We start from the raw sequence: 121896 nt of genomic DNA on the forward strand, positions 1-121896 counted from the left end.
GTGTTGACATCCTGGTTGGGGTGGGACGGGGAGGAGAATGTACTGTGCTTCCTCTTTGACTTAGTCTAGAGACTACCATCTGCAACTTTGGCTCCTTGCAGTCTTGTGTCATTGTACATACCAGAGAGGGTTGAGAGAAGGCACCACTGGAAAATAGAAAGGAGTTGGGGTAACATTCCAAGAGAACAAGGAGAGGGAAGAGGCTGCCCTTCTCCCTTAATAATTGCACTGATGTGGCTCTCTTTAATTTATTCACCTCTCCAACTTTAGCTCCTGAATGGGGGCTGCTTTGTGCCAGGGCCAATCTCCTCGCCCCTCCTGAGTTTTTTCTGGGTGGAGCAGTTGCCTCTGCTTGGTCCCAACCTGAGTCCCCTGGGTTCTAGCATTGACCTCCACCTCCCAGGCATAAGTCTCACCAGATTTTTGAAGTTGAAAGAGTTAGATCTTCAAGGCCCTCTCTGGTATGTCAGAACAGAGTATTGAGATCAGGGCCCTTTGAGCTGAGGTTAACCCAGTCTTAGTACTATGGCAAGCACTTTGATATTTTTTGGTCCTTGACCACTCCTGCTCCCCTGGAACTTTCTAACCATCTAGGGGCTTTCTCAGGGGAGCCTTCCGCTCTCACTTCTTCTGGACATAGAGCTTGGTAGGCTACATATATGCCCAGTCATTTCTGGTCCCGGTAGGAGGCTAACTCCACAATGCTTACAGACTCCCCTACTGTCCTTGAGCTCCTTATGAGAGTCTAAAGTTGAAGAAGGACATCCAGGTGGCACAGGAGATAGAGTCAGGAAGACTCATCTTCTGAGTTCAAATCCAGCCTCAGACACTTACTAGCTTTGTGACTCTAGGCAAGTCACTTAAGCCCACTTGCCTCAGTTTCCTCATCTATAAAATGAGGTAGAGAAGGAAATGGCAAACTATTCCAGTATCTTTGCCAAGAGGGTCATGATAAGTCAGATATGGATAAAAAATGACTGACAAAAGGGTCAAGGAGGTGACTTACTGTAGGATCTCACTCAATTTCATGATCATTAATTGGTCTGGTGTGAACTTCAGGGTTTTGCTAGAGTAGGTAGGAGGGAGCTGGGCAGTTGTTCGGACAGTCAATATGAGAAACAATGGAACAGGTATATTTTGATAAATAATTTTTTAATAGACTGCCATATCCTCAGTCTCACAATGTATTGAAAGATAAAGAAAATTCAAGATCCTACCTTTTTATTGCTTCTTGATTGCAATTTGATTTAGTTTTTCAGAAATACCTTAAACAAGGCTTTCCTCCAATAAAGTATCTCCTATGCTTATATCATGGGTGTCACCAATAGCTTTGCCCCATTACACATGTATTAAGATCTTGTAAGGTTCCTTCACAGAAACAACCATAGAGATAACTCCGCTCTACAATACTCTAATTATGAATATCAGCTGAGGCATAAAACCAGGGAGATATATTCTCACCCACGGTGTTTGACACTGCCAAGAAGGATATCCTGAATATAGTCTAAATAGAAAAAGGATTCCCTATAAAGTGTGTCATCATCCAGTTTGTGGATGATTTTGTGTTGATTGAATCAAGTCCCAGAATAATACAGGCATTCATCAATGACATCTATGACCATTCAGAACACATCAGTATAAAAATCCATATGGTAAAAGCCAAATTAATAAAGACTGGCTATTGTCCTGATGATGGCACACAAGCCAATGAGTTAGTACATCAATTCTACATGGCGAGCTCACTGAGTTGGTACTATGGGTATTTATCTTGGATAGTTATTTTAGATGGGATGATGACTTGGGATCAGAATTGTACAAAAGGAATGGAACAGACTGGATTACATGTGAAAAACTGCACAGAACTATCAAAAGTCCCACACTGCTCTCTGAAACAAAAGCCCTCGCTTCACCAGCATTCTTCCAGTGATGATGGTCTGTGGATGTGAACGATGACACACCATAATCACAGTTACGCTGGGAGGACATAGACAAGGAATACTCAAGCTGCAAAAGAATGGAAGAGATGCAATTTGCTGTTAGAGGGCCTACCTATATTAATGAGATCGTGAATCCACTGAGATACTAAAGTATTGAAGGACAGGCAAAAAATGCAAGTCTACATAAAGCTAAAAAAAAACCCAATGTAATTAAAGAACACCTAGTTGAATAATAAAACTGTAAACACAATAACTGAAGACCTTATCAATATTTACAATATCAATACTATCAATCGGATCTATGAGATGCAACCAGAGCAATGCTCAGTGGCAAATTTATACTTCTTAGTGTCAATATTAAAAAGACATAAAAAGGGAAACTCAATGAGTCAGGTGGCATTTAATGAAATCAGAATAAGAAGAAAATAATAAAAAGAAGAGCTTTTCTTTTTTCTACATGAGAGTGAAAAGAGCCCTGGCTCTAGAGTTAGAGAATCTTGGTTCAAAGCTCACTGATGCTTACTACCTATGTGTGACCTTGGGCAAGTTCCTTAAAAACAATAACTAGAATTCATGTAACACTTTGAGGTTTGCAAAGTGCTATGCGTATGTTATTTCACTTGATCCCTACACAACCCAGTGCCATTATGATCTCCATTTTACAGATATAGTAACTCAGGTTGAGAGAGGGTGACGTACCTAAGATCACTTACCTAGTACATGTCTGAGGCAGTACTTGAAGACAGCTATTCCTTACTCCAAGGAACTCTAAGTTCAGTGTTTTCACCTACTTTGTCACCTAATTGCCTCAGTAACATCCCTCTGCCTTGGTTTCCTCATCTGTAAAACGAAGGGGTTGAAGTAGATTGCCTCTAAGATCCTTTCTAACTCTAGATCTATAATGCCAAATATAATCAAATTCATTTTTTTAAAAAAAAAAGCTGTTTTTTAAAGCCCACTAAAACTGAAAAAAAAACAGCAAAATTAATTTTAAAGAGAGGTAGAAGAAAACTCAAAAGATCAAAATTAGAAATGAGAAAGGGGTAAACAAATAAAAAATTTAAAAAGGCTTCCAGAGATTAATTCATGGCTTTAAGCTAAAAATATTGGAGAATTTAGAAACCTTGGATAAAAAACTACAAAAATGTAAAACGCTCAAACAGAAGCTAGATAACCCAAAGAGACTAGTCTCAGTAAAATCAGACAAGTGTTAGTTAATCAGTTACCACATAAAAACGCAATGGTACCAGTTGGATTCACAATGACCCCTTCCAAACCTTCAAAGCCTAAGTAATTCTGTTATTTCTAAATATAGAGAAATGTCCTATTATGTACAGTTTTTTCTATGAAGCAAATATGATTTTGATTTCCAAGCCTGACAAAAACAAGAAAAAGAAAATGATGGAACAATATTAATGAGTGATTATGCAAAAATATTCAATAAAAATTTGGCAAGCCCAATACAGCAATAGATCAAAATTTTTACTATCAAATATGATTTACATCAAGAATGCAATAATGGTTCAATATGAAGGAAATAATCATTGTAATAAATTATATCAACAAAAAAACATTGTTATAGCAATATAAAAAAATCATTGAGTAAAACAGAGCATATTAAAACCAAACACTAAATAACATCAGAGGATTTACCCTTAATATAAAAAAGAAGGGTCAGTATGAAATTGAGTTAGCGCTACATGCAATGATTAATTGTTAGAGGCATTCCCACTAAGATAGGTATAAAACATGACTGTTAACTATTATTTGACACAGATTTAGAAATGTTAACTAAAACAAAAAGGTGAAAAAGAAATTAAGGGAATAAACATTGGTTATGAAGAGCTTAAAATATTTCAAATCATAAATGACAATAGCAGGGCTTAAGATAAACCCACAATAATCACTTGTATTTTTATCCAGTTTTCACTAATAAAAACCAGCAGAAACTATTTACAATAATGACAAAATACACCAAATGTTTGGGCAACAACCTACTAAGACACATGAGACTCTTAAAAAGACAGCTACAAAATCACTTTAATGGGATTAAATGAAAATCTAAATAACTAAAAGATGTACCATTCATTTGTTTAGACCCAGTTAACAATAAAAATATCAAAGCTTCTCAAATTAATTTATAGGTTTAATGCAGTGCCATCAAAATACCAACAGGCTACTTTATGGAATTAGATATTGTATGAATAAACTTTATTTGGAAAACAGAATGGCAGGAATATCAAGGGGAACTTTAGGAAATCTCAAAATATACTATGAAATAGTAATTATCAAAACTCTCTGGTAATAGACAAAAAGAGAAAAATAGGTCAATGTAAGTGAATAGAGAATACAGCTTTAGAACCCAAAGTACACAACAAGATAATCAGAACATAAATAATAAAATCACAGGCTTAAATCTAGAAGGAACAATAGATTGATATTCAAGAAACTCAAGGTTACAAAACATATTATTCTATAAAGACTGTTACAAGATGAGTTGTCATTTTGCAACAGCAGAGTTCCCAGACCAGGAAATCCCTAACAGTTCAGAACCCTTTCCCCCACCAAAAAAAATTAAGAAAACTAGATAACAATATGACCCCACCTCCAAAATTAGACATTCCACAAACTCCACTTGGATCAATTATTAATATACAAATTATTTTTAAAAATTACTATTAGAAGAAAATTAATGTTCCAGATCAATTGAGAAGAGAAAAATTTTAACTATAGAATTGAAGCAGCAAGCCATTAGAGACAAAATAGATGGATTTTATTATATAATAACAAAGGTAATTGGGATCTTCCCACAACAAAAAACAAGGTATGCCACCCAAAAAAATCTTTAAAGAAATAGACTGGGGGAAATTCTTTTCAATAAATATTTCAGATAAAACTATGATATGCAGAATTTTTAGGAACCGATACAAATTTATAATTGTAATGCCCATTTCCCAGTGACTAAATGGTCAGAGGTTAAGAACAGACAACTCTTGAAGGAGGAAACAGACAAATGTTAATAGCTGCTTGAAAAACTATATGAGCCATACAAATTACACCAACTGTGAAGCACCACTTGGTGTCCATCAAATTCAACTCAACAGCTCCACATCAAGAGCATACTGTGTACAGTACAAGACACTTATCTGGGCACTGGTAATACAAAGACAAAAACAAAAGTCTTTTCCCCTCAAGGGTGTTTCAAAAATTTTTTTTTGAAATGCAACCTGGCAAAGTACAATGTGTTACAAAACAATTGTTAATCTTGTAAACTGATTCCACCATTGGGACTAGATCCTAAGAAGAAACATTGTTAAAAAGAGGGTGTGGGGAGACCCGTCTGTGCAAAAAGGAAAAATGTATTCTTAGATAAATCTGTAATATAACTAAGCACCGTACCATTCTGTATAATTTTCATAGAAGTCTTTCTGAAAAAAATCTACATAAAGGACCTACCCAAAGTAATAGAAGTAGTTCTCTAGTATTTTTAACATCTTAGCAATAACAATAGAGCAATCAGGCTGAACGAATGAACCAACAATTGAATGAAGGAATGAATGCAAGAAAAATCATTTAGTACACACTATGCGCCAAACACTGCACTGATTTCTGGAGACACAGATACAAAAGTGAAGATATTCCCTGCCTTCAAAGAAGCAGTATTAGTAAGAATGAAAAGCCAGGAACAATCTATGCACATCCCACAAACAGGGCAGTGCTTAATGGACAATCTGGTTCAACCCCCTCATTTCACAGTTGAGGAAACTGAGACCCAGAAAAATTAAATAACTTTGGATTTGAACCTAGCTCTGCTGATTCCAGAGTTCTTATCACCACACCATACTGTCTTCTATGAGGTTTATCAATGTGATCGAATTTTATTGTGCCATAAAAATGATGGGTATGAAGAAATACAGAAAACTGTAAAAGAACTGGTGCTGAGCACAGGAGGCAGGATCAGAGCATATACGCTGCACTTCAGTGAACAACACATATATTATTACATTATTTCTATGTGAGAAAGTGATAATGATAAGAAAGAATAGGAGATCTAGAAGACCATCCAAGAGATTCTTGCTGTAAGAAACAGTTTTTAAAATTTAATTTTATTAACAAGCACTTTGTTTTTCTCCTTCCCATCTCCATCCTCCCACACTGAGCCAAAGAAAGAAAGAAAGGAAGGAAGGAAAGAAGGGAGGAAGGAAGGAAGGAAGGAAGGAAGGAAGGAAGGAAGGAAGGAAGGAAGGAAGGAAGGAAGGAAGGAAGGAAGGAAGGAAGAAGAAAGAAGGCAGGAAGGAAGGAAGGAAAGAAAGAAAGAAAGGGAGGGAGGGAGGAAGGGAGGAAAAAAAGAAAGGAAGACAGTCTTTATAACAAATATGTATAGTCAAGCAAAGCAAATTTCCACATCGGCCATGTCCAAAGATATATAAGACATAATTTTAAAGGCCCTGGTGGAGTGGTCAATTTTATATTTACATTTATATATACACACATAAATACATATATATAAATTTTACTATATATTTACATATGTACAGACATACCATATGTGCATGCATACACATATGCACACATACACATACGCACTTACATATGGTATGTCTGTCTATATGTAAATATATAGTAAAATTTATATGTGTGTGTGTATGTAACTTGGCTCACATCTATTAGGTAGATTTATAAAATATGGCCTACATTCATAGTAATTCTGCACTTAGAAGGAGAGTTATAAAAATAGCTTGTACTTATGTCCCAAGTTAGAGATCACAACATGATCCAGGGGTTGAGCTCCCAGTGTGATCTTGTAAAAATCCCTCTCTCCTTTGTGGGCTCCCATTACACCTTCAAGCCACAAATAAAGAGATAATCATCGACACTGGGACACACATTATTTTGTGTATATACAGTTGTATATCAACCACAGGTATATATGAGAAATAATATTAAGTCTGGCAAATATATTTTTAACAGAATAAACTAGAGAAAAATATGAACAGAAATAAGGCTGGGGCAGGGAAGGGCCCCTCTCTTCATACCTCTCTCATCTGGCTTCTTTCCACACCCCTGCTACTGAGGTAAGCACCTGCACAAAACAGAGTTACACACATACCTATCCATTCAGACAGACGTCATCTCATAGTATTAAAGAAGGGCAGATGTGGCAGACACCATTTGCTGCCTAGGTTTCATTGACAATCACCACCTCTCTCATCTTCTCTCCTAGAAAGGTTTCAAAACTCCCAGCTGCTCCATGTGAAGGGGGAAAAAAGTTAACCTCTGGCTCCTCTCTCCAAGAGCCAATCTTGGGTAATTTTTCTCTTTCTCCAAAATGGAAAGAACTACAAATCCCAGATGTGGCCAAAAGCGTTGTTACACAAACTTATACACACAGGAACACATATGTGCAGCAGATATAACTATATATGTTACATATGATTTTATATATGTTTCATATATTATATTAAATACAATATACATCAAGGAATGATTCCTCAGATATGGAAAAGATCACAAAGTGATTGTACCATCACCAAAACTCCCCCCCTGCCCAAAGTGATCAGGAAGACACAAAGACATCAGCAACATATGCTTTCTCTCTTATCTCTAAAATCTTGACAAGAATTAAAAGTACATTTATGCATTGGGGTTAGCCTCAATGAAAACAAGAGGATGGAAGAGGAAGAATTTTACCAATGATTTTCTATAAATGATCACATCTTCACAGTCTCATGTGTGACTGAGCGGTATAGTGAATATAAGATCCTGTCTTATTTATTTTTGTTGATTTTTTTTTTTACAAAAGCATTTGACTCAATGAAAAAATACACTTTCAAAATTTCGTTTCGAAGTGTCTCCCATAAATATGTCAAAATATTGTTAGACTCTATGACAGGTGTGACTATGGAAATAGTTTTGTTCAATTACCTAGTAAGTTGCAATATCAAGTAAGGTATAAAACAGAGAGACATATGCTCACCCAAGGTGTTCATCACTATCATAAAGGATATTCTATGAAGAGCCCAAACAGAAGGGCTCCCTGTTGATTCTCCAAATGTTCCTTTTAATAGCTGATGCTGTGTCAATTGCATCGTCTCAGAATATTATTATGCTACTTCACTGAAACCCACAATTTTTCCAAAGAGACCAGCTTAACTATACACATTGGAAAAACATGGTGGGTGAATAATATCTATGGTCCAGATTATGAAACGTAACTGGACAGGCAGATGATTAAATCAATACAATCGGCATAATAATGAATCCCCAGAAGTGATCACATTATTCGAATTCTCAACTGTATTTTTCTATTGGGCTAGAACCTATTACCATATTCTATATAGTTATAACTTTGAATACTACAAACTGAATACATGTGACCACTTCAAGGGATTCATTATTCATACTAATTGGAACCTCAACAATTTTCTTCCTAATCATTTGGCAAGAAGTCAGCACTGAAGACTGAGACAGAAGTGTTCTGAGGTCAGGCTACCCAGCTATTCAGATATATGAGAGAGATTATAACTTTGAGGAAAAAATCTATCTTCTTTCCACCAGAAGAGTTGAAGTTGATTCACCAACTTCATTCACATTGGTACTCTCAGAAGGTGGAACCTTTTAAGAATATTTAACTTAATAAGATTCTTTGAAACTGTCTTCAACAGTTAATACTTTGGAACCATTATTTTGCTCATATTGAACAGCTTAAAGGAAGAGAATCAAAATCACTCACAAAATATATTTCCCTGCAGGCCAGAGTACTAGACTGAAAGGGTACCTAAAGAGATACTACACCTAGATACTGATCACACAGGTCATGTCTGGCAGAGCAGGGATTCAAACCCTTCCTCCAAGTTCACTGTACTTTTATTCTTATTTTATTATTTAATGTTGACTCCCATCCACATCTTCTAACAGATAACTGAATGGTGCTTGTAGTTCTGTGATGGAGAACTCACAATTCTAGAACGGAACTGCCAAACCAGGCATTTCCTCCCCCTGTAGCCCAACCTTTTTGTTGCCAATTCACTGGACTCTGCAAAGCAGAGGTAAAGCAGAGACCAAGATGGGGATCCGTTAGGAACAAGCCTTCTGTGCCACCTTGACAGAGAATTACAACCTCTCGCTATCAGGATTCTTTTTAAAAGCCTTTTCCACTGTCAGGATTGCTTCTGTCTTGCTACTGACTCTTGGGTAGCTGGAGAGTCACGGACTCTGACTTTATACTCTGGATGACTTATGCCTCAACCTGGTCTGGTTGTGACCTTAGAAAAATCATTTCTTTGGACCTCGGTTCCCTGATAAATAAACTGAAGGGGTTGGACTAGGTAATCTCTCAGGTTCCCTTCAAGGTCTAAAACTACACTCCTATGACCAAAGAAACCATAATGGCAGATTTCATAAGCCATAGCCAAATTCTCATGAAGATCTCCCTTTTTTTAACTTCATAAATACAAGTTTACTTTTTATTGAACTATAGGATTCCATACGAATGTCCTCAACCCTATCAATTAAGATTTATGAATGTGTGTGCATGGTGCTGCACTAAGCAAACCCTGTAAGATATATGGAGTGAATTTATTGTTTCTGTCTTCAAAAACCGTTAACTTTCTCAATCTCTCCTAATTCTAGTGTCTCCATTCTATTGATTATTTCCTATTCGTCATGTCGATCTAGTGTACTGGCACATTTCTGTCTATATATTGTCACCCCCACTAGATTGTGAGTTCTTTGAGGGCATGGATTGTCTTTTGCCATTTTTTGTATCCCCAGCATTTAGTATAGTGCCTGGCATGTAGTAGGCACTTAATAAATGTTTACCAATCAACTGAATGACTTAATACTGAATTGCACAGTTACTAGCAACACAGTCACTCTGTTAGCACAGTATGTAATTGAATACAATGGTACTCAAGGAGAGGTTTTGCTTAACTCTGGAATATTATCATGCAAATCTGAATGACATTGATTTCCATAGCCCCAAATAAATGCTGCCAACACATCAACTGCTTTTCCTTTGGGAAGGCACCTTTTATTGCAACATAACATCATCAATCCCCTAGACATACCAAAGGTGCGTTTTTTTATAAATACAAAACACTACACATTAGTTTTTCAAGTAATACAGAACATACAATAAACAATTTTCCTTTCACATTAGAATCCATGTCTTAAATGACATTCACAGGACATCTACACCCACAAATTTAAGTGCACTTAATAGCTTACAATTTCCTTTGAAGGACTCTAAGATGCATTCTTCCTGGATTCTATAATATTATTATTCAAATGAATTCTTCCTTCCATTCAAGAGAGAACACAGGTGAAAGAATATAAATAATATTTGTCTACAGGTTCCACCAGAATGTTCTCTTGGTATATTGATCCCCTGATCATTGAGAGTTCTAGAGATGGCAAGTGCCAAGCCCAGGTAGCGTCAATCCTAGCAATCTAGCAGTGCTGGTAGCACAATACGGGTCGAGAGAGCAATTGATTTGGAGTCAGGTGAGATTTAGGTGCCAATCCCATTTCTGTCTGGCGCTCCCTCTGTGAGTTTGGGAAAGTCAGTAAATCTGAGCTTCAGTTTCCTCACCTGCAAAACAATAACATGTCTTTCTGGCCTCACAGGATTATTGTGAGGTTCAAACAAAACTATCTATATAAAGGAGAAAATTAAGTCCTAGAGAGTTGTGAAGAGTTGCCTGGCATTATAAAGGGCCAGGATCTGAATTCATGTTTTCTGATTCCAAATTTACCGGTTTTTCCACAGCACCATAATGGAAAACTCAAAGACCACCTACTTTTAGCATCTCCCCCAAAACTATGTTCCATGGAACTCTAGTTCTACACAGTCTTCATAAGGGTTCTGGTCACTGATCATGGTATTCTCCCTCTAAAATATTACATATTAAATCATATGTCAAAAATAAGTATTCACATGTGGCATTTTTGGAGGAAAGGAACATAAGTTTAATTTTACTCCAGAATTCCCATGACCTTAGAGCTCTGAAGACAAACATTTGCAGGTTTATCACTATATTTCAATCCCCAAAACCTTTTTAGGGGCAGATAAATTTGGGTGACAATGATCTAGGCAAAGTCCTTCATTCTACAAATGAGTAAACTGACATTCAGCGATGTGCAGCTTTTAGTGGTGAATTTGGTATGTGGGGGGACACCAAGTATCTCCAGTCCACCATCTGGGAGATTGGGAAGAGCTTTTTAATTTTCAAAAAGTAATCAACACAACCTTGGCTCTCAGGAAGAACCCCAGTCCCCTTAAGGTCTGACTAATTTTCTAACATTTATTATAAATACCACCAGCATAAAAAAAAAATTCTTTAATGCCAGCAATATACAAAAAGGCACCAAGAGCACAGAACTCTGTTCTATCTACAAGCTACAGTAGAAAGAAGGATAAAACTTAAATCTAGGCTGCAGAAGGTAGATCTTTTGCTTGTTTTTTTTTTCCTTTCTACAAAGGCCAGATGTAGAAAAACTTAAATCAATTATCCACCTTGCAAAAGAGGTTACAATGTCATTTGATCCTGACTCTATATTGTAGCATGTTGTTCTACAGGATAAGAAATGTTGTTTCCACAGAAATATCTTAGAACAGCATCTACAAACCCCCAATTACTTCTTTCTAGACATCCTATGCAATTCTTCAAACTAGTTCTGCAGCAGTGGAGAAAAGAGGGCTCTATTCTTTTCTCTATCTTCCTCCATGAGAAAAAGTAAAAACAAAGTTCATTTTCAACAGTGGAGATATTCAGAATGCTCTCTCACCACAAACATCTTAAGATGAAGAAACCTAAAAGTCTGAAGAAAATTGTAACAGCACCTTGATACATGAAACAATAACTTTTCTGTATTATTCCTTGCATTGGTACAACTGCTTTATTATTTTTAAAGGACTTTCACATTTTTATTCATTGATCCTCATAACAGTTCTGTGAGGTAGGTAGGGAAGATTTTATAAATAATAAAACAAAGACAGAAAAATTAAGCGACTCGTTTTATGGGTCACATTGTTACCTAGTGACAATACCAGGACTGGAACCCAAGTCTCCAACTTCCAGTCCAGGGTTCTTTCCATCAACAATAAGGAAGTCAGAAACTGGGCCTGACTTGTTTAGTGGGCTTATTTTCAATTATATCTGCTTTGTCCAATCTCCTCTTGGCATTCCACTGAACATCATGGGTCTTTTGATTCAAGTTTTCTTTACCAGGAGGCTGTGGAGTGAATTCATCTTCTATCATTATGTAATCTTTACTCTCCTTTATTTTTTCAGATGCTTCTCTACTATGACTATCCTGAAGCCAGAAAGGAGACAACAAAGAATTCTAATTAATTAATGCAATGTAGCTCTACCAGAAACCAGCACAGAATTCTGTACTGCTTAAGTACCTGAAGCCATCCCCTTCTTGGGTAAAGTACTTAGAAAAGTCAAAAGAAATCATAGTCTCTGACTCAAAAAAATTGCAAGATCAAGGGGCAACTAGGAGTAAAAATACTGGCAGTCCTCCCTATGACCTATATCTGATAGCTGTTTTTAAGAATTTCAAGTGTGATCATGCAGAAGAAGGTTTAGAGGATGGGGGCGGGGGGGGGGGTTGTTTCTGGTTTGGTCTCAGATGGTGAACATAGAACCAATGAGTAAAATTGCAGTGAGTTCAGAATGAGGAAGAAACTGCTAAAAATTAAAACTGTCCTAAAAGAGAAAGTCCTATCTGAGGAGATAGGCAAATTTCTTCTCTCTGGAAGTATTCAAAAGCTTGGTAACTTAACTATTTGGCAGGAATTTTGTCATAGTAGAGCAGTTTCATGTTTTTTTCATGTTTCAGGTAGGGACTGGACTAGATGGTTCCTTACCACTCAAGGAGTCTATGATCTTACTACAATGTTGAGCCCAAAATCTTGAGGACCAGTTTTCCTGGATACTATGTACCATCACCCTGGAAATACCCAATTCCTTTTAACGGCAGGCTATAGGAAACTACTGAAGGTAATGGTAAAAGCTTTATCATTACCCAAAGGAATTAAACTACAATAATCTTGTCCAATGTAGTTTTAAATGGGACTTTATTTTAACTGGAAATAAAAGAAAATGGAAGTTCTCATTTTAGCAGACTACTTGAGTTAATGTCAAACACTTTGCAACTTTATTCTAAAATAATCCAGATCTGTACTGGTTCACATGATGTGCCTTCCATGTTGGGTCTTCTGGTCCAAAAAAAAAAAGTTACTTTTGGAAAGTGGGCAAAATGTTCCCCACATATGTACAATTTCAAATTTGTAAATAATCTGGGGGTGACTAAAAACAACAATAATTTTAAAAGTGTGATGCCATGCCAAGTATCTGATTTCATCATGATCATCATTCATGGGCAAGTAATTAACTTTGCTGTCAGAACACACATGGAAATGTGCTATTGGAAAACAAAGATTCTGAAGAGTAACAAATAGCTTAGAGACTTCCAGTAACATAGCCAGGAGAAGGGGAAAAAGGGATAAACCCTTAATTTTCAACCAATGTGCTACTCAAAGGGAGGGAAAAAGGATAAGAGAAAGCCAATTTTGTCTTACTTTTGTTCTATTTAAAAGACTTGTTTCGCTGTAGAATTTTTAATTCATATTTTCAATATTTTCTTTATAATGTAAGGCTTGGGCATTCCATGTGGGCTTTGTTTTGTTTCAGCTTAGTTATAGCTTGTCTAGCTTAGAAAAGATTATCATGAGAAGCCTAATTGTAATGGTCTTCTTCACACTGCCTCCCAATGCAACAGAGATTAGGGGTCTAACGCAATGGCCTGCTGCTATGGTAAAGCCCACAGTTGTTTTATGAATCAGCCTTTCAGAATTTGGCTATTGCTTTGCTAAGCAAGGACAAGATAATTAATCCCTCCCCACCCCCTCCATACTCCTTCATGGGAGCCCACAAAATGAAAAATTAAACGGGATACCTTGTTCATTTCTCCATTATCTGATGGTCTGGGTTCATCCTCTTGGACATCCCCTCTGTGGAAGCTCTCTGCCTTCTCTGAAGTTGCCCGACGAGTCACTTTCCCTGAAGGAAAGAACATAATGAAAACATGTAGGTAGCTCTCTGTAGGCAGGAGCCTACAAAAGAGCCAAGACCACACTGGTGTCCTTGCTGGAAGTCTTTAGCCCCACAACACAATTCCAACCGCTTTTTCTTAATTTGGGCAGTTATAGAAATGCATCCCAAGGTGAGGAGGGGAAAAAAAAGCTAAAGAGTAGAAATAGAGGAAGCAAAGATCTGCCTGATCTTCACTCCACTCAAATCCTATCTTCCAGTCCTCCTCCTCTGCCACTGCCTTCCTTCTGTGGTTACTTCCAATGGTCCTGATTTGTGCCTGGCACACAGTAGGTGCTTAATAAATGCCTGTTGATAAGATTAAATTGTTGATAAACATTAAAAGAGGATTCTTGTTACTTTCTGTGTTCAATCATTGTGCTTGATGGTGCTGCCTTGAAAATAAGAGAGACCACCAATTTTTGTGTTGTTATTCCCAAATTTAAGTGACTCATTTAGAAAGGAGTTTACGGATCTGTTTTTGTTTTTTTCTGTATTTTTTTTTTGGTGGCTCAATTCAAATGCCACCTCCTGTGAATTTTTAAAGGAGCATGTTTGTACCGTTGTTATACACTTACACATTTGGCTTTGTATATTTATTTGTGCACATGCAATCTCCATTTTTTGATTTTAAGATCTTGGCCGGGGGGGGGGGGGGGGGGGGGAGAGTGATGAACTGAATCTTATGTTCCTTTTCACACCAAATATTACAGGCACTCAGAAATGATGGTCAAATTAATAAATTAATGAATGAGACAAATTATCAATCTAAACAAAACATGTGGGGTTTTCCATTTTACCTGAAAAAAAATTTTAGGTACAGTGAACTCATTCTTTAGCTGTTGTTGCTTAAATGTGTATCTTTCACTATAAAAACTGTTAAAGTAAGTAATCTGGTTTGGTAAAATTTAATCATAGCATTCAGAAATAACAATATAACTTTGATCTTTCAGAAGACAAACTTTGAAATAATTCAAATTTATTTGATGATACATTTTCTTCACTTGTACTTAAACCAGTCTGTATTTTTTCCATCTTCCTACCCTCATTTTTATGAGCTATGAGATTGTTTATTTTCATATATCATGCTGTATAAAATATAAAATATTTGCCTTAATTTTATTTATAAATTGATAAAGATTCAATAATCTGTTGGAAAAATTCACAAAATGTATGAATATCTCGGACCAACTTAAATGTGAATTAAATAGACATCATCTATGATATAATATATGGCACTGCAGTTTACCTCAGTTACCACTAGATGCAGCCATACAACCTTTCAAAATACTGCATTACCGAAAATCTCTGCAAAGGGAATAGTTCAGCTTGTGAGAATTTTCTAGTATTTTCTAACAGACTGTTACAGCAGTCTTTAAGTTACAATAAACAGACTTTAAGTTACAATAAATCACATTCATTTGGGGAGGGGGTGGAATGCACACCTCTTTAACAGAAATTATTTGCACATGAGATGATAGCTAAATCTACTCAATACTAATATAATTTTTTCTTTTGGGGAGGGTGCTTATGTGATATGACTAACAAACTGAAAGCATCATTTAAAAGCTGATTTTTTTTTTTACATATTTACTTCAACAACATGATTTTACCACATTTTATTTTTGGCATATTGTGTTTCACCCCTTCTAGATGATGGTTTTTTACATCACTGAAAAATATCTGCAAGCTTATTGGGAAGTTGCCAGAGAAAGGATTTTAACATCTCATCCTATTTGCTTTGCTCCATAATCTCTACACAACTGCGTACGAGTCTAAACAGAAAGTTCCCATAGGCCATCTCAATGAAGCAGTTTCAATAACCCTCTAATGCTGTTAGTAAGATTTTCAGCTACATGTTATCAATGATCACAAGCAGGTTAATTCGTTTAAAATCTAATCCTTAAACAAAGCTGCTAAGAGATCTATAAAATATATATTTAAAACATTTGAAAGCATAGGAAGGATTTTTCCCTATTAGAAAAGCCATAAAATGTCTATGACATATTAGCATGTGCACTCAGTATCTAAGAAAATGCTCTGTTTCACTGGAAGTCTTATACACAATTTTATTTTTACAACACTTAAGTGTGCAGAAAACTTCCAGAAATAACAGCCTGGAATGAAGGGATAGCCGTATGGCTTGTAAAATCTAAAACAATCCAAGAAAGCAACTCTAAGAATAGCTAGCTAATTAAAAGCTAAACTAAACAAATGTGCCTATGGGATTTACTATTTACAAGGAGGAAAAAGTTCCAGGAACTGAGTATCATTCAGTGAACTATAAGAACCACTAAGAGACCAAAATTTCTGAGGAGGAGAAGCAGATTTAGGATTGAGTAACTTAGTGGAGCTAATGTGTGACTGCCCTGACAGCCCACACATCACCAACTTGGAAAACAACCTGAAATTTCAGCACTAACTAACCAGCATAATAACTACAAGATGGAGAGGGTGGGTTGAGTGGATTTAAAATTCTTGCTGCTATTCTTTGGGATAAACAGAAGGTATCAGTCAAGGTGGGAACAGTGCCATAATTTACAAAGTTAGTGAAAAGACAGGAATCTAAATTTCAAGCTTGGAATACAAGACAGCTCAGGAGCTTGATTGATCATAATTAATTTATCCTTTCCCAGCCCCAATGCTCCAAAGATCCCTCTTCTTCCTCGAAAGGCTTCAAACTGCTCTTTACCAATATTCTCTCTAATATTCTTATTGAGACTCACAGATGAGAGATGAGGACTCTCACCAAAAGTCAAAGCATCAGATCTGGCATCTAATTTCCAGTTTATCTTCCTCCTACTGGTCCACACAGCCTCCCACTGAGGCGGCAGCCCTTGAAATGACACCAAGTAGAATTATTAGAATTGACAACCATCTTCCTAATTATGCAAAAATTTCTTCCTCCCCACATCCTATTAAATTTCCAAAACCTGCTTCCCAATCCTTTCCCCTCCTTCCAAATCTATCCTTGGAAAGGAGTAAGAACCGTTAATGTAGCTGTAGGGGCTGAAGGTTCATTTCTGAACTTCATCAATTTCTCTGTGGTGGTCATGGCAGCTTGGGCTGCCCTTGGAAAGGGGTTCCAAGCTCTCTCTTCTCTCTCTTTCTGTCTCTGTTTTTGTCTCCCTGTGTTTCTGTCTTTCTCTCTGTCTCTATTTCTCACTTCTCCCTCCCTCCCCCTTCCTTTCTTTCCCTGTTCCTCTCCCCCCTTCCCTCCCCCTTTCTTTCTTTTTCTCATTCCCACTTCTTCTAGACAAGACACTTAACTGCCGCATTACTATCACAGTCACGGCAATGCCACTAACTACCACACCAGGTGCTAGGATGCCCCATTAATGTTCGTAAAGACACACAAAAGCCTCCTGAATAAGAGGTGCTATAAAGCACAAGATCTTTCCATTTTTCTCAATAAACTGAAATGTGCCTACCATCACTGTCATTTCTCTAGAGGCCAAACAATTTATACACGTGGAATGGAAACCAACATCTCTGTTTGCTTACCAAGAAGCATAATCATCTCTCCACTAACGCCAAAATGTCATACAAGGGTAATAGCATCTTAGTGAAGAGAAAGTGAAGGAAAATACTAAAGCTTTAATGTTGTACCTCTCAAAATGAAAAAACAAACCGAAAAAAATCCAGTAAAACTGATTCTCTACAATTGCCATTTAGAATCTATTATCTAATAGCACCTAAATTTATATCTGTCCCAGCTCCCTAGATGTTGGGATAGCAACCAATAACACACTGGGATTAAGCCAGGTAATGCATAAGATATAAAGCAGTAAAATACATGTTTTTTGAAAGGAAAATTTAACTCTGCCCAAGCAAGCAAGCAAGTTTGAGTCCTGCAATAATTAAGTCATAGGTGCTGAACAAAGTTTCTACCTCAACTGTCAGAAAGTTCTACCTTGTTTTATTAAAAATAAAACAGCCCCTTTAGACTTGAATTTCTGTCTAAATACCTTCACCGTCGCTGCTAAGGGTCAGTAATCTAGATTACCAAAGACAAAACAGAGAATCTTGGAATTTTCGAGCTGGAAGGGACCTTAGAGAGTCATCTCATCTAGATACTCGCCCACGTCACCAGTGAGGAAATTGTGGCTCAGGCAAAAAACACTTTAGACAAAATTTCAAGGTAGGTGATACTTGTGTGTGGTACCATTTCTGTGCCACTCTCCTGTGCCCACTGATTTTACTTACTCTACAACACTGTAATTTAGCTTGCTATGAAGAAAGCTGCACACATTTATTAAGCTCCTACTCTGTGGAAATCATCTACGGATAAGGATGGGGTCTGGAACTATGACTTCACTGCTACAGGGAGAAAGTTCCCTGGATAAAGAAACTCCTTTTATCAACAGAAGTATACATCCTCTTTCTAACCCACAATCTTAGAGAGTTACCTAGGGCACTCAAAGGTTAAGTGACTTACCTAGGGTTGTACGGCCAAATACATATCCAAGATGGGACCTGAACCCTGGTCTTCCTGGTTTGGGGTCTAGCCACAACTAGTGAAACAGTCCCTACCTGTTCTGGGGGATCCAAGCACTGGGTCAAAAAAAAAATCTTCCTTTTATCTCTAAATTCCCGTTCTTGATTCCCTTAATGAGTATAAAAGAAATCTCATTAAAATGTAAGGATGGGGTCCAAACCACTTCACCACATTTTAACCAGATACCTAAACTCATCTCACTCAAAAACCCTTGGACTAAATGTGAAGAAAAGTCTTTGAAAACTTTTTGTAGAAGAGAAACAAAAGCAGACATGAGGTCCTTCTTGCACAGAAAGCCTAGTCCTCCCAGAGATTAGAGGCCTTGGGTTGATCTGAATTCAGTCCCCTACTTTTCGGGTAGGAGTGTGCAACCTAACAGCCCTCCACTGAATCCAGGGAGCTAGAATCCTCACCCACTCCCTCTCCAGTAAGGGGCCCCTCAACTCTGAGCTCTGTCTGGTACCACATGCTACAACCAACAGGACCTGGGTGCAGGGGAGACTGGGGTACTTTGCCTTTTACCACTAATGGGGCCCCTCTACTATGGACCCTACCACCACTTGTACACATAGGTTCAATTATCAACTAATTTCATGAAGGAAAGTATATCACACTTCCTATCTCAGAAGGAAAACTTAATTCTCTCTCCACCAACAGAGCTTTCCAAATAAGGTGAAGCTATCCTTGAAAAGATTTAGGACCAGGGGGTCACCCGGAAGTCACTTTCTCCCCCAACTCTATGGTGAGAAAACAAACTGTCCTAAGTGAAAAACTGTATGATTCCCTCAGTGCATAAGGCCATCCAACTGGGCTCTGGACAAAATCATCTAGGTGTTCCTTGCCACAAATGCCACAGTAACATTTTTCTGAAGCAGCTAGGCAGAGTAATGGAGGAAGCACTGGGCCTGGCAGCAGGAAAATTTGAGTTCAAATCTAGTATCAGATGCTTGGTAGCTATGTGACCCAGGGCAAGCCACTGCCTCGGTATCCTCAACTGTAAACTGAGGATAATGATAGCACCTACCTCCCAAAGTTGTTGTGAGGATCATGAGATGGTATTTGTAAAACAGCACAGTGCCTGACACACAGAAGGCCCTTAATAAATGCTCATTTCCTTCCTTTTTTCTTTTTCTTTCTTCCTTTTAGGGGTCCCTGTACTACATCTTCTTTGAAGTATAAGAAAATTTTATCCAAAATTTTCTGCTACATGTCCTTACTACTTCAGAAACTATTCCTACTGGAATTCCAAACTTACACAGTAACAGGACAAGTATACTTAATTGACACAATAGAAAACAAGTTCAAATAAGCTCTAAACAAGGATGAGAGAGAGAAAAAGGGATTAATCACTTAGGGGTGATGAGTCTGAAGTTTCTAGGCCAGCAAAGACCTCACACAAATTGGCTGGACTAATTTCACAAGAAGGCAAGCATTCTAAATTTCCTTAAAAGCAAAAATGAAAAAGAAAGAAAAGATATGAACATTTTATATCTCATCATAGTATGCTCCAGGTACTAGGTACCAATATTTTTAAGGGATGCAAACCCCATACTTTTCACATTAGCCTCAATATCAATATTTATGCCAGACTTAGTAACCACACAAGTTGGTCCTTAAATTTCAATGAATCAACAAATGCACTGTCTGCACAAATCATTAAAAAAAAATTTAGTCTGGGGCAGCTATGTGGCACAGTGAGTAGAACACCGGCCCTGGAGTCAGGAAGACCTGAGTTCTAATCCGGCCTCAGACACTTGACACTTACTAGCTGTGTGACCATGGGCAAGTCACTTAACCCCAACTGCCTCAAAAGAATAAAAAAACAATTTGATCAACCAGTCTGAAGCAGTTTTTAGAAAGGGGTATTACAAAGGCAGCACAATGAGAACATACGGCACAAAACAGGGGTAACACACTCTCCCACACATAAGCCTACTGGGAAAGTGGGCTTGGGCAGAGCACATGTTGTAAAGGGGAACTCACAGCTACCAGTCGCTGTGAGGGCTTTTTTCCCCTCATTCATAGCGTGATCCTCTTAAGCATGGTAAATCTGTGTCCATCTTTGTCCTTGGATCCTAATGAAGACATTGCTACAAACTGATCTGAGGACACCATTTAGGGCATCAGTGGAAAAACGGCAAGACGAGGCTCCCCTGGTCCCTTTGATGCTGTAAGGTCCTCCTCCAATCAAAGGAAGTTCAAGGATAAAGGTTAGGAAACTGGCCAAAGCTAAGGCCTCTCCTTCCCCTCTGGGCAATTAGATCCCGCCCTAATAAAAGAAATTTAAAATAAAGTGTAGGTTTAACACTTCAAAGGAGTATTTGTATTTTAAAAGAAGAGCTAGTTGATTCAAATGAATTTGGAAGGGAAGGGGGAAGAATGTTTTTTTAAACAGGAGGGACTTCCTAATGTTGTCAGCCTACTCCAAATTTATTCCCTTTCTCAGTTTGGCAGGATGGAAGAAAAGAGGTCCACAAAGTCGCTACACCCCATCTCAAGAGCTGCTTATCCTAGGCAAGCGATCCACACACTTTATTTTCTTATGCACTGAACATAATAAGAGGTGGCATGTGGATGTCAGAAGCTGGAACAGACCTCAGAGGTCATCTAGTAGAAGCCCTCATTTTACATATGACTAAACTGAGACCCAGAAAGGTTTGGTGACTTGCCCATGGTCACACAGATAGTAAATGCCAAAGGTAGGACTCAATTAAATTTTTGTCTTCACTTTCATAACTATAAAAACTACAAAACCAAAATGTATACATCTCATCTCTACTTACTATAGGAAAGGCTTGGTTCAAGTTGAATCTTTAGCCAAATGTTCACCCTCTGGCACCAGTCTCCCGGAGCTTCTACCTCCCACAGTCGATCCTGCTCCTCAGGATAGGCCAGTAAGAACTTTCGACAAACTGACAAGAAAATACAAAAGGGAAAAAAATCAGTGAATTAAGTATAAACTAGGAGCACCACAATTCAACAAAACTGGGTTATTTTCATTCCAACAGTATTGCCACAGGTTACCTTATTCCACAGATTACCTTAGTTTTAGGTGCATACCAGTAAGAGTTAGTTAAGCCTTTGACACATATTGGTTGTGTGGCCTGGGAAAAGTTACTAGGACCAACCCTTAAACCCAATTCACTCTGGATCTCATGGATTTTACATCAGTAGGTGCCCAAGCACCACTTAATGGCTATTTTGGGGCCCTCTTGGCTCACAGTGAATGTAAATAGTAACTGTTTTACTTTTGGCCAGCAACCCTGAGGGTCTTCCCCTCCATTTGATTTTTTTTTTTAGTTAAAGGGGCTATCCCTTGACTCGCTTCTTAAAGAGGCCTATTCACTGAATGGGCATCGCCTCACTCAAAGCGAGAACCTGAAAAGACCTTAGCTTAAAGGGACCCAGGTCTCCCACTGCATCCTGGGCCATGTCCAGTTGTTCTCATCCATATCTAGCCACTGGACCCAGATGGCTCTGGAGTAGGAAGTGAGGCTGGTGACTTTGCACAGCCCTCCCTCACTCAAACCAAGCTCAACTGCAAGTCACGTCATCATCTCCCTGATGTCACAGTCCTCTTTGAGAACAAGGGACAAACCACACAACCACGACCACGCAACTTAACCTTCTCGTGCTCTATTCTAGGCAACTTGCAGAGAAGGTGATGCCTACCTGTATTGGCAGAGAAGGTTTCCTCACCTGCGAGTTCCCTCTATCGATGAGGTCATAGGCCCAATCCCTAACCCTACCATCCTAATTTAGGTCCATGGACTACACGGCAGCAGCCTTCTAGCTGACCACCAGCCGGGAGTCTCTTTTCTGCTCCAAACCATACTACATTCATCTGCCACAATAATCTCCATCAAATCCCATCTGCATCATGTTGTTCCCTTGCCCAAAAGCCCACACTGGCTCACTCATCTGCTTTCTAACTTTTTCTAGAGTTCTCCACTGAACAGTCCTAACATTTGCATGTTGCCTGATGTACACTCAAGTCTCTTTTGCGCGAGTCCGTTACAAACCTCTAACTAGACTGTAGGTTTCTTTGGAAAAGAGAAGGCTGTGCCATCTGGTTAAACGATATTCTCTTGAAGGTCCCAGGTCAGTGCTAAAGATGAAGCTGGTGCTCAAACTGCACTGACTGGTAGAATGATTAAACTACTACATTGTGACTTCTCGCAGTCCTCCTACAGGGTAGTCTATTCTTCCATACTCTTCCAGTTCACCACACACCAGAATACTAAATGCTTGAGAAATACATTTCAAGTCCCCTGAGACATTCCTCAGAATGGCTACAACAAGCCAAGTCCCCAATCGGGAAGAAAAAAAAAATTAGCACCAAACAACTCAGAATAAATTGTCATTGAGGCTCTTTACCCTGTCAAACCAAGGTTGAGAAGCAACTTCAGGAATGGGTGGGACCCTACAGTGCCCACAGGGCTTTCTAAGGGGAACTCTAGCCAAGCCCTCAAGCTCTCTTCCCGTTATTCAGCTTTTCATTCCCTCAGAGGAAGATGAAGAATGTTCTTAGTAGTTGTTTTGCTTTATTGAAAGAATGAACTTCAGGAAGTGTGAGAGGAGAAAGTGGCCAGGCCTTCTCAAATAATGAAGTCAGAATGGAATGAGAATGAGGAGAGAGAGTCCTCCTGGGAGAAAGTCAGCAATGGCCTCCTGGTTTCTGGCACAAATAGATGCCATAAAGTGAGCTCTGCATTGTAGAGAGCCTGGAGCTATATTTGAAGCAATTCAAGGAATCCTTGCAGTTTAATAATAGCCTGAGAGTTAGAAAATACAAAGAAATAAGTAAAGTCACTTGGGAGAAAAATAAGAATGCTTGTTCCACCTCCAGAATCTTTCTCATAGGACTTCAAATTAATGCCAGGTCTTTATTGTCTCATTGTTTTTTATTCCTTTCTCATGGCCACTGTCCCATTGTCTTGAAGGCATAGGACCCTAGAATCATAGATTTAGAACCGGAAGAGATCACGGAACCCAACCCCCTCGTTTTACATACGAGGAAACTGAGACCTAGAGAAGTTAATCTATTTGCCAGGGATCACAAAACTAGGATCTGAGGCAAGACAGGAAGCCAAATCCAGTGCCCTACTGTACTGCAATTACAATTTTAAAAGGGAACCCTGGAAACAACAGAGGGGTCAATTTCAAGTCATCTCTCAATTTTTCACGTTGGAGAGATGAAAAAAAAAAAAACCCACAAGAACCTTCCAGATCCTTCCCCAAATAGAGTAGTCCATTGAGACTTGCCCTCAGCAAGGTTAAGAGCTACTAAGCCAAGAGGGAAAGGTCCACACAGGGTACTGGGGCTGCCATATGCTCAGCATACTAAGCACTCTCCCTTTTCTGTTGTTGCTTATTACCTTTCCTTAAGCTGAAGAAGCTATTTTCCAGTGGTTTCTAGTTGAAAGGGCAAGTTAATGAACTGTAAGCACAAATGGGAGATCAAAGAAGTTCTGACATTCCCTAAAAAGCAGCGGTGCCAACATGCTGTACCAGGGACAACAATGGTTTTGTTTTGGTTGGGTTTTTTGCCACATTTTATTTTTGTTAAATCATGTGTGGGAGGGAGAATTATTCTTCATACTTTTTCAGTTTAAGAATGAGTTGTCTCTTTTGATGAAATGATATTTGGAACAAGAGAGATAATCAAGAATGAAAGAAAAACTAAGTGCCTGGAATAGGTAGACTTGATGCCATGGAAGAGCTGGTAGAAAACCTGATGATGGAATACAGGGACCATCACTGTTTACTGAACCACTGAGCAGCACAGGAGCCACTGGGATTGCCCCGACAGATGAAGTGCACATCAATTATTCATGACCCCTTCCCAAATGTTTCCGCATCCTGCACTTTACCTTGGTACATAGCAGTAGAAATAGGGCAGCTGATCCCTAAGGCATCTTCACTCTCAAAAGTCTGACAAAAGTCATGCAGCATTTTCATCCCCAGACCTTCTCTTCGGTGTTTTCTCCTGACAAATGCAGTGTCCAACACGGGCAGCATGTAGCACTCACTGGTGTTCCTGCCACACAGACTACCTAGAAGGAGAGAATAAACAGTGCTAAATCTCTCACAAGCGCCAGCTTGGTACCAGGGTTGGGCTGGGCTGGGTCACACTGGGTAATACTGAACTAGCAATGTCCCCATACAACCGTTCAAGGCTCCAAGTGAATACTCAGTTTACTGGAATTCCACCAGCAATTTGCATTAGATTCACAAACTAAACGGCTTAAGATGAAAACAAGAGATCTTTTCCAATCAACATGTGAACTAAGTTCTCCAGCAATTTCTTTGCAGAACCATAAGTTGCTGCTGAATTACTGAAATACACATCTGTCACTACAGTATGGGTTTACACAAAAGAATTCACAAAGGAGTCAATGATTCCATTCCTGTACAGAGCTTCCAATGTGACAATCCCTTCTGCCCGGTGCTCAATCCCCTCTATGACTTAGATAATAATCAGTGACTTAGAAAATAGGTCCCAGGAAGTTGCCTGAATCACAGTTGAGGCTTGCCCAGGGTCATACAACTACTAAATATCACAGGCAGGATTTGAACTAAGGTCTTACTGACTCCAAGCCCAGCAACTCAATCAAGCATTTTTGCACCTTCTACATATTGGTGAGAATACAAAAAAAAAAAAAATGAAATCATCCACTATTCCCACACTACCTTTTTTTTTTTTTTTGCTGTTCAGTTGTGTCTGACTCTGTGACCCCACGAACCATACTGTCCATGGGGTTTTCTCTGAAGAATACTGGAGTGGTTTGCCGTTTCCTTTCCCAGTATATTAAGGTATACCAAGGTTAAGTGACTTGCCTGAGGTCACCCAGCTAATGTCTAAGGCCAGATTTGAACATGGGTCTTCCTGACTCCAGGGCCAGTGCTCTATCCACTGAGCCATCTAATTCATCTACTGCCTATTTTACAGAAGGAAAAAACTGAGATTCAGAGTGGTTAAATAATGAGTAATTAAAACTGGTGACCAATCTCTAGTAGAACATAGGCATAAGCTGCAGAAAAGTATGAAGAATCTGATTTTAAACTCCAAAATTTTATGTTCTGGGGTGAAAATTGTGAGGAGAGATAGTAAGCAGATTTCAAAATGATTCATAGCACAGATTCAAGGAATGTTAAAGAGCAAAGAGCTCAGCATTGTGCCTGGTAGCAGTAGGCACATAATAAATATTTATTGATTAATTGATTTTTTGATTGATTGAAAAAGACCTACGGATCTTTTCATCTAAGTGCTTCATTTGACAGACGAGGTAATAATAAGCCCAAAGAAGTTAGGTGACTTAACTATAGTCACAAAGCTAGTGGAAGAACAACATTAGAATCCAGACCTCTAGATCCTTAATCTAATGTCTTTTTTAATATGCCCCACCCCCTCTTAAAATGGTAATCATAAATTACAGAAGTTTTTTAAAACTGAAAAATGTATTTGTGGAGTCGGGGAAGGTGATCAGAAAGGAATCCGGGAGAAATGAGACTGGAAAAGGATAAGGTTGGGGGGAGATAGTACTCAACAATGGTGGAAGTCCATTTCTGGTCTGTGGGATGACTGACGGCCATCAATGGTCAGCAAATTAACAGATATAATGACATTTCCTTTCTAAACCTCATGGTAACTCATAGCCTTAGTGCTTCATTCATTCATTCAGATCCCCCATTACATGCCCTCCAAAAGATGACAGCAGAGATCAATCAAACATAAATTATGATCTTGTGTTTGTGTTAATACATGAAAAATGTACAATTAGCCCGAGGAGCAAAAAGAGCAAAGAGAGCACAAATTATTACTTTGGCAGGCTCACTGGATGTCCTTTTATTACGCTAACACTCCCTAAGAAGGAGAAAAGAGTTGAGTTAAGTATATGAACTACTGGGTTGAAAATAGAAAAGTCAGCACAAGAATAAGCTACTTGTTGCTGATTGATGATGGATATGACATGATGTGTGTGTGTCATCTAAGCAGCGAGGCGAAAGCCCAGTAAAAACCACCACGAGTGACCATGAGAAATAAAGGATGTAGATACTCTACAGATCTGGTGATAACAACAACAACAACGGCCAGCATAATGGTACTTTAAGGTTGCAAAGCACTTTATATGTGTGATCTCACTTGATGCTCAGGACAGCCCTGAGGGAGGTTCTATTAATAGCTTCTTTTTATAGAAGAGAGATTAAGTGACTTGTTATAGGTCAGGCAGCTAGTGTCTAAGGTAGGATCTGAACTCAGATCTTCCTGACCCCAAGTCCGGCATTCTATCCACTTCACCCTCTTGCAGTCTCTTAGGACCTCAGACATTCCAAAGATAACCATAGAAAACCCTTGTGTGGCACAGACATGTCAGCAGCAAGAAAGAGTTAAGTTTAGCGTTATATACACGGACTAGGAGGTAGAACATCCTCTGGCTGTTCCCAAAAATTCCTTTTCCAATAGTCCTACCAAGGCATGTAAAATTTCTGTCTTACTTGCTCCTCTGAATTGTGAACTGGTGAGATATTAAAATGCTGTCTGTGAGGAATTACAAATTCAGCCAGTCAACTCTAATTTACCTAATTCATCCTAACAAATCAAAACCTTAAAGGAAAGAAACACAAGACAAGTAACTTTTGAAGGAAAAATAGTCAAGAAAAGTTGCAAGGTACTCCCTTGGTGCCTGGAACAGGGCACTGGATGCCTGGGGGCCAAAGAAAACAAAGAGGAAGAACAGACACCATAATGTGAACTGAAGGTTCAACTGAAGATCAACTTCATCTATTGGGGGGTGGGGGAGGGGAGGTCAGGTTGGGGAGGACATGTCCATATTTACACGTCCATGAGAAAAGTCAATGTACAAATGTTTCAACTTTGTAATTCAAGGCATTTAAAAAATAAATATATTATACATACACATTACACATAGATATATATGTGTGTGTGTGTGTATATGTATATATGTATATGCTTATGGATTAGACCTGTGATTTCTTTGACATTGTGCATACATATGTGTGTATATGCACAAATAGGGATTAGACCTGTTCTATGACACAGGTACTCCTGGATGAGGTAACTTCCTCTATCAAACCAGGCTGGTACCTTTCCTATGATATACAATCTTACTTAGGGGCACTGAGAGTTATGAACTTGCCCAAAGTAATCCAGGTCTTGACTTAGAGGCTGGCTCTATAACCACACTGCTCTTCCCTCTCCCTCCTCATCCAACCATCTATGTCCATTTGTTTGGCTGTCTATCTGTCTCTCCATAGATATAGACTATAGAGACAGATTTTTTAAGCTCAAAGGGATTAAATTACTTGTCCATGATCTGAAAATATTAATATTAGAGGCAAGATTAGAACCCAGTTCTCACTGACTCCAAGTCCAATGCTCTTATTGACTATGCTATGCTAATACTCAAGAATGGATATACCTTATTATAATTAATGGTACCTACTTCTTAAAAACATTTCATGAAGGAATATCTCTACAAAGAGACTGTTCTAATTTTTACAGGTAGTGTCTCTGATGAAGGCTTCATTTCTAAAATATGTAGAGAACTGAGTCAAATCTATAAGACAAGTCATTCCCCAATTGATAAATGATCGAAGGATATAAACAGATGAAGAAATTAAAGCTATCTATAGTCATATGAAAAAATGCTCTAAATCACTGACTACAGAAATGAGAATTAAAACAACTCTGAGGTACCACATCACACCTATTAGATTGGCTAACATGACAAAAGAGGAAAATGATAAATATTGGAGATGTGGGAAAATTAGAACACTAAAGCATTGTTGGTGGAGTTGTGAACTGATCCAACCATTCTGTGGAACAATTTTAGAACACAACAGCTAGGCAGCACAGTGAGTAGAGCACCGGCCCTGGAATCAGGAGGACCTGAGTTCAAATCTGGTCTCAGACACTTGACACACTTACTAGCTGTGGGACCTTGGACAAGTCACTTAACCTCAATTGCCCTGCCTCCCCTGCCCCCTGCAAAAAAAAAAAATAGGAGAACAATTTGGAACTATGCCCGTAGGGCTATACAACTGTGCATATTTGATCCAGCAATATCGCTACTAAGTCTGTATCCCAAAGAGATCACAAAAAAGGGAAAAGGACCCATATATACAAAAATATTTATAGCAACTCTTTCTGTGGTAGCAAAGAATTGGAAATTGAGGGGATGCCCATCAATTAGAGAGTGGCTGAACAAATTGTGGTATATGAATGGAATGGGATACTATTGTTCCATAAGAAATGATGAGCAGGTGGACTTCAGAAAACCCTGGAAAGACTTCCATGAACTGATGCTGAGTGAAGTGAACAAAACCAGAACATTGTACACAGTAACAGCAACACTGTGCAATGACCAACTTTGTTGGACTTAGCTTTTCTGAGCAATGCTATGATCTAAGGCAATTCAAAAAGACTCATGATGGAAAATGCTACCTACATCCAGAGATAGAATTATGGAGTCTGAGTGCAGATCGAAGCATACTATCGTCTCTTTCTTTTGTTGTTTTTTCTTTCTCGTGGTTTTTCCCTTTTTGTTCTGATTCTTCTTTCACAACATAACTAATGTAGAAATATGTTTCAGATAATCATATATGATAGCCTATATCAGATTCCATGCCATCTTGGGGAGGGGGAGTAGAGGGAGGAGGGAAAATTTAGAACTCAAAATCTTATAAAATCAAATGTTGAAAACTTTTAAAAAATTAATTTATTTTTTAAAAAAACCAAAGAGATTGTTCTTTTAAGTAGGTTACACATGGCCCTTGAAATGCAATTTGTGATCTTTATTAATCTTATCAATCTACACACAAGCCCAGTGAAAAGGTAAACTTCTACCTGACCTAGGATAAATTATTCTGAAGCAGTGAAGCCCAGTCTACTGAGGCCTCACTATATTGCTGAATATTCCAACAGGAAGTCAAGTGTTAGACCTCCTTTCTATCAAGTGGCAACTCTCAACTTGACCTAATACTGTAGCAAAAATCAAGGCCTGGGACCATGGCTTTGAAAAGACCAGTAAATAGACCAATAACTATACCAGATTTTTTAACTATAAACTCCTCCTGAAGTCAAACTAAATGTTTCTCTGAGTTGAGAGGGGAGGAGGGTATGGTAAAAATTATATCTGGCTTAATTCATCTTAATGCTACTAATTCCTACTATTATTCATGCTAAACATATGTTCTCTTTCAATCTCACAGGAAGAGAGAGAAACACAGAGAATGCATTTCCCATTGTTTTTCCAATAACAGTATCAGAGTAACAAATAAAGGATCTCTATCAGATTAGAAAGTCACATTTTCTCCCATCACTTGTTCATATTCAGAAAGGATGGTTCATTTGGGTCTCTTGTTATGAAGAAGCTACAATATGCACTTCATTTTCAAGTGTATTACATATTACTGAGAAGGTACCAAGCTGTATTGGTAGGATGAGTTACCTCATCTAGCAGTTTCAAATACTAAAAAAATCACTGGAAAGGAGGGAAGTTGGGGGGGGGGGGTAAGGGGGGGGAAAGAGGGGGAGAGAGAGAGATCTATATATCGATATATACCTGCCTAATACGTACATGTGTATACTACACATTTATATATGTACACACAGATGGACGTATACATCACATCAGCACACTACATACAATGGTGAAAGACTTGTTTTAAAATGTTATTGACTCTTGGGAGTTCTTTAAAGAAATTAATTCCTTGAACCATGTGATCTTAAGAATAGAGCCAATCTTTGTAGCTAAACAAAACAAAGAGTAAGCATTTTCTCTGAAGGTTTCTGAAAAAAAATTACTGCAACAATATAACATGAAAAAATGTTTTCAGCACAGTGTAGCTCAATAAAAACAACTCTGTTTTGATTCTCAAAAAATATTTCAAACGAGAAACAGGATACATAGACAAAATAAAAGAAAAAAATTGGGTAGACAATCCATGAAGGGAGTATTTGTTTTCTTTCTCTAATTCTGAAGTTAATACATATTAACCCATTTAATTTATTCTGAGAATGTTACCAATAGATTGTTTTCACTTTGTAAGATGAATCTATTCAGCCAGAAAGATGTCAAATAGCCAGAGAAAGTTTCTAAAAATCCATAGAATTCACCTTATAGAAACGGCAGAAATGTCAATGTTTTCTTTAGTCTTCTCAGTTTCCTGATCTGGGAAATAAAGGGACCAGACAAAATGATCTTTAAGGTGTTTTCAAGAGCTATTTAGTGTTCTGTGATTCTATCCTATGATTCTACTCAACTTGGAAACACTGCCAGCAATGCACGGAATATGTATCCTAGACACTAAACACAGCCCCAGTCAGTGGCAGAGGCAAGCTGATGGTTCAGTGCATGGACTTGGAGTCAGGAGTTCAAATCTAGCCTCCAATACTTACTAGCAATATAACCCTGGGCAAGCCACTCTGTTTGCCTCAGTTTCTACAACTATAATAATAATAGCACCTTCCCAGCAGGGTTGTTACGATGACCAAAGGAGATCCTTTGTAAAAAGCACTTAGCACGGTGCGCTATAAAGTACTCTATAAATGCAAATGGCAAATCCTGAGAGGAGACCACCAAAATCATCAAGCCATCACAAGGCTTTAATAAGTACCTACTATGTGCCAGGCATTGTGCTGGACACAGATGACACAGATACAAAGAATGAAACAATCCCTACTCCCTAGGAGCTTACGTTTTATCAGAGAAAGTCATCTTCAGAAGAACACGGAAACGCTAATACATGTCGTCATGAATAGAATCTGTATATGTGGGATGAAATGAAAACATTTACAATCCCATATCATTAGGGTATGGCTCTTATAGACAAGACGCTTCTGTAGTGGCTTGTCTATGATAATCTGCTGCTAAAAATATCAGTGAGCCCCATGGCACAACTGATCCTGCTGTTGAATTACGACAACGTAGTTGATGGGAGATGACAGCCGATAAGGGTCCCAAGAAAGAAGAAACACATTAGCGTTCTCTTCCATTTTAACCAATCCACTGTACTCCTTTGTTCTTTTCTTGCAGTGATAAGGATATGTAAAATCAATGTAACCAAGACACACACACACACACACACACACACACACACACACACACACAAATGAATGATCAAACAAAAGATAACTAAAGATAAGGATTTCAAGCTTCTCCAGTTGATCCTGGCAAACAATTAACTAAAATGACTTCCTAGATGGAAAAAGACAGATAGCACGGTGAGGGGGGGAAAATGGTGAGAAAGCCAGATTTACACAATTCTGGGCAACTGGAATGTGTACACAGTGTGAACATGGTTTAAAACTAAAATCAGACTTTAGATTACCCTAGAGAAAGATTTTATTCAGGTAACACTATACCCATAGTCGTACACAGAGGAAATTTATTTTTATTGAAACTTAAACCTTTATAGAATCTGAAAGGGTGAGCTTCGGGAGAGGCTGGGTCTAAAATTTGTTGACAAAGCATCTAAACAATTATACTGAGAGATCAAGCATTTTCAAGTGAAGATTAAGCTATCAAATTTATTTGGAAAAGTACTCATGTTCCACATTCTTGCTGGTCACAGTCCCTAAAAATAAGCCAGAACCTCACATCCTAACCTTCTTGCCACAGCCTAACTCTGTTCTGAGGTAATGTCTATGAATTTTGGCATGCCCTAGCTTTTTCTGCATCATATGTCGGGTATTAGTAACAGCCTTTCTCCTGACGGCTAATTGGTGATGTTAAAGAAAAGAGATATAATGAAAGATAAAATTTATACACTCACTGCAATCTTGAATGCTAACAGGTAAGTGTCAGATGCAGAGAATGAAAGGGACAAAGCTTTTCATCCTACTCACAGGTGATAAGGGAGCTAAAGAAAAACAGAGTCAAGATTATACACACTTGGTGATTGCGTGATAATCATCCTGATGAGAATACAGGCTTTCTAATAATTCGACTGAATATTCAAGGTGCCTCCAAATCAATTTTTGAACAAAGGGATACTTAGTAACATTTCCACATGACCATTATCCAGGTAAACACCCAAAACGATTTGCCTTCTTACCCAGGACCAATCATAGCCAGCCATGCTACCTTAAGCATGTGAGTAATTATTTCACCTTTCATCTTGATAGTATAAAAACCAATGGCAGCTCCATTCCTCCACAGAATTTTTGCATGTTCCGTAGCAGAATGAGGTAAAAAAAACATGCCATCATCCAAATTTCTCTCCAATCTTCCAAAAATAACGTAGTTAAGAATAAAAAGTACAATCCTTTCCCCAAAAGACTGGACCTTCAAAGAAAAAAAAATAGGAAAAGACCAAGTGAGACTAGAAATAAAAATCAGACATGAAAAACTCTGCATCTGGAATAAGAGTACACACTGGGGTCGTGTCTATTTTCCATCATTATACAATTCCTTTCATGCCAAAGGACCAAAGGTAAATTATGGTTTCTAAAGAGGCATTTATTATCTTGGCCTTTTCTTAATGGTATGGCTTTGAGGAGTGAGGGATAATACCAGATAATAGCTTCCTTAGCCTTTATGGGTTGTAGCAATGTATTGTATCATATATAACTTTAAAAAAAAAAAAGAAAAGAAAATCACACTTGCTACTAAACTGGAAGCTGGCTAATTGAAGGTGAGAGCAAACTATTCGAAGATATTATAAACAGCACACTCTATATCCTTTGAAAGAAACCAAAACTTCCCTCTTTTTTTTTTCCTTAAAGATAATAAGGTCCTGGCTCCAGAAGTTTTTATGCCATGATAGAGAACAATTTTGATTTTATATTTAGGCTTGGTAATATCTAGGACAAAGCATTAATTTATGTATGGGCCCAAATCTGTTACACAGATTCCTTTGCTGTAGGAACTTTGGTATAGATAGCTGACCAATCCATTCTAAAGAACAGCGGCTGCTTGGGCCTTGGCTCCTAATAATTCTCTAGGTTTACAGTAGTTTCCTGGTTTTTGTGTATTAGGGACTTTATCAAATAATTGATTTTAAGGGGGAATTTCTTAATATGCAAAACGCTGTGTAAGAAACTTTTTTGTCAAGTCAAGGCTGAAAATGATAAGATACTGATAGAGACATACTATGAGGTAGTAAGACTAATTTAATGTAGTTATTGAAAAGGAAATTAGGTACTAGGTTATATATGTAACTATAGAATCAAAATATAGGTGTATTCTACTTTTAAAAAAATCAATAATCAAAAGCATCAAGTTTAGAAAACAGACTTTCAAAGGCTTGATTATTCATGTTACCATATGATTCATCACAGAATTCCTTTCAATTGTAAGCTCCCCAAAGGCACTTAGAATATGAATCAACTCACACATTCAACTATTCAGAGTGAAAGCCATCTACCCTGTAAAGGAAGAATATCTAAAGTAAAAAGGGGCAAGAATTCAACCAAGAAATGGACCAAGAGTTTGTTAATCCCAAACCCCAAAGTTAATTAGTTACTAAAATGAGCATAACTGCCCAAGAATTTTGTTGTTTGTTTGTCTCTAACAGAACCAGTTCAAGCAAGAGCTGGGTCTGTGTGTTGTTATTTTTTTTAACTACTGTACCGGAACAAAACTGGTCCATAAAAATAATCTCAGATGTCAACCTGAATGAAATGGCTATTTTATTCAGGTGCTATTCTTGGAATGGGATTTGAAAAAAATCATTTATCCCTTGTCCCTGCCTGCAAAAGGAAACACAACAAAATCATACCAAAATGAAATGGATGGGGAAGGAAGAGGGAAATTCAAGAGGATTTCCAAGTACCCAAGAGGAGCAGCATCTAACTCCCCTCCTTTCCCTCCCTTCCCCCCATAGGTGCTATCATTGTGTCACTTGTAACAAGTTCCCTAGGAACCAAAGGGTCTGACCAATGATAGCCCACCATTCTTCTTATTGTATAACTTCCTCCTCAGCCTCTCTTTATTGACCAAGATGACCCTCTGTCCAGCCCTGGCAGCGTCTGCTCTCATCCCCTCCAGCACGGTGGAATATATTTTTCCTTTGACAAACACCCAAAGCTAGCAAGCAAGAGTTTGCACAATGATAGTTCAGGAAATCTGCTTATTTCTGACCTGTGGGAGGAATAACCAGGAAGGAAATTAAGCTGAAAAACCCCAACATGCAAATCACAAATATAAAATAGCCCTATGCAAATAGCCAGATGTCTAAAGAGTGAAACAGTAGAAGCCAGATGAGTAGAAAGCAATTCATTGCACTCATTTCGTCACCAAGTCCCTTCAAGGGAAAGGTGAGGTAGCCTGATTTAAAGATTGAGAAAAAAATGTGTTCTGGTTAAATTCTCATATGCCAAATTCACTTCACATTATGCTCTCTCACCTGTATTAGACCTTCTCTAGAAGGATCAGATGTTTTCATGATCTCTTCTATGGACCACCAGGATTTGTTCAGGTACACAGCCAAGACTGAAAAAGAAAGAAAAAGCAAAGACAAATTACATACAGGCAAATAGAGCTATCACAGAGCCATCTGAAGGAGCCAGAACCATTGGAAAGATAACTAACAAATAAATGTTCTGGTGGATTGGGTATAGGACTTAAACTTGCAACAGACCTTGGTTCAGATCCTGCCCAGACATTTACTAGCTCTGTGACTCTGGGAAAGTCATTAACCTCTTTGTGCCTCAGTTTCCACAATGGTAAAATAAGAAGAATGGAGCTCTAAGGTCCCTTCCAATTGTATGTCATGGGGAAACAAAATGAGTGGTAAATTTGTCCTGAGCACAATGACTCAATGGATTATAGCCACTCATCTGGGAAAGTAGAATCTGAGTACTTTATTGTTAAACTATGAACTCCTAGGATCTAGAATTAAAAGGGTTTCTTGACTTCATCTAGTCCAAACTCCTTACAGACAAGGAAAGTGAGACCCAGAGGGATAAAATAACTTGCCAAGGTCAAGGGGAGCTGCGGTGGAATTTGAACACAGATCCTCCGACTCCTGATCTAGTACTCTTCCCTCTATCCCACAAAGAAAGACAATTCCATCCACTTAAACATTAAGAGGCAGTGTGGTATATAGTAGAGGAAGCAGGTCTTAGGTCCTGAAGACCTATATGATCAAATGAGATAATATTTGTAAAGCACTTAACCTGTTGCCTGGTACATATCAGGAATTTAATAAATGTTTGTTCCATCCTTTCCTCTCCCGCCTACAACAATAATAACTGTGAGCAACTTGCTAAGACTACATTACAAATTAAAGGAGCTGCTGAGATCTTCCTTGGTAGAGGGGATTTTCTTATTAGAAGTTCCCTATACCAGTCAAACCAAACTATAGGTATATCCCCCCGCCAAAAAAAAAAACCCCAAAAGACAGAACTTTCAGCACCTGCGGCCTTAATAATCTGTTTCAAGAAAGCACCTAAATCACAGCACAACCCACAAAAGATACTTAACTGACACCCTGGGCAAGCCTGAGTTCTTCACTTTCATCATTATACCATCAGAGAGCAGGTTTTTATAGGGCGGGGGCTTTTTAAGTTATTTTTCAGTGCTTGGACTGAAATCTACATTTTTTTAAACTCAGTCATCACCACCAGTTGGTATTTTCTATAGTCTTTTCCTCCTCTTGCCAGCTCCACCCAGCCCCTTTGATCTTGAGTTTTTCTCAGGTGTGTCCAAGGAGATATGGGTTTCCAACTTCTCCACCCTTCCACACAGAATCTCTCCCCACCCTCACCCTTATCCCTCACACATAGGCTTCCAAGTTCTCTAAGGGAGTTGACTGCTAATAACCACAGAGAAAATACAAAGCAGATTAAAATAACAAACCAAAAGGAAAACTCCTAACACAAGAAGTCACTCTTCAATCTCCCTCCATCTTGTTTCATACTCCAGCTAACTATTCTCTAAAACTGTCCTAAACTGTTTTCTCAAAGGTCTAATTCAGCAATTGGGCAAATTAAATTGACTAAAACCTGCCACACGTCTGTCTGCTCACCTGGCCCCTTTCCTAGTGCAAGCCTTTATCACCTCTCATCTGAACTACCGTTTCCTTGCCTCAAAGTCTCTCTCTTTTCCAATTCATCTCCCACCAAGTTGCAAAAGTGATCGTTCTAATGTCTGCTTTAAGGTTTACAAAGTGTTTTACAAATCTCATTTGAGCCTCACAACAACTTTTGGGAGGTAGGTTCTAACCTTATCTCCATTTTACATTTGAAGAAACTGAGGCAGAAAGAGGTTAAGTGACTTGTCCAAGATCATACAACTAGTAAATGTCTATGGCTGGATTTGAACTCAGGTCTTCCTGACTCCAGGCCCAATGCTTTAATTCATTGTGCCACCTGTGTCACTCTCATGCTCAAGAATGTCCAGTGACTTTTTCTTGCCCCTACAATAAACAATAAAATCCTGTTAGGGATTTAAAGCTTTTCTCATTTTGTCTTCAACCTACTTTTCCAAGCTTACTACACATTAGTTCCCTTCAGACACAATATGTTCTAGCAAAACTGGCCTAGTGCTCAGACCGTATACATGACATTCCAACTCCCATCTCTTTTCCTTTGCACAAACTATCCCCATGCACAGAATGTACTCTCTCTTTACCTGTATTTCTTGGAGTCCCTAACTTCCTTCAAAATTCAGTTCAAATGCCATCTCCTCCATCAGATTTTTCCTCATCCTCCCCAGCTGCTACTTCCTACCATACTCCCTTCTACTTACTTTGATTATAATTGTATTTCCTTGAATGTGTACATTTCTCCTCAATAGAATGTAAACTCCTTGAGAACAAGGGCTGTTTCTTTTAAAACTGTATTTGTATTAATATTTTTTGCACATTTTTGTACATTTCCTGATCATCTCTTCCCCTATCCAGAGAGTTATCCCTTATACAGGATTTCCTAAAGTCTGGACATACAGGCAAAATGCATATTTTGAAATATTTGGAATATTAACAGACCATAGACCCCCTTGACTTCTTTTTCTGGGGTATGCTAAAGGAGATGATGTACTCCATGAAAATCGCAGATGCAACACACTTGATTGAACTCATAAAGAGTGAATGTGCTACAGTTGATGGCAATGTGGAGTTACTGCATCGAGTTCACATGAATCTTACAAAGCACATCAACTTTTGCATCACAAATGATGGAAAACATATTGAAGATGTAATTCATTAATATTCCGATTAAATAAAATGTTGTTGAAAATTTCATTCATTTCATTTCTTGAAAACATGCATTTTTGTCTATGTGTCCAGACTTTAGCAACACCCTATATAACTTAAAAAATCATTCAGCAAAAACCAACCAATATATCAATTTTGTGCCTGGCAGTATATAAAATATTTCACACTCATAGTCCTTTATCTTTGCAAAGGTGGGAAGGAGATGCATTTTTTTTCATGTCTTGATGGGGACTGTTTGGTCATTTAATTACATAACATTCAGTTTCTTGTTGTTTTTGTGGTTCTTTGCCTTTGCACTACAGATAGTGTGTATGTTGCTCTCATAGTTCTTACTTCACCCAGCATCCATTCATATAGGTTTTCCTATACTTCTCTGAATTCTTCATGTCCCAGCACAATAATATTCCATTATATTCACTCGTCACCCTTTGTTTAACCATTCCTCAAAAGATGGACATCTCCTTTGTTTCTGATTCTCTGCTTCTATAGAAAGTGTTGTTAAGAATGTTAATCTCCTTTGAATATGAGGCAAGTGGTGTTTCGTTTTTGTCTTTGTACACCAACTGACTAGCATAATGCATGGAACATAGTGGCAGTAGCTTGTAGATTGATTTATTGATTAGCTATGAAGCCTCATAAGAGAAACAAAGGGAAAGGCTATCTCAGGGGTGGGGAACCTGTGGTCTTGAGGCGACATGTGGCCTTCTTGGTTCTCAAGTGCGGCCCTTTGGCTGAATCTAAACTTCACATAAAATATCCTTTGTTCTGTAAAACTTGGACTCAGTCAAAAGGCTGCACCCAAGGCCCTAGAAGGCCTCATGTAGCCTCAAGGCCACAAGTTCCCCACCCCTGGTCTAGTACTGGTTGGTTCCAAGGATGAAGTGACAAGAAATGGTCTGGTGAATCCCTGTGGACAGGGGGTGCAAGGTAGAGGGGTACTGAGGCAGGTATTCATTACTCATGTTGACCTGACAGGAACATTTAGTCAGGATGTTTCTGAAGGTATCCTAAGAGTTGTCAAGCCTGACAACCACAACTCAATTCTAGTGACTCATGTGGGTACAAAAGAAGGAATCCAAAGAGTACTGCTATACATTACGAGGTCCTAGGCAAAAACCTAAAAACTTTAAGGCAAAGGCAAAATTTTCACCACTGCTGTCAGTTGAAGGTAGGGGTTTCAGAAGAGAAAGGCAGATTTAGCATGTGATTAACTGGTTAAGATGACGGTGTCTGAGAATAGCCCTTGGATTTCTAGTCCAGGACTTAAGCTATATAACTGACAAGTTTGTGGCCAGGGAAGAAGTAAATATAATGAGTTCAAAATTTAGTTTTAAAAACATATATATGTATATGTAATTAAGACTATATACATATATATGTGCATATGTAATTGTTTATATATACATGAATATAACTATAAATATATAATCTGTACATATGCGTAGTATGAGTGTTGGTGTATATATATGTGTGTGTGTGTATGTGTACATACACACACACACACACACACACATATGTGGGTGTGGGTGTGCCTAGGGACTTTCAAATGTGATCAGGAGTTTTTACACTGAAAACATAATGAAAGGAAGAAAACTGCCTACTTATATTGCCCACAAAAATGCCGAAATATATACCACAGAGGTAATTGTAGCATAGGAAGAACAGTATCAGGTAGCTAGGTTCATTGAGAAGAAAATAACCAATGAATGGGGCAGGACTAACCACATCCACCACCTTAGATGCCTATGCCTACTAAAAACATGCAGAACCCGTTTTAAACAAAATGAACGTGAGGCCTTGAAGCAAGGAAATTTACCAGTGAGGCCTACCATTTTACCAATCAATCAACAAGCATTTTTTAAGCACCGTCATAGTGCCAGGCACTGCGCTAAGCCATCATTAAGATCTGGCACGTGATTCATGATATATAGAAACAGGAGATATCTTATCCAAAAAGAACAAATTAGATAAAAGAGCAGCAACAAAGTACATACAGAAGACATAATCACATAGAGGAAACCAAAAACTGGAAAAGAAGCATGGTGAAGAACATTATGGCAAGATTAAATGGAAGGACAAGCAGAAGTAACATTATAGTGGGAGTATACTATATGCCACTAGACTAGAAAGAGAAATGGATGAATTCATAAAACCCAGAATGGTGGCATGATATCATAATGGCAGAGAACTTTACCTAAATATCTCCTGAAGCAATCTCTTCTTTAAGAAAAAAGAAAGTGGCTAATAAATTCTTGAATTCTCTTAATAAAAGCCTCATTCTTCAAAAGGTGAAAAAAAAATCAGCCAGAGGAATTGTGACTCTGGACTTGAGAAACTAGCTGTTGGAGTAGAAATGATAGGAACCTTAGGAGGAAATGACTAGCTCAGAATCTGTGATTAAAAAAAAAAATCCAGGGCATATAAAATGGACCTCAGGTCCTCTGCAGCCCCCTGTAGCTTCAGCAAGGACCATGGGAGAGTAGGAGAAAAGATGGGCAGAAAGTATAAAGAATCTATCAGTGGCACATTAAGTAATCTGAGAATAGTTACACAATGGGTGAAGTCCTCTAGGAGAAAAGAAGGTGCCATAAAAATGCTTCATTTATTAATTTTTAATTTCACCCACTGTGGTTCATAGAAGGTCTATAAAGCAATGATAATGATGATGTTTCTGTTTAATGCGAATCAATAAAAAGGTCAATTTACTAATACAATCATTTCTTTGGATAGAAAATGTATGAGATAGCATTAGTCACACACATTAATGTTACAAAATAGATTTATCTTGCTTAAAAAGTCAAATCTTACACTGTTAAGTATATACACAATGATGAAAATAAAATACAATCTTATTGAACAAATACAAAGTAAATCACACTGCAGACCACCTTTTAAATAAGGAAAAAAATGTCCTGAATAGCATTAGCACTTGGTCAATAAAGGATACCACCTAATTAAGATAAAACAGGAATAAAAATGGTTGCATTGTGCATTTTGGAAAGCTCAACACATTCAAATCAGCAAGGCCTAACAACATGAATCCTTGAGTATGGAATGAATGGGATGTTGTTATTGAGGTGTCACTAATGATTATTTTTTTAGAAGGAGGGAGCAATGCTCTCTGAAGAAAGAATACGAAGTCTAGGTTAGTTAAAGACTTATGGCAATGAGGAGAGCTGAAATCATAGCTTAAATCTCAATACAAGCTAGTTAACTTAACATATAAGAAAACTCTCTTCAGGTCACATACTACGTCCCAATTGGGTTCAATGTTTCACAAATGGGCACCATTTGTTTGAATGACGTATAGCAAGTCTATCATTATGACTAGAAAAACACCATGAACCACACATACAGGGTGTTCCTAAAGTCTAGACACATAGACAAAAATGCATATTTTCAAGAAATGAAATGAATGAAATTTTCAACAACATTTTATTTAATCAGAATATTAACAAATAACATCTTCAATATGATTTCCATCATTTGTGAGGCAAAAGTTGATGCACTTTGCAAGATTCATGTGAACTCGATGCAATAACTCCACATTTCTTATGTGTCCAGACTTTAGGAACACGCTGTATATGCCCATCTGGTAGCTAGTACATGCTGAAATTATGAAGTGATGTATTATCATGTCCACTTTTATTATTTATTTCTCCATGAATGACTGCCATTATTTATTTCTCTATGAATGACTTGGCCAAAGAGACTCAATGTGCTAAGTGCTTCAGATACAAAGAAAAACAAAAGACAATCCCTGTTCTCAAGGAGTTCACAGTCTAATAAAGGTGACAACATGAAAATAATTCTGTCCAAACAAACTATGTATAGGATAAACTGGAAATAATCAGTGGAGGGAAGGCATTGGAATTAAGGGAGACTGGAAAAGCTTCCCATAGAAGGAAGCCAGGGAAGCTAGGAAGCAGTGTTGAGAAGGATGAGAATTCCAGGCATGGGTGACAGCCAATGAAAATGCCTTGAGTTGAAAGATAGAGTGCCTTCTTTGAAGACAAAGTAAGTCAGTATCACCTTCTGCTCTTCTCACCCCAATGCTCTGGCTTATGATAGTTCAAATGCAAAGAATGACCTTCTCTCCTATCTGCCTGGCCAAATTCTGTCAGTCCTTCAAGATCCAGGTCAAATTCAACATCCTCTTCGAAGGCTTCGCCAATAATCCTAGCTGACTCCATCTCTTCCCTCCTTGACTTTCCACAGCACTTACTATTCATCAATTGGTATCAATTATATTTTAATACGGTTTTCTACTATTTTCCCTCTTTTTCATATATGTAAGTATATGAACTAGTCATATTCCACCAGATTCTAAAATACTTAAAGTCAGAGACTATGATAACAGCTAACAAACAATATTAAACACAAAAGAATTGGGTTTAAAAACCTGCTTTTGACACTAGCTGTGGTACCTCAGACAAGTCACTATGTTTCAAGGCCTGAGTTTCTCCTCATCAGAAAAATGAGGGGATTGTTCTTTCTAGGAGATCTCTAAAATCTCTTTTAGATCTGATGATTTGTGATTCCAAGAAATGGTGAAGCACAAACCTGGAAATTCTCTCTCCCTCCTCTAAGTCAACATTCGTACTCAGTGCTTTTCATATTACACTTCTACAATATACCTTGTAGTTCCACTATATCTTCTCTTATTGCCCATATTATTCTGCCTTCGGGAGAAGAGAAATCACACCAACAAAATCATGGATTCTTACCACTGAGAAATATGGAATAAGCATATGAAAAACTTGGATTAAACTCAGAGAACTGAACCAATGTTGATTAAAAAATGGAAATTAAGTCTATTGAATGATCCTATCAATAAGGTTAAAGGATTTGGGGCTATTCCTGTGAAATATATGTTATTATAAGTTAAGTACTAACCACTTGCTCTTCATCTCCAGGGGAAAAAAAAAAAAAAGAAAAATGACTGACCTGGAAAATAGATCAAGGAGAGATTATTTAAGAATTATTGAACTACCTGAAAGCCATGATCAAAAAAACAAGCATAGACAGCATATTTCAATAAATTATAAAGGAAAACTGCCCAGATAACACAGAACCAAAAGACAAAGTGTAAATTAAAAGAATTCACTGATCATCTCCTGAAAGAGATCCCAAAAACTCCCAAGAATATTACAGCCAAATTCCAGAGCTCCCAGATCAAGGAGAAAATATAAAAAACAACTAGAAAGAAACAATTAAAATACCATGGGCCAGTCAGGATCACACAAGATTTAACAGCTACCAACTTAGAGGAGTGGGAGGCTTTGAATATGATATTCCAGAAGACAAGGGAGCTTGGTTTACAATCAAGAATAACTTACCTGACAAAATCTAGTATAATCCTACAGAGGAAAAACATGGCCATTTAATGAAATAGAAGACTTTGAAGAATTCCTGATTTAAAAAAAAAAAGTGAGCTGAACAGAAAATTTGACATTCAAACAAGATTCAAGAGAAGTATAAAAAGGTAAACATGAAAGAGAAATCATAAGGAACTTAAACATATGGGAAGATGCTACATGTAACTGCTAAGAACTTTATTACTGTTATTAGAGCTGTTAGAAGCAGTCTACATAGACAGGAAGCATGGGTGTGAGTCTATTATGTTGGAATGATCTCAAAAAAAAAGAATGGAAGGCTGAGAAAGAGTGATGAACTGGGAGAAAGGGGAAGGGAGAAGAAGAATGGGAAAAATTATCTTACATAAAAGAGGGCACAAGGTAGAGTTTTTATAACAGAGGGGAAAATAGGGGGAGAGGGCAACGCTTAAAAAACGTCACTTTCATCGGAATGGCTTCAAAGAGGGAACTATATATACATATATATATATGTGTGTGTGTGTGTGTACACATACACACACACACACCCACACACACACACACACACACACACAGAGTTGGATATATAAATTCATCTTAACCAACAGAGTAGTAGAAAAGGAAGGAGCTAAGAGAAAAGGGAGGTTAAGGGGGATGGTAGATTAAAGGTGGGGATAGGGTGGGGAAAAAAGAGAAGGATAAATAAAGGGAAATACACAGTTAGCAATCATAACTGTGAATGTAAATGAGATGAAATCACCCATAAAATGGAAGCAGATAGCAAAATATATTAGAAACTAGAATGCAACAATATATAGATAATCTTCAAACAGAAAGATATACATAGAGTTAAAATAAGGGGCTAGAGCAGAATCTACTGTTTCAGCTAAAGTAAAAAAGGCAGAGGTAGCAATCAGGTTCTCAGACAAAGCAAAAGCAAAAAATATACCTAATTAAAAGGAATATTCAAGAACTATGTTGTTTTCTAAGTCAATATGAGGCCTTCAGGGATCCTAATGTGCAGTTTAATGTCCACCCTTCCCATTTCTATTTGAGTTTGATACCACTAGTCTAAATCCATGACTTTACTGGTATAAATAAATTAGATAGATGAAGTATTTATTAAGTACTTACTATGTGCTAAATATTGTACTAATCACCAAGAGATATAAAAACAGTAAAATTGATGATCCATAACTTCAAGGAGCTTACATTCTAATGGAAGAAGACTGACTGACATAAGAGTAAGCTGGAAAAGTGTGGAGTAAATAACATAGCTGGCAGTGAAGGTGTATGGCCTGAGTACTTCATGAGATGGTGGTACAGGCTAGGGATTCTTGAATCAGAAGAGAGGACTGAAGGGTGAAGGCATCTTCAGGATGAGAAGATTATTTCCAAGGAAATGAAAAATTTGGTAGAGCGAGGGATGCACTGAAGTGAACATGGCCTGGTTACCTCATGAAATAGGTGGTCCAGACTCATAAATCATAAGAGAGGGACAAAGGGCAGAGGTAGAAGTAGTGCCTACTTCCACATGAGGAAACTCCACCTACAGGTACCATCTTTGCAACCTACTGGCATTTAGTTTTTTACTACCTTGTTAAATTTACTATATACTTTTCCAAATAAATTTTACGCAACAGAAGCTCACAATTTAATATGCAATCTTGTTTTTTTTTTATCCTTTACATATTGTAATGTTTGTGACTGTTGAGTTCATAGTAAAGGAAAATATTTACAAAAATTAAATTAAATTAAAATGGAGGAACTGAAACCACAGGGGTTAAAAGACATGCCTAAGGTCACTCTAGTAGCATCAGGAGAAGGTGTGAACACAAATTCTCTGACTCTAGAGCCAGAAAAGAATTTATATAGAGTCAACTATGCGTCTGACACTGTGCCAAGCACTTTTACAAGTATTATTTCATTTGATCCTCACAATAATCCTGTGAGGTAGGTGCCACTATCATCCCCATTTTATAGTTGAGGAAACTGAGGCAGATAGGGTTAAATGACTTGCCCAGAGTTACAGAGCTACTCAGTGTCTGAGGTCAAGTCTGAACTCGAGTCTTCCTGACTCCAGGTCCAGTTCTCGGCACACTACAATGCTACCTAGCTGTCCCACCATGGCATTGTTCAATTGTACTAGCTTTTGGCTATACCAAAACTCTTCTCTCTCATGAATCGCTGTAAAAAGTCTCAAAAAAAAAAATCTAGAACAATGTTTCCATACCTCTAATTAGCTATTTTTTTTTCAATCAGGAAAAGATTATTCAGGCAACTGTGTCACTCACTCCTTGGTCCAAACTGATCTCAACCTTTTATTATGAGGTATTTTTTGCCTTTTTTCCCCCAAAGAATCAATAAATATTTTTATCTAACTAGCCTAGCCAGCTCAGCAAACTTCTTTCTTTTTTCAATCTACCTCTGATGTGAGACTCCTTAAAAGAGCAAAAACGTTTTTTTTTTACCCCCACTGGATATTTAAAAAACATACTAAGACAAAACAGAAGAGTTTTTGAACAGTTATTCAGTGATAGCCGGTTTCAGAGACTAGCTGCCTACAAAGAGAAAAACTAAAAAAGAAACCAGTGACTGCCTCTTTGTACAGAAGCAGTGACTAGACTTTGTAATATGATAGATCAAATTAGGTTTTCAAATTATTGACATCCCTATGATACTAATGCCTGAGTCAGTCACCATGGCAATCCTGCTTCCCCACAATTTGCAGGGCTCAGCATTCACCAGAGGCCCCATCTCAGGAAAGTTGACATAGTCACCACTATGTTGACTCTCTTTCCCAATCCCTCAGCACCATGGAGAATGAGATTCACCAATTTAGCAGGCCACAACTGGAAGGAAGCCAACTGTTCCTCCATAGTATCTTCTTTTCTATTTGTTTCATGAGTTTGATTTGTCTCCCTAACTAGATTAAAAGCTCTCTGTGGACAGATGCCATGTTTATGGCTCTTCTGAACATTCTTAGCATGAAGCACGGGGCTAGAAACATAGTAAGTGCTCAAGAAATAAGACCACAGGATTTAGAGCTAAACGGGAACCCCAAAAATCATTTCAGTCCAACCCTTCATTTTATGTGTCACCCAGAAGTAAGCAGCACAATCCAGATCCAAACCTACATTCTCTGACTCCAAATCCAATGTGTTCTCTCTCTCTCCTACCTTACTGATCAGTTCACCCCTTGCCTCAACTATAAGACTTGCCCAAAACAAAAGCTGCTGCTGCTCCATGACAAATTTGAGAACTATGTAGTTACAAAAAAAAAAAAAAAGAAAAGAAAAAAGAACAGAGCTAAAACAAAAGTGACATGACATCTTCCCAAAAGCAAAATACACATAGGGAAGAAAACTGAAAACTTCTGGCAGAGGACAGCACATAAACACATTCCAAGGAATTGCATGACTTTTATGCAACATTTACTAAGCTATTCAATAATTTAAGGGGAGGGGAAAAATACGCCAGTTGACATAGCAACTGTCACATCAAATTACTCGGGCTACCATTTCTATACAGATGTCTTCCTTAAAGGAAAACACTTTCCCAGATACCAAGTGAACTTATGTACCTCTCTGCCATGATGCCAAGAAACATCTGTTTTACAATGCTTATATCCGTTTCATTGTATTATTGAGGCCTTTTTTTCTTCTTGCAAAGCAGGATTTTTCACAAGTTCCTGCAAGCCTAGGTTTCAACCAAACAAATTTATATTTGCCTACTCACTCTCACCCTCCCTTTACCAAGTGATATAATATGTTGTGGGGAGCTGAAGAAAAGACGATGCCTTGTTCCAGAGGTGCTGATAATAGCTGTGGTGCAGCTCCTAAAAAGAAGCTGTAATGTAAGATGCTCTAAATTGTTATTCAGAGTGTTACGGTGATACCACAAAGAGACTCAAAAGGTAGTGAGTATCAAGAATGGCTGCCTCTAAGTAAGCTACAAGGACAACTTTTCAGATTTAACTTCTAAATCACAGAGTTGGAAGGAATCCCAGGGGTCATCGTGGACCCTCTACCCAGACAGGAATCCCCTCTAATACATTCCCCAACACGTATATTTGCTTAAACACCACTAAGGAAGAATTTATTACTTCCCAAAAGCAGCCCAGTTATAAAGGTTTCCCTCACCCTCAGTCTAAATCTGCCTCTTTCCAATTTCTACCCATTTGTCATAGTTCTGCCTAATAATGATACTGATAACAATAATTTTAATAATAAGGTTTGCAAACTTCTATACAAAGACCTCCGAGAGTTTAGCAGGTGTAAACCTAGGTGTAAACTTTCTCCCACATGGCAGTATCTTGTATTTAAAGACAATTATAATATCCCCCTCCCCAGTCTTCTTTTCTCCAGACTAAACATCTCTAATTCCTTCAATTCACTGATCTTGAAATACTTCATCATCCTGGTTGTTTTTGGATACCCTCAAAGTTATCAATATAATTCTCAAAATCAGGTGCTCAAGACTAAACAGAATACTCCAGAGTAAAGTGGAACCCTCCTTTCCCTCTTTATATGACCTAAGCTCACCTTAGCATTTTAGCACACTGTTCAATCATTTAAGGCTTATAGTTCACTAAAATCCATTACCCTCACTTTACAGTCGGGGAAACTGAGAGGGGGGGTGGGGGGGGAGGTTAGATGACTTGCTCAGGATCACAAAGCCAGTAAATGTCTGAGGTCACATTTGAATTCAGGGCTTCCTGACTCTGGGCCCAGAACTCTATCCTCACTGAAGTAGCTAAACTAGATAAGCAAATGGTTCACAAACTCTTTGGTCTCAGGTCTTCTTTATACTATTAAAAATTATGGAGAGCCCTAAAGGACTTTTACATATATGTATTTACCATATTAGGAATTTAAAATGATAAGATTTAAAAAGATATATTTGTTAATTAATTTTAAAATAATATAATCCCTTTGTACATCCACATGAGCAATATGATTTTTTTTTTTACAAAAAATAACTATATTTCCCCCAAAAGTGGTAAGGAGAATAGCACTGTTTTTACATATTTTTGTAGATCTCTAATGTCTGGCTTAAGAGAATACAGCTCATATCTGCTTATACATTTAAACTATTGTGATATATCATTTTGATTGAAGTGTATGAGGAAAATCTGGCCTCACACAGATATGTAGTTGGGAAAAGGGTTGAGTATTTTAATACCAAAATAATGTCTTGGCATTTTTATGAAAATAGTTATGACTTCACAGACTTTCTTCTGAAAAGGTCCCAGGGATCTCGAGAGGCAAGGTGAGAATTGTTGGAATAAATGATTTCTAAGGTCCCTTCCAGCTCTACCATTCTATGTAAATAAGCAAGTAATAGAAAATGTAATGGAAAGAACATTGGTTTTTTGGAGTTAGAAAATCTAGTCTCAAATCCTACCTTTATCTATGTGCCCTTGGACAAGTTATTTATCTTTGTGGGTGGGGGAGGAGGAGAGGGAGAGCTCAGTTCCTAAACTTAAGAAACTGGACTAGAAGATGACCCCGATGGTTCTGTCTAGGCCTGAATCCTATGATTCTATGATCCTATTCAAGCTGAATGTCTACTATATCACTAGAAATTATTTTTTAGAAATTATAAGGCATTCATCCTGCATCCACCAAAAGTCAATGATGAAAATAGGGGCGGAGACAGCATGGCATAATGGATAAAGAAATGTCCTTTTAGCCAGCAAGACCTCCATTCTGCCATATATTGGCTAAGTGATCTTGGACAAGCACCTTATCCTGTCAAAGCCTCAGGGCTTTGAAAAATAAGGTAATAATAGCCCCAACTTCATAGGTTTGCAGTGAGGATAAGATTAGATAATACATGCATAGTGTTTTACGAACTTAAATATGCTATATGAATATTATCTAGTATTTTTTAATACAATAGGGCAAACAATTATAATCATAATTTTTTTCAATATAGTAAAACCTCCTTAACTGGGAATCTACCAATTTAGTATTTATAATGAATTATCATTCATTCTAGACTAAACAGAAGTTTATTATTACATTATCCAGGGGGGAAAAAAGTCTGCTAAGCATTTTAATAAAATCAACAAAACTGTATGAGGCATGTTTAACCTATTAAGACAATAAACTCAATTTAAGGAGGTCAGTACATTAATTGCTCACATAGCAAGAGACACTGCTAATTACAGAGGAGGCACAGTGTTAGGGGTTCAGCTGGATTTCTGCTTGGAGATACTTTGTTGGTAGTTACTTTGGTGCCTAAAAATTATAGTACCGGAAATTCTTTACAAAATGTTATTTAATTGGGGATTTTACTAATCTAATATAACCTTTCTCACCCCAAATTAGGCTGAATTAGTGAATGTGAATTAGAAGTTTGTCATCTTGTTTAACATCCTCATCCTGACAGAACGAAGTCTGACTAACCCGCTCTATATAAATGTAATTGCTTCTGGTCTAGGGATCTACGTGACATCTAGTGCCTGATGATGGAAGTAGTGGTATCTGTAGTTGTGTCCTAGCTCTCAAACAGAAATTCAGCCATTTTTGCCAATTCCCCCAAATACCCAATTATAACTTTCATTCCTCTCTGGAAACTGGGTGGTATATACTAGGTACAAGAATATGCTACCCCTTCCCATACCACACCCCTCTAAGGCATGCTCCCTCAATATGCCAGTCAATATGCCACATGGAAGGTTGACACAGGACTGCTTAAAGGCATGCATGATGGAGGGGCCACCCACGGGCCCCCAACACCTCAATTCAGAGTATGCAGAAATAGCCTCTGATGGAGCTGGGCAAATTAAAAGGGCAAGTAAAGGCCAGGGATGAGCCCAGGTTCCACTCTGTGATGTCTCTGCCACCACAGTGCCTCGCTGGAGTACTAGAACAGAAAAAAACAGCCCAAGGCCCAACACAAAAGACGGAGTACTAGACCTGAAGCATTAGCCTTTGAGGCATAAGTATCTTCATCTATAAAACAAGGGAGTGGAAACAATTATCTGTCAGGTCCCTTTTAGCTCTAATTTTCTGTGATTCTGAAAGGTTTTCCCCCTTTCAAATCAAAGGATCGAATGAGATAATATTTGTAAATCTCTTAGCACAGCACCTGGCACAGAGTTACCTGTCTTCCGTCCTTGTCCCTTCCCCTTCCTCTTCCTTTCACTTCCCATTTTCTAACGGGGTCACTGAAGCAGCCAACCCACCAATCACACCACCCCCACCCTCCAGCTTCACCGAACTAGTTCCTAACACTTGCCCGTAAAAATCATTATCGCAAGAGAGTCTAGCTGACCCCCTCACAAAGTTGCAATCATGCCACCCCTGTAACCCCCAGCACCCCAATGCCAGTCAGGAAGAAGGCAAAGCAGCTGCACAGTAGTTTTTATAACTGTTTTAAGTTTGGCCTGGCTGTAGTTGTCATTTCAGGCCTACAACTTGCGTGTTTTTACCAGGGGAAAAATATTTTTTGATTCCCTGCTTGTTTTCCAACAGGGTACATGACGTATAATTACCAAAAACTGTAAATAAATTAACAGCCATTTGAAGTGTGAGTGTTATACTTGGTCACGAAAAAAGAGTTCTAGAAGCTAGTTGTTGGTCTGAAGGCTTTAAACAGGGAATCGTGTTTGTTTGACCTTGCTTTTTGATTTTTATTTCTGATACATCTTAGCTCTGCATGTACATTCCCACGGTCTCCATTGTTCTGCTTTTCTCCCATGCAGTTAGCTAATAAGCATTTATTTAGCAAAAGAACCATGTAAATAAAGAGCCCTTCGGTGGACATTATAGTGAAATAGAAAAGATTTAGGAGGCATGATCCCTGAGTTTATAATCTAGTCAAGATCAAACGTGCACATGAACATTGTAAACAATGAATGAACAAGGATGAAACAGTACCTTACAAACTGAACACTTAAGAATGAGAAAATGTGGAGGAAGGAACTGAGGAGCATGGAGGGTGACTAATCTGGGAAGGCTTCCAAAACGATATAATTTTAACTTAAGTCATCAAAGTTGGACAGGGGCTTTGTAAAGCAGAGGGGCAGAACTTTCAAAGAGGAAAGGTACATAACTCCGATCCACAAGGAAAAAATTTTTCCGTTTAATATTTCAATTTAACTTAATTTATTCCAATAAACGCTTACGTACAACCCATAGGGTGTTGGATATCTCTACAGAACTTATAGAAAGGCTTGGACAAAAATTACATAGGATGAGAAGGTATGGCTAGAGAGTAATGTGTAGCAATAGAAGGAATACTCGGAGCGATGAGATCTTGGCTCCATGACAGCATGGCATTAATAGAGCACCATACTCAGTCCAGTGGAACTTCTTACAACCTTACAACAAACCTGGACTTCTCTAACATGATTTTTCATCTACTCTGTATCTATTTCATATATATACCTGCTCATTTACATGTCATCTTCATTAGACTGTAAGTTCCCTGAGGGCAAGGACTGTTTTTGCTTTCTCTTTATATCCGCAGCACTCGGGACAATGCCTGGCATATAGGAAGCACTTAATAAATGTTCATTGTTTTTCCTGTTCTAATCCTTAGGGTTCAAAACTACTTCCTGCATAGATAAAACTGCCTTTCCCTGGTTAGCTTTCTGACTCTCATTACATTCCAGTTCAATCTTATAACTCTCCAATCCCTGGCCGCCTCTATTATCTTCTTTCACTGAGCCCACTGGAAATGCCTCCACCAGTGAGCGAGCATTTATTAAGCACCTACTATGTTCCAGGCACACACAGACACAGATATTCACGCATATGCAAATTGTTAACAAAGTTCCTCACATTATAGAGTTCTCTTCTTATACTCTCTCCAACTTGTCACTCACTGAAACTTGGCTTTCTCCTAAAGATACCTCCTCCCTTGCCACCCCTCTTCAATCAATCAATCAGTAAGTATTTATTAGTGATGGTACTCTTCTCATTCTTTCAATACTCAGGGCCAATAAGAGTCAGCTCCCCACTAGCACTTTCATTCTCTCCCTACCCCAGTCCTCTACACAGAGGACCCTGGGTCTATTTCTTTTCATTTCTCTCTATATAATCTCTATCTGGGTGATTTTACCCAGTCTCATGAGTTTATTTTTATATTAATGACTCCTGTATGTATGTTTGTATGTATGCATATATGTATGTGTGTGTGCATGTATCTCCACCCTGATCTTTCTCATGAACTCTAGCATCACATTACTAGCTCTCTGCTAGATATCTCTACTTGAATAGCCCTCTAGTATCTCAAAATCAACATGTCCAAATCTGAACTCAGTATGCCTTCTCCCAATCTGCTCTACTTCCCGAAGTCCCTATTTATGATAAGGGTACCACTATTTATATCCAGTAACTAAAGTAAGTAAACTAAAGTAACTAAACTAAAACCTTAGAAATATCTCTGACTCGTTTTGGCTGCATATGTAAATATGTATGTTTATATATGATGCATAGTTTATGTAACCATCTTTTCTCAAAACCGTGACCACTACCATACCTGGATTCTACCCTCCTTAGTACCTGAGGAAGTGGGCAATGGCACCCCAGATCAGGAAAAGCACCTGGATCTAACCAAATACTTAGATACTTTAATGTATCTGTGATCTCATCAATATGGGTACTCTTCCCAACCATGGAAACCCTAAATCTTGTCCAAGTCCTCTCACAATTTTATTTCTGTTGTGAATCAGGGGAGAAGGAGTCCACCCAACCTGCTAGGAATATTCCTTTAGACCTTTTGATACTGTGTAGCTAACAGTAACATACAAGGGCTTTCCATGTAATGCCTCAATCTCATTATAAGACTGGTTCACCTCCCTTACCCATCATCTGACTCTTTAATAATGTTCTTTATATCACTTTTCCTGTACCATTCATTGTATCCTATTCACTCCCACCATACACCTTTATATTGCCCTTTAGGTGACTCACCACTTCAGATTTTTTAAGATTATAGCATTCTGTGAGCATAGTGCCTATGCACTTATTGCTTGGTTGTTTTTTCAACCATGTTTGACTCTTTGTGAGCCCATTTGGGGTTTTCTTAGCAAAGATACTGGAGTGGTTTGCCATTTCCTTCTCCAGCTCATTTTATAGATAAGGAAACTGAGGCAAATGGAGTTAAGTGACTTGCCCAAGTTCAAAAAGCTAGTAAGTGTCTGAGATCAGATTTGAACTCAGAAAGACAAGTTTTCCTGACTCTGAGCCCAGCACTCTATGTGAGCCACCTAGCTGCCCCACCTGGCACATATATAAACGCTTGCAAAGTTACTGACTGATTCACAGCCATACAGTATCAGTATTAACAGTACCAATACTTAAAAAGTGGGCATTTATTTCAAGGAAAATATTGGGAGTCATCAAAAGCAGTACAACTCCATGAATTCAATCCAATCCATTCTCTTCCTCTTATTCAATTCCATATCAAATTCATTTCTAACCAAGATACATGGACTATTGGACCAGGTCTCTTGGTTGCCCTTCTGACTGCTTATCTAGGCATTCACATAAACCATCCTCTATACCTATAACATGTTCCCTTTTTACTTCTGCCTTTCAGAATCTTTATTTTCTTCCAGCTTCAGATGAAGCCTTCTCTGACTCCCCTAGCTGAAAGTTATCTCTCCATCCTCAGAATTTTCCTGAGCTCTTTTTTGTCCCCATCAAGCAAGCAAGCAACAAATATTTATTAAATGCCTATTATGTGCAAGGCACTAGGAAAACAAGTACAAAGAATGAAACAATTCCTATTGTATATGCCATTAGGCTGTAAACTCCTTGAGGGCAGAGACCACGTTTTTTTTTTTAATATGTTTGCATCCTTAGCACCTAGTACAGTGTCTAGTAAAACATTAATAAATATTTATTGAATAGGCACTGAAGGATGCAAAGAACTTATATTCTAATGGAAATAAATATACACAAATAATTATGCTAGAAGAAAGTGTTTGATTCATGCAATTAAAAGACCAGGCAAGTGCTGTATGAAATTTGAGGAAGGAGTGATCACCTTCAGCTAGGGGAGACCTGGGAAGACCTCAGAAACGGGCACCCAAGCTGAGGCCTGTCTGTAAGGAAAGAAGACTATAACAAGTCAAAATGGGAGAGTGAGACAATTCCAGGCATGGAAGCAATTGAGGACAAAGGCAAAAAGATAGGATGAGAATGTATAATAGAAAGCAATACAGTGGGATTGGAACACAAAAGAAAGACATAAAGGGGAGCAGCATAAGATAAAGTTGTAAAGGTAGGGTGGTGTCAGATTTTTGAGTGGCAAGAACTGAGAGAAAAAGTGATCATGTCATCTTAAGATTCGTAATAACCAGGTAAGTGAATGCTAGCCCTAGAAAAGCATATAATCTAGACTCTGGGGAAACAGATTTCAAAGTGTTCAGAGAGACAATAGCTATGAGGCTATCACCAGAGACTCAAAGATGACTAAAGCTTCAGAGATAGAAGGTCTAAAAAATGCAATTTTGACAAAAAGATCACAGACAATTCTGATGAGTAGGAAATCAGGATTCATCTGAATAAAATAAAACAATGGAACTACACACAACACACTAAGCTCTGAGGAGCTCAGATTTTAAAAGCACACATACAAAAGATGAAGGGAGGGGCTGATGAATCCAAAAGGAGTAGCATGGACCTATTAGAACAGTGTCAGGAAAGCTAAGGACCAGAATGAGCTCAGGCTTGCAAAGAGAATGCTAAGAATAACAGAAAGGGTGTTTTTTGGGATATGTTTAGAATAAGAACAAGGCCCATGGCTTAGGGCAGATGGTATTATATTAACAGAGACAGCAAAGAAATAGAAGAACTCAATTCCTATTTTGATTATTCTTTCTTTACCGAAGAGAAAAGTTGTTGTGCTAGAAAGGGTGGAATAAAACTGGGGTAATAAGGAATTGAAAAGCCCAGTATGGGCAAGGAAATAATATGTGAGCTGCATTTAAATGAGTTCCAGTATCCAAGCCCAGATAAATTACATTCCAGGGTCCTGAAAGAACTTGCAGATGTGATCAAGGAACCACTTTCGGAAATCTTTCGGGAAAGCTTGAACAAGGTCCCCATGGAATTTCAGGGCACTTGAGGAAAGAATGGTTCAGCCTAGCTTTTATTAGAGTCAACAAGGCTCGTCACTACACATCTGGAATATTGTGCCCAATTCTTGGAACCACATTTTAAAAGGACCATTGACAAAACTAGAGTTGAGGCCAAAGAAGGGCTACCAGGATGGTTTTTTTAAATATGTGGAAAATACCAAATTTAGGTCACATAACCTCAGATAGCCCCCTGGTGCTGTTGACTATTTTAACCTTATCAATCCCTGTCTCATTTCCTCCTCAAGATTAGTTTCTCTTCCTACAACTCTTCCTCACCTCTCCCCTCCCCTTGCTTATAGCAGATAACTCAGCTTTTTCATTTCACTGAGAAGACTGAACCATTCTAATGTGAACTCTCAGCCCACTCCCCTTTTACTCCTTGCATCTGGTCACACAAGAAGAGACAGTCTAAGGCAAATTTCCACACACACACACACACACACACACACACACAACCCCACCCTGGACCCTCCTACATCCTCCAGGCTTTTGCTCCCAAAGTTTTTTCTCTCCTCTCTGTCTCCCTCTCCCAGTAAACATGTTCAGCTCTCCCCAATCTTGAAACACAAAACAAAACAAAACAGCTTTCCTTTACCCTTCTATCCCTTTAAATGACAATCCCAACTCTTCCCTCACTTTCACTGCCAAACTGTTTATATCTGATACTTTTCGTCCCTCACCACTTATTCTTTCTTCAGTCCCTTGCAATCAGGCTTCTGCCTCTCCAGTGGTATGCTAGTAAATGTTTAATAACCACCTTGGGCAGGAGAGCGGGGAAGGGGGAGGTACACCATACTCGACACACTTTTAAGTTTAAACTGCATCATTAACATTTTCTCCATCACTTTCTTCGCTCCAGACAATCGGCAAAACAATAAGTCAAACCTGGTTTGCGGCATCTGCTCATTTCCACAGTATATATGCTCACCCTGAAAATTTAACAATCAGGCCAGTATGAGCTGGCTCTAACATACCCCTGCCCCTACCACTACACTGAAGCTACTCGCTCAAAATTTCCCATGGCCTCCTAATTGTAAACTGCAAAGCCTTTTTCTCAATCCTTATCCTGCTGAAGTCCTCTGAAATGTTTTATACTTGTGACTACTTTCTCCTCCCTTGGATTCAGATGGACCACAAACCTTCAACCACTACTTCCTCTCTTCATTCTCCATCCTCCTCAAATCCCTTTATGTAGATGTTGAGTCCTCTTTGCCCCTTTCTTTTCTCTCTCTATACCTTCTCCATCATTCATTGCTACAACTCCAACTGTCACCTCTCTATAGATTACATACCAACATGTATTCCTAGTCAAACTCTCTTCTAAGCTCTAGACCTGCCATCTTGTCCCCATCAGGACTCTCAGTGGAAAAGGCAGCTCTGGGCCTCCACGTGAGCCTTCATTGATTTAAATAATATTGCTAAATTTCATTTTTTCAATTATCAAGTATTTTTTTCTCCCTCCCAATCTCACACCCAATGAGAAAAAGAAAAAAAGAAAAACCAACAAGCATAGTCCAGTAAAACAAATTCACATATCCAAAACTAAGCGTCTCATTCATTGGTCTACCAGCTCTCTTTTAGAAGGTGAGTGGCAGGGGCAGCTGGGTGGTGCAGTGAATAGAGCACTAGCCCTGGAATCAGGAAGACCTGAGTTCAAATCCGGCCTCAGACAATTGACACTTACTAGCTGTGTGACCTTGGGCAAGTCACTTAAAACCCAATTGCCTTCCCCCCTCCAAAAGAAAAAATTAGAGCCATAAAAAAAAAAAAAGGTGAGCAGCATTCTTTATCATCAGTCCTCTGGAATCATAATTGATTCCTTATCTTTATATTGATCAGAGTTTTTACCTTTCAAATTTTTTAGTATTTACCATGCTGATGTTATAGAATAAATTATTCTCCTGGTTCTACTCACTTCATTAGGCACTGATCTATACAGGTCTTTCCGGGTTTCTCTTAATCATCTCTTTATCATTTCTTATAGCACAAAAGTATTCCATTACATACATATGCTATGATAGGGACTCCCTTAGTTTCCAGTTCTTTGCCACCACAAAAAAAGAGCTACTATAAATATTTTTGTATATATAGGACCATTCCTCTTTCTTTGATTTCAGTGAAATACAGACACAGGAGTTCTATTTCTAACACAATTTCCTTACTATAAGATTCTATTATTGTTAAGTATGGTCAATACTGCGGGGTATTTCTGGGTTAAATGACAAATTCTACTCAGAAATATTTTAGGCATAGTTACAAATTGCTTTCCAGGATGGCTGAACCAAGTCACAGCTCAGCTGATAATACATCAATGGAAATAGTTTTGCACAGCCCCTCCAAAACTTTTATTATCCCTTTTTCGACAATATTGCCAATCATCTGGGTGTGAGGTGGAACCTCAAAATTATTCTAATTTTCATTTCTCTAATTATTAGTGAGGTGGAACATTTTATTTACATGGCCAGAGAGCTTGGATTTTTTTTTCTAGAGAACTGGTTACTCATGTCTTTTGATGATCAATTGGAAAATAATTCTTATTCTTATAAATTTGAATCCATTCCTTATATGAGACAATCATCAGAGAAACTTGCTATACTTTTTTTCCTAGTTAACTTTCTCTTCTAATCTTATTTGCATTGAAATTTGTTTGTTCATATATTCTTTAATTTCATGTAATCAAACGTTCATTTATTTTCTATGATCTTCTCTATCTTTTTTTTGTATTGAACTCTGCCCTAATCCATATATGACATTTCATTTCCTACCTCTCTGCTTTTGTACAAGTGCCCCCCACCATGTAATGCACCATCTTCCTCCTCACCTGTACCTCACATGGACTAACACTTATCTAAGACTTTTCTCAATTCCCCCAAGTTTTCAGTATGCTCTCCCTCTGAAATTACTTTGCACATACTTTAATTTATTTATCTGTGTACACATGGTATCTTCTCAGGACCCTGAAGGGCAGATATTAACTTTCTATTTTGTATTCTCCCTAACAGCACAGTACTTCGCTCTTTTACTTTTAATAAATGTTTTTTTTAATTGACCAACAAGTTCAAGACCTTTAATATAGACAATAATGTTAAAGAAAAATAATGGTGGGGGTGAGGCACGAAGCAAGGAGACAACAGAATATGATGAAGTGAAAAACGAACTTTAAAATATACATATACACACACACACACACACACACACACACACACACTACAGATCAACTTTATGGAATCAGTACTCAAAATTCTCACACAGTCAAGTTTTAAGTGCTTCATTACTTACTTACATCCTGACTGCAAAGTCAGGCTAATGTTTACTGCTTGTCACAGGGGAATTTGTAATTCAAGGATGTTTTTCATTTGCTCATAGGACTATCGGAAATTGCCATGATGGATACAACCAACTTATCAATAATTAACTCTTATGCACATTCCACTTACTTATCAAATAGCTTCTGGTTCTTTTCATATCCTTTCCACTTCCCCACCATCCCAGTTCTTGTCTATATAACTTGTGTAATAAAATTACAAAAGGACTAGCAATACATTTTAGCAATGTCAAAGTTAAACTTTGCGAAAAGCACACAGGACATCAATGTGAAGGTTTGTTCATTAGTAATCATAATAACTAACATTCATATAGATCCTACTATGTGCCAAGCATTTTGCTAAGCACTTTACAATACCATCTCAGTTGACCTTCGCAACAACCCTGGCAAGTTGGTGCTATCACTATACCCATTTTACATTTGAGAAAAACGGAATCAAACAGAAGTTATATGACTTGCCCAAGGTCATACAGCTAATTAGTGTCCAAGACTGAATTTGAACTGCAGTCTTCAGATCCAGGCTAGGCGTTCAATCCACTGCCCCACCTAGTTGCTCCATTAAGCATTCAAAATAGATGTTGACTCAGAGCTTTCAGACCACAGGACATGATGCATGACAATGAAATGCATTTGTAAAAGTGCTAATCTGTGCTTTTGTTAAGGAACAAATTAAAAAACACAGAGAATGTAAAAATATGTTTCCTTTTTCTAAGTCATGAGAAGTCAAGGCACCAACAATGCCTCAGTAAAGCCCACAACAGTGGAAAAACATGTGGAAACCTTAAATTCTTATTGTACAGAGCCCCACATTCTAGTCCACTGTGGAAAAGTCCAAAGTGAGATTTCTTGGAGCTTATGAATATTTATTATACATTCTTACAAGTAAAAAAAGCTTCAATATAAATAGGAAACACATTTTTAAGTATGGGTAAGTTGTTTACATTATGTAAATTCTAAAGAGATCCATCACTAGAGTTTTGTTAAATGTTTTAAGGAGTTGCAGTTCTGAGAGTTGGAGATTTTAGTTAAATGATCACACTTTATAATTTTAAAAATTTAGGCTTAAAAAATATATACCCAATGTTTTGTACTTATAAACTCTAAGTTCAAAGAGAACAAATTTATTCTTGGTTTTATAAATCGAGGGCAAGGGGGAAGTAATATTAACAACTAATATCCAACAAACATTCACTAACTGCTTACCATATGGAAGGCAAGATATGATGCTAGGCACTGAACTACCAAAAATCTTTCTCGGTGAAAACATTTTTCCACTGGGGGGAAACAAAAAGTCTTTCTCTTAACACACTAAAACCCCCAAGCACCAACAAGAGAGCGTTTCAGAGAAAACCGATTTCCCATGCATTGACCAGAAAGAAAATTGGGGTATGACTTAAAAGTCCATATTAAATCTATTCCTCTAAAAGTGGAAAGTTAAAAAAAAATAAAAAATATATTAAAATTTAAAAATAAATAAAAGTGGAAAGTTAACGGGTACCTAGTATCCTAGGGGACAAAATTAGGGCCCAAATGAGTGACTGTTAAATGAGTTATATATTTTTATCATATGTGTGATGTAACTGCAAGAAGCATACCATTGTACAGGAGACCAAGTAAGGAGGCAAATGCTCATATAGTATTAAGCAGGATATCTGTATATTAAATATTTTGAACCAGATGTCTTAATAGATCAAACTCAATGTGTAGAAAACACAACTTGCCACTTTTATCCAAAACCCACCCCTCTTCTGGGTTTTCCTTTCTTATTTCTGTCACAGCCCTACCAGCCTTACTTCCAGTCATTTTCACTCATCTCACATATTCATTCAATCAGCTGCTATTTCTGATACTGCAATAGCCTCCTAATTTAGTCTCCTTTCCCCAAATCTCTCCCCTCTCCAACCCATACTCCAAATGGATAGAGATTTTCGTAAAACACAGATCTGACCATGTCATTTCCCTACTCAAAAATTCTACTGACTCTCAATTAGCTCAAGGATCAAATATAAACCCCTATATTTGTCATTTAAAGCCTTTCATAACCTGGCTACCTTTCAAGCCCCTTACTCCTCCTGCTACACTCTACAATACATCCAAAGGAGACTTCTTACTATTTGTCACAGATATCATTCCATCTCCCATCTTAGCACCTTTTCAGATATATCCAAACCTACCTATAATCTACTCCCTCCTCATTTCCAACTCTTAGGGTCCCTATTTCCTTCAAGACTCAACTGAAATGTCACCTTCTATCTACAGGGAGGCCTTACAGGTTCCCTCAGAAGCTAGTGCCTCCCCACCATAAATTACTTTGTATTTATTTTGTATGTGGCATCTATAACACACATACATACATATACACAGTGTGAGATCTTTGAAAACGGAGTTTTCTGGGCTCAGGACAGTCCCAATAGTTTAGTTTCGATACGAGAACAAATCAGAAACTTGTCAGTCATTCAAAAGTTAGCAAAAGGAGATTTGCTAAGCCACTGCAGGAGATAGAAATGAAACAAGAACAGGTATTGAGAACACCTCAAATTGATTCAGCCAGTGAAGCTCACTAATCTAAATTAATCTTAATCCACCATCCAAGCATCAGGCCTCTTCTAAAGCTCTTTATGGCTGTTCTGTACTTAGGTGACCAATGTCAACAGCCTTAAGGATGGTCTCGGTACCTTCCAAGGAAAGAGCTAGTCTGTCATGGAAGTCAAGGTGAATGAAATTGTTCCTACACCACCAGGCCTATTTCCCTTCAATCTATATTATCACAGCACTTAGCACACAGTACTGGTACGTTAAGAATCCTTAGGGATTGTCTGACGTATTGAATATGTTCTGATGCTTTTGCTTGCTTGTCATACATCTGAACTTTGTAAAAGGCCTCCCAATACCAGCAGCCCACTCTGTTGATCTACATATACACCGAGCGCTAGATACAATACATTTATCTCCTGATCTGACCACCGCCCAAATAGCCTCAGAAGTGTTTGAAAGGTTACCATGAAAAGTGACTACCATCACCAACCACACATACAGCAAGGGCACATGGTAAAGATGCTTCTAGGAAATAAAGAGTTGGCTCATTTGCAAAACTTTGCTGAGTGCAAATTTAAATTTATACACTGTTTCACTAGACAATATTGAATTTAGATGGAAAATACCATGAAGCCAAGAACAATCTTCTCTTTATTTGATAACTTGACGTATCTATTCACCAGTTTTGAGGGACACTCATACTCTGCAGACCCTCCAACTCCAGAAAAACACATTGATTATAGTACCTTCATATTTGTCCATATCACATAATCTTAAGAAATGGGCACCCACAGACATAATAACACATTGTATAAAACAGAGAGTAAATGGAATGCCTTCCTCCAAAAGATTCCATTTAAAAAGGTAAAAGGTTTCTGCAAATGGACTTTCTATAAAGCTGAAGAAGCTTAAATAATACCCTGGGTTAAAGAGAGCCAGTCATTGTCCAAACTAAAAGTAGAATTGAGTTCTTGACTTCCATGACTACAGAAGTCATTTTCCTGATTTACTACCCTTTGAATATTGTCATCTGGGAGGAGACTGCTGATGTGAATCTAATACAAATATTGACACAAACATCAATCGACAGGCACAAAGGTATGCCACTTGGTTCCTAAAAACTCTGTAAAACGTCAGCTTTGTCTTGCTGTTCTCAAGACCATAAAAACATCTCCTTTATTTTTCCAGTTATATTCATTGCTATATCATTAACACAAGATTCTTGCTTCAATATTCTATTAACAAGTACTAACCTGTCTTTCTGTACTGGGGATTAACCAAAACCAATATTTTATGTTTAGGTTCGTCACGGTACATAGGAAGGAAGCAAAAAGAGGCATCTTCAAGTTTAACCTAAAAAAATTTAAAAAAAAAATTTGTTCTTTCATCCTGTAAAAGATCACAAGAAAATGCTTTGCTAATGAAAGTGTATTCATCAAAAGTACACAGTTAGTGACAGTTAGTGATAGGTTAATTTGATAGGACAATGTCCAACTTCATTAAAAAGACAAGTAAATATTTCTTACTTTATTATACCCCCAAAGAATTTATGATAACCTAGCTTCCCCCTTTTACACACAAGTACCTCTCTGTCTCTTTCTCTTCATATATGCATACATATACAGAAGATGGATATATATATATATATTATAGGATACGTGTATTACACATAGATTATTATACAAATATATAACATGCATATATGTTACATATAGACTATTATGCATATGTGTATTGTACATCTATATATATATGGAGAGAAAGAGGAAAAGAGAGAAAGAAAAAGGAGAGAAAGAAGGAGAGGAGAGGGAGAGAGGGGGGAGAGAGAGGGAGAGAGAGAAAGAAAAGACAGAGAGGAAAGGGGGGAGAGAGAGGGAGAGGGAGGGAGGGAGGGAGGGAGTGAGAGAAAGAGCGAGCAAAGGCAGCCTTACAGGAGGGGGCATTAGTAGCTGGGAAACCAAGTAGGACTCTAACAATGATAGTGCTTGTCTTTAATCTTAAAGAAAGCTAGGGAGGCCTAGGTTAGGAGGGAGAGAATTCCAGACACAGGAAGAGCCAGGGCAAAGGTGCGGTGAAAGGAGATGAGCATCATGTGTAAGGAACAGCAAGTATGCCAATGGAGCTGGGCTCTAGGGTGCATGGAGTAAAGTAATGGGTTCAAAGGTCACTACCTCATCGCAATGCTCAGCCTCTCTGATTCAAGGGTGGGGCCATGAACTCCAACCTCCATTTAAGAAGAGAGCTCAGCTCAGACATTATTACATTATTATTTTTGCTACCAATATTTACTATTTTTATTATTACCTATAATAGTATTATTACTGTTATTTTATTTATTTTTATTTTTACTATTATTACATGTATATTACATTGTAATAGAATCCTCGGGGACAGGGACTATATTTTTTTTCTTTTTTGTATTCCCAGAGCTTAATACAGCACATAATAGATTCTTAATGACTGTTTACTGATTGACTGATTTAAAAGGCTGGAAAGATAGAAATCTGAAGGTTGCTAAGACCGTTAAATGTCAAACCAAGCTTATATTTTATTGTCGGGGTAATGGGTAGCCATTGGAGTTTACTGAGTAGGAAAGTAACACGGACCCAGATCTGTACTTCGGAAAAATCATTTTCACAGCTATGTGTATACTAAATGGAAAATTACCCAGGGCTTCTCTCACTCCCACTGGTCCCAGAATAAGATAAATGCCTTAAGCTGTATCTCTGGCTTTGTTCCAGGCAAATAATCCTGGGAAAGTCATATCCCTCCTGGTGCCCTGCGGTGTTTAGATTTGCCTCATAGGCTGGCACTACCAAGAACAATATTCCTGTTTTTTCCCTTATTTTGACTATTAGTACTAGACAAAGACAGGGTAGTATATGCAGGGTCCATGACTCCCTTTGGGGAGGAAAGAACACCTCTTAAGCTTCCACATCCAAACACATTATTACAGTTATACTGGGGTCCCCTACTACCCATTGTGAAGTTAAGGGTCACAGCCCTTCATTATAAATTCTGTTTTGAGAATCGAAAAGTTTAAAAAAAGATAGGGAGAAACCATGCCAACTACAGTGAACAGCAAATGGTTTACAAGAGTTTCCTCCACCCCATCATAGCAACAGAAAACTCAGGGCCCTTCTGTTGTTTTTCTGCTTTGACTTTTTTTGGTGATTTTTTTTTAAACCAACAAGATCCATGAAATTCTTGGTTATTTCATGCCATAAAGGTGAATAAAGGAAACATTCAGATCTTCAAATCACTTTCACTGGGAGCTATATTAAGTTACCTTGTTACTCAAAGATTAATTTTGAGTGGACAATGTCAAAGTGGGGAAAATGCTTACTTATGAAAGCAAAGGCAATCCAAGGAGACAAACCAAAGAAGGCTGGAAGAAAAACAGGCCTCCAAACGCCTTCATTTGTGACTCTACTCTGTCTGCATTTGCTATTCTACCTGGTTTTAACTCCAAGGAACAAGATACTCCCAGGCCAGAAACCCCCAGAATCTCCTTCTCCCCCCTCCCTTTCTTTATGTGTTGTCTCCACTGTATCCCCAATGTTTAGCTCAAGGATAGGGAACCTGCAGCCTCGAGGCCATATTGTGGCCCTCTAGGTCCTCAGGTGTGGCCCTCTGACTGAATCCAAACTTCACAGAACAAATCCCCTAAATAAAAAGGACTTGTTCTGTAAAACTTGCACTCAGTCAAATGGCTGCACTCAAGGACCTAGAAGGCCACCTGGTTTAGCACAACGCCTGGCTGGATTGCAGAGATTGGATTTGACTAGGAAAAAGCCTGACAACACATCCTTGACAATTAGGGATGCCAGGGAAGCCATCATTTCTCATCTTTGCATCTCCAGCATACAGCATGGTTCCTTGCATGGCAAAGACAATTAATACATGTTTTCCGGACAGAGCGGACAAAAGCCAAGGAGTTTACCACACATCCCCAAGGTCAAAGTAAAAGCCAAATCCTTTTACCAATTAGGATACTCCATGCTTCAGGCCATAGATGGTATGAAATCAAAAGTCATTTTTTTTTTAATCAAAACTTCCCTTTTGGGAAGGGGCAGGGTAGTTACAAAATCCTGAAGGCATTTTCTTTGTTTATGTCTTAGGAAAGCAACTGGCTGGAAGAGCTGCATTGTTTTGTAGGATTGGGGCTGAAGACATAACAATAAATAACATTCAGAATGGTGGGGGAGGGGGAGTCCAGGGAGGGTATGGGTATACTTTTAGCGACAGATAGAAGTGAAATCCTAAACAAATGAAGGCTGAAACTTTTATATCGTCCTACCCTGTTGGGCTGCAGAGCGTCCCCCTCCATCTCACAAGTAATCCACAACCCCCTTACTCTAATGCAGAAGAACTAAAACCAAAAAGGTGAAGGGTTCTAAATGAGTTAGCGACTCAAGAAAATGCCTTTCCCTTACTTTATTTTGTTCCCTCGCTACCTTGCCATATTACCTATTTTTCCACTAGAGGGCACTAAATGAGTGTCAAGTCCGGGACCTCCCTCCCCAGGCAAACCATATGAAAGTTACACCATATGAACTGGCTTCTTCTGGGAATGACTACAAAATATTTGTCTCTAAAATCTCAAGGAAGCCGCACTGTAAACTGCACAAACCATTGTTTTAATTAACTCTGGAACAGCTTCAGTACAGTGTAATAAACCATATCTTCCTCAGCCAAGCCTTTCAGCCTGCTGGAGGGGGCCTCAGCTGTGAAAATAGCCAGTATTTGAGTTCAGAAGTTGTAAATCTGAATTCTCATACGTTACAAAATGTGCTTTAGAAACAAATAAACAAACAAATCAGCCTCGAAGCTGAAATGATGTTGGCTTACTTGAGGGAACTGCCCATATTTATGATTAGCTGATGCAAAAGCAACAAAACAGAATGACAATTTTAGTGCTAGAAGACCCTTAGGGACAATTTATTGTGATCCCCTCACTTTACAGATAAGGAAACTGAGTCTCAGAGGGATGAAATAACTTTGTTAAGGTCACAAAGCTAAGCATTAGCAGAGCCAGAATTAGAATCTTCTTCACTAGCCTGGACGCTCCATAAGGAAAAGGACTATGTGTCAGCTAAACTTCCTATCGCCTGTCTGCCTCACTTTGCACAGAACTCTGTACCCCATAGGTGCTCAATAAATGTTTGCTGCATTGATCCAAACTTAAGCCACTGAAATCTCTGCCCACTGCTCTTTGCCCGACATAATTCTGAATTATGTGATTTTTTTCTAACAAGGTTTCTTTTTTTTCTTCTCCCATTACACTAGTTTTATACATTAGAAAATTTGATTTCAAAACAAATGAACCTCCTATCTGAAAAAAAAAATGTTCACAATCTTAAAGAAGAAATAAATAAAAAGAACAGCATAAATTTCACTATACATTCCAATTGGAAAAAAAAAGAAGTATTCATTATCTGTCTTTTGATGCTAAGAAACTTGTCACATTACCTTTCACCAGTAGGAAGAGAATAGTACTCGGGAGAAGTACCAGCTTGTTCCCCAACGGTGGAATAATAGGCCACAGCCGATTTCTGGACTACTTCGGGTTATCTTCCAAATATCCACAGGGTAAAAGAGTGCTAGGGGAAAATTACAGGAGCTTAGACTGATTTGCGTTAAAGGGGGAAACTCTCAAATATTAAAAAGGATTTAAATTTCACACTCTTGCTTCTGCAAATGATGCTCATTTGTAATGACGAGGAGCAGTAGCAGCAGGCACTCAGGGAAAATAGAAGATAGTCATGATGGTCGGGATTGCACCAACATTGATGGTTTTGAGTTAAATATGCACACTCATGAATGCCTGCAGAAGACTGAGCATTCTGTTCAAGAGACCAGGTTGCTAAAGACATCCAGGAATAATTACAGAGATTTCCATTTCCATCACAATTTCTCATTTATAAATGTTTTTTGAATTGGATTGAACTGAATTTATATTAGAATGTGGGCTTCCTTCTCTATATCTCTACTTTCAACATTTTCTATGTAGCTTCAACAGCTACCAGCAGTGGCCACGTCAACGAACAAATCACTTGAAAGCTTATGCTACTTTGCATAAAAAAATAGCTGGGGTTAATTTGGTGATCCAAATTCCAATATGGATTATTGTAGCCTACCTCTTAAATTCACCTTATGGGTTCAAGAGGATTTGCTACTTCCCATCCCTAGTTGTACTATTTCATTAGGGTCTACAACTCTCAACACAGTAATACATTTTACCTTAACGGTGAATCCAAATCTCAGTCAACAAGCAACATATAGTGTGTAGGCGAATGGGCAGATGGACTAATATACCACATATACCATATTTTTTCAAGAATTTATACCTTTCATATACTTTCTCTACCATTATATTTTGAGAAGAAAATCAAGAAAATTGTTCCACTGTATAATTACATCCACCCACTCAAATCTCTCTCTCTCTCTCTCATACACATACACACACGCGCACACACACACACACACACACACACACACACACACGCTTCAACTACTTTCTTTGGAACAACAAATTCCTTGTTCACAGGAGTTTCTCAAAGCGGTCTGGCCTGAGTTAACAAAGGTTTAATTTAAAGGAAAGGGTGAAAGCATTCCATTCCATGGAGTAGATTAAGTTCTGTCTCTCTTTCTCTCCTGGGCCATGGTTGTAAAACTATAAGGTGCTTAAAGGAACCTCCAACATTATCAGAGAGAAGCACCAACATGGAGTTAGGGCTCCAATTGCTATCTGGTCCTTCTAGATCAAAGGCGTGTATGAATCAAACCAGAAACTGAAAAGGGAAGATCTTTCTATATATAAATGCAAGGGGGTGTGTGTGTGTGCGTGTATGTGTGTGTGTGTGTGTGTGTGTGTGTGTTGCCCATGTAGGGTTATGTGTGTCCACATCTGTTTGTCAAAACATGGCTGAAAGGGAAGAATCAATAGATACCTCTAGAAGCTTTTCCATCTACCCTTCTCCAAGGGAGACTCTGATTCCTACCAATGGAGGGGCAAGAGAGCAAAGCAGGAGATTGGCATCAAAAGCTGGTTACTCTGTTCTCCTCAACAAAAGGGTACCAGACTAGACTTTTATCTATCAGATCTCCCCAAAATATTCTTGGGGAAGTAATTTTTAGATTCAAGCTGAGTTCCTGATCATTATCCCTTAATGGAGGAGTACTCTAAACTATATATCCCTTTCTACCAAATGTTAGTTACACAAAAACTACACATAGTGAATAGCAAATGGACCCATTTATCTAAGCCAATACCAAACAAAATCAGGTAGATTATATACGACAAAATATACCAGACAATACAGAGTGAACGAGCTCTCTCATTGGGAACAAGATATCTCAGTTCAACCAAGAGAGAGTCCTGATCTCATTCAAGGGGAAATCCACTGAAGTTTCTGGTATAGTAAGCTGAAGTGATTAAGGTACCCGCTCCTTCACATGTTAGCTTCTTCCTACTCTTCCTCTCCCTTCAGGGGCATCTCTCTGAAAAGAATCTGGAACCACATGTCTTCTCTCTTAAAGCCAGGAGCCAGAAGACCAAGATCTCTCCTCTCTCAAGATCTGACCAAATCTCCCCCTCATGCAGGTGGGAAGCATTAATCAATCTCCACCAATGAGACAATCTTATAGAAATGAGCTTTGAGCTTTGGTTCCATAAACATGATTCTAGTCACTTGAAAATCACTGCCCTCTTCCTATTTTTCTCTTCTCAGACTTATTGTGTGCAGCCTTTTTTTTTTTTAAGTAGATTAAGGAATGCTCCAGGAAGAGTGAAAGTTTAGGGTTCAATTTTCAAATTTCATTTAAATTTTGTAATTGCTCACAGCCTTGCTTTTAGGCCTATGGTAGCTTAATTTCAATTTCACCCTGAGCCTGTGGGCATGAATTAATTATATGGTTGTACTGCACTATACCTACAGAACTGGCCCACAGTTAGCACCTACTTCTAAATCTCCAGTTCCTTTTGTCTTCATTGTCTCCTCCCCAGTCACTATTTAAGGTAGGAAAAGGGACAAACACCTCAGTATAGGTAGGCTGTAGGAATGTTACTGTGCAGTGGGCATTATGCTATTGTGTCTCTTGTATAACATTTAAAAAAAAGAATGTAATGTTTCATATATACCCTAAATTTCAACAAACATTTGCCTACTGAAATTGCTAATTTCTTTCAAAGGCTTTCAATTGGTTTCCCATTGGGATGCCAATATAAAAATGTTTACTGTATATATTTATATTTACTAAACAAAATCAACAGGGGTTAAGGTGGAAAGGAATGGGGCCACTTCAATGCTATTTTGTCTATTCCCATTGGTTAGCTCTAGGTTAGCAATCTTTCAGACCTCAAAAACTCATTTAGACCAGGCCAATTGGGTAGCTACTTCAATTACATCCTCTGCTAGGCTAGTGACTATCTGCAAGCCTGCTTTAAAAAATTCCAAAAATGTCCATGTGCACCATCTTAAGAAACAACCTGGAAATCAAGCTCCTGCTTGACAATAGGTCCAGTTGCTGTTTCTGAATAGTTTATTGCCAGTATAGAGATGACAGAGGATCTCCCAACTTCCACTCTAAATCAGGCAGGCACGTGTAGGAAAATACACATAGTGTTTGACATAAGAACATTATTAATGATCTCCTGTAGTGTGGCTGGGCTGAATCCAACCATGGGCACTGCCCTCTTACACATTCCCTTCATGCCGAGAGAAGGAATAAAATCCTCAGGCCACTGCGGATTGGGCAGAACAGCTGTGTAAGGGAAGGCCCATGCCATGGACCTTAACCACACCACACCCTGATGGGCTGTTCCCTTAAATAGGTAGCCAATCTTCCAAGGGTTTTCCAGAAAACACTGCAGGCTGCAAAACATCTTCATGAAAATATTGGTTAATATAGATAGAAGAAATTCATATGTATTTTATTGCTTTGGAACCACTTGATCCCTTTCTCTTTGCGTTAAATTCCACATCCGCTAAAAGAATTAGGGATGGATTTATATGTTCCATGGATAGAAGAAGGCTACTCTAGAAATTTTCTTACCCATCCATATCTATCCTTGAAAACCCCCAAATTAAAACTTTGTAAGGTTTGGTTTTGTTGTTGTTGTTTTTTTAAATATAACACACACGAGTATGTATTAGATGTAAGGTTTTCTATTGTCTTAAAACCTAACTGATCTTTATCAGGCATTAAATTACCATTGTTAAAGCTCAGGAAAACAGTGAGCTATACTCGATCCATAAAGTTCTCTAAAATAAATGGCCATTTTAAAAAAACATCTTATAACCTCCTTACATATTTTGAAGATTTAATTGTGAACCATACTTCTTGTCCCTTTACTGGCTCAGCTGTGCTTGTGAGCAGTGCCAGGTTGCCAGCATAAATTAATCCTCATAAACAACAGTGAATGTCGGGAAAGAGGTGTGCGCTGTAGAATATTTTTAACAGTCACAAAATAATGTGGCACATTTGCTAGTTTTCCTTTTAAAGAATCGCTTTCAAATGAATTCCTGAGGCTGGAGCCATTTCAGCAGCTTTGGAATTCGGAGACTTAAAGATTCCATAGGACTCAAGAAGGCAAGGGCAGGTTTTTAACCAATTAGAAGATGAGATTCCTTTAAATAGTTTTATCATATGCAGCAGTGGCACAAAAGTCCATTGTGTCCTCCAGACCTAAAAGGGTGTGCTTTGAAAGAGCAATGTGTTAGAATGGGTTACCAAGGTTTTTTGTTGTCTTTTTTTTTTTTAAAGTAATAAAAGAGGGCCTCTTTCTGAAGCCGCAGAGGAGGTACCATATAACCATAAGGAGTGTAAATTTAGAAACGAGAGGCCTACTGCGTTGTAGGGATTCCAGACATTCCAACATTCACACATTGCTTCAGAGCTCAAAAGAGCTTCCATCTTAAAGAGCCAAAGCTGGTAAACAAGGTCATTACATCACAGAAGGCCTGATTCAACAGCAACAATGCAAAGGAAAGCAAGAGCTAGGTAGGGATTGCTTGCCTTCCCTGGGACAAATGAGCTCCTTGCTTGAAGGAGAAGGGATAGAATGGGACAAAATCTTGGGTAAATTAACACGTGAGGCAACAGTTACAATTTTTTGAACTTTTAAACTGATGTCTATCTTTTGTATATTTGAACTTTTAAATTGATATATCTCTTTTTTTCTTCTTCCTCCTGGGAGAGATAGCTCCCCCACCCCCACCCCTGCCTTTCCCCATCTGAAAAGTTCTGCAGTTCTATTCATACATATAAAATAGTTTGGTTGAGTTTCTGGAAAATTCGGAGCTTGTGAAAAAATGAGTAGTAAAGGAGCTGGACAGAATACCTTCCCTCCCTGCTCCTGGCACCCAAAGGAGCCAACACATTGCAAGGCTGACCTACAACACACCTGCTCTTTTCAGTGAACAGTCCACACATACTTTTGCCAGTGACCTAATCTGCCGCCTTTATGATTTCATTCCCCTACTCACTGTGCTGAGTTACGAGGTGGCTTTGTGGAGTAAACAAATATCTGACATTTTTACACATTCACTGGAGGCAAAACTGAGACTGCCAAACTCATTTCACTTGTGATCGAAGACAGATTCAACTGCGGGTTTCCAGATGTGAAACGCTAACATGCTTTAATGGGTTGAACTGCACAGGAAATATTTTTCCAAAGCCAAAAGAATGTAATCTTTTCAGTACAATGTAAAATGCTTTTATGTAAAAGCACACAGTTGAAATTAAAGGTTCCTTTTATAATGCACTGCAGACTGTAAAAAAACTGAAATTCCCAAACAAACCCCTTATTTAAGAATCCACTTTAAACCTATGTTTACAAAGTCACTCCAAAAACAAAGAAAGCAACAAATTTAAAGCGTTCTTCCAGAAATAAATTCAATTTAACAACCTTAAATCACTTATACTTTTTTCAGATATAGCTGATGCTCCTTCCCGTGTCTTTAAATTGCCTGCTACCTTGCTTTTCAATAGCTTCTTTAATTAATGCGTTACATTTGAGAAATGTATGCATCTTATTCTTATATGGTTATTCTGTCACTACTTAATTCACAAGCCAATTAAGTGCAAGTCCTAATAATCAATTACTTCTCCAAGCAGGAGGCTCATTCGATCATAAACAAAATGGCTAATATATGCAAAAGATGGCATCTAATTTTAAATAGGGTAAATTCTCACCACGTAGTCATTAATCCAAGATAACATGCTATGATTACTCATATTATAGACCTTCTTTTGCTTTAGTCAATGTAAACCATAAATATCACAACCTCATAAAGATACATCAGTGCAGTTTAATTTTAACAAAGTAAAATTTTTTTATCTTCTAATCCTAACACTGAGATAGTAAAGATACCTTAAATAGTAGTCATGCTCCCAAGCATGATAAAGATATATTGGTACAGTTTAATTTTAACAAAGTAGAATTTTTTATCTTCTAGTCCTAATGGTAAGACAGTAAAGATACCTTAAATTAGTAGTCATGTTCTCAAGCACTCTGAATTTACTAAGAGTGTATATTTGGCCCTTCGATGTAACCAAGTCCAGATGGCAAGTAGTCAAGAGAAAGGCTTGCCTTAATCCACTGAAACTGAGCAACACAGATAGAAAATTAATTTTTAATCATAGGTCAATGACAACTTTAAAAAGTGGGTTTTCTGAAATAAACTTTCTTTGCTTTGCTTTTCTGGTCAAGGTATGGGTTTAGTATTTCTCAAATGCAAGTTAACCATTCCTAGTCCATGAATGGACAGTTCTGAAACTCTTAAGAGGGGGAAAAGCTACACTAAAATTTCACCTAGGTAACTACTACCCCGAAATTTAGATTGGGTCTGGAAGGGCTAATACAAAGGCACCGGAGAGCTCAAAATGGTAGCAATACACTAGAGAAAGAGCCTGAGTTAACTCTTCTGAGCAGTTATATGTGTGATTACTGATACTTATTGTACAGGAAAAATTACTGCCAAAGAAAATAAGCAACTATGGTATGCTGCAGTTTCAAAGAATCCAGAAAGTCTATTTAAACCTGATATTATCATGTCATACTAAGATATTTAATAAAAATGGTCCTTATCCCCCTCAAATAATAGTGATTTTGTATTTAGAAATTAGTTTCCATCTAAAATGATTTGAAGCGCATAATTTTATAGAAGGAATCCTGGGAGAAATCGATAATGTACTCAAAATCACGTGATGGGTTTTCCCAGGTACTTCTAGGAGGCTTGTTGGGCTTCTCACAGGAGGACATATCAAGAGCTTCCTACCAAGGATGAGAAAGAGAAAGTCTTTTTTCTACTCCCCTTCCAGGCACTGGAGAAGATACCCCGTAATGTCCATCTGAAATACAGCAGTTACAGATCACTGCCACCATGCTATAGTTAGGCCGGTAGGGGTGGGGCAGTGGGGAGGTTACCAGTTGCATCTGCATGTCAAGGCTGCTTATCTATATAGGGGGGCTCCTACTCAACTCAACCCCAAGCACGAAGCTATGAATCACCTTGTATTCTCCCTTTTTCTTCCCTCTACTATCCACTCAGTTGCCAAGGCCTAGCAATTCTACTCAAACTGGCTCTTGCACTTAATTGAATCTCCTTGAGAGGTAGGGTAGGGACCATCTTGCCTCTCTATCAATACAGAATGGAATTGGTACAGAATCCAAACTTTACAACATCGCTCTACCCCTTCCCATGGCCCCTCCTTGAGGACAGAGATGCTTTCACTTTTACCTTTGTATCTCCAGCTCCTAACCATGTTCTTTCCTCTTAATAGGTGCTTAATAAATGCTTACTGACATCGTGACTGACTGACCTTAGAGATGAAGGAACTGAGGCTTGTCCAGGTTAAGTGACTTGCCCAGGATCACACATCTAGGAAGTTTCTGGGGCAGTCTTCCTGGGTCCAAGTCTATCCCTCATATATTCTGCCAAACTGCAACTGAAACTCTCTGGGCCTGTTTCCTCACCTGTAAAGTGAGAATAACATCGCCTGCTGGAGTTGTGTAAGGATTAAGTGAGACAACAGACGTGGAGTGCTTTGCAGACCTTAGAGTACCATATAAACAATAGTAAGAATTGATATTTATATTTGTAGTATGAATTACTATCACTATAGGCAGTGAATAGAGAGCTGGACGTGAGAACACAGAGGTCTCAAACACCTGGGTTCAAATCCGACCTTGGACATTTACTAGCTCTGTGACCCTCTACAAATCATTTAACCGCCGTCTGCCTCAGTTTCTCATCTGTAAAATGCGGATAATAATTGTACCTACCTTCCAGGGTTATTGTCAGAATAAGATGAGATAATATTTATAAAGCGTTTGTAAACCTTGAAGTGCCCTATAAATGCTAGCTATTTTTATTACTATAACAATACAACATTTCAACTTAGCATTGGAGAATTTAAACATTATTGTAATTCCTCCCAACATCTTTCTAAAATATGTAGGAACTGGAATGATCATTTTTTTAAAAAAATAGTAGAATGAATAAAAGGAAGGCTAGAGAGACAAGGACCAAAAGGGGCATAAGGAAGAGCAGAATTGAGGAACCAAGGGCAGAGAGCATTCTATTGCCGGTACTTGGCTGAAAATCATTCAGTTGTTCCCCAGATCAGAGGTAGGCAACAAGCAGAAGCAAATTAACACTTCGATTTGTTGAAGATCATCTTTTTTTTTTTTGCCAAAATATTCTTAGCAAAGAATTAAAAAAAAATTGGAAGACAGAATGCAGAACATATTATAATTCTCTAGCAGATGAGCAAAATTATCACTGAACAGAAGAAAGCTTTACGGAAGGTTTCCAGGTGGTGCTGGTGGAGTTTTTATTACCAAGTAATTGACAGGGAGCCTGGTGCTCTGTTATCACATATTTAATATTGGCCAACTTGCAACATGTCAATGCCTTGGCTGAGCAGAAATCATTTTGTCCCAAATCTAGGATGGCAGAATGTGCAGATGATTTTCTACACAGCCCACTCAAAGATTCATGTAATCCCAACTGCTTTTGAAAAAAGATTCTGATAGTTTAAACACGAATGCCTCTTAGATATTTGATCAATAGGTCCAGGACTGAAATATGTCATACCCTCTAGGTTCAAAAGGGAATATTTGGGAATGCTTTGGAATCACATTTGGGACACAGGTGAGGAAGTAGTGTCCAAAACACCCGCCCCCGCCCTCTTTTCTGCAAGAGGCCAGAATGATAATAGCAATAAAAATAGTTCCCATTTTATGGAGCATTTCAGTCTTGGTTTACAAAGTGATTTACGTACATTATCACTTCAATCCTCACAATAATGCTGTGAGGCAGGTACTATATTTACCTCTATTTTACAGACAGGCAAACTGGGGCTCCATTAATAATAACAGCTAGGATTTATATAGCATTTTAAGGTTTACAAAGCACTTTACATGTGTGATCTCACTGTATTCTCAGGACAGCCTTGGAAGGCAAGTGGTATCATGACCCTCACTTTACAAATAAGGAAGCCAAATCAGACAAAGGTTAAGTGACTTTCCCACAGTCTCACAGCTAGTAAGTGCCTAGAAGGGCATTCCGGCCTTCCTGACTCCAGGTCCAATGCTCTATGCAATGCAAAGCCTAGCTGTCCCTAATTTATTCTAAGCTATATTCTGGGTCATTCAGAGGGTATCTGAGTATCATCTGAAGCCAGGTCTTCCTGACTGTAACTCCACCTCAGGATGCACATCACCCTGCTCCCTCTCTGAAGAGCAACCTTTGTCTCTAAAAGAATATGAAGCCCGCTCTTCCCTTTTCCCTGAACTTGAACCATTCTGACCATGTGGTTATCATTAGGATGTTCTATTTGTTTAACCTTTAAAAGGAAGGAAGAGGGCCTTGGCACATGGTTCAGGAGCACATACAGAACCTGACACCTCACATCCTGAATTTAAATGAGCGAGTTCATGTGAAAATACCAAGTTCCAACTTCACTCCCAACATGAGGATGTGTGATGGCGCTGAAACTGCTGAAGCAATACTACGGCATAGTGTTTGTTCAACATGGGTCTGGGGTCTGAACCACACACACCCACCCCTACAGCACAAATAAGAAAAGTATTCTCTTCCCACTGGATTGCTGTTCACTCATTTGGAAGAGAAGGGCACTGAATTTCTGCAAGCTTCTCCCCGACGCATTGCTTTTAATGGGCAAAAGATTTATTCCCAAAACCACATTCCTGCTGCATAATCTCTTGCCAATTAAAATTTACCATGATGTGAAGATGATGTTGGGTTCTCAAAGCCTATTTTAGGTTAACATGACCAATCTGAAAGGGCCTCAAGTATAGGCCAGTGACTGATCCTGAGTGCCTGTCAACCAAAGACCAAGCTAGCTAAATTTGGTGAGACTTATCACCAGAGAGTTAGTTGGGGAACAACACTTTATACTACAGTATGGAGGAATGGTCATGTGTATCAGAAGGGAGAGGAAGTATCCTCACTGATGAAATCATTAAAATCATTAAAACAATTAAAAGGTTTCTGGAGAAAAGTTAAGTGGAAGAAAATATATCTTGGAATTAAAGAATCAATCTGGCTTCTGATTAAATTATTGGGCATTTCGGAAAAATTCCATTTAAGTATTAGACATCATAAATATATGCTCCAGGACTTACTTACTGGTTGAGTGAATTGCATGGGGATGCCTCAGCGCAAGCTCAGAAGACTGAGAAGCACCCTAGCAATGTTAGAAAAACATTGATATCTCCTAGCACGTCCCAAAAATTTAATGGAATGCAGTTGATCACAATAACTCAGTCTCAAGTGGATATGAGGATCATCTGAACAGAACCGAAAATATGGTCAAGGAATACCTTCTCACTAACATATGCGAACTTTAAGCAACAACAACAAAAAAATAGAAATTGGACCTTTGATTTAAGTGGTATAAGGAAATTGCAATGAGGAAGCTCTGTTCACCATTGCTGAAAACTTCAGTCCTAGAAAGATGGCTAAAATGCTAAGAAACTACTTGCCTAAGGTTAAATTGCCAGTACATGTCAGAAACAGGACTTGACTTAGGTCTTCCTGGCCTATATATAGCTGTTGGTTATTATTATTATTAAAATTTACACCATTGTAAATTTCATTTAAAATGGAGGACATTATAAATAATTCAACTTTTTTAAAGGAAATAATCATTTTAAAATGTGCACGTCTCGGGGCAGCTAGGTGGCGCAGTGAGTACAGCACCGGCCCTGGAGTCAGGAGGACCTGAGTTCAAATCCAGCCTCAGACACTTGACACACTTACTAGCTGTGTGACCTTGGGCAAGTCGCTTAATCCCAATTGCCCTGCCTACCCCCCTCCAAAAAAAAAAATGTACATGTCTTCTAAGTCTAGATTTTTATATACCAAGCTTTTAAAAACTGGGACTCAAGTAATAATAAATGGGAAATAATATAACCAATATCTAAATGAAATATTAGTGACATAGCTCTTACATGAACGTATTAATGGAAGTCTAAGAATAACCTTTGAGCATCACTCAAACAATAAAAATCATTTTCTTTCTACTGAAAGAAACTCTGAGTCAGTTTGGATAGAAAACAAATGTTTAAAGGGTTTTATACAATAACAATAGTAATAATAACGAGCATTTATATGGTACTTTAAGGTTTAAAAAGCACTTTATAAACATGATCTCGTTTTATTTTCACAACCACCCTGGGAAATGGGTGCTATTATTACAGATTTAAGAATAGCACAGGTAGATGCCATATTACAATTGAAGAAACTGAGGTAGACAAAGATTAAGCAACTTGCCTATGCTCACACAGCTAGTACGGTCTCAGGCTGGATTTGAACTCAGATCTCCCTGATTCCAGATCTAGTACTCTTATACGCACCGCTTTAATACCTCAAATCATTGGGATGAGGCTAACTAAATTGATTTACAAATTTAGTGCTCTAACAATCAAACTACAAAGGAGTAACTTTATAGAACTAGACAGAAAAATCAAATGTATTTAGAAAAACAAAAACTTGTAGCATTTGAATGAAAATAATGCCTAAATAAGTAGAAATGAAAGGGGCATAGCAATATTATATCTCAAACTATTTGGAACTGGTTTAAAAACAGGAAAGCAGATCAATGGAAGAGACTAGATAAGCATACCCAGAAACAAGTAAACACAATAACACAGTATGCAATAAAAAAATATAAACAACTTGGGGAATCACTGCCTACTTAAAAAGGACTTCTGGGAAAACTAAAAAGCAGTTTGGCAGAAATTAAGTTGAGACCAGCAGCTTAGACTATATACCACCATAAGCTCCAGATGGATATGCAACATAACTTTAAAGGTCACATCATTTAAAAAAATTTTTTGAAAGAACAAAAAGAGAAACATTTTGCAACTAAGAGACATGGGGTAATTTCTTAACTAAACCAGAGATGCAAGTTATCACAAAAAAAAAAGAAAATTTTGATTACATAAAATTATAGAGTTATTATATAAACAAAAGTAATATAACTAGAATATGAAGAAATATTATGACTGTTCGCATTAAATTTCTCTGGAAAGTCTGACATTCAAGAAACAGGAACAAAACAAAAAATAAGAGTCATTTTCCAATGGATAAATGGTCAAAGAATACAAACTATCTTTAAAAAATAAGTGCAAATAATCAACAACCATGAAAAAAATGCTCCAAAGCACTAGTAATAGAAACATAAATGAAAATTACAGAGTCTTTACTTCATACCTATCCAAGTGGAAAGTATGACAAAAGATGTAAACAGTTTTGGAAAGTATTAGGATGTTGCTGTCTTTCTGTCATTCTCGAAGAGGACCATGACATCAGGGAGGTGATGCCCAGCGCACACACCAAAACACTCCACCATTGGGAGAGGCGAAAATTGGTCCAATTATTCTGGAAAATATGTGATAACAATCCCTAAACTTCCGTACTGGGTGGATACCCCTAAGGAGGTTAGTGACAGAAAGAAAGATCCCATATATAACAGAATATTCACGGCAGCACTCTTTGGATTGGCAAATAACTGGAAACAAGGTGGGTCCCCACTGAAATATGTGAAGATAAGGGAATATTGATTGTGCCATAAGAGATGATGTACATAAGGAATTCAAAGAAACAAAGGAAAGCCTACAGAAAGTAAGAGAGTAGGACCAAGAGAATGATATGCATGCAAATATATAGGGTTTGGCACATAAAAAAGCCATCAAGATAAAGAAGCACTTCACACAGGCCCTGCAATGAATTGCACACCTGTCTCCTGAAGACTAGACTATCTTCAAAGAAGGCTATCACCAGCTTGGAATGAGGATGATATGTTTTTTGACTAAAGTAACTCTCAAAGATCATCTACCAAGTCACAGAAAGTTTACCATCTTTACCATTTATAAATAAATGCTACTCACAGAACATTTACCAATGCTCATAACCCTGCTATCACAAATCTATGAAATATTTAAGTATCATTTGTAAGAGATACAATGCACCACAGGTTTACAAAAAGTGACTGAATCTAAGTAGATAAAATGGGTCTTGCCAAAGTGCCGTGTTTACTAATATTAGCACTTGCCCAAGGGTGTCTCAAATGGAAGAAAAAGACATTTACTAATTTGAAGCCATTGTTAAAATAATAGGCAGTTACCATTCCTACAAATGGGGAAGCTATTCTATTACAGTAGCTTAGGTACACAGACATTTTGCTTGAAATGTGACTTGAGTATATGCTATTCGAGAAGGAAGGGAGGAAGGAAGGGAGGGAGAGGAGGGAGAGGAGGGAGGGAAGGAAGGGAAGGAAGGGAAGGAAGGGAAGGAAGGGAAGGAAGGGAAGGAAGGAAGGAAGGAGGGAGGGAGGAAGGAGGTGTGTGAGGTAGTGAGAGAATAAAGTGTGAAGACTTCACAGGGTATGTGTGTGTGTGTGTGTGTGTATATATATGTATATGTATATATGTATACATATCTAAAATGTTTGAGAATCAATATTTGGAGAAAAGGGAAATGGGATAAATTTGAGTCTGTGGGAATCTGATTATTTAGCCTTTAGGAATGTCTTTCTCCCCCTTCTTCTTTAGATTTATAGATGTCACCTCAGCTGTGAATGGAATACAAGATTATGAAAGCTTCCCTATGAATAACTCATGCAAGGCAATATTCAAATAGAGATAGTACAAGTTTAGTTAGGATGTGAACCTCACCAGGCCTAAGTTTCATTTTCCTGTAAATCACATGATTTTGGGGAAACCAGATGATATTCCCCTCTCCCCCTCCCCTAGCCTACTTACAAATGGCCATCTTAGCATTAAAGTTTCCCTATAAGGTAATTCTGTAGTTTCTGTGCTTGTATTGGGTAAAAAGTTATTCCTGGTTAGATTGTGAGGCCACTCGTCTCCGCAAATGGGGACCGGGGTCCAGCCTCTGGGGTGGGATTTCTTAGAATTGTTTGTACAAGGGTATATATCTCCCTGCTTGCCCTCCCCCCCTTGCCTCTCTTCGCTGCTATCTCCACCCTGGTAGTGAGAGATGCCCAATTCTCGAGACTTGATCAAATAAAGCTTTTGGTTTTTTTTCCTACCTTGAGAAACCGAGACATCTCTGTTTTTTTTTTTTTTAACTTGAGCCAGTGGTCTTTTGTCCCACGCAGAGGGAAGGAAGAAAGGAAGGAAAAAAGGAAGGAGGAAAGGAAGGAGGGAGGGAGGGAAGGAAGGAAGGAGGGAAGGGAAAAGGAGGAGAGAGGAGGAGAAGAGGGAGGTAGCGAGAGAGGGAAGGAGAGAGAGATTGAGACAGAGAGACAAGGAAGGCGAGGAGGTAGGGAGGAAGGGAAGGCTTATTAAGCACCTGCTATGTATCAAGCACTGAAGAATTTATTAAGCAGCTACAAGGTCTTTCTTACTTCAGGCCCAGCTCTCTAGCCACCTAGCTGCTTCTAAGAAAAGATATAAGAAAATAAGGCAAACATACCAATTACCAATTAATACACCAGAAATTCAACACACAGATGGAAAACACCAAAGATGTTCTCAGTCCGTATGTGAAATCTTTAAAGATCACAAGGTGATCGATTTAGAGCTGAAAGGTACCTTGGAGGCAATTGAGTCCAATACTTACCTTTTACATATAAGAAAACCAAGACCAGAGAAATTCAGTGATTTGCCCAAGGGGTCATACAAGCAAACAGGAGGGTTAGAATTTGAACTCAGATCCTCTAACTCCAAATCTACATATGTTTCACTGTACCTACATGACTTCTTTTGGAAGGGAATCACTTCCACTACTTAGATATGTACTAGAATAAGTTATGTCCTGGGTAATAGCTATAAGAGAGAGAGGCGAATCTCATCAACTTTACAATAAAAAAAATTTTAGCAAGAAAAACACATGAAAAGCTAAATACATATGTAAGCCATTAGAAGTAGAAAAGCAGAGAAAGTGAAAGAAGTAGGAAAATAAATCAGTCAACAAGCATTTATTGTCAAATCAGAAGGATGGATTCATCTTCCTCAACCATGTTCCAGTTGTTTAAAGCTATACAAGCCATTCTGCTATCTGAGGTTCCAAAATAAATGATTTCCATTCCCCCCATTGTTCTGAGAGGACTGTAACTCACCAGATGCCCAGGTTACTGGGGTCTACTCAAATAGATTTGGTATTTGGGGGGAATAATAAATTCGTTGATCCCAAGAACTTGGAAGTATTAAGACTAGTACTCATGATGAATAGCTACTTGAATTCTTAAGTTACTAAAGGCTACCCTGACTTCAGCAGAAAAATGGTATATTTAAGGAAAGAAATGTTTGGGGGAAAAGTCTAGACATAATGGCAGACAAGGAGGAAGTATTAAAATCCACAACTGTAGAAGATTCGAGTATAAAGTGACAAAACACAGAAAACTGTATTTCTTCTGGAGAGAGAAATAGACAGAGAAATAGAAAGAGAGAGACAGAGAGAGAGACACAGAGACAGAGAGAGAGAGAGAAAGAGAGAGAGACACAGAGACAGAGAGAGAGAGAGAGGAAGCGAAGGGGGAAAGGACAGGAAAAAATAGGGCTATTCAAGGATCTAAACATGACATTTTTAAAAAGTTCTGGCAAGTACACAGAGAAAAGGAGAAAAAGTATTTGACCAGTTAAGATGGTCCTTAAAAAAAAAATAAGATCAGAAAGCAAAAAAAAGAACATATTAAACAGAAAGATTCGATTCTCTCCTCCCCCTTTCCAGGAGTGAGACTTTACTATTAAATGATGTCAGATAATCCCAAGGGAAACCATCAAATTAGTCATCAAAAACTTGATGGAGGGAAACCACTGAAAGGATACGACAGAGAGAAAGGAAAGCAAAGCAGAGATAAACGCTTGCATCTGTCAGTATCTTCATTATTAATTTTTATGATAAATAAATTCAGTTAATGGCCATCACTGATCAACAGATTAACAGATTGTGTCAGTGTGTATTCTTCTGTTCTCTACCTAATGGTTTGTTCACTTAACTAAAAGGCTATTTTCCTCAGTGATACAGTGAATGGGTGGAGGGTTTTATTGTTGTAGTTGGGGTTTTTTAATTGCCTTGAGAGCAAAGAAGGTAACACAAGCAAAATTTATCTTTGTCAAGTTGCGACAAACATCTTCATTTTGGTGTGCTTACATCGCCAAATGAAAGTAGGAAGCATCCATTAACCATTAATTAGAAAACAGTCATGTCAACACAGAAATCATATACTCAAATTTCCTAATCCCTGACCAGCTTTAGACATCATATGCATACATATACACATTCACATACACATATATGCACTACAGAGGGCATACACATCAAAAATTGATCTCAAGGGATACTCAACAAGTTAACAAACACAAGGGGTCATCATGGTGGCAAAGTCTAGGGATCCAGAAGCAGAGCAAATAGAGGAAATAAAAGAACACAAGACCCCTTTACATTTATTGTTTAATTATAAAAACGAATCTGATTTTGTAGAGCAAAATTTTAAGGCTGTTCTCTAATAAGGAGTTTCTCCTCATGATTCAAGTTCATTAATATGTCATGATAAATGCAATCTCAGAGATTACCTTGTTCAACACTTCTTTGGTTTTCAATATCAATCAAGGCATAAAAGAGAGAAGTGTGTACTAGCCAAACGTGTCCACCACAGTCAAAGTGAAGTCTGACATACAGTCCAGATGGCAGAGGAATTCCCTCTAAAATGGTTAGGTCCTAATGGGGTTCTTGTTTACAGATGAAAACATTCTGATTACATCAAGTACCCAAATATCACCAAGCTTCCCTGTAATAGTATATTATCGGGAGATCTGTGATCACTTTAAAGATTTAAGCTTTACAAGGACTGGCATTGGAACTAGAGACCTGTGATTTCCCCTGTATGAAGGAAGTCCCTCTACCAATGCATGTGGGCATTTCTTCTGCAACCTACTGAAGAGTTGCTTAAAACACAGGGAGGTTAAAGGTCTCGACCAGGTTTGTACAACCAGTACACGTCCAGGACTTGAACCCTGCTTGCTCTGGCTCTGAGGCTAACTAACTCTCTAGGCTTCACTGCCTCTCAACAATCCATATGGGAAAAGCTAAATGAATTAAAAATACCTATTATTCAGACTATAACATACAGTTTCATGGCCAGTCCATTAAGTTAGCCCACTGGTACACATCTTGGACAGGCACAGTAAATGAGCAATGAGCTGAGCCTAGAGTTAAGTAAGAAGAGGAGAGTAAGCTAGATTACATTTTGGGAATTATAAAATGTTTTCAATTATTCCAATCTTCCCCTTGACACAAAAGTGTATCTTTTTTAATATGAATATTTTCCAAGTAATGTTAGATGATTAAAAATCATGGAAAAAACATAATCTCAGAAGAATCAAAACCATGCGTGATCCAAAGGACAATGGAAAAGCACATGCTGGGCACCATAGGCTATGGCAAGCTTCCAAAGGTGAACTATTGCACCATAAGTGCTATATAGGATATAAAATTAAGTCAAATCACATCAAGTCAACAAGCATACATTAAGCGTCTATTATGTGCCAGACACTGTGCAAAGTGCTGGGATATAAATAAAGAGGGGGAAAAACCAGTCTCCATTCTCAAAGATCTCACAGTCTAACAATGCAGACAACATGAAATAACTATGTACAAACATAAATTGAAGATAATCTTCAACAGAAGGTATTAGCATGAAGGGGAATTAGGAAAGGCTTCTTTGCAAAAGGTGAGATTTTAGCTAGGACCTGAAGGAGATCAGCAGACAGAGGAAAGAAAGAAAAAAATTCTTTCAGGCAGGGGGGACAGCAAGTGAAAATTCCATCACGTAAATGGAGTGTTTTATGCAAGGAACAGCAAAGAGGCCAGCGGCACTGGATCATAGAGTACGTGGAGGGTGGTAAAGTGTAAGAAGATAGGAAAGGTAGGAAAGGGCCATGTAATAAAGAGCTTTAAAAGCCAAACGGAAGATACTTTTTATACCATCCAAGAAAATTATAATTGTGAACAGGTGGGTCAGTGATATAATGAAAGTAATGGATAATGGACAAACATTTTGAGCTGGTAGGTACAGAATCTAAAAACTGGTAAGTGCAGAATCTAAAAGGGACTAATCAAAGGCCTCCAGCACCCTGGAGAGATGTTCTAAGGAATATTAAGGGAGAAAAATGGACAAGAATCAGAGAATGAGAAGGCGTGGACATGTTGCAGTCTGTGCCAATAATGGAAACATCAACATTAATTAATACCGTCATGATTCCACTTAAGTATTAAGGTGAGTGTATACGTGCATATATACATAAAGATATCATATATACTGTATCACATAGGATACCCATGTATATAAGCGCCGCATATTATGATATAGACAATGCATGTGACCAAAATAACATTTAGCAAAGTACTGACACAATGTAATTTAGCACAAAGTAGAAAAAGAAACAGATGATGGTGTCATGGAAGGAAGGCTTATACAAATGGGTAAATTGTCAAAACATGGAATAGGTTCCAGAACAGGTGGTAGAGTCACACCTTCACGAGCTGTTTCTAATGCACTTATCATTCAGTGAAGTGTCCAGGTGCGTTGATTGTTAGCTTATTTTGAAAATGAGATACAAAGATGGCAGAGAAGGCTGCTTTGCTAACTAGAATTGGGATCATTGTTAATAAGTTAAATAAAAACACAAGTCGATTTCTGAAAATAAAAGACAATCAAGCTTCATTCTGAAGATTTGTTGGATGTAAATATATATATCACAAATGCACTTTTATCGATTTAAATTTTATTCTGTGACCCTATACAATGGATAATGTTATGACAGCTCTTATCCATGAATTCCCAAAAATTGAGCATTTCTCTTTCAGGACACTGTAAATATGGCATAATGTCTATCATCTTATTAGTTTTTCTTATTAAGTCAACTGCTCTCAAGTATTTAGGAAGCACTTTCTCTCTCTCCGTCCCTCTCTCTCTCTGTCTCTCTCTATCTCTCTCTCTCTGTCTCTCTGTCTCTCTGTCTCTCTGTCTCTCTCTCTCTCTCTCTCTCTCTCTCCCCCCCCCCCCCTTAGAAAACTTTTCCAACAATTTGACCTATCTGAAAATGGGATGGGCTCCCTAATGGGTGCAGTGAGTTCCCTGTGACTAGGAATGTTCCAGTAGAAGCTAACACAACAGTTTGTCAGGACATTATAAAAAGGACTCATGCATCAGATTGAGGAAATGAATTTGATGAACCGTCCAGTTCTAAGGCTCTATGGTTCTTTGGGGCACGTTGGGTATTGCTAATGTTCTATTTTTGGAAGGAAGAGGAGTGAGCCACATAATTTGTCTATTTACTGGGCATCAAATACAAATGAGAAAAGAAAGTGAAACAGACTGACCGAAATCAAGAGGGCTTAAAGAGAGACAATGAAAAATACACAGCTAAAATCCAATACTTGGGCTTTGCAAAACCTGTACAGCAGTATACCTCTACACTTAGTGATTAATGTCTGCCTTTGAAAAGCAAATATTCAAACTAGAAGCATAGCCTATTTAAAGGCATCTGGTTTGTAAAAAAAAAAAAAAAAAAAAAAAAAGGCATCTCTTCCATCTAACTAACAAGCCGTACTTCAAGAAACCAGATCTGAAGATTGCTACCAATAATGCCTTCAGATGAAACTGTCCTTGAGTAATCTTTATTTTTTTCATAAGCCACATGACGACAAATGAAACTTAACTAATATGTCTTAATTTCCCCTAAACTGGTCATACAGCAAAACAAAGAGATGTCCCCTCCGATCTCACGAAGCTATTTTTGAACTTCACAGGAATGAATTACAAATAAGAATTACATCAGTGTAGCTGTCTGCCATCTGCTTGTCAGGAAAACAGGTAATACCAGTCACTAGATGGTAGTTTAAAAGGTTAGAAAGACAACATGGAAGTATCTGTTTCCCTCTCCATAACTCAGCAAGAGATTTCCTACTTTGGCGTTAGAGGCCCCGAGTTCCTGCCAGTCGTTTGATCAAAGACGATGAGTTATAAGTATATCTATGAGCCCAGAATTAGAGAAAAAACTAAAACTTCATCTGGAGTAATTTTGATGACAAATCTTTTTCATCCTAGGGACATAAACTTTAGCCATTGGGGGGTTCCCAAATCAACGAATCTAGGAAGAATAAGACTTTCCATTTCTAGAGCTATTGGGGCAAATATTGGACCTCAGAGGTTCAGATACATTTGGGATGTATAGAACCTAGATGGTCACAGGAAAAAAGCATTGAAATTTTGGTCTTCCTAGGAAAGGGCCTTGAAAAACTAGAATGGGAATGAAAAGCAATAAGCATTCCACTCTACCTTTGGTAAATTAACTCTTTTCAGCAAAACAGTCCAGGTTCTGTCCAGTCCAGTCTTCTTCAATAATTTGATCCAAAAATAACGAATATCTATTAAGCACCTACCTATATGCTGGGCACTCAGGATATAAAGACAAAATGAAAAACAATGGCTTACTATAACTGGCTTCTATGAGTGGAAGGCAAATACACAGTGTAAACAGATAAGACATAGAAGATTATTTCAGAAGGAAGGATAGTGCACTAACAACCACAAGGAGCAAGAAAGGATTCCCACGGGACACAGAACATGAGCAAGGATTCACAGAGAGCTTGGAGGTAAGAAGGCAGTGAATTCTAGGAAGAGGGCAGCCTATGCAAAGGTGTCGAGGTAAGAAGTGGGGATGCTGAGCTCTGGGGAACAAGTGGACCAGTTTGGCCAGACTCAATTATGACTGGCCATCTACTATATCATGGAAGATACGAAGATAAATCAGACAATTATCCCCACCCACAAAGAACTTAGCAGAGATGTCTTGTGTACAAACAACTATTATAGAAATTAGAATGGGATAAATATGGAGGAGGGGCACGGAATGACATAAATTTGGAGGAGGGAGATAAACCAAAATCCAGTTAGGCAGAATCTGAAAAAATAAGGCTGAAATGTAGGACAAAGCAAAAGTACGCATGAGGGTATAAAGTGCCATAAGTGTAGAGGAAGAAGGTAAACCAAGATCTAGTGAGGCAGAGTCTGGGAAGATAAAGTTATAATACAGCTCAAAGGATTTCTCTGAGTAACCTTCATCTCCTCTAAGTAAATTAACAAAAAATGATGAAGATATCTGATAAGGGAAAAAGTTAATCTGCCTATTTCTCTGAATCAGAAACTCAACCAGGAAGAAACTTCACGTTGGTCTGACTACCAATCTTAAATTCTATTACCTGTTATGTGACCAGTAGTCCCATAGTAGTCCTCATACTTAAGACAAATAAAAGAAAAGTAAATCCAGTAAATCCAGTTATCCATGCTAGGGAAGGAGAGTAGTAAAGCAGACAGTTCAAAATAGTAGATAATTTTTAAAAATCAACTTTATAAAATGTTTTTATACTTGTTTCTACATATGGGCATCCTATCCTTTGCAGGATGGTTAAACAAACTGTAGTACACATACAAATCACATACACACACACACACACAAATACACACAGAAGTTTAATGGAAAAAATACATTTAACTCAACAGGGTCAAAGATAGGAAAAGGAGAAAGGAGAATATAAAAGGGAGGGTACATTCAGAGTCATCAGCAAAACAAACCTTAAGCTTGGAGGGGTAATAGTGAAGAGAAGATTTAAAAGAATAAAAGAAAAATGGCAATAACTTTAAGTAAACAGGGAGAGAATAGTATAGAGAAGAAAAAGCTAAGGGGTTGAAACAAAATCTATCATACTTCAGCTGAACTAAAAAAAAAATTAGGGGGTAGCAATTATAGTTTTACAGAAGACAATAGCAAAAATGGACTGAAGAGATAAAAAGCGAAATATAGACAATGAATTGATTTCAATACTCAACAGATATGCACAGGATGACATTGCTTCTAAAAAATTAAAGAAAAAACCAAATGAATTATAAAGAGAAACAAACAACAAAAATCTAATTAATTAAAGAACTTAGTTTACCCCTATCAGCCATAGACAACTCTAACCAAAACATTAACAAGAAAGAAGTTAAGAATCTTAATAGAATTTTAGAAAAATTAGATAGGACAGACCTCTGAAGTTATTGAATGGAAACAAAAAGAAGTATACATATTTCTCAATTGTGCATAGCACCTTTATAAAAATTGATCATGTGTTAGGACATAAAAACCTCACAAAAAATGCAGAAAAGCAGAAATAGTATACATATCCTTTATTGATCATGATGCAATAAAAACTTTATTAAATAAAGTGCTATGGAAAGAAAGTTACAAATCAACCAAAGACCAAATAACACTTAATTTTAAAGAACTGTTGGGTCAAAGAACAAATAACAGAAATATAGTTTCATTAAAGATAACAACAACAAGACATTCCAGAATTTCAGTGATACAAAGCAGTTCTTAGAGGAAAATTCATATCTCTAAATTCTTTTATCAACAAAAAAGAGAAAGAACAAGTCCATGAATTGCATTGGGAATGTAACTAAAAAATACCAAAAACCCAACAAGTTTTTTTTAATTAAATATCAAATTATAAATCTAGAAAAAAGAATAAATTAGCAAAACTCAAAGCCCCAAAAAACTGAATTTACGAATAAAACTAGGAGCTTTTGAAAAAAACACAATAAACCATTGATAATTTGATTTAAAAAGTTAAAGAGTAAAATCAAATTACTGGTATCAAAAAATTTAAAAAAAATTAGTTCACAATGAATGAAGAAATAATATTGTTAGAAATTATTTTGCTCAATTATATTCCAACAAAACTAAATCTTAAATAAAATATTGAATATTTACTTAAATAATGAAAATAAAAAACATCCAATAAGAAAACAAGAAATAGCTAATTTAAGCAGCCTAATTTCAGAGGGAAATATTAAACAAGACATAAATAAACTTCCAAAGAAAAACTCTAGGACCACCAAATGGACTCACAAGTGAATTTTATCAAAATTCAAAGGAAAATTAATTACAATATTAGATAAGTTATTTTCAAAAAATGCAAGAGATCCTACCAAATTCTTTACATGACACAAATATGAACTACTAGAAAACAGAGGAATAAATGGACCTTTCTTTAAACTGATAAATAGTATATGTATACATAATTTTGTGTATACACACACACACACACCCACACACACACACACACACATATATATATATACATAACCATTTGTATGTATGTATGTGTAACTATGTATAATATATAAAAACAACAGCTAAGCTACTCTTTCCAATACTTTTAGGGATGACATGAGGATGTCCATTTGTCACCACTGTTGTTTCACATGGTACTAGAAACACTGACTATAAAGCTAAGATAAGAAAAAGAAATGAAGGGAATAGCCATAAGTAAAGATGAAACAAAAATATCTCTTTTTGCAGATGAGGCTATAATGTACTTAACTCTAAAGAATCAACAAAAAATTAATGGAAACAACCAGTAAATTTAGCAAATTTGTAAGATATAAAACAAATCCACACAAATAATCATCACTTCTATACAATACCAATAAAATCCTGTTAGAAGACATAGAAAGAAAAATTCCATTTAAAATTACTACAGAATGTATAAAATATTGGGAATCTACCTTCCAATATGAACGCAAGAACTTTATAAATATAACAAATAATTTTTACATAAACAAAGACAGACTTAAATAATTAGAAAACTATCAGTTGATCATAGGTAGGACTAGCTAATATAATAAGAATGACAAAAGTACCTAATTAATTTGCTTATTCGGTGCTATACCAATCAAGCTACCAAAAGATTACTTTACAGAACTAGAAAAAAGAAAATTCACAAAGAAGTTAGGTCAAGAATCTCAAAAATGATAATGAAAAGAAATAAAAATGAAGGTATACTTGCAGCACCAGATCTCTATACTACAATGCAGTAATTATTAAAAATAATTAGTATTGGTTAAAAATAGAGGGATCTATCAGTGGAACTCATTAGGTGCACATTATGCAGAAACAAATATATCTATCATCCTAGTATTCAATAACACAAAGACCTCAGCTACTAAAATAGGAACTCACAAATTCACAAAAATTGCAGGGAAGATTGAACAGTAGTATGGAAGAAATTGGACTTTGACCGACACCTTATACAAAGATAAGCTCCAAATGGGCACAGGATCTAGATACAAAATATCATATATACAAACAAGAGAAACATGGTTTTTCCATTACCTATTGGATCTATGGATAGGAGAAAAATTCATGACCAAAAAAGAGAGAGACAGGGTAACAGAGCAAAAAATGGATAATTTTGGCTAGATAAAATTTAAAAGTTTGCACAAACATTAATAAACCTAAGATTAGAAGTGAAATAAATTAACTGAGGGAAAAAAATCTCTGCAGCAAGTTTCTGTGATAAAGTTATTTTTAAGCTATATACGGAACTTATTCAAATTTGTAAGAAGAGCCATTCCCCAATTGGTAAATAGTTTAATCATACAGAAAGACAGTTCTCAAGGAAAGGAATCCCAAGCTATCTATGCAATTTTAAAATGCTATAAATTACTAATAATAAGAGAAATGCAAATTAAAGCAATTCTGAGATTCTACTTCATCTCCATCAGAGTAGCAAAGATGACAGAAAAGGAAAATGATAAATGTTGGCAGGGCTGTGAGAAGACACATCAATGCACTGTTAAGGGATCTGTGAAAAGGACACAACTATTCTGGAAAGCAATTTGGAATTATACACAAAAAGTTAGTAAACCTTGTATATCCCCTTTGATCCAGCTATACCTCTGCTAAGCCCATGCCCAAAAGAGATCAAAGAAAGGAAAAAGTCTTTTCAGCAGCTCCTTTTATGGTGGCAACAAAATGGGAAACTAAGGGGATGCCCACCAATTAAAGAACAACTAAATAAGTTGTGGTACGTGAATGCGACAGATTTATGTGCACTGATGTAGAGTGAAGGAAATAGAACCAGAAGAACAATTTGCATTATAACAGCAATATTACAAAAATGAACAATTTTGAGGGTTCCATAAACTTATGAAGAATGAAATGTGCAGAACAGGAGAACAATTTATACAATAACAACACTTGAAAACAAACTACTTTGACAGCTGTAAGAACTGTGATCAATATGATGACCATTCATGATTTCAGAGGACTGATGATAATGAAACATGTTTTCCATTACAAATCAGTGATGGATTTATGGTACATATTGAGAAGTATTTTTGTATACAGTCATCGAGGGAATTTGTTTTACTTAACTATGCATATTTGTTACAAAAAAAATTATTTTTTTCCCCCAATACAGTGAGGGATGGGAGGGAGAGAAAATAAATTTCTGTTAATATTTTTTAAATAATGAAGAGGGTTACTCTAGATGTGAAATATTGCATGAACTTTCAGATAAAGTCACTGTATTACTAGTTTTACTTAACTGTTTCACTTTTTTATAAGGAAACTTCTCTCTGTGTGGGAGTAACTATAAGTGATTATAATATAAAAACAAAACATATGAATAAAACTTTTTAAATGTGATTTATGAATACCATGGAATATTATTTTATCACAAGAAATTATGAATATAAATGGGAAGATTTAGATGAACTGATAGTGGGTGAAATATGTGGAATCAAGGAAAAGCAATATTTATACACAATGATGATGATGTAAATAGAAATCATACACACACACACACACACACACACCCCCCCAACCTTAACTGCTCTGTACTCATAGTGAATGCGCTTGTCCTTGAAGAAGAGATAAGAAGATATACTCCCTTGCATTCATTAGAACTTCATAAGAGGACTCCAGACGTAAAACTTTGCAAATACTGCCTAATTCATGTGTTCGTTTTATTGAACTGATTTTTTTTCTTTCTTTTATATTTTGTTGTTAAAAGAGATATCAATAAAAAAATTAAAGCTAGAAAAGAGATGAGGCTCTAATGTTCTGGGAATTTACAATGCAGTATAAAAATAATATGCCATTATAACTAATAATAATGATAATAACTAACATTTGTATAATGCTTACTTATCTCATTTGATCCTCACACCAACCCTGGAAGGAAGGGGCTATTATTATCCCCATTTTACAGATGAGGAAACTGAGGCAAAGGTGAAATGATTTGCCCAGAGTCATACAGCTAGTGTCTGAGGCTAGATTTGAACTAGATCTTCCTGACTTCAGACCCAGCACTCTATCCACTGCATCACTTAGCTACTATGTGGCATACCAATAATTATGACATTATAACTCCATAACTACATCCAGCTTCCCTACTCACTGCAGGCTGGAAATAGACTGTATCACCTCCCAAGATAACACAAAGGGACCAACTTAAAACAGACCTGTCTTATTCAGACTTGCTAATTCATACCTACCTCTCTGCCTTCTCAGGAAAGGTGAAGTTACCACTCTTCTGGTTAATATTTTCTTCCCTTGTGAAGGGAAGTAAATGCTTTGGCTTAAAGGCTCTTCCCTTGGTAATTAATTAACAATTTAAGGATGTAACAATTACAAAAAAAAAATTTGAAAGTCACAATTACTACTGGGAATGGAGGATTGATTATAAAGGTATTTCTTCTTCAACTGTTTTATTTCAATACAATAAATATTGCAATAACAATATTATTAATTTGCTATTAATGATAAATGCCAAACCTAGTAAACAAAATAATCACTACAGATGATATCATAAATTAAGCAAGCTACAATTCTTCCTCAATCACAAGATCACAACTTCCCCTCTTAAAGGCTATGATGTCAAATACAACTTTACCATGCACTCTAGAAAGAGATGTTCCAAATTACCATTTGGGCACATAATCTCAGCACTGACTCCTTGAAAAAAAAATACTACCATATATTATGGTTCCTGTTTCTTAATAGCTTTCTCAATGTTGACTAGCTACTTTCTTAACGGTAAGAGCTTGGTAAGACTAGTAAGAATCCCTTATGAATTCTCCACCAGCTAATAATCCTCATACAATTATAGTAACCAACATGCACAGTCTGAAACCTACAAGCAATGTCAGGGCAACAAATAGGTAACATAAAATAGAAAGAGAAAGACTATAGTATAACAATGAGAGGGCACTGCCCTGGCATGCTGGATTACTATGAAATCATCACTTCTCTGTGTTTCGATTCACCATCTTTCAATAGGGATAATAGCAGCTTTTCTATTTATCTATACTAGATAATACCGGTCTGCCCTACAGTTGATGGTGAAGATTTTAAAAAATACAAGAGATGGAAAAGTAAATGCACTGTTTTCCAGGATTATGACTTTTCTAAGATTGATAATAATAAGAATAGCAGCTAACATTTATAAAGTGCTTACTATGCCCCAGGTACTGTGCTAAACGCTTTATAATTATTAATTCATTATCAAAATTAAACACAAAAGACTAAACACAAAGTGGAGACGGAATTTGGTACTCTCAATCGGAAATGTTGAATTTTCATTTCCTAGTGGTTGCAGTGAAGCCACATTACCACAAGAGGGCAGAGTGAACTTCTGCTTTGCACATGCTCAGACCAACCCTCAAAGTTGAATATTAAACTTCTTTTAATCTCTATTGCTCCAATTTCACAGATGGAGAGATATCTTAAGAAAGTTATAGAAAAGACAAAGTTAAACTGCTGTTAAACAGCAGTATCTCATCCCCACCCCCCAACTCCAGCCTTGGGCTTCGAACAATCAATGATTTTTAACCTATAACACAATAAAAAGGAAGAACAGAGAAAAGAATTTACATAAATTAAAAAAAAAGAACTTGCCATACATTAAGGAGTTCCCTTTTTCTTAGTGTGCATATGTGTATGTATACACATAAATATATGTGTACATATACATAATATACACACATATGTATATATTATGCATGTGTACATATATGTGTATATATACATGATATATATCACCTATTATCAATTGCATTTAACTTTTTAACCTAAGGCATTCTAAACTTTGAAAACACACACACACACACACACACACACACACACACACACACACTCCCAAACCAGGCAACCAAAATACAACTAAAAACGGTAATAACTGTTTCACAGAGAAAAAAAATAAAGTAATGCTTTAACAAATAATTCAAATGTAAACAAAAAGGTTTTTAAAAATGCCTCAGAAGAGCCATTAGGCAGTAAAACTTATATTTGATCCACAAAACTGACCTTGTCCCAGCAACTGGGTACGTCTTCCCCTACAATCCTGCTGCTTTTCATTTAGAGAAACTAGGGCAGTTTATGTCTGATTTGGATAGACTCAATTATTCTTCCATGACCCTCATCCCCAAAAAAGATTCCCACAAAAAAGAAATGGCAATTTTCCTGAGACCCATTCTGATTTCTTTTAGGACTTGGATCACTCCTTATTTTCATGACTTTCACATAACCGAAGATGCCTCACAGTGTAAGTTGTCTAGAACAGAACACCACCTGGCTTCTTTAACAAACATCTTGAAACTGACCCTCTTCCAGTAAAGCCCATATCTTTATCTCAAATGTCTGAGTTTTGTAAGTCAACAAAGGACAAAGAAAAACGAAGAAAAAACCAAGCTAGTTGCCTATGTCCACAGACGACTGTGGAGGAAATGAAGAGATTGTAATGAGACACACAAGGAGCTACCATTTGAGGTGATTAAAGGAAACAGAAAGTTTCATAGGACAGAATTTTAAGCATTCTTTCTAAGATATCTTCAGCAAAAGAACAGATTAAGTATTCTAGGTGCTTTAGCTACTCACCTGTCTCAAGGAAATGACTTGGACCAAGTCCCTTCCAGCTTTAGAGTTCTCTGATTCATTCACAGAAGTATCACTGAAAGAACTAACAGTGATGGTTGTGCTAAATGGAGTCTTTTAATTCAGTTTGTTAAAAGAAAAAGAAAAAACCTAAAACAAGTAAGGGGTTGCTATTAGCTCTCATCTGAAAGAATGGGTAAACTTACATTCATCAAAGCCTTATTTCCATCATATATAAACAATTCCCTCTAGCCTTTTCTGAAAATGTGCTATCAAAGCAGGGGTAATGGCTCAGTTATTTTAAAAACCCAATCCATTACAGTATACCACATGTGGGAATGATTAATGCTCAACTGCTGTGTGTCATTCTGGCCATCAGTGACCATCAAAGCTAAAGAAAATGTTGAAATAAATACAGGAAAATCCTTAAACAATATTCAGCCAACTACACTTTTCCAGAAGACAAAATTGCCATTATTTTTCCATTAAATGAAATAGAGCTGAGTGGACTGAGCAAAAGTCTAAGGCCATAGTTCAGATGAGTGGGCTCTGATTCATTCTGTCACCCTGCAGGCAAGTCCCTTTTCTTCTTGCCTCAGTTCCTCAGTTTTACACATACATTTACACAGTTTTCCTCACACATAAAGAAAAAGAATGATAGTTTATATTTCCTTAATTCTCAGCAAAGGCTTTCTTAATAAAAACAATGGACATAAATGATTGCTACTTATCTATGGTTCTTTATAATTCTCTCATCCATACAATTTTAAAATTAAAAAAATTAAAATTAAAAAAATGAAGGAACAAAAACAAAAAACTCTCAATTACAGCGTTAAATCATGCAGATCATAACAGGAAGTAATATCCTTATCCCTGCTTCTAATGAAAAGAGGGAAAGCCTTTATGAGCCTCATTTTTCCTTTATAGAAATTTAAGAAATGACAAAGAAGCCAATTCTGGGGTTTGGCCAGAATTGGGCAGAGAAGAGGCAGGATATCCTTCACTTTAATCCCCCTTTGACCAAGAGTGATCCTCCTCTTCTGGGTTGAAAAGGAAGCCCTTGTAGCAATGGTTCAGACTTGTAGGAGGAAAAACTGAAATGCCTCCTTCCTTCCTCTCACACCTCCTCCCTTCCGTGGGGGAATGGGGTAGGGAAGCAAATGGAAGATGAGAGAAAGGAAAGAGGAAAAAGTCAGAGGAGTTGTCTCTTGGCATCTACTGAGATGTTGGGAGGTGAAAGTAAAGTCACCCAAAGAAACCAATTACCACTCCCCTTGGCTCCCACTCTGGATAGACCTCAACACTACTATGAGGGGATCAACAGCAATCAATGAGTATGGAAAAGTCTCTGATGACATTCTCTTGCCACAAGCTCATAGCTGGGGCTCGAAGGATGGAAAATTCCCTGGATCAGAAAGTTTTCCAGACAAGGAAATCCTAATGACAAAAGTTCAGAAGGAAAGTAGGGAAATGCTCCATGGACCCCTGAATAAAGAAACAGAAAGGAAGGAGACCACTGCCTCAGCAAATCCTACATAATTTGGTACAATTCATAAACTTGGTTTCAGTTTCTCAATCTGCAAAAGGGAGGGGAATGACAGTGTTCTGTGAGTAATAACTCATGAATGGTGGTAAAGTGCTTTGAAAAGAGAGAGAGAGAGAAAAAAGACCCATGGAAGCTTTGAGGCCCATGAAGTTCATAGAGTTGTGGTCAGCCCCTACATAATGTCTGGACCAACAAGGATTTTAAAAATTACATTAAAGTTGTGACACACATTGAGGAAATCTCCAAGAAGTTTGAGGTTAAGGTTTGGGGTAGGGGAGGAGAAGGGCTGGGGAGTGTCCTTTGCTCAGACATTTCACAAAATCTAAGGGAACTGGAAAGAACATCAAAGGCCATGTGGAACAACTGGCCCCAGGACAGCAATCCCATCATAACAGAGACAAATAGTCATTCAGAATTTGCTTAGAGACCCCTAGTCAGGGAAATGCACTGACTCCTGAAGCAGCCCATTCCACAACAGAATCTAACAAATCTAATGTTAGGAGATTCTATTTGCTAATGAGGCTGAATCTGCCTCTTTTCAACTTCTACCAGTATTTTTTGTCAGTTTCCAAGAAGAAAAAAACAAATTTCTCCCTCAAATACTGCTATTTTTCCTAATCCAGTTCCTTCAACCAATCCTCATATGGCATCATCTCGAACAGTGGATCACTCACATCTAACAGTAAAACATTTTTGAGCACACACTGTTAATATATGCATATTTGCTGATTTATAAATTATACACATGCACTCCATAACCAGGATCATAGTATCATATTTCCATAGATCATGCATAAGTTTGGAGTAGGAAGCAATGGTATATTGGTAAATATTTAACAACTGGCTCCCAGGGAAAAAAAAATTATGCAGTGCACACTTTTAATTAAATCTGCATTATTAAAACTTTTTCCATTACTTTCTAAAGTCTAGGTCATCAATAAAATAACAGAGCCCTGATTGTAGAGCATTATGATTTCCAAGACGTAAATGCTCACACTGAAAATTTAACAAGTGACTCGTCCAGCACATCACTGGCTGGAAATATCTTTAAAAGCCATCTAATTCAACTCCCCACCCCATTTTTGATGAAAAAAAAACGAAGCCCAGAGAGTGTACTCATCTGCCAAGGTCACACAAGTAACAGGAGAGGTGACATTTGAACATAGGTCCCATGATTCCAAATTTAATAGGAAGGGTCAATGCTCTTTCCATTGCACCTTAATCATATACATTATCCACTTACACACACAGCCAGAAATTTTAAAAAGGATAATACAAAGATGAAATGATATTTAGTCATCTTAATAGAGAGCCTGAGTAGAGGAGTAACATAGTTCCTTCTTTTTAAGAAAAACACTTTGCCACACTTGTGTGGAAGACGTTATTAGGCAAGGGAGACACTTGAGACAAGGGGAGTTATCAAAGGACTATCACAACAATCTATATGAGAAGTGAGGAGGGCCTAAACTAAAGTGGAGGCTTTGAGTACAGAGAAGAGGACAACAGATAAATGCAAGAGATGTTGTAGAGGCAGAAACAATAAAATTTATGAACTGTTGGGATATGTAGCATGAATGAGAGTGAAGAGCTGACAGTGAGGGAGAATGATACCAAGGTTGTGAATCTGGGTGACCAGAACGATGGTGGTAAGTAATGGTAATCAGGTCCGGGCATTTTGCAGTTCTTTTCTTAATGCCTTTAATGATTCTGGCCTTTGTTTGAATGGGGCTGGTAAAGTGGGATCTGGTCTAGGAATGTTTCTCAGCACTAAGGCAATCAGGAGTCATAGACTTGTATATGATGTGATACTGGGGATGGGGGACTTTCACATACCCAGCGTGGGTAAGGTCAGAGCCCTCAGGGTGTTTGACTTTTGGGGCTCACTCATGGAAGGAGTGTTGAGACTCTGGGCAAGCTGTATGTTACTGCCTCCCAGCTTTGCTAACCCAGACCCATTGGTTCTTCTCTGATAACTATGAATTGTGATTTAAATCATACAAGGTCTGTCTGTTGATGTTTGTATGTGCCTTGAAGTTCAGGGGGCTGATCTTTTCCCCCTAAACTAAGTGAATGATATATGTATGTTTGATTAAACTGGATGCTAACTCCTTAAAGCTGCTTTCCCTAGAAAAGCAGATCAAAGCACATGTGTTGGCAGCCCTCTGTGTGCTGGTTGTTGTTGGTCTTACACACACCGCAGTAGCTGCTAGCCAGATTGTTGCTGTACATGGTACCATTAATAAAAACAGGGAAATCCAGAAGGGAAGGTTTGAGGGTAAAGACAGTGTAATGAGATCTACAAGGCAGATCACAATCTATTCATGCTTGCCAATCCTCTGCAATTCATACTGTCCTATAGAAAAATTAAAGGGGGGTGGGAGTTGGTTCTTATTCACTGGCCACTGCCCCAAAGCACTGAATCCACTAAGGAGTGCCATGGACACCTCGGCAGCAGGGTATGGGGTACACTAAGGGTTGCAGGTAGGCAGGTAGGTGCCTGTCATTTTTATATTATGAAATTCCTGAGGAGGAGAAAAGTTGGGAGCTTACAGCAGCCATGGGAGGCCAGTAGCAAGAGAGTCAAAAATGGGGAAACGCTGAATGATAATGGGTACAGGAGCTACTGTGGGACAAGCCCCACAATTAGCTATCAGAGGAGTAAGATGAGACCCATCATCCCATCCTACAATATATTAATCGTGAATGCCTTAGGTCATGCACCCAAGGGGCCTTGTAAACTATTGATCTAGATGCCCTTCACCATCCCCATAACTCTTCTTTGGAGTATCTTATGTCCTTCCTAAAATGAAGTATCCAGATCAGAACACAATCTACATGTGACCATGACAGGATACATCACCTCCCTAGACTGGGGCACCATCAGTCTCTCGATGAAAGGTTCCGTTCACTTTATTTATTGTTGCCATATTACGCTATTGACTTGTATTAAACTTAAAGTCCACTCCAATTCTCAAGTATTTTATAGAAAAAATGTTTTCTAGCCACATCTCCTGTACCTATCCTGTACAAGTTTTTAGAAAAATTTTACCCAGAAGTAAAACTTCCTATTTATCCCTGTCGAACTTCATCTTATTATAATTCTACCCAGAATTCTAGGCTGTCAAGACCCTCTGGAGTACTGGCTCTTTTATCTGCCTTTTGCATCATTTGCAAAACTGATAAGTATTTCATCTATATTTCTTATCCAAGTCACAGATATTACCAAGCACAGAATCAAGGAGATTCCTGTAGCTACTTTGCTAATGACCTTCTTCTAAATTTAAATTGAATGGTTAATGACTATTCTTTGAGGCTCTCATTAAACTGGTTCTAACTCCACCTAAATCAACTTATTATTTAGCTTTTATCTATCCATTTTCTCCCTGGAGAGAACAGAACATACTTTGTCAATGGCTTTGCTAAAATCTAGTGGAACAACAATTACACATTTCCTGATCTACCAGTCTAGTATCCCTGTAAATAAATAAAATAGAATAGAATAAAGGAAGAAGCTTGGTCTGGCATGACCAGAGGTTGATGAAGCCAAGCAACCTCCCTGTATTCACCTCTTCCCTTTCTCTATGACTGCTAACAATCTATTCAATTCGATTCAACAAGCTTTTTAAAGTATCTACAACACTCCAGAGCTAGGTGCTAGGGATATAAAGACAACAACAAACAATAGTCCTTGCCCAGAAACTTGCAGGAATACAACATCCACACAGACAAGTAAACACGAGATTATCTGAAGAGGGAGGAGGGCACTAACAACTAGGGAGATCAGGAAAGGCTTACTATAAAAGATAGTGGCACATGAACTGCGCCTTGAGGAAGAGTGGGGAGTCTAAGAGGCAAAGTGAGGAGGAAGAGGAGGAGGAGGAGGAGGAATTACATTTCGGTCATGGGGCACAGCCTGTGCAAAGATACAGAGGCAGAAGGTGGGATTTCAAATTCAGGGAGAAACAGAAAGGCCATTTGGTTGCAATATAAATCATATATAGAAGACAGCTCAACAGGAGATATGATAGAGTGGTCTAGTATGGTGATAATGTTAGAAAATATATATATATCATCTGTATTCTCCAGTTTTCCACTACAGTGATGACCTAATGCTATTATTTGTAAGGTCTATTTCTTAAGGATGATGTTAGACTGAGCACACAAGTCAGTAATTTCAATTCTGCATCAAGTCCCGGGAAGTTTGCCTTTGGAATAACATATTCCTCACTTTCTCTGTGAAAAGTGCCTAGAATTCCTATCACTATCATGATATTGGCTAAGGGAACCAAAGACTCCTGTTAAAATGTATATAATGTTACCTTTGAGTGGAACGGATGAAAGTCTCTCATTTAAGGAAAAGGATACTTAATATTTTAGCTTCCATAATGCCTGAACTATATCTTTGAGTTTAAAAATTTTAAGAAATGGGAGGAGGAGTTTTGTTTCCACAGAACTAAAGGTGTGCTTCCCCGCCCTCCCCCACCCCAGCTTTAGCAGAGACCAGGCCTCAAGGTCGGTCAGGTGAGGTCAGAGGCTTCTACCTATGTGCATACCTTTTGAGAAGGCAGTCTAGGGAATTAGAGAGGCCAAACCCACTTGAACCAGTTCAAGCTTATCTAGGGTCTGGTCTGGGTCAAGAATCCAGGCCTACTGATTTGCATAATTTGCATATGTTAAAGAGGGAAAGTAGGGGAAGTAAAAGAATACAGTTTAATCATAAACTAAGACAAGGAAAATCTAATTAACTTCACTTTTGCTTCTGTAGCCTTATCATAGTTATATAAACTGTATAACCTAGGAAAACTATGTAAAAAACAAAGACTGTAAACTAACCATGACTCTAGCAGGAGTGGAAGGAATGGTTACCCCTGCTCCTGCAGCTGAATCAGCATGAGTGTTCCTATAAACACTATAGAGAGTGAGGAACGTAATAAAATGTCTTCCTCTGTCCACTCTGATCTTGAGTTCTTTGGGTGAGAATAGGCAAATCACATGGATCTTCCTAAGGTCAAGTGAAGGGAAGCAATAGGCAGTGGAAGCTTACTGGGCTTACTCCTGGATCTTGCCTTGGGGTGTCCTGTCATTCCTCACTGCAGTGTGTCCTGGATCTTGTCTTGGGGTATCCTGTGATTCCCCACTGTGGTATTAAGAGGGCTACCACTCCGGATCCCCTTGGGGAACCCTGTGGTCTGCACAGCCTCCTTGAGGGGACATCACTTTGAACTTCTGGCCCTGTCTTGGGAGCCTTGTGATCTTACCGCCTTCCTAAGGGGCCATCACTTGGGTCCTCCTTAGGGTCTGACCCCAGGAGGCCCTGTGATCCCTCCCCACAGATTTGGGATGGGGGGCTTTGGCCCTGCCTAGGAAGTCCAATGATCCCCAAAGCGTGTTCTCACAATTTGGGGAAGTCCAGTGATCCCCAAAACCACATTTCTCACAAAAATTAACACACACACACACTCCCCCCACCCACTTAAACTTGCACATACACCACATATATCCACATCCTGAATACACATAGGGTGAGCATGTCTGTAACTGCTCTCTGTTAGTTTGAGGTTAAGGTGTTAGATTAAGAATCTTTCCTTGTTTCAAGAGTGTGAGGCCAACTACCCCCACGGATGGAGATAGAGGTCCACGGGGTTTTGGGGGCTTCTTAGAATTGTTTTGTAAGGGGGCTTTGTGGGGAGGGGGCCTTTTAAGGGGTATATAAACTGCATGTCTGCCTTCTGAAACTTGCCTCCCTACCCCAGACCACTCCGGAATGGGCGATGCCCAATTCTCGCCTGAGACTTGCAAATAAAGCCTCTGTCTTTACCTTGAGAAACCTTTGATTGCTACTTCATTTGGGGGGAAATTATTGTCCCACACACCTTGAACCTTTCCTAACCCTATTTTATGTTAAACTGAACTTGTTACATAGAATTTTACCAGGACTCAAAGTCAAGTCTAAGCTCACGGCTTAGAGACTCTCTTCTCTTTTGTGAAAATAAAGAAATTCACCCTTCCCCCATCTTGTAGCACCTCACTCATTCGCAGGAATCTTTCAAAGATCGGAGATCATAGATTTAAGGCTGGAATGGGGGCTTACAGGTCATTTAATCCCACCCCATTGAGCTGGGATTTGAGCCAGGTCCTCCAACTCTTAATTCAGTTCCTTTCACTGTGCCATTCTGAGTAATCACATCCACCTGTTTTTTCAGTCCCCTCAGATATAGTTCATCTAGATTTGATGACTTGAACTCATAGAGGGAAGTAAGGGACTCTATTTCCATACTCAACTTGGGTCTCAAGTCCCTATTAGTAGTTTTTCTATCCTTACTATCCAGAGATCATTGCTCTTGGCAGAGAAGACATATGCAAAGAACTGTTGAGTAATTCTATCTTCTCTCCATAGTCTGTGACTATCAATCAATCAATCAACATTCATAAAATAATTACATGTGCCAGGTACTAAAGAAGCAAAAGCCAGTCCCTGCCCTCAAGGAGCTCACAATCTAATGGGAGAGACAATTTAAACAAAATAAATCTGGACAAACAAGTTTTATAAACAATAAATAGGGGAAAATAATTAAGAGGGAAGGCACTAGAATTAAGAGGTAAGGCTTCTTGTAGAAGGTGGGATTTTAAGTGGGACTTGAAGAAAGCCAGGGAAGCCAGCAGGCAGAGAAGAGGGGTGGAGCATTCCACGGATGAAGAACCACCAGATAAAACACCATTATGCCATCTATTGCAAGCAACAGTCCAATCTTTTAGTTGATACTCCTCTTTTCCCTCCAAATAGCTAACCCCACTTACTGCACTTCTCTACTCTCCCTCCCCATCCTCACCACCCCCCAGCTTTTTATTGTCTTTAGATTTCCTCAATGGCATTAGTTCCTTCTGTACTTTAGTTCCCTGTCACTTTTTACAGGACCATGCCGCACTTTTGTATTCACCCTGTCATCTGGTCTTGGTCTATCTTCACTCTGTCATTTTAAAATCTAAGTTTATAGATAAGTGCATATGGATAAAAGACACACTAAACAATTTCTTTTTTTTCTCCCCATTTCTTTTTGTGCCTTTAAAATTTTATCCTTGAAGGCTTCCAATCCCTCATTGGGCTAACTTTCTCCGTACAATTTTGGGTTATGAGATCCTACCCTGTTGTTTCTCCAAATAATTAAAAATGCTTTCCAAAAACAAAAGGTGCTGGTTAGACTATGCCCAGCTTTTCTTTCATTCTTCATCATAAATTCTAAGTCAATTTCCTCCAAGGTCCTCATCATTTCTCCTTCAGCATACAATTTACAGTATCATAGATCTGGAACTAGAAGGAACCTCAGAAGACATCTAGTCCAACCCAGTCGTTTTACAACTGAAAAAACTGACAGCTCTCAATAAATTGATTTGTCCAAGGTCTCACAGGTGGTAGAGTGTCAAAGACGGATGGAATCTAAATGCCAGATCCTTTGACTACAAAGCCTGTGTTCTTTCTTCCTTATTGTTGAGAATCAGATCAGAATAGCAATTACCCTCCTTGGTTCCTCCATCTTTTGGAGTAAAATTCATAGTATTACAGAATCATGGACTTAAAGCTGGAAAGGACCTTAAACACAGATCAAAAAACTTGGTCCTGGAGAGGATGAATAACTTGCCAATTGAAGTTAATGCTAGAGCCTTCCTTCTGAGATTACCTCCAATGTAGCAGGCACGTACATGTGCATGCACACACACACACATACGTATACACACACACACACACACACACACACATATATATATATAGTGTGTGTGTGTATATGTGTATATGTATATAATGTGATATATGTGTATATGTGTGCATGTATATATACACACATACACACATATACACATATAAATACAACATACATGTGGTTCATATATGTGTATACATATAAATAGATACATATCTTTTTGTGCATAGTTGCTTGTATATTGTCTCTCCTGTTAAATTATAAGCTCCATTAGGGCAGGGGTAGTTTTTTAATTTATTTGTATCACTAGATTTTAATGCTGTGTCGGATGCACTTATTCAGTCATTTCAGTTGTGTCTGACTTTTCATGTCCCCAACGGGCGTTTTCTTGGCAAATGGAGCTGTATGCCGTTTCCTTCCCCAGCTTATTTTACAGATAAGGAAACTGAAGCAAACAGGGCTGAATGACTTACCCAGGGCCCATCTGAGGCCAGATCTGAACTCAGGAAGATGTCTTCCTGACTTGAGGCCCAGCAGTCTACCACTATGGCATCTACCAGCCCTGGCTGATTTACAGTAGGCACTTAATAATTACTCATTGATTTGACTTGACCCATCCAAGGTCACAGAACCTTATCTCCCTGATTCCAAATCCAGTATTCTATACAAATTATCATTTTAAAAAATCAAGAAAATGTTAGCTCCTCTGCTAACAGCTCTCTGAAGAGAAAAGCTCCAGCAGATGTTCAAAAAATTAAGTCCCCCACCAGGACTATGCTTCTCCCATGCCAGGCTCCTATTTCCTGAACTTCTTACCCATTTTCTCCTTGCATACCAGTGAGCTATAAAAGACTCCAATAACAAAATTGATTGCCTCCACTGGTCTTCACCCAAATGCTCTCTACACTTTGCCCCTACCCCCTCCCCAGTTTCTAGAGTTCCTCACATGAGTGTATGTACCTTTTATCTCTCCTGTTCTTTTGAACAGGATCCATTCTTCCAAAGTCACAATCCAGTCATGAGTCCATTCCACTAAGCCTCAACGATACCTCTGAGGTCAAATGTACCTCCCGCAAACTAGAATCACTTGTTCACTTGTTTCAGACAGTAGACCAAGAGTGTTATTGTCCTCAAGCACAAGCTGGACTATGAAACTCCCTTACTCGAGAATAATTGCCAAGCAAACTTGTCTGTTTAATTTTTAAAGCCCTCCACGACCTGGCCCCAGCCTATCTTTCCAGCTTCATCATTCACTACTCTTCTTCAAGGTCTACAATCCAGACAAACTGGCCTTCTCTCTGCTCCTCCCACACAACACCCAGTCTATCATGTTCCCGACTTTGTTTCATAGAATCCATCACTTCCTTCAAGACCTAAGTGCCTCCTTGACCCCCTCTATAACTACAATGTATTTATCTTGAATTTATTCTATACATGCTTTATTTGTGTGCATATATAGATATATATGTATATCCCTAACCTCTAGCCATACTTATAGAGGTGAGGTATCTATGATCTATCCCCTTAAGATGTATCTATCTCCTAATACAAGGTCAGGTCCTTAAGAACAAGAATCACTTCATATTTGTTTTCTTTGTATTCCCAGTGCTTAGTACAGTGCCTTTCACACACCAAGCATTTAATAAACGCTTGTTCATTGATTGTTACCCATACACTATGCATAGATAATTGAGACTGAGTGGAATGGATGAAAGTCTCTCATTTAAGGAAAAGGATACTTAATATTTTAGCTTCCATAACACCTGAACTATATCTTTGAGTTTAAAAATTAACACACACACACACACACTCCCCCCCGCCCGCTTAAACTTGCACATACACCACATATATCCACATCCTGAACACACATAGGGTGAGCATGCCTGTAACTGCTCTCTGTTAGTTTGAGGTTAAGGTGTTAGATTAAGAATCTTTCCTTGTTTCAAGAATGTGAGGCCAACTACCCCCACGGATGGAGATAGAGGTCCAGGGGGTTTTGGGGGCTTTTTAGAATTGCTTTGTAAGGGAGCTTTGGGGGGCCCTTTAAGGGGTATATAAACTGCATGTCTACCTTCTGAAACTTGCCTCCCTACCCCAGACCACTCTAGAGTGGGCGATGCCCAATTCTCGCCTGAGACTTGCAAATAAAGCCTGTCTTTACCTTGAGAAACCTTTGATTGCTACTTCATTTGGGGGGAAATTATTGTCCCACACAAGATTATGAATCGTATTGCTGGCTTTAATGTATTTGCGTCCAGTAAGTTTCTGGGTGTCTCTACAGCAGCTACTATCTATGGTATCCACCTTGGTAGGTCTGTGTAGATTTTTTTCTCTCTCTTTTTATTTCCAGTTAACAGCTCTTTTGATTAGATTTGCAAGGCTTCCAGAGTTAGCTATAATTCATTACTAGCAAGAATCTATCTTTCCTGTTTTAATCTGTGGTCCAGAAATCTAAAACTCATTAGGCACCACCTTAATCAGCTGTTCCCTTCCCTCAGACACTTACTAGTTGTGTGACCCTGGGCAAGTCACTTAATCTCCATTAGACTAAGTTTCTGCATCTATAAAATGAGAAATAATAATAGAACCTCCCTTCCCGGGTTGTTGTGTAAGGATCAAATTAGATAATAACTGTAAAGTGCTTAGCACAGTGCCTGGAACTTTGTGTCACACACACACACAGAGTATGTGTGTATGTATACGTATGTGTGCATATACATGTGTACATGTATGTATATACGTGGTAGCTATTTTTATCATTGTTACTATTATTATCCCCAAGTCTGTCTTTCTCTTCTGAAGCCTTTGATTTTAATGAGCAGCAATGATGAAAATTCTACTTTCATGCTTCCTTTAACAAGGAAAAAAAAAGAGAGAGAAAAGAGAAATAGAAAAGAGAAGTCTTCCCTTTCAGCAGCATAGATTTGTTTAGCTTGTGTCCAGTCAGTCAACTAGCATTTATTAAGTGCTTACTATGTGCCAAATACGGTGCTTAAGTGCTAGGAATAAAAATACAAGTAGAGAGACAACCACTGCCCTCAAGGGGCTTATATTCAAATGGAGAAAGACAATAGAGGGGTAAGGTCTCTAAAAAACTTGCAGGAAAGTAAAAAACGCAAATGTTGATACATTGAACCTATGGGAAATTGGGACTTAGGGTTCCCCAACCACCAACTTTAGTGTTCACTCGAGATGGCTGAAAATATACTTTTCACCATACAATTCTTAATAACAAAACATTAATTCTGATAATATGCACTTTTTCTAACACAGAAACCATGAAAAAACCCATAAAATATAGGGCAGAGGGGAGGCAAGGCTGAACAGGTTAGGGAAGGTCAAGGGCAATAAGTCAGAAGAAGCCCCCAGGTAAAAAAGAGAAAGGAACAACCTGCCACCTCTAATTTCTCTTTCAGCTCAGTAGGAGACCAGATCCTGGATGAAAAGCAGATGCCTCGGGCTAAACCCCCTGCCCTGCCCTGCCCAAGCTCAGGACTTCCACCTGGCTCGGCTCTCCAGCCACGCGGTTCTCTGACAACTAGAGGAGGGGCCAGGCCTCACAGCTCCATGCTAGTTCTGAAAAGAGGCAGCTGGGGAGATGGGACCTTCGTAGCTTCGAACTGAGTCCCTCATGTGCATGCTTGTAAACAGCAAAGTGAAAATGAAGTTATTAATAAAATCACATGAATGTCTGAAGTTGAGAAAGTCAAAGGCAGGAACGTTAAGGATTGTTGTTTGTCCTTCAATCTCAAAGAGGACCAATGACGTCAGGAGGGTGATATCTTGATTTGCAAGTTAACTGGATTTAAGTGAGGCAGGGCTGTGCAAAGTCATCAGTCTCACAATCTCCCCCAGAGTCATCGGAATGCAGTGGCAAGACCTAAGACAGGACAACCCAGCTGAGGACTGACTATACATAAAAGGAAGCTGAAAGCGGGTTGGGGGGGAAAGAACCCCCTGGTAGAGCAAGTCTTGAGTGCATCCTGTAGAGGAATGAGGCATGGCTGGCCAGGACAATCATCCAATGAGGGGAGGCCATCCAATCAGAGGGAGCGATTACAGGGGTATGTGACTCCAGAGATGGAATGAAGCATCAAGATAAAGAGCTGGGACATGGCAGAGGAAGTCTTGAGTATTCCAAGGCCTGTTTCCTACTCAGAATAGTATAGAAAACAGATGATACACTGAGAATGTAGTTGTTGGTGATGCTATGAGAGAAAAACCCTGCATATCAGGACAATTGTGTCCTCATACAGGATTTCATTACTTACAAGAAATTATTTAACCTCTCAGGGCCCTAATTTAGTCATCTGTGCAGATGAGTAGTGTCAGCCTCTAAGTCAGAAAAACCTGAGTTCAAGCCCTACTTCTGGCACATACTAGCAAATTGACAACCCTGGGCAAGTGCCTTGTGACAGTCCTTTGGCATAAAGGAATCCTCCTAGGAGGACACAGGCTTCCCCCATTAACCCTTACTTTTAAAGACTAGGCTCAAGTCCCCACCATAGGTAGGGCTGTCAAAAGGGAAAGTCCCTGTCCAGGGACCCACTTTTTGTCCAAAGAAAGGCCTGTGAGCCAGCCAGAGGCAAAAAGGAGAACAAATCCCTTAACGAGTTCCATTGCTGTGAACAATATGTTACAATAATGGGGGCCAGTTAAGTACTCAAGTTTTATTGTCAAATGATAGGGAAGAGTGGGAGAGAGGGGAAGGAAGGGGAGAGAGCGGGGCACCCAAAATATAGCTCAAACACACACACACACACACACACACACACACACACACAACATGGGGCCATTCAAGAGGCCCATTCAGGTAGGAAGACTTGGTTCTATGGGAGCAGCATATTCTTGGAAAGGGGAGATGTGCCCAGGCGGGGGAGATTTACTCCCAAAGTGCCCTTCTGAAAGTGGGACACTTAAACCCTAATTTTGGTGGCCACCTAAAGCTGGCTGATTTGCATGTCAAGGTTCAGGTCGCACAGGGGATTTTTGAGGTACACAGGTGCAAGGGGGGGGAATTCAAAATGGTAAGTTGGCAAAATATTATTTTTGGACACACAGCTGTAGTAATCTTTAAAATATTACTGCCAGTATTTTTCCATGGCCTAATCTTATAACTACGGTTTCATGCATAGATTCTATGAACTACATCCTCCCTTAAGGGAAGATTGTCATGATGGTCTCAAGACCACTAGGTCTTATCTAACACTTTAACTGTTCTCAGTGCCTCAGACACTTCCCTTAGAACAGTTCTAATCTGACTGGCTTATCTTTTGAGTTCCCTCCACTAACGGAGGGTCTAGACCCAAAGGGAACAACAAAACAGTAAACAGCAAAACAGGTTGATAATAGTTGCCTCACAGATAACAGAGGGGAAAACAACTTATAAACCTTTAAGCAATATAAACTATGATTAAATGTACTATTTTCAATGATGAAGATGGGAGACTAGATTAAAGTATAAGAACGGAACGGGCAGATCAACAAAAATAAAAAAAAATACCCAAGAGTTTGCCACTTTTGCTAGATTTAAATTTCTGGTACCCCCCTGATTTATACTCAGTGTCTAAGAGGGCCAGATTCAGTGACATTAAACAAAGCTTGTACAATACGGGCCTTCCTTCAAATAAAAGTTTGTTTCCTCTTTATTTGCACCTCATGAAAGATGCTGCATTGACCTATCTGGGGACCGGGCTCTGGAGAATAGAGGAACAGCAAAGAGGTGAGGAGGTGACAGGGGTTTTGAAAACAATTCCCAGCGCTGCCTGAAGAAGTATGTCAATAAACCCCCAAGGCTTTTGTTTCAGCAGCAAAGTTGTTCCTACCAGGTGCACTAATGACAAGGGCATTAGAAACACTAGCATTCACCCACCCAAATACCCATGAAGAGATTGGCACCGAACTAGAGAGAGCTGGGCAGTTGCCCAAAACACTCAAGTTCGAGAGAGGGGGAGGGGTTCTGGAACCCACCAGTTGGCAAAAGCAACTTTGTTTCTTTGTCCCATGTGCCGTCCTTCATACAAACCGATGACACCCCTAACCCACCCTCAGCAGCTCCTGCTCTTTCACTTACTTTCCCAGGGGCGCCGCTGGCTTTGTACTGACTCTTCTATGTTCTGCTGCCTGATGCCTGTTTGTTAAGGACAGCGTGCACTTGCAAGACAAGTGTGGCTGGGGTCAGGGGGACAGTCTGTGACCACGGAACAGAACAAAGCCGACTGACTCTAATGGGAATCCAACCTATGACCCCAGCTCTAATATCACCAGATTCTAACCTACTGCGCTAACTGTCCACAGACAGGAAGTAGTCTCACTTCTCTGGAATGGTGTGTCCTTTGTCCCCCTCACTGTCCAGAAGTTAGGATAAAAACCAGCAGATATTGAAAAGTGCCATCCTAAACACCGGGTGCTAGAAAAGACTCTCCAGGACAGACAGGCACTCCATAGAGCTATTTATGGGAGCTGAAGTTGCAGGACTCCGGGCGGTTCAGAGACCTAACCTTTGCTCTTGGTTCGGAGGTGCCTAAGGGAAATACACGAGTGGCCTCCAAGGTGATTACTGGCAGCGGCACTCACCCCTTCGGTCACCCACTCCACCCCCACGTTCCCTTCATTTCCTCCTCCTCTACCTGCCTTAGTCCAGCAGGCATCACTCAGCGCCGAAGTCGCGACTAACCTTTGGGCTAGCCTTAGGCTTTAAGCCGCTTAAATAGGTGGAAAATACAGTCGTCGTCGTCCGTCCCCTCCCCCCAAACTTTGCGTAAAACTTCCAAATTCCTGTCCCGACTTTGAACTCTTGGCGGGGAAGGGAAGGGGGAATAGGTGGGAAAACAACCAGGGCCTCCAGAAGTCCTGAAATCAACTTCAGTTAGCAATTATGCAACCCCGTCCTGCCTACTGCTGAAAATATCTCCCGTGGCCCGCTGCAAAACTGGAGATTGGACATTAAAGAGCAGCCTACACGTTTCTGCCTAAGTTTCCAAAAAGCAAACCGCGGGCTTTTCCGTCGAGTTGTCTCCGGAATTCCCTGCCCCGTCCCCCACCCCCACCCCCTACTTTGGCAGGGCTCTCGTCTGCTAACTAACCTTCGAAACCCGTTGCAAACCCATTAATTTAAGTTGGCATGTTATCAGCGCGAGGCTGCTGTTTTGTTTTGAACCTAGCTCGGGCGCTCCTGGCTGCTCCGGAGCTTCGCGGGCTCCCTCGCATGGCTGTTTGGGGGAGGGGGCGCTCGGGGTTTGGCTTGGCCCGGGCTTGCCGAGGTTATCCCGTCCCGTAGAGGGATCCGGGGGGATAAAGCCGGCCGTGAGCCCCGGACCAGCCCACAACTCCAGGCTAAGGACGGCGGGCTCTAAGTTTTGCTCGAGTGTGTGGACAGGTGCGGGTGTTTGGTTTGGGCTCTCGATTGTTTATTCTGCAGATTCTGGGGGAAGTTTTCCTTGACTCCGCGACGTGTTTACGGTCTTGTTTTGCAGCGCCAGGGCCCCCGGAGCTTTCGCGAGCGGGGCCGGGTCATTGAAACCCGAGACGCCGCCGGGGGTGGGGCCAGCCCGGCTGCGACGCCGCGCCCTCTTCGGCCCGGGGAGACCGCAGGCTCCCCGCTACCGGCCCCAGGCCCGCTCCGGGACCTCGCGGCTTCCCCCCCCCCCTACCTGCTGCTCCGGGCGCGTCCTCTGGCTCCATGCTTGACTCTTCCCCGCCGCCGTGGGGTGGATGGCCCTGGGCGCGCCCCCTGAACAGCCCCGCCTCTAGCTGGGGCCCCGGGGACGCGGCGAGCGCCTCCCGCGGGGCCTCGACGGCTGCCGGTGTGCGGGGCGCCCCCGTGAGCAGGGAGGAGAGAACCCCAGCCCCACGCCGGGCCGCGGCGGGGCCCCCGGAGTCGTGCGCTGCTGGGTCAGCTCCAGGAGCGGCAGCAAACGGAGCTGGGGGTTACAGCGGGAGCGACAACTGAGGCCCACCAGAGTCTGGGGGTGTTAGATAACCTTTGATCTGGCAAATGAGGAAACCGAGGCTCAGGGCTGTGCAGGGAGACGCAGGGTGGAATCCAACCCTCCCTGACCAGCACCTTTCCCACGGGATCTCTTCATTGTGCTCCCCTTCACCGAGGAAGAGGGCCTGAAGGGCTCTTTTTGTTCGTAATCCTCAAGATAGAGCGCTCAAAAGGCAGAATCCCATTTCTCAAGGTTAATAGCTTTAAATTTAATTCAGCTACTAAGTACCTACTAAGTACCAGAAGCACCGAGCTGCTGGGAATAAAACATGTGATTAAGCCCCCACCCTTAAGGACTTTCCATAACTAAGGAAACCTAGTTTGGGGAATTTGGGAATAAAAAGATGTGATAAAGTTCCCCCCACCCCCCTTAAGGACTTGCTATAACTAAGGAAACCTAGTTTGGGGACCTCCCTTCTGTCCGGGCTTTGCTATCATAGTATTAACAACCACTCTCAGTGTACCATCTCTTTTCTATACTATTCTGGTTAGATGCTTAGTATGGTAGATTTAGAGCTGGAAAGGGCCTTTGGTTTTTGTCGTCAGTGATAGTCCACTCTTCCTGACCCCATTTGGGGTTTTCTTGGCAAAGATTGTGATACCTGAGTAGCCAGCTATTGCTAGAAAAACCCTGCCCCCAGCCACTAACTGCAAACCCCAGTCCTGCTGTTTGGCGAGTGACTTGGGCCCCTAAGACATTTCCAAGGAATGTAAGCTAATTACCAGGAAAGCCTAACGATCTTCCTTTAACTAACTGAGTGGGCTGAGAGACAACTCTATCTCTCTTCTCAACAAAGCCAGCTGGAGCATCCCTCAGTCTGCCTATGGCCTTGAAGGATGAAAGCCTCAGCCCCAGATATTCTTTTGAATTATGTGACTGTTCCTAGCTCTTATCTCATGAGTCATGTTGTGGGATGTATGGCAAACTGGACGCAGAGGTCCTGGGTTGTAATTCCAATTGACACTTTGTCAACTATCTGATATGTTGTATTTACAATCTATTCAGGAGGTTCCTCTAACGTATCATGGTTATCAAAAGTGAGATAACACAGGCTTGCTGAGTCTGCAAAGTAACATATGTAAACTTTAAGAGATAATTAAGCACTGAATCCTGTATTGTCTATATAAACTACCCTCTCCCTTTAAACGTGGCCATTGACTTGGGAAGACCCCAATGGCCGCCGGCTAATAAACTTCTCCATTCAAAACTTATACTCTGTGGCGTGTCTCACTCGCTTCTGGTATAACAGATGCTGCAATAGTTTGCCGTTTCTTTCTCCAGCCCATTTTACAGATGAGGAAACTGAGGCATACACGGTTAAATGACTTTGCCCAGGGTCACACAGCTAGTAAAATAAGCATCTGAGGTGGGATTCGAACTCAGGAAGATCAGTTTTCCTGACTCTGGGCCTGACTCTCTATCCCACTGTGCCACGTAGCAGCCTTGTCTAATCCACCACAACAAACAAGTGAGAGCCAGAATTTGAAGCCCAGATAGTATGGTGGTGTGGGAATCGCAGTGGATTTGGATACAGGAGACCTAGGTTAGAATCCTGGCACTGCCACTTTGCTGCAAGTGATTTAACCTCAAAATTTTAGTTACCTCGTCTGTAAAATGAGGCAGTTCGCTTAGACCACAGCTAAAGGCCCTTCTTACTTTTAAATCTGTGATTCTAAATCCAGTGCCCTGCCTACCATACCAAACTGTGTCTTTATACTTTTCAAAGTTCTTTCCCATTCACTATTCCCATCTGATCCTCACAACAAGCCTACACGCATAAAGACTGGTATTGTTACTTCTGTCTGCCAGAGTAGGAAACTGAAGTCCAGAGTTTCAGCATCTGGTACTGACCAGAGGTGAGACCAGGACAAAGGCCTTTGGCCTCTTAATCTAGTTTCCTTTTCTGCGTTCCCAAGATTTCTTGTTACTTCTCCTAACTTGTCATTCAAGTAAGGTTACCTTCTATTTCTCTCCCTTCTGCTGTCTCTCTCTCACCCTTTCCTAGCTTACTCTTTTATTCCATTTTTTTTTTCATTTCCTTTTTTTCCTTTTTCCAATGTCTCAGAGCCTCAGGCCGGTTGATAGGTGTCGCCTTTGTTTTCCCCATTTTCTCAGAAGTACTGAAAACAAACACAACAGAAAGGAGAAGCTGTTTAAGAACCAACCACCATTTGAGGGTTGTTGTTGTTCCCTCATTCAGCCGTATTTGACTCTTCGTGACCCCATGGACCATAGCACACCAGGCCCTTCTTCAATCCGAGCAGTTCATCTTCTGGTGCCACATCTTTTTTGACATTTTAATTCTGTCCATGGGGCTTTCCTGGCAAAGATACTGCAGTGGTTTGCCATTTCGTGGATCACATTTTGCCAGAACTCTCATGACCCATCAGTCTTGGGTAACCTGGCACAGCATAGCTCTTAGTTTCATTGATCTATGCAAGCCCCTGAGCCATGACAAGATAGTGATCCAGGAGGGGTCTTTGCATTTGAGGGCACTTGTCACAGAAACCTGACTGATTGTACACAAACTAGGGCTTTTCTAAGCACATGAAGTACGGGTAAATCAATACCAGAAACAGGAAATCAGTTTTCACAGAACTGGAAGGTTACCACTTTGAGCTCATCATTGTGGGTCCTCTTTCAGTGGTACAAATGGAAACCCATTCATGCCTTCTCATCCAAGGCAGCTGTGGTCTAAATCATTCTGTGAATTCTTCACAGGGGGTTTCCTCAGAATGTATGTTTTAATTTATTATTAATATCTCATTAATTGTCATTAGCATATTGAAAAGATATCTCAAAGTGAAAGCCATCCTTTCAATATGCTAACAATTAATGAGAAGAGATTGCTATTTTTAAAGGTTGAACAGTCTTTTTTTTCCTCAGAGCTCCAAATAGTATTCTATTGCTGCAAAGTATACTATGGTCTCCAATCAACCCTTCTCCACTTTTTTGAAGCTGTTTCTTCCGAGTGGATGTAGCTGGAGGCCAAGGAGGAGCCCCTAGATGTCTTGTCCACATTGCACAGACATAAAGATTCCCCTCTGTTTTACTACCAGAGGCCACTCGTTGTTGGCAGAGCCCTCTCAGAGTCGGTGGCTTAGCCTTTTCCATTCCTAGCCTCCTGGATATAGATTGCTATTCCATGGCCACACCACATCTTCTGACACAATATTTCTGGCTTTGTGGCATTACTCTTACTTCCCTTCTCTCGGATGCCCCACTTCAGCTACACCCACAGCTCCATACACAGTTGCTTACATCTCCTGCTGTTACCCATTCTCCACACCTACAGTCTAGTGGAGATGGGCAGCAACAAGCATATGCTGGCTGTGTTCCAAAGATTCCTGTTAGCTCTCCTAACTTGCTATTTGAGTAAAGTATTACTTGCAGAAGCATTGTTAAAAGCTGGTATCCAAACTCTCTCTTTTGTCCACCCTCTCTCTTTGCTTTTCTCCCTCCTTCTCTCCCTCTGTCTCCTTCCTTTATCTCCCTCTCTCTTTCCCTTTCTCACTCCCTCTCTTCCTCCTCCCCCCTCACCCTTTCTTCCTCTCCCTCTCTCTCTCTCCCATTCTCTCCATCCCTCTCTCTCTCTATTCCCTTTCTCCCCCATCTCTCCATCCCTCTCTCTCTCCCCCCCTTTCTCTCTCTCTCTCTCTCTTCTCTGTCTCTCTGTCTCTCTCTGACTCTCTGTCTCTATCTCTCTCTGTCTCTCTCTTCTTCCTCCTCTCCCTTTCTCCCCCTTTTTCTCTTTCCCCCTCTGTATTTTTCTCTCATTCTCTCTCTCTCTCTCTCTCTCTCTCTCTCTTCCCCTCCCTCTCTCTCTCTCCCCCTTTCTCTCTCTCTCTCTCTCTCTCTCTCTCCCTGCCTCTCTCTCTCTCCCTGCCTCTCTCTCTCTCTCTCTCTCACATACTGTAGGAGGTTATGCACAATCACAACCCTGTAGAATTATAGCTTGAAGTTATTATTGTTTAATCTCCTCACAGGTACCCAGAATTTTGGGGATTCAGTTTTTTTTTACATTGTCTATCAAAATATTCCTAGTTGCTATGGCAGAATTCAATGAGGGCTTTTTGCATGGCTGATTGAAGTTTTCATTTGCCTCCGATTTCGTGTGTGTGTGTGTGTGTGTGTGTGTGTGTGTGTGTGTGTGTGTGGTATACTCTGAAAACAAGGACTTCACTATCATATAGCAACTCCAGGGCACTTTTTAATAATGATGGTGGAGAAGGTTCATAGCCTGTTGAATTGAGAGTTTCTTAAAGAATCGTACACAGGATAAACCAGAAATGCAATCGGTAACTAGAAAACAAGACTAAATTCCTTCAATCAATAAACATTTATTAAGTACCTACTATGTGCTACACACTGCGTTCGGCACTGGACCTAGATTGAGAACAGGGCCTATCTTTTACCTTTATTTGTATCCCTAAGTGACTGGCCCAGTATCTGGCACATAGTAAGCACCTAATAGATGTTTGACTGACTTCCTCTCCTGCCACTCTCCTACTCCCTTTTCTCCCTCACTTTCCCTCTCTTCACATCCCTTTTTTTTCTTCACTTATGCCTAAGGGCTGACAGTAACTGCCTCCATTAGCATATATTACTTGGCCAGGTCCTTCACAAAATCTCAGAGTTGGAAGGGGTCTCCAAGATTTTCTACTCCAACCGGAACTTCATCAAGAGTTTCGTGTACAACATAGCAAACAATGGTCATCTAGAGTAAAAAGGAATCCACTCCTCTTAGCCCATTCTGATTTTGAATAGTTTTCATTATTGGGAACTTTTTTTTCCCTTTCTACAAGCCTAAATTCAGCTCTTCACAATTTCTACTCAGTATTTCTAGTTCTTCCCTGTGGAGCCAAGTAAAACAAGACAAATCCCTCTTCTACATGACAGCCCTTCAAATACTTAAAGATGCTTATTCTGTCTCTGTCCATGCTAAACCAGGCTAAATTTCCCAATACTTTCAACTCATCCTCCAATGGCATGATTTTGACTCTCTTTATAAATCTGATCATCCTTTTTAGATCTTCTCCAGCTTATCAGTGCCCTTATTAAAATGCATTGCCTAGAACTATTTTGGAAGAGTATGAGGGACCTATCACCCAAAGGGATACTGTCCCTGCATTCTATGCCTCTGTTCAAACAGAGTAAATTCACATCACCTTCTCTGGCTGCCCTTTCATACTGTTGATTCGTATTAAGCTTATGATCCACTAAAGTTCTTAAATATTTTTCAGACAAAAACTTAGGTATAGCCATACTTTTCCTGTTTTATGCTTGTGACTCTTACTTTTTTTAATCCCAGGATAAGACCTTATGTAACACAATATCGTAGCTTTTAAAGAGCTTTTAAAATACTGACTCTCTCCACCCAATGTATTAACTCTTCCACCCTTTCAGATTTATATAACCTGAAAATTTAATAAACATGCCATTTATGCCTTCATCTAAAAAAATCTGATAAAATTTTAATTAGTGTAGGGTCCAGCACATATTCCTGCGGAACTAAAGACTTCTTCCCAGCTGTCATTAAATTAATTACTCTTTGAATGGCTTGCCTTCTCAAGGAGAGGGAAGGAGGAAGAGAATTTAAAACTCAAATTTTTTTGTGTGTTAAAAAAAGTTTATTTGTAATTGAGAAAAAAATTAAATATATGAATATATTTGGATCTGATAATTCACCCATTTTTGAGTCCATCTAACAATGCTCTTGTTTAGGGGACATGTCTTCATCTTTTCCATAGCAGTCCAAAGATTTGCCACAGTCCAATCTCTAGGTTGAAAACCTAGATCCAAAATCCAAGTATTTCCTGACTGACTAGTTAGCATTGCTATCAAATGTTCCTGATGAAGCTCTTTGTGATCAACCATTCCTTCCTTTTCTAGATGTCTAACAACCATTCTTTTAATAATATTATCAGAATCCTGCCAAGAATCAAAGTCAAGTTCACTGGTCCATAGTTTTCTACTCCCTTCACTTTTTTCAAAAAGCAAAACAAAATTTGCCTGTCACAATTTGCCCTTGCACCCTCCTTGTTCTTTACTGTCTTTCAGAGATCACCAAAGAAGGTAGCTAAGCAATCACATCTATCAGGTCTTTCAGTGGCATTGGAAATAATTCATCCGAACCTGATAACTTGAGCTCATCAAAGGTAGCTAGGTTCTTGTTCTTGTAATATTTCCTTACTTATCTTGTTTATTAATCTCCTATTAGTCATGTTTTCTGGCCCTCTCCTATGCAAAAGTCCTTTCCAAGTAGAGAAAACAGTCAGTTGATAAACATTTATTAAGCTCCTATGTTATACCAGACACTATGCTGAGCAGTGGGAATATAAAGAAAGGCAAAAGACAGACCCTGCCCTCAAGGAGCTCACAATCTAATGAAGGAGACAACATGCAAATAATTATGTACAAACAAGGGTATATACAAGATAAATAGAAAATAATCAATGGAAGGAAATTATTAGAATTAATAGGAGTTAGAAATGTTTCCCATAGAAAGTAGGATTTTAGCTGGGACTTGAAGGAACCTGGGAGAGCATTTCATGCACAAAATGCAAAGGAAAATTAAAGCCAAATATCTTCACCTTCTCTTTGATACCAATCATTGTAGTCACATTACCCTTAGCCTGTCTTTAATCTGTCTCTGTTTTCCTCTGAATTATAGCAATAAAAAAAAAACCAAAAATCTTTTTTCTTGTCCTTTACTCTCATAATCGACCTCCAGTCATTTTGACCGTTGGTGCTCAAGATTCTATTCTTGCAGGTCCTAAGATGCTTTTCTTTTCATTTTCCATGACCTGTTTTTGCTTTTTTCTTCTGAATTTGTCCTTTTAAAATCTAGCTAGGTAGATGGGTGCCCTGTGCAGTCACATCACTCTCTTGTGATAACTCCTTTTCCTCCTCAATGGATTTCTTTTGTCTACATATTTACATCAAATGAAGTTTTGGATCCCTGATTCAAAACTAAGCCCCAGGCACCTTTGTTGTGTCTTTACAAAACATCCTAATATAACTCATCCATTTAATTACTCACGTCATATCCAAAATTGCCCTAGCCTCACCATTCCATCTCTCACCCCACCCAGACCCCCTCCAACCCCCCCACGCCCCCTCCCATCCCACCCTCCCCCAAGAAAATGTTAACTCATATATCAAAGACTGGAACATTTTAACAGTCAAGAACTCCTCTCCTCTGTTTCATAGGCCGTTATACAAAGGGAGTGACAAAAAGTTCAGTTTTTGCTTCAGGAAAAAAAAAAAAAACTTCAGCTGGCTTCATCTATTTTTCTGGGAATTTCTTCAGTGTTAGGAAGAACACAGCTGTTCTAGGAATGTCCCAAGTATTTGTGAATTTCCTTAAGCAAAAAGCAATAGTCAGTCATCATATCTGCTACCAAATCTCGATAAGTAAATTGAGCCTTTTTGCTAAAGTTGTTACAATATAGGAAATAAAAATGAATAATGTTCTCTTAGTGGTTTGGGTGTAATTCTGGCAATAGAAACGACATGTGTTTATCAGAAACCGGAGAAAACAAAGTCTCAACGAAATATAACAAGGCCGAGTATCTTTCTAAAAAATGAGAGATGTGAAACTATGAAGAAAAATATTTGAACATTTTCAAATATTTATCTTCATGCTACTTGTTAATAACAATTGGCATTTATATATCACTTTAAGATTTCAAAAGTGCTTTATCTATATTCTTTCCCTTTATTCTCACAACCACCCTGTAAGAGAATTGCTATCGATATTTATCATCATTTTACAAAGAAGAAAACTGAGGCTGAGAAATGAAGTAATTTGTCTAGTATCACACAACCAGTAAGTGTCGGAGATAAAAATTTTAGCCCATATCTTTGTCATTCCAAGTCCAACATTATTCACTACACTATGCTCTTCCACAATGGATAATTGAGTCCAAGAGGCTGGACTATATTATATGTAAGGTCCCTTGTTATTCTAAAAGTTTATATCTATGACCAAAATTTACTAAACAAATTTCATGTGAAGACTTGAGGATCATCGCAAAGTTGTTCTGTGGCCACTAAGATATAAATTTTTGTTGTGTTGTTGTTCAGTTGTGTCTGACTCATCCTGACTGCATTTTGGGGTTTTCTTGGCAAAGATTCTAGAGTGGTTTGTCATTTCTTTCTCCAGCTCATTTTACAGATGAGAAAACTGAGGCAAATAGGTTTAAATGACTTGCCTAGAGTCACAGCTAGTAAGTGTGTGAGGCCAGATTTGAACTTAGAAAAATCTTCCTGATTACAAGCCCAGTGCCCTATGCACAGGGCCACTTAGGTGCCCTGAGATAGAAATACCTCACCCTGATGTTTTTTTTTAATAGTTTTGAGTTCTTCCATTTATTTCAAAGAATCATTATATTCTCAAAATAGCATTATTTGGAAATCACTTCAAATTGAAAAGTAGTTTTCTGCCTCTAGTTATTTCATACAAAATGGAAGATTCTATTATGAAATCAAAACTAGGCTGTCACTCTCTACAAAAATTACGAATCATAGCTCTAAGATACTGACTTGGTCTGTTTCTCAAGTCAACCTATATCTATTGGTGCTGAAAAATGAAGACAGTATTTCCAAGACGGAATGCTTTATCAGCTCTTTGTGAAAGCCATTTATAGGAGAAAGAAATTAGTTAAGTAGGTAGTAAAAATCAGAATTACTGTAGTTCACCGAATTTGAAAATTCATCTATGGCATTTCAGTCAGAATGTTAGTATGCCTTAGAGGATAAGGTAGTTACTCCCATCAGGGACAAACCCATAGGATCATAGATTGAGAGTTGTGAAGGACCTTGAGTCTCATCAAACACTGTCATTTTAAAGATAAGAAAACTGAGGCTCAAAAAGATAAAATGACTTGCCTAATACTCAGTAGGTACTCCACTACATAGTGCCTCCTTTCTGCATTTCTAAACCTCATTTTACACTTTTATCAACCAATTTCTTAATTTTCTTGAAGAAACTGCCAATATACTATGCTGTTATTTTTATATTAGCCATAGCACTTTTAGTACAAGAGAAAAATCATAGCCAGGGTGTAGGATTTTCACAGGTGATGACCAACAAAAAAGAAAATGTGTGAATCACTGATATTGCCATAATCATAGAGCTCTTTTCTGCGAATTGGTTGACATTCAGACAAATGGTAATTTGGCTGAGAGATGGGAATGGTTGAAGAAGCATTAGCCTACATCATGACGTAGTGGAATTAAGTAATAGAAACTGGAAACTCCGTGATTCTATGAAAAGAACAGCAAACATTTTGAGTTTCCTTAGAATTATTTTCCTTCAACACCATTTCTTCATCAATCACCCACCCTCATATCTCCCAGAAAATAATT

The 121896-nt window shown here is 38.6% G+C and overlaps 1 protein-coding gene across 1 annotated transcript; it reads right to left on the minus strand.

The window, feature by feature from the left end:
• Window positions 1-9945: 9945 nt before the first annotated feature.
• On the minus strand, window positions 9946-112049 carry FAM169B (family with sequence similarity 169 member B). Its single transcript, XM_036736574.1, is given in 13 exon segments — window positions 9946-12254; window positions 13905-14008; window positions 21320-21448; window positions 24410-24592; window positions 32674-32848; window positions 34911-34996; window positions 62274-62375; window positions 66494-66591; window positions 66593-66623; window positions 110607-110663; window positions 111432-111504; window positions 111619-111868; window positions 111994-112049. Coding segments are annotated over 13 exon segments (1548 nt in total). The 3' UTR covers window positions 9946-12050.
• Window positions 112050-121896: the final 9847 nt, after the last annotated feature.

This window comes from Trichosurus vulpecula, chromosome 8 (assembly GCF_011100635.1).
Source record: "Trichosurus vulpecula isolate mTriVul1 chromosome 8, mTriVul1.pri, whole genome shotgun sequence".
In the NCBI taxonomy this organism is placed as follows: domain Eukaryota; kingdom Metazoa; phylum Chordata; class Mammalia; order Diprotodontia; family Phalangeridae; genus Trichosurus; species Trichosurus vulpecula.